Source organism: Pseudorca crassidens, chromosome 11 (assembly GCF_039906515.1).
Source record: "Pseudorca crassidens isolate mPseCra1 chromosome 11, mPseCra1.hap1, whole genome shotgun sequence".
Classification (NCBI taxonomy): domain Eukaryota; kingdom Metazoa; phylum Chordata; class Mammalia; order Artiodactyla; family Delphinidae; genus Pseudorca; species Pseudorca crassidens.
Window position 1 is genome coordinate 62,056,535 of NC_090306.1, and position 118,696 is coordinate 62,175,230.

The window sequence follows — 118,696 nt, forward strand, 5'->3', positions numbered from 1 at the left end:
TATTAACTTGACATGCGAAAAACCGTTATAAGAACACTGCGCAGTAGCATAATTAAACACAATTTAGATTTGTCCTGAATCTGCCTATCAGAACTATTTGTCTGAAAATCAGATCCTTTATATCGCTCTGAATATGCAGCAAGTTCCTTTCAATCAGTAATACAATAGATGATTATTGTACTACTCACAGAAACCTTTAGTATTCATTAGGATTTCATTATAGAGTTAAGGAGGAAATGAAGAAAAAGAATTGCTTTCTGTCAAAAGAATTTACCATGTAGTTTGCTTCAGGAGACTGACTGCTACAGAGAAAGGGGAAGATAATGTGATTTGCTAACGATAACCAAACAATACTGTGGACAACCTCATCATTAGCATCTTTCATTAGATTGTCATTATTCAATGTGAAGAATACTTTGCATTTCCATTTTTACTCACATTCTCAGAGAGTCGGACACTCTTCATTCCTACAGCCCTTCCTCCGCCTTTCAGTTGAACCACCATTTGTTGGGAATGAGCAGCTGCAATTAAAGTAAGTAGCCACAGATAAATATTTGCTTACACACCAGACACACACACACACACACACACACACACAGACATTCTCCCTCTGAAAACCTGTAGTGTTCTGAGACAGCTGTTTGGTAATTGCCAGTTTGATCTGAGAGGTGAGTGTGGAAATCAACATCAGTCATCATTTTCCATTATGAAAGATTTATAATTTGTATGTTATTGTTTTCGTTGGCAAAGGCTTACTCATGAATCTATGGGTATCATGTAGATAGCAAATGGAGTTGGCTCAAAGAAATGCTTTGTAAAATATCTGTGATTTTTTTTTAGTTTGTTTAGAGGTTGAGCCTAGAACAGTAGCCTCTAAAGCTCTGTGATCTTAAGAATTATCTGAAGAGATTGAAACATACAGATGTTAATATGAGTTAGAGTCTAAGATACAGATGTTAATGAGATCAAATAATTGTGCATTCTTGCCCATTACCATGTGACTAGCAGTGCTTCTGCTGGGGATGCATTCGTCCCCTCTCCATAAAAGGTGGCTTTATCCAGGTGACTTGTATTATACAATTACATGTGAGCAAAACTGAGCACGTTTATGAACCACAGCATACCTTTCCCAGAGTGTTGATACCACCTTCCCTACTGTTTTCCTTTATCATGAGATCAACATGATCCAAATAGGGCTGCTCTTTCTGCTTGGTTCCTAGATATCATGGAACAGAGACAAGCTGTTTCCACAGTGCCTTACCTAAATTTCTGACCAACAGTTGCTGTTTTACACCATTAAGTTTTGAAATGGGTTGTTACTCAGCGATAGATAGCAGAATATTATTTTACTTATATGTGACCCTGAGCACATATTTTCAATGTGAAATATAGTTTTTCTTCTGAGAATTATGTTTGAAAATAGTCAAGTAGCCACAAACACAGCAAAAGTTACCAGTATAATCTCCAGTCAGTCAGCTCAGACTATAATGCAAGGCTTAAGATACCAATTATTTTTAATAGCCAAAAAAATCCAAAAAATAAATGCAAAGTAAAAGGCAAGCACACAGAACCAAAAGAAAAGAAACAATATCTATACAAATGACAAGGTATCGGCAAATTCGATTACTTTGCACCTAGTTAAGATATTCATTGTCTTTATCTTAGTATTATATTTCTTCAATAATTTAGTTTTCCAAAAATTTGCATTTAATATAATGCTTCTAATCTGGATACGATTTACATAAAATCTTCTGGGTTGAAAAAGTGTTCAAAAAGTCAAACATTTAAACTGTTCAATTCAACTAAAACAGTTTCAGAAAAAGAAGTTCTCAGGAAGAAGATGTATAATTTAACTTCAATTTTAAAATGGTGAGTTTTGTAAGTTAATATAACGAAATTCTTTTGGCTTTGATTATGTGTGAGGTATGTATTGTGTGTGTGTTTTTGTGTGTATATGTAAGATGGGGAAAAGAACTGTAAGTAATGACTTAGGTTGTTTATTCTGTAGCTTATCAAATGTCAATGAGCAACATGTGGTCATATTCTGTTTCTATCATTTATCATTTCATAGCTACATTAATATTTATTCTGAACATTAAGCTAGGTTTTGAATATCAATTTGGCTGAATGCCATCTCTAGAAGGAGGTACACTTGGATGGGCACTTTATTTAGTGACACAAGAATATATTATAATATTAGTTTCTTGGTAGGCATTTAACCTTTTTAAAAAAAAATCTGCTCTTTTTCTGTGCTCTAAGTATTTGGAAGAATGCTACCACAAAGTAAACTACTGTGCTTAGTATACAGTGAAAATACATTCAGATAACATCCTTAAACTATCAAAATAGCTCTAATTAACAACACATTGCTCAAACTGTATTATTAAATTTATACTGAATTTATTTGAAAAAAAGGGAATTATATTCTGTATTTTTATATTATGAAATTCTAAAATACTACAAATAGTAGTTGAAGGAAAGAGATCATTCCCAAAGCTACAGATTTATTTTTAATCTTGTCTAACAGAAGGTGTATTCTTTACAGAACCTATTCTAAGTTCTTATCTATAAGTTTGGCTCTTTTGTCAAAACATAGCTGTGAAATTTAGAAGTTTTTTTTGTAAAATATATTGTCTATAGCTAAAATTCTGCAGGTTCAAGAAGATTTCAGAAGACGATAGGTATAATTAGTTACTATTACAATAATTATGCTATAAATAAGTTTACTGATATTTTAAACACTGAGTAGAATTTATTCAACTGATATGAACACAAAATATTATAAATAAAATATTTTAACCAATGTGACTTAAACATGCCTGTAACTTATGATCTTTTTAAGAAAACTAAAATAATAGTGCAAAAATACTTATAAAAATAAATGCAGGTATGTTATGTGTTTGAAAATACTGAAAAGCTGAATGTCTCTATCATTGTATATTTTGATATGAGTATTTCATAATGTAATATGAAACTCTGAAAAGAAATCAAAGTACCAAATAATATCCATAATTTCATTACTATGTCATTTTTGTATGTTTCCATTTAAGTGTATATTACACTTAGAGCATTATTCAAGTAATTCCAGCTCTTAAGTTGGAATTGTACTATATGTTTAACTTTTTGGTTCTTTTTTTATTCCACTGAGCATTATATCTTAAGCACTTTTCTATGTAACAGCAGAGCCTTTATAACCTTCACTTTTAAAGACTGGGCTTGAAGTTAGGTTTTGGTTTCTGATTCTTACCACTCATTCTGCTGCCGCTTCAGCATCCCCTACCAAGCCAGCAAATACAGAAAGACCATTTCATTTATTTATTTTTAATTAATTTGTATTGGCATATAGTTGATAAAAAGACCATCTTAAAAATGTGAAACAGAGTACTGATGATATTAAGAGAAAGCCAGTACCAACTGTAAGGCACTGGATAAAGTTGAAGAATGAGTTTTTAGCTTAAGAATCATGAGAGTGCGCCTACCTATAATTCTTTCTTTTTTCTTACTTTTTATTGGACTATGGTTGCTTTACAATGTTGTGTTAGTTTCTGTTGTACAGCAAAGTGAATCAGTTATACATATACATATATCCAGTCTTTTTTATGTTCCCTTCCCATTTAGGTCACCACAGAACACTGAGTAGATTTCCTGGTGCTATACAGTAGGTTCTCATTAGTTATCCATTTTATATAAGGTAGTATATATATGTCAATCACAATCTCCCAATTCATCCCACTCCCCCTTCGCCCCTGGGTAACCATAAATTTGTTTTCTACATCTGTGACTCTATTTCTGCTTTGCAAATAAGTTCATCTGTACCATTTTTCTAGATTCCACGTATAAGCAATATTATACGATATTTGTCTTTCTTTTTCTGACTTCACTTCCTGTATGACAATCTCTAGGTCCACCCATTCACTTCAAATGGCATTACTTCATTCCTTTTTATGGCTGAGTTATATTCCATTGTACATATGTACCACATCTTCTTTATCCATTAAATAGACAGCTACATGTAAAAGAATGAAATTAGAGCCAAGCTTGTTCCTGTGTCCTGCCTGCTGTCTGCCAAACACTGTTGCTCCAGGACTTTAGCTTCTGACTTTGCTCACCAGAGAGGTGATGGTGGGCAAGAGTGGTCTTCAGAACTGCAAGGTACCTCACTGACTCCTGCAGACCCACCAACCCAACTGCCTGGAAACTGCCACTGTCCTAGATAATCTCCCACTTTGGGCCCCCAATTTTAGTCTCCCAACAACGCAGGATTTGGCCTCCAACCGATCCAGTGATTGCATCCAGTTCTTGGAGCAGCGTGGAGTCCACAGCCCTTTCTGCCGTGCCAGTATCAACATGGCACCAGATTATCTACCCAGTCTGAGAATTTAATGCTGCAACTTCATTCTTATCTGTGGCTACAACCAACTTTTTGGATCCAGGGAAAATTCCAAGACGGCAAGCTTGAGCTTCCTCAAATACCGCTGTCTCCAAACTTGCCCATTTGGTCTCTGTAGATAGCAGCCACAGGGATATGCAGGGAAGCCCAGAGCCAGAAACCAAAAGCCTATGGGTGCAGCCATATGGGAGCCTAGGCCCCACCTGCTGCCAGCCCAGCATGCACCACGTTGCAGGCTCAGACTCCATGGAACCAGAGAGTTGGCACCACAGGCAACACCTTTGACTAGAGCCGGAGAGATTCTCCTTTTGGCTGTGAAGAAGCAAACAGCCATACTGTGAACTGTCTGTGGAGAGCACTACATGGCAGGAAGGCTTCTGGGACCTGAGAGCCTCCTTCAGTCATAATACTGCAAGGACATACATTCTCCAAAAGCCTTGAATGAGTCTGGAAGCAGAATACTTCTCTAGTTGAGGTTCCAGATGAGAAAACAGCTAAATCATGCCAGTACTCATGACCCATGGAAACTGTGTGATAATAAATGTGTGTGTTTTAAGTTGTTACGTTTGTGGTAAGCTGTTACTTAGAAAAAGAAAATTAACACAGTTGAATCTGTTCTGATCCCAGAATGCTATCAGTAAAATATGGTAATTTTACCTTGCACTCCAATATATGTACACTCATTTATAAATTGTATATACTACTGCTACTATAAAACCATGTATTATCACCGAAAAAAAGAATGAAAACACTCCCTAACACCATACACAAAAATAAACTCAAAATGGATTAAAGACCTAAACGTAAGGCTGGATACTATAAAACTCTTAGAGGAAAACATAGGCAGAACACTCTTTGACATAAATTGCAGCAAGATCTTTTTTGATCCACCACCTAGAGTAATGAAAATAAAAACACAAATGAAAAAATGGGACCTAACTAAAAAGCTTTTGCACAGCAAAGGAAACCATAAACAAAATGAAAAGACAACCCTCAGGATGGGAGAAAATATTTGGAAAAGAAGCAACTGACGAGGGGTTAATCTCCAAAATATACAAACAGCCCATGCTGCTCAATATCAAAAAAAAAAAAAAAACACAATCAAAAAACAGAGGAAGATCTAAATAGACATTTCTCCAAAGAAGACATACAGATGGCTAAAAAGCACATGAAAAAATGCTCAACATTACTAATTATTAGAGAAATGCAAATCAAAACCAAAATGAGGTATCACCTAACACTGGTCAGAATGGCCATCATCAAAAAATCTAGGAACAATAAATGCTAGAGAGAGTGTGGAGAAAAAGGAACCCTCCTACACTGTTGGTGGGAATGTAAATTGGTACAGCCACTATGGAGAACAGTATGGAGGTTCCTTAAAAAACTAAAAATAGGGCTACCATATGACCCAGCAATCCCACTCCTGGTTATATATCTGGAGAACACTATAATTCGAAAGGATGCATGCACCCCGATGTTCACTGCAGCACTATTTACAATAGCCAGGCCATGAAGCAACCTAAATGCCCATCTAATTCTTTATCAGTCAAATTTCAGAAAGGAAAAGAGAGAGCATGTCAGATAATTGAATAGGTGAAATTTAATATGGGGAACTGGTCCTAAAATGTTAAGATGTTAAAGATGTCCTAAAATGTTAAAAGCCTAACAGTAAATAGTGTGTCAATTTGGAGATTAGCAATTCATAGTAGGAAATCACCATAATCTTTTGGGTAAAGGAACAAAGTTTATCACTAGAATTCTAGAGCAGAAACTGCATCTACAGCAAATACTGCTTAGTGGGAGCTGGCCTTCTTGAAGGAGACACAACAACTTGTAGAGAAACACCAGAAGCAGAGAGGTCTGGGAGACATTTCATGGCTTCTTCCTTCTTCCCACCACTCATTCTTCGTTAGGAACTCCCAATTTGTAATGTATTCAAAAATCAATTTTGATGGGAAAGACAGTGCTCTTAACCTGGAAGTGGGATCTTGAAGTTCGAAGTCTTTAGTAGTCCTGAGTTTCTGTAGTCTTCCGTTAAGTTTTCCCAGTGGATTGGAAGTAGTAGAGGTGCTCTAATAAATACCTTGGGGTTGAGATATAATCCTTCTTGTCCCATTGTGTAGTAGCAGTCTTAGTTCTCCTTGGTAATAGAATTATTCACAGGATTACTCTAGCCTTACAACATAATAGTTCATTCTTTTTATCCAGCTGGTTCTACAAGGGAAGTGCAAAATGGCAGTCTCAATTTCCAATTCAATGGAAACATTGTTGTGACCCTTGGTGAAAGCTTTCTTCCCTTGAGGACTAACAGCTCAAGGTTACAGGGATGAGTATCTAGAACACTTCAAGTGGGTTAATAGGTACAGCTGTGAAAAGAGATACTTCCAACCCTTGGTTCCGAGACCTTTGTGCCCTGCCTATGGAAGGAACAGCACCACACATTTCTCGATGATTCAAAGTATATATTGTATCCAATCAGACAGCACTCCAACTTTGCAGTTTTTTCTCTTAGCTGGTACTGTAACAATTTTCAGAACTTTATTCCATTATTCTATCAGGGTCCTGGACAATGAGATATTTGGTAAGCTAAATAAATGTTATGGACTTAAACCCTTTGCCACATTTCTTGTGCAGAAACAATATTTGTGTAGTGCCCTGTGATGGTAAATAAAGCATTCTGTAAGTCTGTGAGTGATGATGCTGGCAGGAAAATGGAAGGCAGTGAAGACAATCTGTACCCAGAATAGGTGTTTTCCCAAAAGGACATATCACCACTCCCCAGAAAATGAGGTTCCAAAGTCAGCAAGCTGCCATCAGGTAGTTGGCTGGTCTTCCTAGGAAATAGTTATTTTGGGGTGGGCCAGGTATTGACCTCTGCTTTTGGCAGGCTGCATACTCAACAGTGGTAGAAGAAAAACCAGCTTTAGTGAGTAGCTCATGCTGTGGATCCCATTCATAGTATCTTTTCTGCTGAGTATTATTTTGTATATTGTCCACTGAGCAACTACCAGGGTGACTGGGAATGAGGTTGACTCATGGGATATTCCTTATTGAGAACCCACTCAGCAATGGATATTGCTTTTTTTTTTTCCCACTAAAATTTTTTTTCCAATTTTATTGAGAAATAATCGACATACATCACTGTGTAAGTTTAAGGTGTACAGCATGATGGATTGACTTACATATATTGTGAAATGATTACCACAATAGGTTTAGTTAACATCCATTATCTCATTTAGATAGAATAAGAAAAAAAGAAAAAGATTTCCCCTTGTGATGTGAACTCTTAGGATCTATTCTCTTAACCACTTTGCTATATATAATGCATCAGTGTTAACTACAGTGGTCACATTGTACATTACATCCATAGTACTTACTTATTTTCTACTTGGAAGTTTGTACCTTTTCACCACCATCCTCCAATTCCCCCTCCCCACAACCCTCTTTTTTGTTTTATGGTAACCACAAATCAGATGCCTTTTTCCATGAGTTATTTTTGTATTAGATTCCACGTGTAAGTGAAATCGTACAGTATTTGTCCTTTTCTGCTGACTTATTTCACTTAGCATAATGTCTTCAGGGTCCATCAATGTTGTCACAAATTGTAGGATTTTCTCATTTTTATGGCTGAATAATATTCCATTGTGTGTGTGTGTGTACGTGTGTGTGTGTGTGTGTGTGTATATAACAATTTCTTTATCCATTCATCCATTGAAGGACACTTAGCTATTGTAAGTAATGCTGCTATGAACATGGGGGTGCATATATCTTTTCCAGTTAGTGTTTTTTTTTTTTTTCCTTTGGATATATTCCCAGAAGTTGAATTGCTGGATCATATGATAGTTCTATTTTTAATTTTTTCTGGACCTCCATACTGTTTTTGTAACGGATGCACCAATTTATAATTCCTTCCAACAGTGCACAAAGTCTCCCTTTAGTCTACATCTATGCCAGCATTGGTTATCTCTTATCTTTTTGATGTCTTTTTTGGTTATCTCTTGTCTTTTTGAGGATGGCCATTCTAACAGGCATTTCCCTAATGACTAGTGAATTTGAGCATCTTTTCATGAACCTGTTGGTACAGTGAAAAATTATTTTAAAATAATTTTTGAATAAGTAATGAATCTAAGAACAATGTGATATATTCTGTTAGGCTAGCGAGTGCAATATTCTGCCTATTTTATATGGTTGTATAGAATTGAAGAATCATCACTGAGTTAGATAAGGTGACCTCTAAGTTTCTTTCCAACTATAATATCCTAGATTGATATAGAGTACATTTCCCTGCCACAAAAAACAGTTTCACACTCACATTGCAAAATTGTAAACTGGGACTCAGATCACTCTACATTTGCAAATTGTTGGAAGATCACCAGTCCTGGGCTTCACTCCTAGTAGTTAGGGGTCACTCTTTCCTGCTTAATTTCACCCTTGTGACTTTCAGAACTTTGTGAAAACAAGGCTGAGGGCAATAGGAGGCAATTAGCTCACAAGAATGGAGGGTTCCTTTCAATGACATCTTTGTTTTCAGTTTTAATCTTTATATTGCTGTAAAACATGCACACATTTACTCTTTTAATTGGTCGGTGATCTGATTATCACAATTAAGTATGAAGTGTTCTGTTCCTTTTAACTTTTAAAATATGTTATTCACAACTTTCTAATTAAACGTACCAATTCACGTCGGATGTGAAGGACATGAACCAGTATAATGATCCATGAATTTTTTACTCCTATTTATGCAGTTAATTTATTTCATGGAAATCATGGATTTTTCAGTTCACTGTCCATTTACACTCAGGGTAAAAGCATAAAGGTCAGTAAAGAATACTTAATGACCAGAAAAGCTGCTAACTAAGGGAATACAGAAAGTGTGAAATTGTACATTTTCATCTTTTCATTCTGCCTGGGAACATCTACATTTTGTTAAGTCTGATATTTAAAAAACATATCAAAGTTTGGCAAAATGTTCAAATTTCCCAATATGTGAAACGTGACAGGCTCTCAAATAGATTTTTGCCTAGCACCTTTTTTTAGGTATAAGGAAACACATAATTCCCGAGAATCAGCCAAGACAGTACAATGTTGGATGATAGAGAGTTGAATATATAAAGTTCAGCATTTTCCCAAGTGGGTTTAAACAGGCTTCCCTTAGGAACAGTTTCTGCCATGGAGTATTTATTACCTTGAATAATGTGACAGAAAGAAATGGAATAAGGAAATGATTTTTACTAAATAAAAGCAGCCATCAACTCTCAAAAGATAAACTATCCATATTTTAAGAAGAATACAGTTCACTAGAAAATCTTGGTGTCCTTTTTTTTTTTTTTTTTTTTTTTTTTGCGGTATGCAGGCCTCTCACTGTTGTGGCCTCTCCCGTTGCGGAGCACAGGCTCCAGACGTGCAGGCTCAGCGGCCATGGCTCACGGGCCCAGGCGCTCCGCGGCATATGGGATCTTTCCCGGACTGGGGCACAAACCCGTGTCCCCTGCATCGGCAGGCGGACTCTCAACCACTGTGCCACCAGGGAAGCCCATTGGTGTCTTAATGACAATTTGGAGAAGCAGTTTTTATTTGCACTGTGCAAAGCAAGCACGCACATTCAGTTTTACAGCTCAAGTATCCAAATCTAGATGTCTAAAAATTGTCAAGATCTTCAAAATGGTCTTCCTTTTGTTAGTTCTGCCCAAACTAGAAGGGAGGCCAAACTACCCAAGCACAGGTTCAAAGTGCAGACAGGAATAGTAAATAAGAGTGGCTCTTAGAGAAACCAAGGCAGAAATGAAAGCTCTCTGAGACCCAGGGAACCTGTAGGAGCTGTCATGATTCACTGTGCTCTTATAAAACAGGAAGTCTAAATCACCGTTGTTGAGCTTCCAGAAAAATCAGTTGCTGGCTTTTTTCTTGGGAGGGGGCATTGGTTTTATCCTAACGCTTAAATCTGTAAGTAGGTGAAGATTACCATTCCATAGAGGCACATAACAAAGGAGCTATTTTTTTAGAAGCTAAAGTAGAAAAGGAGAATCCTTGCTGAAAATTGTTTCCCTGTCTCTAACCCATTTTTTTAGAAGCTAAAGTAGAAAAGGAGAATCCTTGCTGAAAATTGTTTCCCTATCTCTAACCCAATTTTTTTCTTTTCCTAATGGAAATTATGGTCTCTTTTTGGGCCCAAAGTAGAGTTATTAGATTTGTTTCTCAGTGAAAAATTGAAATCTTGTTGGAGGAGGTAGAAAGGAAATATAGATGCAAAATAAAATTAAGGAAATGAATATCAATATATTTAAGTGCTTCTCTCTGAAAATCATTTGCTTGTTTAAAATGTCAAATATTTATGCCCTAAATTCATTCTTAGGATATTAAAGTCTCTTTTACTTTAAGACAACTGTTTTCTTATTGTTAAAAAAAATAAATAAAAATAATAATAATAAAAAGAATTACCACCGAGTTAGATTAGGTGACCTTTAAGGTTCTTTCCAACTGTAAAATCCCAAGTTGATGTATAGAATGTCTTTTATATAATACTATATATGTATTAGAAATAATGTTAAATATGTATTAGGTAAACAATATTATATAAACTATGTTATCACTTGGCAAACTCATGTAGTTTACTTTCATTATCAAATTGCTCACTTGTACTAAGCATCAAGAGAACTGTAATTTGTGATCTAGAATCTCTGTGGTTGATTTTGAAGACATACAGCCTTGATTGTAAAATCAATGTTTAAGGAGGGGGGCTCTGTACTATACAGATGTCACTGCTTTTATGGCCTCTGAATGTATTCTATTGCTCGTATAAATGGAATGTTTGAAGGCAACAAGAGATAATGTATTAGAAGCCATGTAAATCAGCATATAAGTATCAATTTCCAATGTGATTTCAGAGTATTGCTGTGAAATTCTATGTGATATCTCATAAGAGGTGTTTGTGGAAGTCAACATTCACATAATAAATAATTCAGGAATGCTAAAAATTATTATGCACTTAGACAAATAACCTGTCAAATTCCCAACACCAGAGAAAGCAATAGTAATCAATGTCACTTATGACGTCATCTCCCTCACGGAGATATTCACTGCTTCACGGTTCACTGAATAAACTCTTTGGGGTTTAGCTTCATTAACATAAGTTGTCATAAGAACACTTAACTCAACCTAAATTGGAAAAATGGAAATGCTCAAATTAAACTCATATTTAACATATTAAACTTCTAGACGACACTCCCTTGACAGTGAATATAATTCACATGTATTATATTTTTTATGTTTAGTAGCTCTTTCAGTTATCTGTTCCAAACACTTGAAAATGAATCGTTTACTTTTGCTCCTGCAATTTAAATAATGCAGTGAAGAGTAAACCTTATGTTTTTCTGAGAGTCTCAGTAAAATGCAGTTTCATTTATTGGTCAAGAGGCTCATAAGAATGCTCCATCCAAAAAGCTTCATTCTACTGAGAAAGAAAAATAGATTAGATAACTTAACATTATTTTTTCAAATTTAATGTCTATTTTCACAAGGTAAATGATCCAAAACACATCTCCCTATTTTGAAAAGCACAATTTTAATTTCAATCGTGTGTGATTCTGACTCTGTGAGCTTCAGCCTTCATCTACTACTTTGAGTCTTGGGCACGAGTCACCTGCTGTTTAGGGTAGCACTGTCTCCCAGGAGCATGAGCTCCTGATACTGCGGCAGTCTTCTTCATATTTGCCATTTTTACTTCATATTTTTTCCTTATTTTTTGATTCAGCTTGCATCATCCTCTTTGGCAGAGTCAGTAGGAAATTCCTTTGATTCCAGGTACAGTGTTAGTCACTAAAGGAACTATTTTCAAAGGGAAACTCCTTATCTCCATGGGGCTATAACAGACACCCTGAGCAAATTTTTTCTTAGATCAATAAACCTGTACATCTCATCATCTTTAGGTCCCTATACAGTTATGGCTAGGACAGTGAAAACCATGAGAAAAAAATTGAAACCTATATAGTTTAAGTAATCTCTCTGTTGTTATACACATAACAGAGAGATTATGTGTTATAATAGTAACAGTGTGTTACTATAATAACAGTGTGTTATACGCTGTCTTTCTATATATAATAGCCATGGTCCATACCTATATGTCTAGGGTATAAGTTTCCTAATAGCACAATGCTGTCATTTCAGTAGATAGTCCTCATGATGCTATTTTTGTGAAATAGATATAGTGAGATATTATTTGTATCTCTTATATTAAAAAAATTCACTCCATATAGTCCCATCTTTATTATTAATAGCTTATGACAATGATATATTTATCAAAAAATGATAATATTAAAGATTAAAGAACAAGAAAATAACCCTTTCATTTGGTTTATTAAAGGATAACAATATTCTTGAGTCATAAGATATTGGGACAATAAAACATCAACGCTAAATGTCAAATTATTAATGTGTCCAAATTAGGAAAGAATAATAAGAATGTACATGAATGATTATTCTATTCATGCTTTTGTTATTGATGTACACCACTTGTTTTCATTAAAATGCACCAGTTTGATCAAGGTCATTATTAGCTCTAAAAATGAAAAAGCATTTGATCTATACAGGTGTTTTAGAATTTCATAGCCTTGCATTTCACAGAAGAAATCTTCTTTAGTCACTACTTCCATACCCTGACCTCTGTAATGAACACAGAAGTTATACTCTCGCAAAGATTTTTCTTTAAAAACAGACATGTAGGGCTTCCCTGGTGGCGCAGTGGTTGAGAGTCCGCCTGCTGATGCAGGGGACACGGGTTCGTGCCCCTGTCCGGGAAGATCCCACATGCCGCGGAGCGGCTGGGCGCGTGAGCCATGGCCGCTGAGCCTGCGCGTCAGGAGCCTGTGCTCCGCAACGGGAGAAGCCACAACAGTGAGAGGCCCGCGTACCGCAAAAAAACAAAAAACAAAAAAAACCCCACTAACATAACTAACACAATTTGAAAGCGTTTCTTAATGCACCAACCGACAGTTTTAATTCATATTCATTGGTTACATAGAGTACTATAATGACATAAGGTTAAATAGTCTGTGTAGGTTATTTCAATAAAGTGCATTTTTCCAGGGAAAAATTTAGGCAAACTGGCTAATTCATTTGTGTTATTTTGTGTGTATCATGTTGTCCTCTATTCTGCATCTTTAAATGGGTGATTGATACACAAAGAGCAAGCTCAGTCACAACTGCAACAGAGGTAAGCTTTATGAATTCACACCATACTTGTGAGTTGGAAGCCTTAAAGCCCTTTCACCCCTCTTACAGACCGTTGAGAATAAAGTAATCATTCCTGGAATTTGGGAGGCTATTGATTGAAAGCTCTGTGGTATCTCCCCAGGTACACAGAGGCTGAAAAGACACAGAGAATGGGCTTGGGCTTTATTTATTTGCTTTGCAAAGTGACTCAGACAAAAGGATTGGGGGAGGGGCTATTGTTTCCCTCATTTAGGCTGATAGAGATTTTTAATTTTTACTATTTTAATTTTTAGATTTTCAAGAAATGAGGTTTTAGAGAGTATTGATCTCTATAAAGGTAAAATGGGGTTATTTTCTTATGGGTATTGAAACAACCTGCTAATTCAAGTACATGTGATATGGTTATCCCTCTTTGATTAAAAAAAAAAATCTTCCTTACCCCCAAACAGAATAGTTGATTCATTATTTGATGCAATCCTTTGATACTGCAAAAATGCTGTCTCAAAAACCATTTAGAGTGAAAATCAGTGAACAGCTATGGTTTCAAATATGGAGACTCCAAAGTGTTTCTTATAAGTTGTTACCATATTTTTAAAAATAAATTTGTATTTTTAAAAAATAAATTTTAATAAATGGACTAATTTCCTTTGATTAACTTCAGGTTAAGAAATTCAAATAAACATTCTTTGATGTGGCTACGAAGCAGGTAATATAGCAAAGTGATAAAAATAGCACCAGTGAGAAGTAGTAAAAGGGGACACCTAATAGTACAATACTATTAAAAGAACAGAATTTTCTAAGCATCCAATCAGACATATAATTAAACTATTTTAAATTTGTTCTCACTTAAGAATACTTAAAAATTCTGATAAAAGCCGAAATATAGATGAATCTCTTTGATATATAACACTGTAGATAAAACTTTGCTGCTACAGTATAGACATTTTCTATGTAATACAAATACTTAAAACTAATAATTAGATTCTACACTTTAGGCTCTCAGCATCAGATAAGACATTGAAGCAGTTGCCAATTCAATACTATTTGTGGTGAAATTTGGAATGTTTAATGCCTCAAACTTAATCCTGTTGAAAATATAATCTAATATCCTAAGAAAGTGAATAAAATCTTCAAAAGTGGGTTTAAGTGCCCAACAAATGTTTGCTGAGTTTTTTGCCAAACTAGAACGAACCAAACATTGGTACAAATTCCTTTAGCTTCTTTATGGAAAGACTGACTGATTTTTAGGTATAGGACATACACATGTTGTTTACTTTCAATTTGTGAATTTCCAAAGCAATAAAAGCAGAAAAAAAAATTCAAGGAGGCATATCCTGTGGATCTCCCTCCTCGACACATAATTTGTAGGTGGTGATGTGGCTGCACTGATAAAATGCTGGGTGTGTAATAGGTGAAAATGAAGGCCTGGCTTTCATACAAGCTTAGATTGGCTATATTTTCACAAATCAATTATTTTTCTCATTGAAAGATAATACATTTTGGTAATGCTTGGAGAAGTTAGATGCTAGAGAGGTCACTGCAGGGGGTGAAGGAAAGCGATAGCAGTTGTCAGAACTGCAATTATTCCTAGGTGAACTTGGTTTGATAGAAGGAGTAGCAGTCTTGCTGGGCTCGAATTGCTTTTCTATTAGACTATGCTTATCAGTAATTAGAAGAAAGTGTTGGAGGAAACCAAGGGTTGGGGAGAGAGTTCCCTGGGGCTGTCTTTCTATGACAATAAAATATCCGAGTCAAAAATCATCAGGCACTTTTTTCTACAGGGTGCCAAATAACCTATTTCATGGTTATTTGAAAAACCAAAAATTGATTGTTCATGAATGCTTAATGTGAACCTATGCACATCCATAAGTCAATTTGAGAAACAATTATTTAATCAAAAATTAGGCATCTTAAACAAAAATCTGTGACATATAATCAGTTAGTAACTAAGTTAGTAATTAAGCACTTCTGGAAAATTATCTCTTTTATTGTTTGTGTATACTGGTACAGAACAGTCTAGATATAGATCAGATCTTCTCATCTGTAGCTAGTTAAGAAAAATCACCTTAAAAAATTTCAATTAATTATAAATAGAAAGCAGCAGGAGAGGTTTGCTGAATCCCTGGACAACCATAGCCTTGCTTCAGGACTGTTATGAAGATTATTTTTCTTCTTTTTTTTAATACTAAGTCATTTTTCATACATAAAAATACCCGACTTCCTGGTCATACTTCTATATATCCTATTTTCTCACTAGCTTTCATCCCACTGCATCTATTCTTTAAACCCATCGTGAATCACAGAGCATCATTTCTCAACTTTTCTCTATTATCATCCACATCTCTTATCAGTCCTTCTTCTCCAGTGTAGACACTATAGTATATTCCATCACAACAGCTACTACTTGCCTGTTATATTCTAAACATTACTGCCCCAGCGTGTCATTCCATCCAGTCAACACTGCAGAACCATAACTCAGATGAGTCCAATAACCTCTTCTCCATATTCCAGATAGTGAGTATTTGCTGATAGAGAAAACTTTGTAATCATATGGAGAGTTGCTGTTATAATTTTATGTTCTCTAATTTCGATCAGCTTCTCAACTACACACAGAAATTCACCTTCCTTTTCTTAAGTAGCTTCTTCTTCAAGATTCTCTTTCAGATCCTAATTTTTTATACTACTTATCTCTCCAACTTTCTCATTATTCTTTATGGATGTCCTCAACTCTTACATCTTATATAAAAGGAGATCTTCAGCTTCCTGTGGCATCTTAGAACAAAGCAACATCAATGCCCTTCCTTTCCTTTCTTTTTAAAAAATTTTATTTAATTTTATTTTTAAAAAATTTTCATTGAAGTATAGTTGATTTACAAAAGGACAAATGAACTTATCTATAAAACATAGAGTTACAGGTGTAAAACACAAATTTATGGTTACCGGGGGGAAGGGGGGAAAGGGACAAATTTGGAGATTGGGATTGACATATACACACTACTTTATATAAAATAGATAACTAATAAGGACCTACTGTATAGCACAAGGAACTCTACTCAATACTCTGTAATGGCCTATATGGGAAAGGAATCTAAAAAAGAGTGGATATACGTATATGTATAACTGATTCACTTTGCTGTACATCTGAAACTAACATCTTTTCCTTTCTCATAGAAGAGATGTCTCATCTTTGGTAATCCCTTCCATTAGCACTAAGACACCTTCGAATAAACAGTATGCGATATCATGACTGACATCAATGACAGACATGACAGACTTTACAGTCCTCAACAACCCACAGTAGACGGTTGACTTCCTTCTCCCCTTCACATAAAAACCTTTGAAAGAGGTGTGAACACTCTTTTTCTCCATTTCTTCATCCATTCTTTTGTTAAACTACTGTGAAATGGCTCCCACTGCCTATATTTCACTGGAATTACTCTTTCCAAGGTCACCAGTGGACTACTAACTGATAAATTGAAATGACCGTTTTGAATTTTCTTTCTTGAGTTTTCTGCACCATTTTACTCTGTGGAACCCTCCCCACTTCGTGTAATGCTTTCTTCCCTGGGATTCAGTTGTGCCACTTTCTACTATCTTCTTCCTACTTCTCTGTTTACTTCTTAATATTTTTCTTTTATTTTTTATTTATTTTTTAATAGATCTTTATTGGAGTATAATTGCTTCACAATAATGTGTTAGTTTCTCTTGTACACCAAAGTGAATCAGCAATATGCATACACATGTCCCCATATCCCCTCCCTCTTAAGCCTCCCTCCCACCCTCCCTATCCCACCTCTCTTGGTCATCGCAAAGCACTGAGCTGATCTCCCTGTGCTATGCTGCTGCTTCCTACTAGCTAACTATTTTACATTCGGTAGTGTATATATGTCGATGCTATTCTCACTCTGCCCCAGCTTCCCCCTCCCACCCCATGTCCTCAAGTCCATTCTCTGTGTCTATATCTTTATTCCTACCTTGCCACTAGGTTCATCAGAACCAATTTTTTCTTTTTTTTTTTAGATTCCATATATATACGTTAGCATACGGTATTTGTTTTTCTCTTTCTGACTAACTTCACCCTGTATGACAGACTCTAGGTCCATCCACCTCACTACAAATAACTCAATTTCATTTCTTTTTGTGGCTGAGTAATATTCCATTGTATATATGTGCCACATCTTCTTTATCCATTCATCTGTCGATGGACACTTAGGTTGCTTCCATGTCTGGCTACTGTAAATAGAGCTGCAATGAACATTGTAGTACATGTCTCTTTTTGAAGTATGGTTTTCTCAAGTATATGCCTGTAGTTGGACTGCTGGGTCATATGGTAGTTCTATTTTTAGTTCTTTAAGGAACCTCCATACTGTTCTCCATAGTGGCTGTATCAATTTACATTCCCACCAACAGTGCAAGAGGGTTCCCTTTTCACCACACCCTTCCAGCATTTATTGTTTCTAGATTTTTTGATAATGGCCATTCTGACCAGTGTGAGGTGATACCTCATTGTAGTTCTGATTTGCATTTCTCTAATAATTAGTAATGTTGAGCATCTTTTCATGTGCCTCTTTGTCGTCTGTATGTCTTCCTTGGTGAAATGTCTATTTAGGTCTTCTGCCCATTTTTTAATTGGATTGTTTGTTTTTTTGATATTGAGCTCCATGAGCTGTTTGTATATTTTGGAGATTAATCCTTTGTCCGTTGTTTCATTTGCAAATATTTTCTCCCATTCTGAGGGTTGTCTTTTCGTCTTCTTTATGGTTTCCTTTGCTGTGCAAAAGCTTTTAAGTTTAATTAAGTCCCATTTGTTTATTTTTGTTTTTATTTCCATTACTCTAGGAGGTGGGTCAGGGCTATGAATTTTATAGGTTTCCATATCATTTTCATTCTTTCGTGGTCGCACATTTACCCACAAGTTTAGGAGTCCATGGAACCTGGGGCACTTGCCCAAACAGAATACTCACCATCACAGAATGCATGCTTATCTTTTTAGACCACACAGTAGGGACCTGGAACTCCAGAACTCTCTGCCCCAATAGCTCCAAGAATTCTTCTGAGGCCTTCCCAGGCCACAAGATATTGTCTTCACTTTTTTTTTTTTTTTGGCCATACCGTGCAGCATGCAGGATCTTAGTTCCTCGACTGGGGATTGAACCCATGCCCACCACAGCGGAAGCATGGAGTCTTAACCACTGAACTTCCAGGGAAGTCACAATAGTGTCTTCACTTCTAAGCCTAAGAATTGGTCAGGAAGCAGCTGATGATGGAGTGTGTGGACCAGCTTGAACGTGTGATATGGCTGTTCATATAGGTACAGATGAAGCCAGTCATGGTGAAGAAAGAAGCCAGTGGTAGAGAGAGAATGGGAGTGGGCTCATGACCATGGACAAAGTCTCCTATATTTTTATGGTTCAAAGTTCAAAAATCCACAAATTCTTTGATATTTCTCCATTCAAAAGGTAGAGCCTAATTCTCCTTTCCTTCAAAGTGGCTTGGATTTAGTGACTCACTTTTAAGCAGTAGAATGTGGTAGAAGTGATGTCGTGGCTTCTAAGATCAACATGTAAAATACACTGTAGCTTCATCCTAGTTCCTCTTCTTGGATCATTTGCTCTGGGAGAAGCCAGCTGCCATGTTGTAAGAACACTGAAGTAGCCCTAAGGAGACACCTTTATGGCAAGGAACTGAGTACTCTTTCTAAAAATCAGCAAGGAATTGAGGTTTTCTGCTAACAGCCATGAGAATGAGCCATTTTGAAAGTGGCCATTGAGAGATGAATGTATAAAGAAGATGTGGTACATATACAATGGAATATTACTCAGCCATTAAAAAGAATGAAATAATGCCATTTGCAGCAACACAGATGGACCAAGAGATTATCATACTAAATGAAATAAGCCAGAGAGAAAGACAAATATCAGATGATATTGCTTATATGTGGAATCTAAAAAAAAAATGAAATGACACCAATGAACTTATATACAAAATGGAAATAGACACACAGACATAGAAGACAGACTTATGGTTAACAAAGGGGAAGTGGGGGAGAGGGATAAATTAGGAGTTTGGGATTAACATATACACATTACTATATATAAAACAGATAACCAACAAAGACCTACTGTATAGCACAGGGAACAATACTTAGTATTTTGTAATAACCTATAAGGGAAAAGAATCTAAAAAAGAATATATATATATATATATATATATATATATATATATATGAAACCAAATCACTGTGCTGTACACCTAAAACTAACACAACACTGTAAATCAACTATACTTCAGTAAAAAAACAAAACAAACAAAAAAACAACTGGTGGTCAAGACAATGAGAGGAAACTAATATATTACTGATGGTGGGAGTATAAACTCTTAGAACTCTTCATAAGTGATGTGGCAATAAGAATCAGAAGCCTTTAAAAAAAAAAGAAGTGGATCCTGTAGCCCCACTCAAGCTTTCAGATGACTGCAGCTCAGACTGACACCTTGAATACAACCTCATGAGACACCCATGAGTCAGAACTACACAACTAAACTGCTTTTGAAACTCTTATTCATACTGTGATATAATAAAGAGTTGTTTTTTATGTTGTGAAATTTGGAGGTAATTTGTTATGAAAGCAAAAGATAATTGATACATGAAACCACTGATTCTAAAATTTTTAATCTCAAACTGACCTTTTAGATTTTTATCATGGGTAGGATGATGGACCATATTTTATTTAACAGTTTATTAGGTTGATTTTCAGTTCTTAATATTTGGCATATTTAGATACATGGACCGATGCATGCATTTGTACTCTTGTCCTTTAACGATGGGCCTAAACTTCCCCACATTCCTGGGTTGCACATGCAGAGGCACTAAGCAGGTCCTGTGAAGTGTTATGCTCCAATTGCAACAGGGAAGCCCTGGTGTGTGAGGCTAGAAGCACTCAGTGAAGGCTTGAAACTGGACATGTCTGTATATCCCTGCATAAAGTTGTTGTTCTAAACCCGTGCCGAGTTGGTCTCTGGAGTAGCAGTTGGGATAGAAACAAAATGGCTAGGGGTCCCAGAGACAGGTCTGTCTAAATGGATCTGCAGTGATGCATAAGAAGTGCATGATACAAAACCCTTTACTGGTTCCTATTACTCTCTGTATAAAGTTTTGTTTTGTTTTGTTTTTCCGATACGCGGGCCTCTCACTGTTGTGGCCTCTCCTGTTGCGGAGCACAGGCTCCGGAGGCGCAGGCTCAGCGGCCATGGCTCACAGGCCCAGCCGCTCCGCGGCACGCGGGATCTTCCCAGACCGGGGCACGAACCCGTGTCCCCCGCATCGGCAGGCGGACTCTCAACCACTGCGCCACCAGGGAAGACCCCGTATAAAGTTTTAACCCTTTTAAGATCTGGGTCCCTCTTAACTGTCTAACTTTATCTAATGGCGCTTTTATCATCAAGCTCTAGGTGCCAGCTAGACTGAACTACTTGTGATTCTTCAAACGGCCACACTCTTTATTCCTTCCACACCTTCGAGTATGCCCTTCCACCTTGCAGAGATACTCTTCACTCCTCCACACTCCTATCCATAAACCCTCTCAGAAGGCCTCTGTGATCAATTCATAACTCTTTTTGGCGCTCCCACTCATTCTATAGGACACTGCACTTACTGTTATTATCACATTATAGTGTAACTACAGGGTTATTTATCTGTATTTATAGTCAAAGAACTATAAACCCTTTGAGGATAGGAGTGAAGTCATTAATTTTTGAGTTTCCTGTGACATATATAACACTTGGTACATGCCAGGATCAAATGATATTTAGAATATAAACTTTGAGCATGTCAATAAAATGATTCTATAGAAGGATCCAGATTATTAAAACTCTGGGAAAAAGAACTGCATTTTGTTAAAAAAAAATAATACTTTGTAAAAAGCAATATACAACAAAAACAGTAATGACCCAATGCATTATTAATGTACAGTCCTGTTTTAAAAAGGACATCATTCAGAGGTACTAGAGATACTATAAAGTATAATGTAGCAATTACTATCTTAACTGTAATACATGGTGTAAATCAATGGTGGTAATAAATCTTGTCTAAATGACCAGAACATGAACTAAAGCTCCCTTTGTAGCACATACCTCTCTTTAGTTGATTTCACTCCCTTTAGGCTTGTGGTTTGTAAATAGAGGCTTTTAATGACAGGAAAACCAGGGATTATTTTATTTCAGTCTTCCAAATATGATCTCCCCAGGAAAGCACACAGTCTAGAAGTAAATACCTAGAGGCTTCCCAATGTATTTGCAATGTAAAGCAAGAGACTATTGGAGTGATAATCCCATAAAACAAAATTAGTTTTTCATCTCTGGTATAGATATTTTTAAATATCTCAAAGTAATCAAACAGTAAATCCTAATCTTGGTTTTGTGATTCCTGAGATGCCTAAAAGAAACTGCAAATATTCAAAACAAATATGTTCAGTTCTCTGAGAATTTGTAATCGGCTTTGCAAATGGTTGATCTTGGAGAAAGGGATGATTTAACAAGCAAACAATGATGGAGCTCAACTCCAAAAAATTTAGGAAGTGTTGATATAAAACATGATCGTTGCCCTCACTGAGTTAAATACTGAAATCCAAAAGAAATATGATCTTCAGTTGTATCTTTCTTGGCTTAACCAAATAATTACACATCTCACCCTTTTATGAAGGTATTCCAAGTAAACTTCATCAACTCTAAATTCAGTGATACTGTGAATTCTGTGATTCTATAATTCTATTCCCTTTTCTCTAGTGGCATTTCCAATGGACACATCACTTAATGTCCTCAATCTAGAAGAAAAAAGAAGCTGATGCCAAATGTTCATTTCAGTCGAGTTCCTTCTGTGATAGATTCTACACTGGACACTGGAATCTATCCCTATTGTGGTTCTATAAGTATTGAAAATAGATTTAAATAGAGGTGTCTGAATTATTATCAGCACCACATATCCTGTCTCTAATTTAATCCAAATTTTTATTTTCCTATTCCCTTATATATTGTTTTATTGTTTTCCTATTCCCTTATATATTTTTATGAAAAGTAAATTATTAGATTATTTTAACTTATTTCTTTTACTTTACTTTGGTGCACCTATTTTTGTTCATATTTTTCTTAAATTTATTAGTAACCCATTTCAGTGGAAATTTGATGGAAAATAGCTTTCACTTATTTGAATAACAAATGGAGCAATGAAGAATTGCAGGTATAATAACATCTATGGATAGTCAGTTGTAGTGAAAATATTAAAACAATATGTAAACACTCAAGTCGTAACAAAGTTTAAGCTTAGATCCTCAGTAAACCACAGAAGTAGATGGAGCAGTGGAATCCAGTGATGTGACTAATTTAGTCTCTGTGGCATCCATAGGCTCATTTATTAAATGAATGTTTTAAATCTATCTTGATTATCCAAAGTCAAAAATCTTTAAATAAATCTTTAATGCATCTTGCATCCTAGGAAGGGGAGGGAGGAAATCTTCAAATGCTGGCACAGACAGGCCTTAATGCTGTCATTCTTTGTAGTGGAGTGAATCACACTCTTTTATGCTCTCAGCATTCTTCCAGTAAATAATCAATGTAAGTCACTCTCTCCCTGGGATGTAATTAAAAGCCTGCTACCAAAAGACAAGGTTGTTTTATGTACAGATATAGAAGTATATGTTCTCCAAGGAATAAACGATCCTCTTTCCTCCCTCTTCCAACCACAGTAAGAGGGTCCTAACCTGATTTTAAGTGCAGTAATATACCTGCTGTGAGAAAAGACATTTTGATGCATAGAACACTAGAGTTTTCCTATGTTGGCTTAAAACAGATGCAATTAATTTATCATTTCAATTACCTTGCCCCGAAGGCATGCATTTAACTGAAGTATCAGTGTAGTGTGGAGCTGGAAAATTGTAGTTTCTGGAAATCTCTATTGTATTCAAATGGTCAGTGTGGGCTCTTTAGAAAAATTAAGAAGACCAGACAGGCAATTTATCAGAACATATTCTAAAAAGTATGTCAAGGTGAGGTGATTGCCCTCCTTTTCCCTGCCACTTCACTGCACTAGTAAGGGTGATTTTGTATGAGGCAGCACAGTTTCCTTTTAGGATGACAGGGTAGAAAATCGCTAGAGGACTTGGACTGCCAAAGTCCTCAAGATCTCTCCAACATGTCCAACAAAAACACAGATCAGTGAACCAAGTGATAAGAGACGGAAGCCTCCAACACAAAAAGACCATTGTGGAGTTCATGGTGGTATCTTAACAGGGCAGCACTGTTGTAGTGACTAATTAAAAAATATGTGTGATTATGTACTTCAGAACACACAATTTGAAAAAAAAAAGAAAAAAAGTTTTCAAATAAGTACTTTTGCAGTGTTCAGTCAGGCTTTGGTTGGTTCAGTCATGCTTTGTTTTAATAAAGCATTTGTTTTAATTTTTAATAATTTTTAATAATTTTTAAATTATTTAATAAATGTTCATTAAGTTTATTAAATTAAAATTGTTTTCCTATTCCCTTATTTATTTTTTGAAAAATAAATTATTAGACTATTTAAACTTATTTCATTTATTTTACTTTGGTGTACATATTTTTGTTCATATTTTTCTTAAATTTATTAGTAATCCATTTCAGTGGAAATTTGATGGAAAATAGCTTTCACTTATTTGAATAACAAATGGAGCAATGATGAACTGCAGATATAATAACATCTACGAATGTTATTAGTAAATAAATGTTTTATTAGTTTATTATTTCATAAATTTTTATTAATTTATTAGTTTTCCATGAAATAACTCCAAAGGGAAAATATAAAAATAAGCGTCTGTCAGTGTACCTGGTCTCTCTTTGCCAAATATAAATGTTTAGGACCTGTCTTCCTCTGTTTCTCCCACCTCCTCAACTTCCTACAGTACCTAAGTTATATATGGCCAAGGTGTTTCTGTTCATATTTAACATATTTATATTCTTTTGTTAATTTCTAGTCTGGTTGAATTTTTTCCCCACATGTTCTATTAATTTGCTCATTTCACTGTTACCTTAGTATTCTAAGATATTTATATTAGAAAGGATATTATAGGTCATTTACTCCTATAACTCCCTCGAGAAACTGAGTACCAAAAAGGAAGGATATTTCAAGATCACATATCTATTAGAGGGGAATCTGAGACTAAACCCCAGGATTTCTTCTTTCTTGTAGTAGAAGCAGCACTGACTACCTGGACTCAGGACCCAGGTCTCTCTCTTCATCTCTCTATATCTCAGTTCTGCATTTATAAAATAGGGGTAGTAGCAGCTCTTTTGCACACTCACAAAAACATGCAGAGGGTGACGAGAGATGATAGATGTGACAGTATGGAGTAAGGGTATGTGGCGATTAGGTATTTGCAACATTTAAACAGAAAAGCAGATGAGATGAAGGCTGCCAGAAGAGTCTTGCTGGCTGTCCCCCAGGCTGCATCACTGAGCTGAGTCACCTTAGGGAATTTTCTGTGCTGGAAAGTCTGGTGATCTACTTAGAAACCTGATTTTACAGGTAAAATGTTTGAGAGTAGATCATTTTCTCATGGGTAAACTCACATTAATTAGCCTCTTGGTGGCAAAGTCGAAAATTTGTCATTTAGAAAGGTAACTCGTACTGACATCTAATTTGGAACACCTGTATTAGTAAAACTGGCATATTCTCCCTTGAGGCAGAACCACACAGGAAATGAAATTATAATCCATTGGTTTCCAAGCTGTCATGAAATCAAAGTAAAGGGAATCAGTTAAATAATTCAAATGTTCAGTGGTATCAGACATAGATAAACAGCCCTTTGGCTCCATTTCCATGAAATAACAAACAACAACACGAACAAACATTTATTAAGCACTTACTATGTGCCAGGCATTATGCTCAATGCTTTGTAAGAATTACCTCATGGAATATTTACAACCCTCCTAGGCACAGACCATCCTTTTTATACCACTTTTGCGGAGAAGGAAGCAAGACTTAAGAAGGTTGGCTGTTTGTTACCTCTTCAATATTTCCCATGCCTCTCCTGATGTCCACTTCCATGAGTTCTTTGAAAACCTCAGGTGTGCTCCCACTATCAAGACTGTACTTGCCCTTCCCTTTGCCTGAGTGCTCTTCTCCTAGAAGTCTTCACAGCTATTTCCCGTTCTTTCAAGTTTTTGACTACAAAATCATTGTCTCACTGAAGTTTGTTCCTAGCTCAAATCTAAAAATTCCAATCAGCCATATACAGTATTTAGTATACCCCAAACCTACTTTACTTTTTTTTCCTCAAGATACTTATTAGTAGCAAACATAGTATATAATTAACTAATTATCATTTCATTGTCTGTCTCTCCTATTAGGCTATACACTTTATGAGGATTTTTAGTTTTCCCACAATACTCTATCTCCAATATCCCCCTACCTGACTCGGTGAATGCTCAATAAATAAATATTAATTAAATGACTGAATGAAGCCACTGCCCAAGGTGCTGACTTGAATGGGGAATCCATCTAGACCATTAAATGTTATTTACTCAATCTTTAGCAACAGAGAGGACCAGCATTAGTGACGCTACTTCTGTGACCTTCCTTAGGCTATGAATACTTCCCTTACTGACTAATTTGCTGCCTAATTAATGCATTTTTTTCTTGAACATTTTCAGTCTCTTATACTCTGGGAATCAGCCTTTAAGGCTACTGTTTTACAGGAAGTTCGATCATGAGAATATAATTTAATGAAGGCAATTAACACAAAGAAAATCATTTAAAAGAGGAAGCAAATTTTCATAGGAAATTGTGAAAAATTACATTCTTAGACCTTAAAATTGATAATAAATTTATTTCATCTTTTATTTAACAAAATGTCTCATAATTGCCAGTATGTGTTCTTTTTTTAAAGAATAAATAAAAAGCAATCCAGTGATACTTTCTGTAAAAAATATATCATGATACTCTGATATAATGATGTTCTTTGCTTTATTTGGACTTTCTCAGTTTGACTATAAGTAGATTCATTTTTATAAATGCATTTGTGAGTTTAAGTAATTTTCTCAAGGTCTTGTTTTAATTTCTTAATATCTTAATACTTCCCCTTTGAAATACTTCGTGTTAACATCCTGTTTTTGTTTTGCTTTTAACTTACCCAACTGCCAAACCTCATCTCTGATATCATGTTCAAAGATTTCATGAAATCCTTCATTTTATTTTCATTGTGTTACATTAACAGGTGTTATTATATATATAATATATAACAGGTGTTAGTCAGACTCCACCAGAGACTAAGTGATGGGGGTGTAAGTGGGAAAAACAGGATAGCAGCAGAATTAAGGACAGAAGAATGTTTTAAGTATATTAGTAAAAAAATTGTGTTAAGATTTTAATTTTCCTATGCAATTTCAAAGTATGGGTAATTGGTTGATGAATATTCTAAAAAAAATATCGTTCACTTTATGATTCCTGGTGAAGTTTTAAAGAGCACCTCAGAGGTGCTATTATGTGGTAGGCACTATGCTAAGCGTTTTATATGTATATCACTCCCCACAATAGCTTGGTAAGAAGGAAACTGAATCTCAATACTCAGCTACAAATGACAGACATTGTCTCTGCAACTCTCCACAAACTCCTGGCTCTTTCAACACAAAGTTAGCCTTTTAAATAGACAAAGCTACCAACGTAGTTTTATTTGAAGAGCTCTATATAGAAGGCTGCTCCATGAAATCCTTCCTTCCATTATTTTGCCAAAAATTCCCTTATTAGAGATTCCACAACCCTGAATTTACGAGTTTAGAATTTTAGTTGCCCTATGGTTTTATGTCAAAGACTAATTTTTAACAGTTGGTTATAATGAAAATAGCAATGGCATTGGCCTTTGAAAACCTGCCTCCCGTTCAAATGATTTTACCTCTCTGAGTCTCAGTTTCCTTCCCTATAAACTGAGTATGACAACTTCATGCTGTGACTGAATGAAACTCAGAGAGACAATGCATGTAAAATGGAAGTAGCAAATATATATATATGTCATCATGCAATAATTAACTCCAGATATAACACCTTAACGTGTAAATGAAAATGTCCTTGAAAATAAAGTCCTATAGCATATCCACCTAATAAAGATTGCCCACTCATTGTTTGGCAATTTGAAGATTGAAAAAATGTAAATAATAACTTGAATTGTTCAGATATTTTTACCTGCAAACAATACATAACTACAAATTCACACTGGCTTTAAAAATGAGGGCATTTGTTATTTTATACAACAAGAAGTAAGAAGATGGGGAGAATATGCCAGGCTCTGCTTCCACCTCATATCAATCCTAGGCTCTGACCTAGTTCTAGGTCTTCACCCTCTGGTCTGGGAGCAAGACAGCAATTCTAGGAATCACACTTCACCACAAACATCAAGCAGGCATGTTCCTGCCTCAGGACCTTTGCAGTTAATATTCCTTCTGCTAGAGATAACCTTTCTCTGTGGCTAATACCCCCTCGTATATTCAGGTCTCTGCTTAAAAGTTACTCTAATGAAAAATGTTTTATCTTGCCCACGTAGGTACTTTTTCATACCAAAGATTGTTCAGAGATTTTTAAAAATATTTCAATTTATTAAAGTTATTCCTTTCCTGAAATCACATTTTTAATATTTCCAACTTACCTATTTGATTATTGTTTTTAAGACTAGTAATTTTAATCATTATCTTAAAAAAAACTTTGATTAATATGTATTTTTTACTAACTTCGTTAAGTTTCTTTAGATATTTAAACTGTATTTACGAAGTTTATATATTTAATTTGTTCAAGTACCATGTCTATTTACCTTAAATAACAAATACTTCCAAAGTAAAATAATTCTTATAACTTAAATATTAAACAAGTCAGAGGATTGACTAGTCACTCTAACAGGTCAAATTCTCTTTAATATTACTTATACAAACAAATATTTATATTATCAAATATGTACATATTTCTTAATATAAAATATTAAGAGAATGGGTTTATTTTATAGTTACAAATATTCTTAAACTTAATTGTAGATCTACTAAGTGTTCAAAATCGACTACATAATAAGGAAATATACATCACACATTTTTCAGAAATACCTTTCCAAGTAATTTTTGAGGTCACTCTTAGCTTAGCCTGAAGTGACCGAAATTTAATGAAATCTGTTCATAATCCATAGCAAGGATTTCATGGTATAGAAGAAAGTGTGATCATACAGAGGCTTCCCTTATTTTCGAGTAATATCATCGTTAATTTTTAAGATATATTAGAGTCTATAACTCCTATTCAAATGGTTGTATCATTTGAGCTAGTTTTCTTTTTGGTTGTCTCTTGAGATATGCAAATACCTTTGTTATCTAAATGTAAAGATCATTGTTCATAACAGATTCTACATTCTTTTTATATACTCTTATCTCTTAGGATCACAAAGCAATTCTAGTCATTAAAATGATATCCAACTGTATTCTAGTTTTGTTTTGTTTTTTTGCGGTACGCGGGCCTCTCGCTGTTGTGGCCTCTCCCGTTGCGGAGCACAGGCTCCGGACACACAGGCTCAGCGGCCATGGCTCACGGGCCTAGTCGCTCTGCGGCATGTGGGATCTTCCCAGACCGGGGCACGAACCCGTGTCCCCTTCATCAGCAGGCGGACTCTCAACCACTGCACCACCAGGGAAGCCCGTATTCTAGTTTTTTCAATCACAACTTCTATGTCACATAACATAGTGGAGATGTGGTGATCACATTTATTGAAAACAACATCCTTCCCACATTTCTCTATATTACATTACCTGACTTTTATTTTTCTTCACAGCACTTTTCATTCCCTGAGATATTATTGATTGATTGATTTATGTTTGTTTTATTTTTCTCTTTCCTCTAAAATATAAGCTCTATGAAGAGCTGTGACTTGTATTTTCTCTGTATCCTCAAGACCTTGAAAAGTGCCTGGCACATAGGAGGCACTCAAAAATGATTATTGAATAGATGAGTGAATGAATGAATGAAGGGGCCAGACATTCATCTCATGCCTCCTCATAAACTAATGTATTGGTAGAGAAAATCACTACCATGACTGTCTTAAGACTAATAGGTTCCATGGAGCTGGAGATGATTTTATTTCCTTATTGTCATAGGTGCTAGAAAGCGTGAAACACAATTCTGTAGGTAAACAACTAGGAATAGTCCACTTAAATGATTCTAATAATCACATTTGGAGATCAAGACAAAGGAGGCAGAGACGGTTTTAGGATGACAAAACACAATAACATAACAAGAGTTAGAGAGAAAGGTTTCTTCTCCTGAAGATTTTGACGCATCCCAGAAAGCCTCATAGGAGAAATCACGTGACTATTTGATCTTACTATGCCCTCTAGAGTAGCGAATGGAGTTAAGATGCCTCTTATCCCAACCTCATAGATCACGTTGTAGAGATAAAAAAAGATTAAAATCTTCATTATTTTTTATTTGAGATGAAGAAAACTATTCTTATGTACTAGTTCTTTCATTACATTTTCTTAGATAAATGTTAATAAGAAATATAATAATTTTCTATTGACAACTTTTCTTTAATAGAGTCTTTAATAGCTTAAATACTAGAATGTATAACACATTCCACCTCACTTGCAAAGGTGTGGGTAACTCTATATCAAATAAAATGTTGCTAAGTAATGTAACCAATCCAACTGGCTAATAGCATTAACTGATTCAGAATTCCCTTCTAAAATTAGATAGAAGCTATACTACCCAACCAATATCCAGGTATAACTGGCCTTCAAAGCAGTTTTGGGGGTGAGCTCTTCAATACAGAACGGAATCTGGCTTCAGTGGTTTTACCTGATTCTTGCTTTATTCAGCAGCATCCAGATGCATAAGGTTCTTCAGTTGTAAGTCGAGTCATCTATTCCTCCCAGATGGTTATTAATTCTTAAAATTAATGACTTTAGTATAGTTATAATCCCTTAATTATGTAATTAGGGAGATGCCATATAGTCTTGACTACAGGTGAATAAGAAAGGGGAATTAAAGAAAACGGCTTTGGGCTTCCCTGGTGGCGCAGTGGTTGAAAGTCCGCCTGCCGATGCAGGGGACACGGGTTCGTGCCCTGGTCTGGGAAGATACCAGTGGAGCGGCTGAGCCCGTGAGCCATGGCCACTAAGCCTGCGCCTCCGGAGCCTGTGCTCCGCAACGGTGAGGAGAGGCCACAACAGTGAGAGGCCCGCGTACCGCAAAAAAAAAAAAAAAAAAAAGAAGAAGAAAGAAAAGGGCTTCAATAATTGGGAGGCTTTCTCATTGAAAATACTTGAAAAGAGATAAAAGTGTCTACTGGTCTACAACTTGTCTCTAAAAACAGATGTATATTGAAATGGACTTCAGTGGTGAGAGTTGAAGAAAACATATAACTTTAGGTTTGAAATGGAACTTTAGAAAGTCAAAAACTGCTTTTATTATTTTGATAATTCAGGAATTGGAATCTCAGATAACTTAAAGGATTTACACACAGTCACATAAAGAAGGGCTTGAACCAGAAATATGATGATACTGACATAATCTAGTGTTCTTTCTTCTCTGATGTCCTTGGTAAAAGAATATGAGTAAAAATCGATGGTAAAAATAAAATCTAGCTAAGAATAGGTACGAAAGTGGATATCCCCCCCAGAGAAGAGTCTTCATTAAAATTGGCTAAGTGTATATTATGTTAATTTATTAATTCAGCAAATACTTATTGAGTGACTGCCATGTCTACTAGGTATTATTCTAGGCACTGGGAATAGAGTAATGAATGAAAAAGACAAAAATTTTTCTCTCTCTCTTTCTTATATACATATAATTTCTTTCTTTCTTTCTTTAAAACAGTATATAAGCTTCCATTAAAAAGTAAAACTCACTTAAATATAACTAAACTATCAAGAAGAAACGTAGCAAATAATAAATACCAATACAACTGTTAGCAATTAGCAATTAGATATTCATTGTTTACACGGCCATAGAACAGATTGTAAAAGTGTTTATTATTTGCTAGTAAATGATGAACCCCTTGGATTAGGCAGTCATTTTGCATACATAAAAACAGAGAATTAAAGAAAAGATTAATTCTATGACCTTTTCAGGATGAAAGGACTGTAGTGACTAAGAGATCTCATTTATTCAGCTTCATTGGAAAGTAGCAGCTTCCATATATGTGAATTTCCTAGACTAATGGATTCATCCATTCATTAGTTTGACATACATTTGAGGAGAACTTCCTATTTGTCAAGTCTTATTCTAGGAACAGAGATATAGGAGAATAAAAGACAGTCTTGTCCTGATATAGTCATGTAACTAAGAAGTAAATAAATACATAGATATGTCCAAGGCAAGTACCTGGAAGAAAATTAAAGGGACACAAGTTTGGGGAGGGTCTGGAGAGGTGCCATTTTAAATAGTATGGTAATATGAGTTTTCTTGGAATCAAGATAAATTTTTATATTAATATTTTACACATGGAAAAGTTTTTGTGAAAAATGGCCCAACATAAATGTTTCAGAAACCTAGGTGATGTTAGTATTGATCAGCAGTAAGAAGACAATTTAATAATCACCATTTAAATAAATATACGAATACAATAACATGCATGTCTTGTGAACAGAGTAATTGCATCAAACGGAGAGAAATATTCATGTCTTCTTTCAACCTCTAGACTCCTAAGATCCTGACAATGGTTTCCATTGCTCCAGAATCTTAACACAACCTAATACACGACCTAGTCTAGTCCTTGGCTAACTATCAAGTTTCATTTCACATACTTTTTCTCTATATGCTATGTCAATTAAATATTGGGAAGAGATCAGATACATTATTAAAACTGGAAGTAATAAAGCATTCTTATGGGAGTGATAGAAAATAAACATGTTATCAAATTACAAACAAGATAGCTATGGATAGTTGTGATGATAAGGTTATGGAAAGTTGTTGGTTAGGTTGGGGAAGATGCAGGCAAATACATGGAGGTCAGTAGAAGCCCAGGAAGGAAGGGAGGGAAATATGTAGGTATCTTTGGACAGCCTAGTTAAAGAATGAGAGCACATCAACTGCCAAGACTCAGAGAGAAGCATATTCCAGGTACAGACAACACAGAATGCAAATACCTTGAGTGAGAAGACCTTGTTATCTTATACAAACAGAACTGAGGCCAATGTTATTCATCTTAGCTACAATAAATAGCTCAGTGCTTGATGTTATGAGGGGATTTGAAAGAAGCAGGTAGAAGCCAGATCATGAAACACCTTTTAGACCATGGCAAGGTCTTGGAATATATTCAGAGTGCAATGGGGAGTCATGGAAGAGGTGTGAGCAGGGGAATGAGATAGTCTCATTTGCATTTTAACCAGTTTTTACTGGCTCCTATGTAGAGAACTGATTCCAAGAGATGAAGAGGCGATGCTCAGGAGCCTGCTGGTGGGCTATGCTAAGAATCCTGCTGAGAGATGGTGTAGACTTGGCAAGCACAGAGTTGCAAATAGACAGAATTTATGTCAGTACAAAAGCTTGCAACCTGTTCATGGAACCCCTTTCAACCAAGCCTTAAACAAATATTGACTGAAAAGTAGAACTACAAAAGCAAAGTCCTTTCTTTTCATCTGTGACAGTCACACAGACATAAATTCTGTCTATTTGCAACTGTGTGTTGTGTCAAAAATCTACGCTTTAAAGATCTCTAATAAGAAATTAATGACGGTAAACAGTCCATTCTGTCAATAGTAAGCACACACAAACCTTAGCAAATATTTAAAATGTGCTATCTTCGTAGAGTCAATAATATTCTCAATATATTAGCCCTAAATAACATTACTGCATTGCTGATATTAGAAACTAGGGTTCAATGGGTTCTCATTATCAAAAGTTGAATGATTTAAGATTTGTATGGAAGAAAACTGTAGATGCCCCTTTAGACTAAGACAGTTGTTTGGCTGCTGGGAGGGTTGCCTGGCGAGGACTTTGAGCTGAGTTCCTTTCCAGTCACGGCCTTAGACCAAAGTAAAATGCCTTGTCCTTTCCCTTCCCTGGGGGCATTACATCCATGGACTTGTCCTTGTGAGAGGCTGGACTTTGGTACCTTTTTGCTTCAACTTGGGACTCTGAAGGGCTATTCCCTTGGAGTTCTCTGAGGAATTGGCTGAGGCTCTGTTGCAGCTGCATCACAATTTCTCCTCTGACCAATCCTGTTTTATTCTCTCCCTCGCAGACACTGTTATGAAGAAATTATGTTTCTTTCCAAGAAACTACTTCCATGCAAATATACATCTCAAGGTCCGTTTCCTAAGGAACTAGACCTAATATTAAAAATAAGCTTAAACCTATCTCAAATGAGTGATGAGAAGCAAAAATTTCTTGTTGGTCCTCAAGACAATCTGAAGGATTTGTCAGGAAATTGCTTTCTTTTTCACATTTATAACTTGAATTAGTGATATTGAGCTACTAAGGCATTTTACCTAAAATATGGAATTGTTATTTTAAGCATAACATTAACTATTTTATCTATCATCTCTCTCTCTCTCTCTCCACGCTCCCCTCACCACAAAATTGTTACACCAGCCAGAATAACTTGATGAAATGTGATATTTTGGAGGCCCTTCATTAAATTAGTGATACATCTAAAATTTAATCCACACTGGAAAATTTGTCATTAAACTTTGTATAAAACCTGACAATGGGCTTGCAAAAACTTTCCTGGTTGCAAATATTTCTTGGAAGAAAAGAGATTTGCTGTCAGTGCTTCCTGTGTTGGTGGTCTAGATCAGCAGCCAGGAATTACAGCTTCTATAGTTCTTGTATTCTGGTTGGGTTGTGATTTTTTCCAAAGCATTTTAGCATTTTAATTTGTGGTTAGAGCCAGCAGCAACTTGGGAGAAGAGTGGTCAGAGGTTTAGGAACCTCCCCACATTTTCTATTACCTTTGCCCATGAATGAGAATACAATCAAAATAAATATCATTTGTGGGCTTCCCTGGTGGTGCAGTGATTGAGAGTCCGCCTGCCGATGCAGGGGACACAGGTTCGTGCCCCGATCCGGGAAGATCCCACATGCCGCAGAGCGGCTGGGCCCGTGAGCCATGGCCGCTGAGCCTGAGCGTCCGGAGCCTGTGCTCCGTAACAGGAAAGGCCACAACAGTGAGAGGCCCACATACCGTAAAAATAATAAATAAATAAATAAATACCATTTGTGTGTTATGTGAGACAACTTCAACCTGTACCCACTAGCTTCTTTTCCATAACCATTTCCTATATAGAAGTTCTTGAATTACCACTGATCACCTTCAGCTAGAAAGACAATGAATCACATTCTTTTCTGCAAACAGAGCCCACTCAAGATAAATAGATCAACAATTATACTTGCTGGATTTAGGAAATAAGCATTACGGCAATGTGGCCAGTAATGTTGTTTTTGAGAAATTTGAAAATATTTTTCAGTTTTACTGCAGGGCTCACCTGTTTCAAAAGGGATCAGACTTTCATCATGTCAGCAACTTTTCTCAGTCACAAGCATGTCCATCTGCGTGGTCAAAGCATGCTGGCTTCTTGGGTCATTAGCGAGCTCCTCATAGTAAGATTCTGGGTAAAAAAGTGATATAAGTGGTTGAATTTTCCCCAATACTGAATGGACAAAAGAAAACATTGACTTATTCAAACTTTAGTTTTGACGTGTCAACCTTTTGAAGTGTTTGATGTAAGAAAATGTTTCTATATGTCTAAAAGGAGAGGCTTACTTTACATGCTAATCTTGCCGTGTTCTAATAGAACACAGGGTAGAGAATCTATATGTTTTGAGTATAACTACTGGTTTCACAAAATTACTGCCAGTATCTAAGTTTGTTGTACTCCTCAGTCCTTCCTTAAAACTCCCTGTAGCTCAGGCTCAGAACTGACAAACTAGTTAATGAAATTAAAGGAGGCATTGTATTATGGGGACAATGTCCCAGTTATCAAAGAGCTCTTTTGGGGGTACAGTGAAAATACAGTCACCTTAATCTAGGGTGTGACTAATGACTGGGTTTTGCATTTCAAGACTGCTGCTTCATAACAGTAATATGAGAAATAAAGCATTCGTATTACTTTTCAAAGGTCACAGAAAAGAATTTATTTTCTGGCTAAGAGAAACTCTAACAAAATTTTTTTAAAGCTTGCTTATCCCAGAAAATTTATGGTAAAGAATTTTAGAACCGTCACAAATAGAAATTTCAATGAAGATTCATATTTAAGCTGGACATACTTTTTTTTCCTTATTGTGCCTTGCTTCTCCACTGTATATGGTATCGAAGGGAGAAATGGTACATAGAGTCTTTGAATGCCATCACTGTAAATCATATATACAGCTGTAGAAAACAGACTCTGGAGAATAATATTGCTGCGGTGGGGGAAAGGCAGCTCAGGCCAAAGTAATTTAATCTATCTAACCTAAATCAAAATTTCAAGACTCACTAATGAAAGGATTGTATGTATTTTCCCTGTTTCTAATTCTTATTTTTCAGGCTGGCTTGTGTCCTTGCCTCCCATCCAAATCAATGTTAAATCGAAGAATCATAGTCTTAAAATTATTTGTTAAATAATTTAATAGACACTATAATGGGTTTTTTAGTTTGCCAAAAGCCACATGTTATTTTCAATAATACATAATATTATTTTGCACAGATATGTGAAAAATCTATTTTAGAAAATAGATAGCATAATCTAGCAGACAAGAGATTATGTTAGGTGGCAGCTTATGTTGTTTAAAATCTACCATTACAAGCTTACATGGTATTTATTTATTCAGAATGAATAATAATCTTCATTTCTCAAGGGCAATGCACTAGAAAATGTACATAAAATCTTGTCCGCTGATTAACCTAACAGATAATAAAAGAATATGAGCATCATAAAATTTTTAAAAGTGTAAATGAGGAGTTAATATGAGAGGTGGGATTTACAAATCAGAAAAGAGAGAGGAAGCTCATTTTAATCTACCTTCTATGGTATTGTATTAGAGATAAAAACACAGAATCATTTCAATTAAAACAATGATATTGGCTACATTCAATCTTTTTACTTTTATTTTTTTAATCTCAAGAGGTGAAATATAAAAATAGCTAAATGCTTGTGGGAATATTAAGGACTCAATTTAAATTATTTTGAATTCAAATGTAACTTTTACTAATACTGTTGAGCACTGGGAATAATTAGAATGATTTCAGCAAGGAAGGCTGGATATTTGAATAATTAACGACACAAGATTGATTTCAGGAGAAGCATCATATCTAAAATCAAATATTAGCATCCTTATAAAAGACAGGAATAGGGATAAAAGATAGCAAGAACCACATTTTACAATTATTTAGCCTCATTAATATCACAGATTTCTTGAAATAATAAAAATCTATTTGTATTAAATATAAATTTCAGTCTCATGATATCAATATTTGTTTCTTATAGAAAGTAATAATTGAATAATCGTGTCCATAATTCTTACATTACAGTTGAATAGTTTCCCAAATTACCGTTTTTTGATCATCTTTGAATAGGCAATGTGTACAAATTATAAATGTTCAGCTATACTGAAGATTCCTTCCTACCTTTTCCCCCAAACCAACTACTTTCCCCAGAGCAAGTATTTCTTTTTTTTTCCAGTTTCTGAAATATCTTGAATATCTTCAAATATTTGTGTTTGAATATTTGGCTCATGGTAGGCTTTCACTGTTCTGTTCGTTTCTTTAATCACTCAACATTATATCTTATTGTTCATTCCGTATTAGTACATACAACTTTTAACAGCTGTGTAGTATTCCATAATTGACTTAATGAGTCCCTAGTGATAGATACTTGAGGTTGTTTCCTTTTTTATTTTTTTTTGCCATTACAAGCAGTACTGAAATGAATATAATTGTTCATACATCTTTGAACACGTCTACAAAATGACTGCTAGAAGTTTAATTTCTGGTCAGCAGCTATATGGATTAATAATTTAACAAATGGCTAGAATTACCATCCAAAGAGGCTTAACCAATTTCTGTTTTCACAAGCAATGTGTGAGAGAGCCTATTTAAAAAATGTGTCAAAATACATTTTACAATTTTTGATCTTTGCCAAATGACAAGTAAAAAAATAGAATATTATTGTAGCTTCAGTTTGCATTTATCTGTTTCGTGTGGTTCAGATTTGTTCACTTATGTTTAAATGCCATAGTCTATTCTTTTCTATGTTCAAATCCTATACTGATGGTAAACATTGAAAACTTAAAAACACTTCATATTTGTGTATCTGCAAAATTGGTGCCTTATTTACGAGCATCTACTCTCTGCTAGGTCCACATTCTCATTGTTTCATGTGTCTTGGGTAGCCGGTTCAGTACCCTTTTGTTCCTTATTGAAGCAAAGAATCAAATCAGTTTTGAGTTTAGAAAGATGACTTTGGAAAATATGTATTCAACACAGCAGTACCATACTCCATGGGCTGAGAGAAAGATAACCGAGAATAAATATCAATAATTACTTATTAAAATTCCAAAACAGGGAAAAATACCATTCTAATGACAAGTAAAATATTTCCATAGTTCCAGAATAGAGCACCACAAATATGAGATTACATTTGAATTTCCAAAGTACTGATTTCTGTAAACACTTGAATTGATCATCATCATTGTATCTATTGTACATCTTTGTTTAGAACACATAGAGGCTATTAAATTTAATTACTTTCCCCTAAGGTTTTCATGGTAAAGGTACATGCAAAGGTAAGTCTTCTAAGTTAGAACAGATTCTCCTGAATAAGGATGTCATTTATTTATTACAATTTGGAAGAAGCAGCAGGTCTGAAAACTGCCTACTTCAAGTTCTGGACAAGAATAAAAGTATGAGAGAGAAGGCATGTCTAATTTTGAATGATATGCCTGAGGAACTTTTCAGCAGGATCTACTCACCATTTCTTTGATATACTCTCTGAGTTTTGCTGGACAAGTTTTACAAAGAAATATGGGTAGAGGACTTAAGCCCTAGCACCTAACTATTGCTCCTCTGCTTCCTATCAGGCCTATCATTTTTGAAGTTAATTTTGTATATTATTAAACATTGAAAATAAGACAAAGTAATATAAAATAAGTACTTTGACAATTCATATTCTTTTACATTAGGACATTAATATTTAAAATTAGATGCTTATTTCTACCTATAATTTGAAACTTTACATCTATCTTATGGTTGTTCAATAAAAAAAACAAAAACATCACCTGAAATATGTGCTAAACCAAACTCCTTCCTCCTAAACATTATGTCCAAAACCATTTAAAATATATTCTGACTATATGTATGTAGAAGAATTCCAGGTTAAAACAAGTGGGTTTCTTGTTTGTTTTATACATAAACTAACAATGACAACAACAAAAACATAAGACACACCTTGTTTGGATTACCTAGTCACACTTATTTGGTAGTATAAAGAAAATCTCAAGACTCTCAAATATGTTACAAGGATCTAGAAAAAGAAAGAAAAAAGTGAAATGAAATATGAGGAAAGGACCCTTGTCCATGTGAGTAACAATGTTAAAGATATCTCCTGCAATGGAATTTTGTAATGAAGCACCTTTGAATATTTTGGAATTCTTTCCAAGAAAATTTATAAGATAATCTATAAAGAAAATTTTTATACTATGTTCTTCAATTTCCCACTAGACTCCAGGTATTTAGTACAGAGTAGGTACTCATGTTTTTGCTGAATAAATGATCACAAAAGTATATACAGATGCTTCCTAAATTACCAAACTCAACTAGGTATATAACCAGAAAGACACACAGAGAAATAGAAATCTTGTGGGGAGGTCATCTCCTCTCAGATGAGAACCTTTGTTATATTCAATATCTTTCATGTTAAAAACCAATCTGATAATAGGAACAGAGGGATTGGTTGGGGAACAAGGGACAATGAAGGGTATTTAGGGAAAAGAGGAATAAGGCAGTAAGATACTATGATCTGTGGATCTAAGGGCTTGGATTTCAACTCTGGCTCTGCCATTTACCAGCTGTGCAGCTTTGCACAAGTTTCTTAGTCTCTCTCACCTCTTGTATCCTTACCTTTAAAGTATTTATAAAATGTTAACTACCTCATGGGTATGGCAAAAAATACTGATCACCAAAAATCCATGTGCTTCTGACTCAAGGCCAGACACTATCAAACTCTTAGAGGAAAACATAGGCAGAACACTCTATGACATAAATCGCAGCAAGATCCTTTTTGACCCACCTCCTAGAGAAATGGAAATAAAAACAAATAAACTAATGGGACTTAATGAAACTTCAAAGCTTTTGCACAGCAAAGGAAACCATAAACAAGACCAAAAGACAACCCTCAGAATGCGAGAAAATATTTGCAAATGAAGCAACTGACAAAGGATTAACCTCCAAAATTTACAAGCAGCTCATGCAGCTCAATAACAAAAAAACAAACAATCCAATTAAAAAAAAGGGTAGAAGACCTAAATAGACATTTCTCCAAAGAAGATATACAGATTGCCAACAAACACATGAAAGAATGCTCAACATCATTAGTCATTAGAGAAATTCAAATCAAAACTAAAATGAGGTATCATCTCACACCTGTCAGAATGACCATCATCAAAAAATCTAGAAACAATAAATGCTGGAGAGGGTGTGGAGAAAAGGGAACCCTCTTGCACTGTTAGTGGGAATGTAAATTGATACAGACACTATGGAGAACAGTATGGAGGTTCCTTAAAAAACTACAGATAGAACTACCATACAACCCAGCAATCCCACTACTGGGCATATACCCTGAGAAAACCATAATTCAAAAAGAGTCATGTTCCAAAGTGTTCATTGCAGCTCTATCTACAATAGCCAGACATGGAATCAACCTAAGTGTCCATCAACAGATGAATGGATAAAGAAGATGTGGCACATATATACAATGGAATATTACTCAGCCATAAAAAGAAACGAAATTGAGTTATTTGTAGTCAGGTGGATGGACCTAGAGTCTGTCATACAGAGTGAAGTAAGTCAAAAAGAGAAAAAACAAATACCGTATGCTAACACATATATATGGAATCTAAGAAAAAAAACAAACAAACGAAAGGTCATGAAGAACTTAGGGGTAAGACGGGAATAAAGACACAGACCTACCTAGAACATGGAGTTGAGGATACAGGGAGGGGGAAGGGTAAGCTGTGACAAAGTGAGAGAGTGGCATGGACATATATACACTACCAAACATAAAATAGATAGCTAGTGGGAAGTAGCCGCACAGCACAGGGAGATTAGCTAAGTGGTTTGTGACCACCTAGAGGAGTGGGATAGGGAGGGTGACGCAAGAGGGAAGAGATATGGGAACATATGTATAACTGATTCACTTTGTTATAAAGCAGAAACTAACACACCACTGTAAAGCAATTATACTCCAATAAAGATGTTAAGAGTGGCGGGAGCTTCGAGACTAGGGCGGCGCGAAAGGTAGGAGGTGTGGAGAATTTGGCTTTTCGAAAAAGCGTTTGCTGACTGATCCAAACAAAAGTGAGGCATGGCTTCCGGGAAGATGGCGGAAGAGTAAGACGCGCAGATCACCTTCCTCCCCACAGATACACCAGAAATACATCTACACGTGGAACAACTCCTACAGAACACCTACTGAACGCTGGCAGAAGACGTCAGACCTCCCAAAAGGCAAGAAACCCCCCACGTACCTGGGTAGGGCAAAAGAAAAAAGAATAAACAGAGACAAAGGGATAGGGACGGGACCTGCACCAGTGGGAGGGAGCTGTGAAGGAAGAAAGTTTTCCACACACTAGGAAGCCCCTTCGCGGGCAGAGACTGCGGGTGGCGGAGGGGGAGAGCTTCGGCACCGCGAAGGAGAGCGCAGCCACAGAAATGCGGAGGACAAGGCGGAGAGATTCCCGCACAGAGGATCAGGGCCCACCGGCACTCACCAGCTGGAGAGGCTTGTCTGCTCACCCGCCGGGGCGGGCGGGGCTGGGAGTTGAGGCTCGGCTTCGGTCGGAGCGCCGGGAGAAGACTGGGGTTGGTGGCGTGAACACAGCCTGCAGGGGGTTAGTGCGCCATGGCTAGCCGGGAGGGAGTCCGGGGAAAAGTCTGGAGCTGCCGAAGAGGCAAGAGACTTTCTCTTCCCTCTTTCTGTGCGCGAGGAGAGGGGATTAATTAAGAGCGCTGCTTAAAGGAGCTCCAGAGACGGGCGCGAGCTTCGGCTAAAAGCACGGACCCCAGAGACGGGCATGAGACGCTAAGGCTACTGCTGCCGCCACCAAGAAGCCTGTGTGCGAGCACAGCACACTATCCACACCCCCGTTCCGGGGAGCCTATGCAGCCCGCCACTGCCAGGGTCCTGGGACACAGGGGCAACTTCCCCGGAAGAACGCACAGCGCGCCTCTCGCTGGTGCAACGTCACGCCGTCCTCTGCCGACGCAGGCTCGCCCCGCCCCCCCGTGCCCCTCCCTTCCCCCTCGGCCTGAGTGAGCCTGAGTCCCGGAAGCAGCTGTGCCTTTAACCCCGTCCTGTCTGAGCGAAGAACAGACGCCCTCAGGCGACCTACACGCAGAGGCGGGGCCAAATCCAAACCTAAGCACCTGGGAGCTGCGAGAACAAAGAAGAGAAAGGGAAATCTCTCCCAGCAGCCTCAGAAGCAGCGGATTAAAGCTCCACAATCAACTTGATGTACTGCATCTGTGGAATACATGAATAAACAACGAATTATCCCAAATTAAGGAGGTGGACTTTGAGAGCAAGATTTATGATTTTTTCCACTTTTCCTCTTTTTGTGAGTGTGTATGTGTATGCTTCTGTGTGAGATTTTGTCTGTATAGCTTTGCTTCCACCATTTGTCCAAGGGTTCTATATGTCCGGTTTTTTGTTTTGCTTTGTTTTGTTTTTTTAAATTTTTTTCTCAATAATTATTTTTTAATTTTAATAAATTTATTATATTTTATCTTATTTTTATTTTACTTTAACTTCTTTCTTTTTTTCCTTCCTTCCCTCCTTCCTTCCTCCCTCCCTCCCTCCTTTCTTTCTTCCTTTCTACTTCTACTAATTCTTTCTTTCTACTTTTTCTCCCTTTTATTCTGAGCCATGTGGATGAAAGGCTCTTGGTGCTGCAGCCAGGAGTCAGTGCTGTGCCTCTGAGGTGGGAGAGCCAACTTCAAGACACTGGTCCACAAGAGACCTCCCAGCTCCACATAATATCAAACGGCGAAAATCTCCCAGAGATCTCCATCTCAACACCAGCACCCAGTTTCACTCAACGACCAGCAAGCTACAGTGCTGGACATCCTATGCCAAACAACTAGCAAGACAGGAACACAACCCCACCCATTAGCAGAGAGGCTGCCTAAAATCATAATGTCCACAGACACCCCAAAACACACCACCAGATACAGTGGAATAACTGAGGACATGGAAAGGAGACGTGACCCATGAGCCCCCCCCCCCCCAGCAACCTGGGGGCTGGCGAATAAGCCAGAACCGCAAACAGTCCTGATTGCTTTGAGCCCCCCGGCAAACCAGGGGCATGCGAATAAGCCAGAGCTGTGAACAGTCCTGAATGCTTTGAGCACCCCCCCGGCAAACCGGGGGCCTGCAAAAAAGCATTGAGTGCTTTGGGCACTGATCCAGTATAATCAAATGGGAATGCAAGGAAATGTCCTTGTGCTACTTCAGTATAATCAAAATAATGGTGGGAACTTTGTGCTGCTTTTGCGCTCAAGGACGAAGCACGGCATGTTCTCAAGAAAGCCAATTATTGCTTGTATAATTAATAAAAACATAGGTTGCTGCTTTGGCATTTCTGAAATGTTAAGAAGACAAGTCTTAAAGTGTAAACCTAGATAATGCTTTAATAAAAGCTACCACAGCAGGACAGACGGCGCTGTTTTGCCTGAGCGAGCGGCAGCCCTCTACTGCTGTGCTTCCGCACAATTCATCTCGTGTGATGAGCTTACTTTCGGCCCTGTCATAAGATAAACTACAACATTTGGCGCCCGAACAGGAACTTGCGGGTAAGTAATCGCGTAATCGCGGGACCGAAGGGGAAATTGGTCCACTCAGAGTAAGCAAAACCTTCGGCAACAGTAGAGTAACTGTAATGGGGAATTCCCATTCAGTAGAATTTCAATACATTAGACTCCTGGAACAGTTATTACGGAGTTCAGTAGTGAAAGTGAAATCAGAATCTTTTGATGAATTGTTTGCGCTGGTACGTAAACATTGTTACTGGTTCAATCTACTGGTCATAACCAGTTGAATTTAAAAGTTTGGAAACAGGTTATGCGAGCCTTAAGAAGAGCTCATCAGCATGGAGACCCTATATCTGTCCGTGTTTGGTCTCTTTGTAAATTAATTTCCCTTGCCCTGGAACCATTACAGTCTGAGACGGAAAGTGAAAATGGGGTGCGCCCTCAGCGTCCAAATTCTGCTCCCGATCACTGCTATTTTTCGCCCCCCGCGCCGCGGCCTCCTTACAGCCCGGCTGCTCAGTGAGTCTCCTATAGAGGACCTTCCTCCGCCTCCTCCTCCCCTTGTGTCTGAGACAGGAGAGGATTTTTCAGATTCCAGTGATGAAGGGGCTTTTTCTGATGATGATAAAGAACGCTAGCAGACTAGCAAACAAAATGAGATGCCACTTTCTCAACAGAATGAGATTTCTGATATACTTTCAAAGTTAAAAAATTTGATGGTTAAATTGGAAGAAAATAAAAACAATGCTACCACTCCTTTATATCAGGAGCCATGTCCTACTATTCCTTCGGCTCCTCCTTTAGAATTAATAGCTTATCCTGTTGGAGCCTCTCGTCAGTTTCGCTTTCCTCTAAAACCTAAATCTAATAAAATATTGTTGGAAGAAGAGATAAATAAGGAAGAAAAGCAATATTCTGAATCATTTTTTGCTTTCCCTATTGTGAAACAAGCTATGCCTGCTAATGATCCATTTCCGAATGGATATATAAACGTTGAGTATAACCCTCATGATGTAAAAATTTAAAAAATGCTAAAAAAAAGCCATTAATGCGTATGGGATACATTCTAATTATGTTCAAGGTCTTTTGTCTAGGTATGCTTCCAAAAACATATTAATTCCTCAAGATTGGGAGGCGCTTGCCAAGACTGTTCTTGAACCTGGACAGTATATACAGTTTAAGACTTGGTGGAAAGAAGAAGGCGCCTCCATTGACCTGGGGGCAAATGAAAAAGTTTACAGGCACTGCTGAAAATCTTGTCATTTCACAGGGTAAACCCCTCACTTAGCACCAATCTTTTTGTGGCTATGTTGGCAATGTTGTTTACACAGGTAATAAGCATATCAGCCAATGAGATAAATTGTACTAACCATACTTATTGGACTTATATTCCTAACCCTCCTCTTAATATGGGGGTTACCTGGTGGGATGCCCCAATTCTTGTATATGTAAATGAGTCTGGATGGTTACCTGGTCCTTTTGATGACAGAGGCCCTTTAAAGCCGGAAAAAAAAGAAAGGATAATAGAAAATTACACTGTGGGTGTTAATGGACCTCCTATTTGTATGGGAAAGGGAGATCATTGCCTTAAAATGAATTATCAGGCATGGTTAAGTGTTGTCAAAAATAAAAGCAGATATCATGGGTTATATCTTTTGAGTGCTTATAGTTTTAAAAGTTCTAATTCCACTCTTAATGAGAATGTTTCCACACCCTATTTGCCTCCATGCCAGGTGCCTCTTGTGGATCGATTATCGGATTGGGTCCATTGGACTCGATGCCGAGGAGAAATGGCTCGGGTTCTTATTAATACTTCTTGGGGAAGCGTCATTGATTAGAGCCCTTTTGGCTCCGCCGGAGGAAAAAGGGGTCTGAAGAATTTACACTGGCATAGAGAGGATAACACTATTTATAGCAATACTATTAATGATACCATAGTATAACATGCAGGAGGGTTTTCTCCTCCTCCTCATTTAAATGGATATCCTATTCAAAAGGATTTATGGAAGCTTATGACAGCTTTGAAAAAGATTAATGCCTGGGTAGGACATATGGTTAACAAATCTGGAAATCATAGTTTAACTTTTCATGAAAATGTTACTCGATATACTCGTAGTTGTGTGAAATTACCTTATATATTGTTAAAGGGACCAGCTGTATGGGATAAAACTCAAGGTATTATAATGGGTAAAAATTGCTCTCTGTATACCTGCATTAACTCTAGTATATCTTTTAAGAGATCTACTGAAAGTTCGTATATCTTACGAGCTCGGACAGGTCTTTGACTTCCTGTCAATCTTAGAAGGGAATGACAAGAATCTCTTCCTATGGCTGTTTTACAATATTTAGCTGATGCATTAAAAAGAAGTAAAAGATTTGTAGAAATGTTGATTACAGCTGTCATGGGTATTATAGCCGTAACAGCTTCTACTGCAGGATTGCTAATGCTCATTATAATAATAATCATATGTTTAATTATAGTCCGACGATGATTGAAAGTCACCCGCCATACGACATCGCAACAAGCTGCCGTGTTTTCCTTGATGCTGCACAAGCTGCAAAATAATTCCATGTAGTTTAGTATCAAAAGTAATACTGCCGTGTTCTCCTTGATGCTACAAAATTGCAAAACAAAAAGGGGGAAATGTAGCGGAATAACTGAAGACATGGAAAGGAGACGTGACCCATGAGCCCCACCCACACCCCAGCAAACTGGGGGCTGGCGAATAAGCCGGAACTGCAAACAGTCCTGATTGCTTTGAGCCCCCCCGGCAAACCGGGGGCATGCGAATAAGCCAGAGCTGTGAACAGTCCTGAATGCTTTGAGCACCCCTCTGGCAAACCGGGGGCCTGCGAAGAAGCATTGAGTGCTTTGGGCACTGATCCATGAGATGTCCTCAGTATAATCAGAGTGGTGGGAACGCAAGGAAATGTCCTTGTGCTACTTCAGTATAATCAAAATAATGGTGGGAACTTTGTGCTGCTTTTGTGCTCAAGGACGATGCACGGCGTGTTCTCAAGAAAGCCAATTATTGCTTGTATAATTAATAAAAACATAGGTTGCTGCTTTGGCATTTCTGAAATGTTAAGAAGACAAGTCTTAAAGTGTAAACCTAGATAATGCTTTAATAAAAGCTACCACAGCAGGACAGACGGCGCTGTTTTGCCTGAGCGAGCGGCAGCCCTCTACTGCTGTGCTTCCGCACAATTCATCTCGTGTGATGAGCTTACTTTCGGCCCTGTCATAAGATAAACTACAACAACCAGACGTGGACCTGCCCACCAGAGAGACAAGATCCAGCCTCATCCACCAGAGTACAGGCACTAGTCCCCTCCACCAGGAAGTCTACACAACCCACTGAACCAACCTTAGCCACTGGGGACAGACACCAAAAACAACGGGAACTACGAACCTGCAGCCTGCAAAAAGGAGACCCCAAACATAGTAAGATAAGCAAAATGAGAAGACAGAAAAACACACAGCAGATGAAGGAGCAAGATAAAAACCCACCAGACCTAACAAATGAAGAGGAAATAGGCAGTCTACCTGACAAAGAATTCAGAATAATGATAGTAAAGATGATCCAAAATCTTGGAAATAGAATAGACAAAATGCAAGAAACATTTAACAAGGACCTCGAAGAATTAAAGATGAAACAAGCAACGATGAACAACACAATAAATGAAATTTAAAATACTCTAGATGGGATCAATAGCAGAATAACTGAGGCAGAAGAACGGATAAGTGACCTGGAAGGTAAAATAGTGGAAATAACTACTGCAGAGCAGAATAAAGAAATAGAATGAAAAGAACTGAGGACAGTCTCAGAGACCTCTAGGACAACATTAAATGCACCAACATTCGAATTTTAGGGGTTCCAGAAGAAGAAGAGAAAAAGAAAGGGACTGAGAAAATATTTGAAGAGATTATATTTGAAAACTTCCCTAATATGGGAAAGGAAATAGTTAATCAAATCCAGAAGGCACAGAGTCCCATACAAGATAAATCCAAGGAGAAATACGCCAAGACACATATTAATCAAACTGTCAAAAATTAAATACAAAGAAAACATATTAAAAGCAGCAAGGGAAAAACAACAAATAACACACAAGGGGATCCCCATAAGGTTAACAGCTGATCTTTCAGCAGAAACTCTGCAAGCCAAAAGGGACTGGCAGGACATATTTAAAATGATGAAGGAGAAAAACCTGCAACCAAGATTACTCTGCCCAGCAAGAATCTCACTCAGATTTGTTGGAGAAATTAAAACCTTTACAGACAAGCAAAAGCGGAGAGAGTTCAGCACCACCAAACCAGCTTTACAACAACTGCTAAAGGAACTTCTCTAGGCAGGAAACACAAGAGAAGGAAAAGACCTACAATAACGAACCCAAAACAAGAAAATGGGAACAGGAACATACATATCGATAATTACCTTAAATGTAAATGGATTAAATGCACCCACCATAAGACACATATTGGCTGAATAGATACAAAAACAAGACCCATATATATGCTGTCTAAAAGAGACCCACTTCAGACCTAGAGACACATATAGACTGAAAGTAAGGGGATGCAAAAAGATATTTCATGCAAATGGAAACCAAAAGAAAGCTGGAGTAGCCATTCTCATATCAGACAAAATAGACTTTAAAATAAAGACTATTAGAAGAGACAAAGAAGGACACTACATAATGCTCAAGGGATCGATCCAAGAAGAAGATATAACAATTGTAAATATTTATGCACCCAACATAGGAGCACCTCTATACATAAGGCAAATACTAACAGCCATAAACGGGGATATCGACAGTAACACATTCATAGTAGGGGACTTTAACACCCCACTTTCACTAATAGATCATCCAAAATGAAAATAAATAAGGAAACACAAGCATTAAATGATACATTAAACAAGATGCACTTAATTGATATTTATAGGACAGTCCATCTAAAAACAACAGAATACACATTTTTCTCAAGTGCTCATGGAACATTCTCCAGGATAGATCATATCTTGGGTCACAAATCAAGCCTTGGTAAATTTAAGAAAATTGAAATTGTATCAAGTATCTTTTGCGACAACAATGCTGTGAGACTAGATATCAATTACAGGAAAAGATCTGTAAAAAATACAAACACATGGAGGCTAAACAATACACTACTTAATAACGAAGTGATCACTGAAGAAATCAAAGAGGAAATTAAAAAATACCTAGAAACAAATGACAATGGAGACACGACGACCCAAAATCTATGGGATGCAGCAAAAGCAGTTCTAAGAGGGAAGTTTATAGCAATACAATCCTACCTTAAGAAACAGGAAACATCTCGAATAAACAACCTAACCTTGCACCTGAAGCAATTAGAGAAAGAAGAACAAGAAAACCCCAAAGTTAGCTGAAGGAAAGAAATCATAAAAATCAGATCAGAAATAAATGAAAAAGAAATGAAGGAAATGATAGCAAAGATCAATAAAACTAAAAGCTGGTTCTTTGAGAAGATAAACAAAATTGATAAACCATTAGCCAGACTCATCAAGAAAAAAAGGGAGAAGACTCAAATCAATAGAATTAGAAATGAAAAGGAGAAGTAACAACTGACACTGCAGAAATACAAAAGATCATGAGAGATTACTACAGACAACTCTATGCCAATAAAATGGACAACCTGGAAGAAATGGACACATTCTTAGAAATGCACAACCTGCCAAGACTGAATCAGGAAGAAATAGAAAATATGAACAGGCCAATCACAAGCACTGAAATTGAAACTGTGATTAAAAATCTTCCAACAAACAAAAGCCCAGGACCAGATGGCTTCACAAGCGAATTCTATCAAACATTTAGAGAAGAGCTAACACCTATCCTTCGCAAACTCTTCCAAAATATAGCAGAGGGAGGAACACTCCCAAACTCATTCTATGAGGCCACCATCACCCTGATACCAAAACCAGACAAGGATATCACAAAGAAAGAAAATTACAGGCCAATATCAATGATGAACATAGATGCAAAAATCCTCAACAAAATACTAGCAAACAGAATCCAACAGCACATTAAAAGGATAATACACCATGATCAAGTGGGGTTTATTCCAGGAATGCAAGGATTCTTCAATATATGCAAATCAATCAATGTGACACACCATATTAACAAATTGCAGGAGAAAAACCATATGATCATCTCAAAAGATGCAGAGAAATCTTTTGACAAAATTCAACACCGATTTATGATAAAAACCCTGCAGAAAGTAGGCATAGAGGGAACCTTCCTCAACACAATAAAGGCCATAGATGACAAACCCACAGTCAACATCGTCCTCAATGGTGAAAAATTGAAAGCATTTCCACTAAGATCAGGAACAAGACAAGGTTGCCTACTCTCACCACTCTTATTCAACATAGTCTTGGAAGTTTTAGCCACAGCAATCAGAGAAGAAAAGGAAATAAAAGGAATCTAAATCGGAAAAGAAGAAGTAAAGCTGTCACTGTTTGCGAATGACATGATACTATACATAGAGAAACCTAAAGATGCTACCACAAAACTACTAGAGCTAATCAATGAATTTGGTAAAGTATCAGGATACAAAATTAATGCACAGAAATCTCTGGCATTCCTATACACTAATGATGAAAAATCTGAAAGTGAAATCAGGAAAACACTCCCATTTACCATTGCAACAAAAAGAATAAAATACCTAGGAATAAACCTACCTAAGGAGACAAAAGACCTGTATGCAGAAGATTATAAGACACTGATTAAAGAAATTAAACATGATACTAATAGAGAGATATACCATGTTCTTGGACTGGAAGAATCAATATTGTGAAAATGACTCTACTACCCAAAGCAATCTACCGATTCAATGCAATCCCTATCAAACTACCACTGGCATTTTTCGCAGAACAAGAACAAAAAATTTCACAATTTGTATGGAAACACAAAAGACCCCGAATAGCCAAAGCAATCTTGAGAATGAAAAACGGAGCTGGAGGAATCAGGCTTCCTGACTTCAAACTATACTACAAAGCTACAGTAATCAAGACAGTATGGTACTGGCACAAAAACAGAAAGATAGATCAATGGAACAGGATAGAAAGCCCAGAGATAAACCCACGCACATATGGTCACCTTATCTTTGATTAAAGAGGCAGGAATGTACAGTGGAGAAAGGACAGCCTCTTCAATAAGTGGTGCTGGGAAAACTGGACAGGTACATATAAAAGTATGAGGTTAGATCACTCCCTAACACCATACACAAAAATAAGCTCAAAAAGGATTAAAGACCTAAATGTAAGGCCAGAAACTATCAAACTCTTAGAGGAAAATATAGGCAGAACACTCTATGACATAAATCACAGCATGATCCTTTTTGACCCACCTCCTAGAGAAATGGAAATAAAAACAAAAATAAACAAATGGGACCTAATGAAACTTCAAAGCTTTTGCACAGTAAAGGAAACCATAAACAAAACCAAAAGACAACCCTCAGAATGGGAAAAAAAATATTTGCAAATGAAGCAACTGACAAAGGATTAATCTCCAAAATTTATAAGCAGCTCATGCAGCTCAATAACAAAAAAACAAAAACCCAATCCAAAAATGGGCAGAAGACCTAAATAGACATTTCTCCAAAGAAGATATACAGACTGCCAACAAATACATGAAAGAATGCTCAACCTCATTAATTATTAGAGTAATGCAAATCAAAACTACAATGAGATATCATCTCACACCAGTCAGAATGGCCATCATCTAAAAATCTAGAAACAATAAATGCTGGAGAGGGTGTGGAGAAAAGGGAACACTCTTGCACCGCTGGTGGGAATGTAAATTGATACAGCCACTTGGAGAACAGTATGGAGGTTCATTAAAAAACTACAAATAGAACCACCATATGACCCAGCAATCCCACTACTGGGCATATACCCTGAGAAAACCATAATTCAAAGAGTCATGTACCAAAATGTTCATTGCAGCTCTATTTACAATAGCCTGGAGATGGAAACAACCTAAGTGTCCATCATCGGATGAATGCATAAAGAAGATGTGGTACATATATACAATGGAATATTGCTCAGCCACAGAACAAAACAACATTGAGCTATTTGTAATGAGGTGGATAGACCTAGAGTCTGTCATACAGAATGAAGTAAGTCAGAAAGAGAAAGACAAATACCATATGCTAACACATATATAAGGAATATAAGAAAAAAACAATGTCATGAAGAGCCTAGGGGTAAGACAGGACTAAAGACACAGACCTACTAGAGAATGGACTTGAGTAAATGGGGAGGGGGAAGGGTAAGCTGTGACAAAGCGAGAGAGATTCATGGACATATATACACTACCAAATGTAAGGTAGGTAAGTAGTGGGAAGCAGCCGCATAGCACAGGGAGACCAGCTTGGTGCTTTGTGACCGTCTGGAGGGGTGGGATAGGGAGGGTGGGAGGGAGGGAGACGCAAGAGGTAAGAGATATGGGAACATATGTATATGTATAACTGATTCACTTTGTTATGAAGCAGAAATTAACACACCATTGTAAAGCAATTATACTCCAATAAAGATGTAAAAAAGATAAATAAATAAAAATAAAAGGAGATTCAAATCTATAAAAAAAAAAGATGTTAAAAAAAAAGAAATTAGATACCTAAAACTAAAAAAAAAAAAAAAAAAAAAAAAAAAAAAAAAACCTTTGCATCTGTGTGAGACCATATGATTAACTCTGCATAATGGGCTATGAGTGGAAGTGATGGGTGTCACTTACATGTGTAAAAATTTAAGACCCAGTCAACAACACTCTTTCAATTTTCCGTCTACCATAATGATAGAAGAGGAAGCACATTCCAGAGGTGTAGCTAAAGATGGTGGAACACTGGGACCCTGTGTAATGGTGTGGAGTAGAGGCCTCTGCTACTTCCCTCTACAGAGTACATCCAGGGTTATGTACTCTGGATGAGGAATATATTTAGTCTTACAGTAAGTCCTGAGAATTAGAGATTAATACACAGAAGATTTTGTAAAAATTAAATGAGACAATGATTGTAAAGGCATCATTTGATAAATGGCATATTGTAAGAGCACAATATTTAACTCACTGTTTGAAAAGCTTTTTCTGTAAAAGGCCGGAGAGTGAATAGTTTGAGCTTTACATGCCATACGGACTTTGTCACAAGTACCCAACTCTGCTACTACAATGCATGAAGTGCCAATACATTACATGAAAGCAACCACAGAATATATGCAAAGAATGAGTGTTGCTATTATCCAATAAAACTTTACAAAAATGAGTTGGTGAGTTGGATTTGGTCCAACGGTCATAATTTGCTGTCCCCTCTATTAACTCACTATTATTTGATTCTGATGATGATGAAGACAATGAAAGAAAAGGGCTTGGTTGAACTGAGTTGAATTCATATGCATTTAGGAAGCACATAAATGTACTTGGAACTCTGTTATTCACTATGGGAAAGACATTTACGTACACTGAGCATTCTCCACGTGGCGAGCAATCTGTTAATTTCTTCGTATACATAATTGCATTTAATCTTGATATGTTGGTATTTTGCACATAAGGATCTTGAGACCCAGAGAGTTTAAGTGAGAACTCAAGTTAACTCTGTTAGCATCAATAATTCTCAGATGTAGGATTAGAATCCAATCCTGTTTGACCCCAAGTATTGAGTTTGCTCTTTGTTCTTGTAACTGTTACGTTGAATAAGCAAGACCCAGAAGCACAATCACAAAGACATTTCCTCTTCATAATTGCCTCTACAAACCCAATCTCCGCGGCTGTTATTTTACTCTCCTGAAATAACATTTTGGCAAATAGCTCAGATAGCTCATCTGTTTATACTAAGATAATAATAATATTTACAAAATTATTCTCTTTTCACTTCAGTCACTCCAATAGTCTCAGCTCAGTATATCTTGTCCTGCCCAGTGTAATAATAAAAACTGAACTTTTGTCAAAGTGAAATCTTTTGGATGTTAGCTGAACCAAGTGTGGTGATCATTTCACAATATATGTAAATCAAACCTTCATGCTGTATACCGTAAACCTATACATTGATGTATGCCAATTATTTTTCAATGAAACTGGAAAAAAAAGTGAAATCTCTGCCTCAACTTTAGTTCAGGTCTGCTATAGGCAGGAAACAAACATCTGGGCAGGATAGACAGTGGGGAACTTTTTTTTTTTTTTTTTTTACTGATGGGGGCCCATCAGTCTTACCTCACTGGCAGTGACCTGGCTATGAAAGGTGTTTAAATGTGAATCTTTCTCTTCAGATACCACCAACCACTGCTGAGGATGTGGGGAGTGCACTCATCTGCATTTCCCTTTCTCCACCAAATGCATCCCCTCCTGCTGATTCCTTACTTCCTCAAGCCTCCTTCTGTCAAGGTGTATTCCTCCCCACAGGTGATCTAGGGCAGGATTTAAAATACCTCTGTGTCCTCTGTCTCTCTGTCTTTTTCTTTTTCTCATAAACACTGTACTTAAGGGCCACATCAGGGTTTCTCAAGCTCCAAGCCTCTCTTAAAAGCACTTATTTCACTAGAGGGGGAGTGGAGGCGTCCCGCACAAATCATCCTCATCCATGGTTGGGGTTCCTTAGACCAAACCTACAATCCTCTCCAGCCTCTGATTCCTGGCAGCTTCAACTTTTGAATGACTTTCTCAAATCCACCTCCTCACCTGTCCCTGTCTAGTTGGTCAAACACCTCCTGATGAAATGTGGGGAAAATTAGTGTCTATTATTCTAGAATATCTATAGAAACTTTCTAGCAGTCTTGTATAAAAGCCTAAAATACTCTGTTTTTCCTTAAGGCACTTGCTCTATGGTTGTGAATACAAAACTAATACTCCAGAAATATTTACAAGTTTCTTACGGATCAGAAGGGACTTAGAGGTCAATAAGTTCATTCCTTGGCTGAAATAATGAATATTTACTCAGTACATAGTATTTGTAAAATGCTGGACTAGGGCGTAGGTAAGACAGAAACCAAATGCAGATACCCTTACAGTCACTACTTTAAAATTATTGGTTTGGGATAATTCACCACCCCTTTAAAAGTCCCATTTCCATGTTTTAAAATCTTGGGGTCTCCCTATTATTTTGAACAAATATGCCTGCCTTGCAGAGAAATGTTAATCTTTATAGAATAGCCATTTAAATGTTGAGAACAAGGCTCACCTGTCCTCTCATCTTCCTTAGACTTTCCATCGCTAGGTCTTCTAATAATTCCTTTTATAACATGTGTAACAGTGGTACATGTGACTGCCCTCCAATTGCCCTCAAGTACAGATGCTGGAGCTCTCTTTTAGAGACCACCCTTACTACTAACCACTGTGGGTAAAAGAATCCATCCTGAACTTCTGGGTGCTTACACATAGCTTGGACCATCTCTTGATGCTGACTCTGCATCTGTGCATATAATCTGTCTAGGTCCAGTTCCTCATCCCCGGCTTCCTTGACTTTCGTTAACCAAAAATGCCAAAATGGTGGGTTTCAGGTAACAAAAATCTTTTAAAATGAAGAACTGGGTTCCAAAAGTAAAGAAAATTCACAGGGCATGGGAAGGTAGAATGTGATAAAGTAAATCTAAACTAGTGGCTGCCCACCAGGCAAGTCTATCACATCATAGTAGTAATGGGGAAACACAAACATAAATATCAATATCATGGAATAGTGACTAGATTGTCACAACTTTAAAAGTTGACCAATAGCAAGTGTCGCTGAAAATGTAAAGTAAAAAATGCTCCCTACTTCTGGTGGGAGTATAAATTGGCAAAATCACTTTAGAGAGCAATTTAGCAACACCTAGTGAAGGAAAAAATGGGCTGACCCTACAGTCCAGCAATTTCTCTCTTAGATAGTCTTGTCATAAAGACTTGGTCAAATTTGTACACAAGGAGATCTGTAAAATAATCTCTTAGCAGCATTGTTCATGACCAAACACAAACAAGAAAGCAAACAAACAACAATAACAGCAACAAAACTTGAGGCCAGCTTAATGTCCCTGGTAGAATAAATTTTAAAATGTGGCATATTTAGACACTGGAGTACTATACAGCAATGAAAATGAATGAATCAGATTTAATAATATAAATGTGTATGGATCTCACAAATATAATTTTGAAAATAAAAAGGAAATTGTATAAAAATAATTAATAAAGTTTAAGAAACATTTAGAATGGTACTCTATTTTGTGTAGAGAAACATACACATGTAGAAAATGTATAAAGGAATGTATGATGTAATGGAACTCTGGAAAGCCACATAAAAAACTAAAATAGTGTTTCCTGAAACAGGGTGAGTGAATAGGAGGAGACATACAAATGAAGGCAGGTATAGGAGTAAACTTTAAGTGTATGCTATTTATATTTTTAGTTATAAATTCTATGAATATATTCCTAATCAAAAAATACCATTGGAATGATAAGCAGCTAAATTCTGGATAGAGAGGAAAGAGAATGTAATTGGTTGGAGAGATCTCAAAAGGAGCCACAAATTATATTCATAACATTTAAATTATTAAGCTGAATGATGAATACATATTTTTTTATTATTCTTCATACCTTTTGCACGTTTGAAATATAATATTTTTAAATAAAGCTTTGGCTTTCAAAACTATTGTTTCTGCTAAGGGCTTGAAAATCCTATTTTGGAAGTCAAAAAATAGGTATTAATGTTTTATTCTTCTTTGTAATTTCACTGTAATATTATCAATTTAAGTCAAAGAAACATAGATGATTTTGTCAAAATATGGGAAAGGCAAATTATCAGGAAGTATAGAGGTGTGGAAAAGAAAAGTAGATTAATATTTTAAGGTATTATTATTTTATCCAGTTTACACATCCCTCACTCTCCTTAACACTATTGATTTTGATATATTTTTTTTTTAAATCTTTTTTCCAGAATTAAACAAATCATTTCAGATATTACCTGAAATCTTTTTTCCAGAATTAAACAAATCATTTCAGATATTACCTCCCAATGGTAGTATTTATACTTTCTGTATTAATCTATCTCATAGATGAACTAACATTCTATTTATGTAAGTATAAACTATGGTTTATTTCTTTAAACCATAGTTTCCTTTTCAATTATTTTATGCACAACTTCTTAGGACAAGTGTTATATAAAATGAGTTAAACACCTAATACTGTTTCTCAAATGCTATAAGTAATGAGGTGAGTTCCATTTATGGCAAAAAAAAAGTAGTAAGAAAGAAATTTAGGCCTACACATTAAGATATCATTTAAAATATATTTAACAGGAAGTCTATAAGAAATTTAAAATGACAATTTTGTCTTTAAGTTTTTTTTCATTTAGAGTGAACAAATAATGATGTGTTATACTCAATGTCTACATATTGAAATAATTTAAAACTAGTACTTCAGGTTGAAGTAAAGTCTTTTAGTCGTGTTTTCACTGTAACACACCATAGATTAAGAAAAGAACAACTTAACCTGGCACCTACTGAGACTGTGTTTTAACACCATAGCTCATGATGCATTTCCCCTGTCCTGGCAAACAGGTAGTGGTGCTATTTTTGTTCAAAGCATATAGTCAGCTTGTTTTGAAATCCAGTTATATATTGGATGTGCTGACCCCCTGCCATAGTGAATTCCACAGGCAGGAGCTCCATGCTATGAAAAGTGGTATTCAACTAGAGGGGTTCATGAAGAAAGTGAAAGTTTCTCAAATTAATTTCTCAAAATGCCCTAAGCCACAGCCATCACCCTTCTGATATTCTTTGCAGCTGCTTAACACTTCTGGACTAGTCGAACCTGAGTGAGTTGGCTGTCTCCCCCTTTGGCAATATTTCCTTTTAAAAGGGCAGTTGCCATGGTTGTATAATTTTGTGCAGAGCGGGAGCCTTTCTGATTGACCAAGCTGTGCTGAAAGATAACAAGGTCAAGAGCTACAAGTTTAAGCTGAGGAAGACTTAAACTCTCAGTTGAAAGTTGAAGAAAGAGTGTTTTCCACAATGAAAATGTGTTACACTTTTAAATATCATCTAACTGCAAGAAGCTCACATGCTTAAAAGGTTTTATTGAGATTTTATTGTCAGATCTTTGTCTCCTAGTGAGCATGTGGTGAGCAGAAGAACTGTAGATAGAATTAGTGCAAAGTAGAGAAACAGAGGAATTGACTAAAACTCTTAGCTCTTTTACTGTCACATCTTGAACCATGTAAATGGTTGGCAACTCCTAGTGCCCCCTTTTGGTCTAGGTTGATGCCCTATCATTCGCTCTGACATTCTCATTATTATCTGTTATCCCTGGCATCAGGCAATTTCTTCCACTTGGAATTCTTTTGTCGCAATATTAGGTTTGAGCAAAGTTTTGGACCCAAGTCTCCTTTCTGCTAATAAAACAGTAAAATACTGACTGGCTAATGGTAGTATTGAATAGATTTGAAGATAGAGGGAGAACATTCAAAGAATGTTGATCAAAAATAGGCTTTATATATACCAAGCTGCCCAATATGTGTCAAGAACTGTGCTGGGTACATTTGCTTACATTATCTCAATTAATCGTTTTGACATACATGTTAGTTGACGACCACTATATCTTTTTTCTTACTAAAATAACTCTAATTTTTTTTAAGCCTCCACTTTTTCCAGCTAAAATTCCAGATTCAGCAAACTGCATTTGCATATAGTCCTGGTCATATGCATAGTTCTGGTCAATGTAATGGAGGTGAATGTCTCTGGGGGAAGGTTCCCTTTCAGAAATTTAACTTCAGTTGAAAGAAAAGGCAAATCCCTGGAAAGGAAAAGCTTTGCCTTTTGTCCTTAGCTGTTCCCTCACTCCTTCTTCCTACTTGGGACAACAGTGTGATAGTGATCCCAGAGGAAGAGCAGCCATCTTTGCTGAAACCACATAATAAGAAGGGCAGAGTGGAAAGATAAACTAAGCCTGAATTTTAGGTGACTTTTGGGGCAGTTCCACCAGCCCTGAACTTTCCACTGCCAGCATTTTTGTTATATAAAATTTTTAATCCTATTTAAGTCTTTTTCTTTTTTTGGTCAAGTTTTCTGCTACTCCCAGTGTAATGCAGTCATTACTTATGCACATATCATAGTAACTCTCCAAGCTATGCGGTAATATCCCACAGTTTGGAAACAGGAAAAGTAGGTAGGATTTGGAGCTCTCTTTATAACTCTAAATTCCATTATCTTTTCACTCACTTCTTATGGTCCTATATAGCTTAACATTCAAAGACTTTTTTAAAATTGATTTTTGAATATAATCTTTAAAGGTTACACTCTATTTACAGTTATTACAAAATATTGGCTATTTCCCCATATTGTACAATACATCCTTGTAGCTTATCTTACACCCAGTAATTTGCATCTCCCACTCCCCAACCCCTATATCCATACCTCCCTATCCCACAACTGGTAACCACTAGTTTGTTCTCTATATCTGTGAGTCTGCTTCTTTTTCTGTTATATTCTCTAGTTTGTTGTATTGTTTAGAGTCCATATATAAGTGATATCATACAGTATTTGTCTTTCTCTGTCTGACTTATTTCACTTAGCATAATACCTTCCAAGTCCCTCCATGTTGCTGCAAATGGCAAAATTTCATTCTCTTTTATGTGAGTAGTAGCTTAACACTCTTTGGTTAGTGAATTAAATGGAGAGATAGAAGAGCAAGTCATCAGATTTGCAGTTTCCCAAAGCTTGATTGATAGCTAATACATCACAATCTGAGGCTGCACATGTCTTGATATATTGGATTTCCTGTGTCAAGCTTTTCACCATTGGTTGAATTTATATTCAGATAATTCATGGTTTGGTAAGTCTATTAGAATCCAAGTAGAGATATTGAGTAGGCAGTTGTATGTAGTAGACTTGAATTCAGAAGAGAGATCTATACTAAAAATATAAATTTATTCATCGATGGCATATAGATAGTATTTTAAACCACATGACTGGGTGAGGTCACACAGAAAAAGAGAGTAAATAGAAAAGGAGATAGGATTAGTGACTGAAGCCTAGGCTTCCATAGTAATGTTGTTGTTAAGAGTAAAATACACAAAGAAGGAGCAATCAGTGAATGTGGCATCCAGAAAAACAAGTGATGAAACTCTATGATCTATGGTGTCAGATACTGCTAATTTGTCAAGGAAGATAAAAACTGAATTGGCCATTGGATTTAATTGCATGAAGAATCTTGGTAGGGTGACTGTGCATCCTATTGTGCCTGTGACACTCCCAGTTTGTACCTGTTGTCTTGGTTTAATAAATAATAATGTTCCTTTCATTCTTAAGCGTCATAGTTTAGAAAATAAATTAAATGATCATCTTAGTCATTGGTGATCTTCGCAAGGGTAGTTTCAGTGGAATTCTGTGAGATAAAAACCTTACTGGAGTATATGTAAGAACAAATGAGGAAAGAGTATGAGATGCAAAGGGTAGTTTTGTTGCATGGGTATGCAGAGAAATGGGATGGAAACTGGAGTAAAAAAAACAATGCAATTATGTGCCAAAGGGACATAGTATAGTGAAAAATTATTGATGTAGGAGAGAGAAGGAAGAAGTCCTCAAATAACTGAGAAGGAATTGGATTTGTGTTTAGTTGGAAGGATTGGTTTAGAATAAATAAATATTGGAGACCATTCTCCAAGGGTCTCTTGCATTTCTGCATGTTTTGTGGTTGAGGCATTGATTGCCCTGTGTTCTGGACTACTATTTCAAGGATATTTATATAGTCAACAGCCTTGGAAGGGAGAAATAGACTTTCTTCATAGCAAAGGGTAGATTTGCTTATAGTCCTGCAGAAAAAAAGACAGTGTCTTCTTCTGGAGGAAAGGGCAGACATATTTACTGCCGTTTATAAAAATGTGAGTTCCCTAAACTCAGAGTTCCTCTCCTGTAATGTCATCCACTGCATGTTTAGGTGGCTATGGCCTTCCTCATGTTACCTGTGGGAATTGGGGCTTGGAGAATTGGAGCCAAGCTTCTGATGTACTGCTTGTTGCTGCCTGTGTGAGTAATAAACTGTTTTACATTTCTCATCCAGGAATTATGTGTCCTCTCCCACTATCCATGAAACATGTGGGCTAACTTGTTTGCTTGGAAGCAGGGTAAAATATTAGACCCTTGATGATAAGATCTTAGTTCATCTAGGATAAAAAATACTGCAAATATAGCCTCACTTTTTACTATGTTTTTCACTGTATACATGATTTACGTTTTTATGTAATCAAATCTATCAATCTTTTATAACTTGTGGGTTTCATGGCTTGCTTAGAAAATTTTTATTCACTTTCTAATATATGAATGAAAGACTGTCTTTTGTTTTCTTCTAGTCCTTATCTTTTATAGTATTTTTTAAAGGTTAGATATTGAATCTACGTAAAATATATATATGTTTTATGAGACAAGGTTTTCCCTCCAAGTGATGGCTATTTGTCCCAATACCATTAAAATTCACCCTAACCTGATTCTTTGAAATGTCTTTCTGTAATATATTAAATCTCTAATATGGAAATGTTCATGTTATGGACTTTTTGTATCCATATATACTTAATTCTTTCTTTCAACACATGTCCAGTTAGTGCCTACTATGTGCTATACACAGGGTATACATTATTCCACAGTGATTAACAAAATGGACATGGTTTCTGCTCCCATAGAAGTTGGAACCTGCTTGGGAAAATAAATATTAAAAAAGTAAGCAAATAAATATATAATTTAAAAGTATAGTAAGTGCTATGAAGGAAATAAAAAAGATGCTTTGACAGAGTGTTGAGGCGGGAGAGAAACCTATAAATGTAGATCTCCTCTGAGGAGGATATAATTCAAGCCTACACTCAGACTATAAGAATTGAGGATTACAAAGAGCAGGTAGAAGAGTGTTCTAAGCTGATAGAACAGAATGCCATAGATAAAAGTTGTTTCAGAAAAGGGTCATGCAATTGTTTTTGCTCATCAACCAACAAAGTCTATCATATAAGCTTGATCTTTCAGCTGGCTGAGTTCAAGTCAACTTCCTTTTACAGTTAAGGTCACATCATTGTTTATATAGTAGTGGTCATTATGATTAACTAGGCAACTTCTATTTGAAATAATCCATCTAATCTCCTCTTCTTGCTAGGAATTGTTTTTAAGGATAAAGTCAAGTTTGGAAAATAAGATGTGAAGAGAATTGTACTGGGTAGATTTTGTTAAAAAAAAAAAATCCCAACTTCTGAGAAAGAATCATAGAAATAAAAGGATACTGTATGCTTAAGAGTTTGAATGTAACTTTTGACCTCATGCAGGTACTTGCTGTGGGTTTGACAATCAGTCAACATGTGGGAGAGCAGAGCAATGAGAACTGCAGAATAGCAGAGCCAGAGCCCTGGCATATAGTGCCTGGAAACTACCAAACTTCTGGGCTTACTTTTAAGGGCAGTAATGCATTTCATTTTAGTTAACTCAGTTTTAATTGAGGTTTTCTGTTTTTCTGCAGCAAAAAAAGCATTCTAAAACTTGTAATATTTTAAAGTCTGAGGCCTCAAAAGGAGGAAAGGACTATCAGAGAAGAGTGGCTGATAGAGTCAAAACTCCCCATTCCTTTTGGCCCCGAACAAACAGGTTTACATAACATTTATTGAAATTATTTGACCGGGATTGTGGAATTGCAACACTTTGTGTTTACCATGTTTTGTTAGTCTTTATTACGATGTAATGGAATTTTTTTCCTTACATCTGCTGCTTCTTAAATAAGCATGGCAAGTGGTGTTGGGCATTATACCCTTAAAGACACACTCCTTCACTGTCTGTTTCATACTTGAGCAAGCCCTGGGAATAAATTAGACTTATGATTTTTCACCACAGAGCTGGGATTTATAGTGGAGAGTGGGATCAAACTGTGCTACTTGGTACTGAGTCCTTCGTCTCCTGTGCTCTTGCCCTGTACCTATGTATCCCAAGGTTCTGTATTCTCTCTTTGCGTACTGCTGAGTGGGAGTCCATGTCATTTTCATCATCATCATTAACTCCTGACCACTCATTCATTTACTTATACCTTAGTTGCTTCTTGTAGGCTGTAAGTTTTGTTAGACCTGATATTCAAATTTTTCTATTGTTTCTGTTTACCAGGAGAATAGATATCTCCTTCTTTTTCATGCACCTTCTCTTTTTGGGTTGTTTTTCTGCCCTGTATAGTGCTAGAGTTGTAGTGAAAATATCTATTGTTAAAATGCATACTATAAAATATATTTTATACTTGGAAGATGTACTGCTGAGATAATTTCAGCCCATAACTGTTCTTTGGTGAAAATAACTGCTTGAGTATTTATGACAACTTTTTGACTTGCACATTTACAATTTTCCTGGACTTTATAGTTTTGTTTTGTTTTGTTTTGTTTTTTTGCGGTACGCGGGCCTCTCACTGCTGTGGCCTCTCCCATTGCGGAGCACAGGCTCCGGACGCGCAGGCTCAGCAGCCATGGCTCACGGGCCCAGACGCTCCGCGGCATGTGGGATCTTCCCGGACCAGGGCACGAACCCGCGTCCCGAACCCGCGTCCCCTGCATCGGCAGGCGGACTCTCAACCACTGCGCCACCAGGGAAGCCCTGGACTTTAGTTTTAATTCAATTATATAAAAACATAAATTCACCATCAATAGAAATTCCTATACATAGGAGCAACAACAACAAAAATAATCCCTCAATTTGTTTTGCTGCTTTCTAAGATATTTTCAGAAATTATATATCACAAATAACTCATTGGACAAATCAACTTTTTGATTATCACTGTCTTTATGTTATGGAATTCCAAGTTGAAATGATAAAAGTGTTTAAATGAGCATCCAACTTGCCACCAAGATGATTTGTGCTTGTGTATTTGTTACTCAAGGAATGTAATTAGTGTGTCTGAATGTTAAGGACAATGGAAATAATTGGTGGTTGGAAGAAGGTGACTACGTGGAGTGATTATTAATAGCTGTTAAGAATATAGGGGATGGAAGTAGTAAACAACTGAATACTAATTTTCTTCATTTAAATCATTATATTTTAGTAGCTTCAAATTCTAAATCTAAAGTTTGAGAGATCCATTGGAACCTCTTCATTTCACGAATGGAGAAAGAAAGGCCCAGAGAGAAAAATATTTTCTCCTGGTAAGTAATGAGGCATAAAAAGTAATATTGATTTTGTCTTAATTGTAAATGTGTGAATGGAAAAACAAAATAAAATCAGTCTTTTTAAAAAACAAAGAAAAAGATTTAAAAGTAAATAAAGTCATCAGTCCTTTATTGGAATTTTTCTAAATCTCCTTTGAAATGGGATTGGCATAATGATATGTGAATAATGAGACTATTGGTAGACCTCAAAATGTTGTAACCCTAGATAACAAAATTTTGGTAGGCTCTTATTTAAATTATGTGATACTTGAATTGTGTATATCCTCCTTGAAGTTGATTTCAGTTTGAAAAGAAATTGAGAAAAGCCTTAAAAATAGTTTACTAGCACATGGAAATCTTACATGAAAGTCAGTATAACAGTTTGCCTTGAACTGCACCCAAATATACTAATTTAGTTCATAAGTCAGTTTAATCCATTCCTATATATTCCAGGAAGAGAAATTAAAATCATTCCCTGGCTATTTTATAACTTTTCCATTACTGGATAAAAAAGCTGTTAAGTCATATAGATTATTTTCTAGAAACAAGTTATTGATGATTGTTTTACCATCACTAGCATATATGGATTGTGCTTTCATATCTTACTTCGGAAATGCAGATGCAAAATGAGGTGGTTGTGAAATGACCTGAAGGAAAAAGTTTTGTGCTGTATGAACAAGATTTTTAAAGGCAAAGAGACATGGAAAAACAGGAAAATAAGAAATGTAATGTTTAAACATGTGGCATGTAAATCGTTAATTTATGAGTTGATAAAAATGCTAAAAAGCAGCTTAAATATCCTCTCAGGAAGACATCACTGAACTGAGGGTCTGGCTCTGTGTTTCCCTTATGTGTCCTACTTCAAGTCCAGATGAGCCTTGCTCATAGAACCTATTATACATCACTGAATTATCTAGGCTTTCCTTTGCATATGTTTATTAGCCCTTTGTGATTTCTTAATTGTGAGTTTCCCATTCATATCCTTTACTCATTTTAATGGGTTGTTGGTCTTATTCATTTTTTCTTTATCAAGACATCATTAACAATTTTTTTTAACATTTATCCATTCATATAAACATTAAAATCATTCTGTCTAGTATAAGAAAATGATTGGGACTCCTATTTCTAGGGAAATGATTGGCTAGATTATTTGCAGGAAACACTCTGCTAAAAATATCAAAATAGATCTAAGATATTTTTAAATCATTTTAACCATAAAAGATGCAGCAGGAAGTAAATCAATGTAGGAGAATTAAGAACTTGGAGAGGTGAGTAGAATACTGAAGCCACTTTTGCCCTTGTTATTTACCAATCCATGGATAGGCAAAACTTTCATTTACATGGCCTTGAGTGCTATAGGGAACAAAAGTTGAAGCTTTGGGTCTTCCAAAGTGAGGACTCTAAAAGGACACACTCCATACTAAGCTGGGATTCCTAAAACCTAAACCTTCAGAGTAAAGGACCCAGAACTACTGCCACCAGCAATTATCACGGAAAGTTGCTTAGAACTTGGCAGAGTAAGGAATTGAAATGAAACGTAGTACTTCCGTGTATTTGCAGTTCCAACCAGACCCATATATTTATAAACCATGGATGGATGACAGAGATGGAATTGCAGATCAATGGAGAGAGCATGCACAGTTGAGTTGGCATGAGCCAAAAGAGATATTTTAGACAAAATTTCAATGGAGGGAATGGATAATCAGTTCTATTCCTTTATATTCTGGAGATTAGAGGCACTGTTCTAACACACATGGTGTTGTTTTATTTCCTCAGTGTCAGGAGACGCCAGGTGTGTGGATTTAATTGCATCCCCCCAAAGAGATACATGGAAGTCCTAACCCCTGGTATTTGTGAATGTGACCTATTTGGAAATAGGTCAGATATAATCAAATTAAGAAGAGGTCATACTGAGTTAGGCTGGGTTCTATTCAATAATACTGTTGTCCTAAGACATCAGGGAAGAAGGACACACAAAGATAGCAGCAGAGGTTGGAGTGACACAGCTACAAACCAAGGAATACCAGAGAAGCTGGAAGAAACAAGATTCCTTCCCTAGAGCCTCCAGAAAGTGTTCCTGCTGACACGTCAGTTTTGGACTCTTGGTCTCCAGAACTGGGAGATAATAAATTTCTGTTTTAAGCCACCTAGTTTGTGATATTGATACTTTGTTAGGGTAGCTCTGGAAAACAAATACACCAGGCCTACCATTCCTGTCAGACTTTTGCTTTCAGCTTCTCTAATGCCTGGCCTGGGGGTGTGTTTATCTGAGATGAACGATGCTAACTTCCCCTGCAGAACTCCGTCCTCATCAAAGTCTTCAAAGTGGGAGACTTAGAAGTGGTCAGAGATGAATGAGGTTTTTGGTATGACCTTGCGCTTTCCAGTTAAGCCTCACAGGCTCCAGTTTGTCCTTATTTTCTCCACTTCATATCCATTTTCTTTACCGAACTGCATCCCTCACAGACTTCAGGGCTTCAGCACCAGGCACAGAAATAACAGTCATCTATTATCTCCTAGCGGTTCTGCTTCTCTGATTGAACCCTGACTGATTTCACCCAAATATAATAATATATGTTTCTGTGAACTTATTTTGGTTAACTGTGCAAAAATTATCCTATATTATTTCCCAATAATAGTTTGGTACTTTGTCTCTTACATTATTATCTTTTAATCTTAGTTTTTTAAACTATTTAGTGAATACATATTATAATATCACTTTTATTTTTAGCTAAATGTATAATATGCCTTGAAAACCCAACAAATGGTTGCACCTGTGAAAAATAAATAGACGAAAATCTCCTACCAATGTGACAATTAGAGCATTAGCAAATGCAATAGACATGAATCAGAATGGGTTCTACTACCGAGAACTATAAAGCATTAACCATTTGCAGTTGGCATCAGTTTATACACAGAGAATGATTCTGTGTGATAACTAAAATATGCATGAAATCAGTTAATTTTTTGATGAAATAGCGTATTTCTTTAAAATAAACCAACACAGTTATTTGTATGAACAGATGATTTAGATGTTAAAATATAAACTGACAATTCAGTTTAAAAATATTGGTTTAGTAAGGCAAGTATTAACATTTTCAAGTATTTTAATCTTACAAGCACCCCACACCTAAGATATCTAAAAATCTAACCTAATATTTTTACAGACACAAATGCAAACATATGTTCCACCCACAAACATACTCACAGAAGTTTATGATATACATGCTATTTAAAAAGGGGATTAGCACTGTGAAAACTTTCTTTTGTTTCTTAGATTTTCAGAAATGGAGCCTGAACTCAAAAGAGGCATAGGAAATGCTCTGATTAAAAATGTTAGAAAAAGAAAGAAGCATAAATGAGAAAGTCTGACTGACTGTGGGGATCCAATTATAAGAATTATAAGCAGCAACTTCTACTTAAAAAAATACAACTCCCTGTTTTACTCCTCTCAGTAAAAAATAAAAGATACATTGCAGTAAAAGATAAACTGATTTATTCATTTATCTATACTGAATATAAAAGAGCCCATGAGGATATTATTACTCAGAAAATACTTGAATCTGATATGACTCCTGACTGCTAAATGTAACTAACAATGATATTAGCTAATCTTTTTTTTTCAATTGACTACATGGAATTTATTTATTTTTTAATTGGAGTATAATTGCTTTACAATGTTGTGATAGTTTCTGCTCTACAATGAAGTGAATCAGCTGTGTGTACACATATATCCCCTCCCTTTTGGACCTCCCTTCCCATCCCCATCTCACCCATCTAGGTCATCACAGAGCACCGAGCTGAGCTCCCTGTGCTATTGAATTTTATGTTAGTCACTGCATTAGCAATTTTGTGTGTATTAACTTGTGTAATCTACACGCTAATACTACCAGGGAGATACTGGTTTTCTTTGCAATTTATAACTGAATCCCTGGATCTTCAAAAGTTTAGGTAACTTTCCCCAATACTAGCAGTTTGTAAGTTAGGGAACCAGCATTACATTCAGTTTATTCACCCGGACTCTAGAGTCTGTATGTTTAACTGCTGTGCATGCTGGGCTGCGTCTTTACTGGTCAACCTGGATTGTGCTCTGGATTGGATTATGGTTGCTCTGGATGATGACAAAGTAAGGGGAAATATCAGATATTCCTCAATTTTCTGTTAAAGTGGCCACAAATACATATGTAAGGGAGTTCTTTAGAACAGCACATGAAACTAATGACAACTAATAGCGATGGAATCAAGCACGCTCTAGAGAGGAGCTGATAAATAGGATTAAAAACCCACTAATGACTGTGATTTCTGACCTATCTTACAGGAAGACAGAGTAGGCTAACTGGGCAATGGTGCAAAGTGTTGAACTACAGGTTAAACAAATACGTCACCAGACTAAATATAAAATCCTGTACTAACTCAGGTTTCCACATTTGGTTCCTGAGGCAACAAGTAAAATAATCAATGGTTGCACTTTGGCAAATTAGGTAGCATTTAATTATAAATAAATAGATAAATTTAAAAAAAGAAAAAAAAGCATAAACTTCTTGTCAGATTGATTTTAAAAACTACATGCAATCAAATAAAATAATGTAATAATAATAATATAGTAAACTGTTTTGTTCCATACTTTAAAAATTTATACCAGTTGGCATTTGTGGAGAGAGAGAAACTTTTGTAATCAGTAGCTGGTATTAAATATTTATTATAAATAAGTTTTAGTTTGGTCCAATATTATTGGCTGTGCAAGTTTGCTTTTTCAAATATATTTTTTGTGGGCGTATGTATGATCAACTTTCAAAATTATTCAGTGAAGGCTTGCAAAGACATAAAATCAATTTTGTAAAACTCAAAGTTTAATAAATATACATGAAAGCTATTTTATAAGTCATTATCTCAAATACTTTGTATTCTATTTTTTAACCAACACGATCTCTCAGACTCTGAGATGTCTGTCAATATAAACGTTTCTGTCACCTTCTCCTCATATTTCTAACACTTTCCCCCCTATTTGTTGGGTGCTTTTTAATTTGGAGAAAATAATTTTAGGACAGTTCAAATATGTATAATAACATCAGCAAGGTAAAAATATACCCACAATGTTTTATTTAATATTTTAATTCAAATTCCCTTATTATTAGTATTATTAACCTTTCATTCTTTTTCTTATCTGGCATACCTCACAAATCTTTGGCTTTTTTTTTGCTTTTCTGTTTAATTTTGATCTCAATGTGTTGCATTTAAGTAATACATACTGTAACTTCTGTTTTAAGATAGTGAGCTGAACACACACTTCATTCTTACCCTCCTGTGTCAAATATCTAGAAACAATATAAAATTTAAATAGCAAGGAAATAAACTAACCCAACAAAAATAGGCTCTCTAACTGGACCAGAAGTTATGACCAGTTCCTTAAAGTTAGAAAACCAATAAAATTTAAGAGATAAGCCTCAGCTAAGGACACATACAGGAAATATGTGAACGGTGCCTCAAGCTAGTTGAAGCCAAAGAAACTCTGCAGTGATTAGTCTATACCTTTTCTAAAACCTCTTACATTTTATCTTCCCCATTATGTGAGCTAGGTATTAAGCAACAGGATGTATGCCTCAGCATACCCTCAAAATAAAACAGAATACAAATTTCTTTTAACCATTTGTGATATATTACATTAACAAAAATTGTCTATGTTTAAGAGGAGACTCAGAAACATATTCAAAAAGTTGATAATGTACATGTCAAATTCAATTATCATAAAACAAAAATTTTAAAAATTGACAGAATGTCCCTCAATCATAAAAAAGTATAAAAATACTTTTAAATAACTCTTGGGTTTAGATAAAACAGAGATCACTGACTATCTAGATTTACATGACAATGTCGACATTAAAAATAATACGTACTATTTATTGTGTATTTAGAGTGTGTAGATGCTCTTCCAAATGTGTCAGTCACACTCAAATATTTAATCCTAAAATAAACTCTATGAGATCAGTATTATTATTAATCCCATTTAAAGACACAGGGAGGGCTTCCCTGGTGGCACAGTGGTTGAGAGTCCACCTGCAGATGCAGGGGACTCGGGTTCATGCCCCGGTCCGGGAAGATCCCACATGCCGCGGAGTGGCTGGGCCTGTAAGCCATGGCCGCTGAGCCTGAGCGTCCGGAGCCTGTGCTCCGCAATGGGAGAGGCCACAACAGTGAGAGGCCGCGTACCGCAAAAAAAAAAAAGACACAGGGAGTTTAATAAATACCAGATTTCACATAGGTAAGATATAATAGAGCTAGGATTTGAAATTAAGCAGTTTAGTTCTAAAGTTCAAACACTGAATCACTATGCTTTACTTTCTCCACAGTCCAAGGGAGATACCACATACTAAACTAAAGGATCAAAGTGACAGAAGAAAACATAGCTTTAAATATAATTATTAGAAAATAAGAAGAGTAGAAAGAAATGAACTAAACCCACAATTCAATAAGACAGTAAAAGAACAATAAACTAAATCTCTAAACAGAAGAAGAAAGGAATTGATTCTAAAACCAGAAATTAATGAAACAGCAAACAAACAAAAACAGAATTGACCAATAAAGAGAAAAGCTGGTTCTTTGAAAAGATCGATAAGACAGACAAGCCTTTAACAACTATGATCAAGAGCTAACTAAAGAGAAGACACAAAAGGAAAAAAATATATACGTGTAATGAAAAAAGGAGGTCATGACTGTGGGTCCAGAAGAGATTAAGATAACATTTCCAGAGAACACTATATACAACTTTATAGCAAAAATTTTTTAACTTAGACAATCTTGAAGAAAACTATAGATCACCAAAATTGACCCTGGATAAAGTAAGAAATATGATTAGAGCAATAACTTTAGAAAAATGAAAATGGTTGTTAGAGATTTGTCCTTAGGAAAGCATAAGCGTCCGGGTTTTTTATGGGAAATTTCAAGTGAGCGATAATTCCAATCTTAGAGAAAGTATTTTTAAGAACATGGGAAAAGATAGGAAATAACACACTCTACTTTACAATGCTCATGTATACCTGATAAGAAAATTGGATGAAAACAGAATAAAGGAGAAAACTAAGGACCAATTTTACTCTTGAGCATAGATGCAAAATGTTATGGTATCAGCAAATCAAAATATTCCTCTCTTGGCTGTGTTGTGCGTGTGTGTGTGTGTGTGTGTATAACATCACAACAGGATATACAACCTCTAAACTATGTCTAGGTGCACATTTCCTATGATAAATATGACCAAATATTCATACTCCAAAAGACCTACTGATCTGAAATAATGAATCATATGAGCTCAGGAAAGTATTTCTCTACCATAGACCTGATTATTGATTTTGATTTTATAAGCACCAATTATTGCCAGGTTTAATTACTATTGATATTTTCTGTCTTTATTGCAGATGATTGTTTTCTTTTTCTTTATGCACTTTAGGAAATTATCTGTTTTTCCCTCCACATTACTGATTCCATTTTCTATAGCATCAATTACTATATTTACTGCTTCTATTGCACGTTTCTTTGCTAACTTTTGCATTTACTTTTTCCTCTTATATCATGTAGTTTTTTAATAAAACTGTAATTTAGCAACCTTCCTTTTCATTTTAGTTTATTCCTTATACTTTTTTAGTCTATAGAGGATACAATTAGATGCTTTCTAAAATGTATTCCTTTTTAATTTAATGATAATATATTTTAATTAAAAAATGGAAGAAATGTATTCCTTAAATCTTATATCTACAAACACAAACGTAACTACTGACCTCAAAATTTCCAAGTTCATAAGACATATATTGAACAACAAAGGACTAAGGATGGTCAGGTCTCCAGACTGCTTATCAGTTCATAGCATTTGGCTGTGAAATCTGTTTGAAGATGAATAAAACAACATCTGTTATTAAAGCTTGCTTCATTTTTGAAACATTATCTTTAGATCTGATACCCTTTTCTAAAGGAAACTGAGAGAATCAATGCTATCTTGAACAACATCATCTGGATTCATGAGACTTTGTTTTTATGACTTTCTCAGTTAAAAACCCAGTGAAGGTAATTTTTTTAATCTCCAGGCTCTCTGGTCAGTGGGATGTTTCTCATTACCGGAGTACTTTTCATAGCAACCATTATCATTAATTTGTAAATGAGAAATTTATGTGTTCCAGGTATTTCTTCTCCTAGCAATCGTAATTATGAGATTTCAGGCCATTAGGTCTGAGTTGTTCTGAGTTTTGCATGCAAAATCCTGCTGACAGTCACTTGACCCAGTCTCTGGATAAAAGGACTCTCTTCATTTGCTTTACCATTTTCTGCTCAGTTTTTGAACAAATAACTGCAAATTCTTCATTTTTAGATTTGCAAGTTGAATGTTGACATCACTCTCTTGGAAACCCTAGAAATCTGGAAAATCTCTTTCTATTTTAATTCTCTCAGTGTTAATTTCCCTTTTTCTCTACGTGTGGACCTTAAGATTCTTTAAGTATATTTCTGATAGAAAACTTCCGGAGAAATTTGCCTAGCTGGTCAGTTCATGTCTAATGTCTATAGGGTATGCTTGTTTACACAAAACTTAACAGTGGAGTCATGATCTGAGGATGTTTGAATCCTTTTTTAAAAAATACTTTGAATCAAATCTATAGCATATCACGGGGTATTTACAAAGTTCCTCCTCCTTGTGCATCATCACTCATCTCAAGGACTAATCATGTTGGCTGACTTCTTTTTGGTTTTCAGCAGTTCTTTCACTTTCTTCAAATCGGTTTTGTGGTAATCGCTTAGTCCTACCCTCAGATACCAGATATCATCAACCACATTCAGTACCTTTTCTCTAAGCTTTGGTGAAGCCAGCGGAGGAGATGAGGTGCCTAAATCAAGTGGCATAAGGTTGCACATGTCTTTTTGACTCCCTGTGATACTAAACATGCAACTTCATTAATTTTTTCTTATGTTATGTATGGAAGTGTTAACTCTGCATTCCATGATATTTAACTAAGGTGCCAAGGTCTTTCTACTTTATTTTTCATTTCTACCCAAAGATATTTCCATACATGTGGATAAATAGAAAGTACACTATTGACCAGTAAAGAAGTAAGATAGTAATGAAAAAACGCAAGATTTACAACCCGGTCTCCCAAACCTTTCATAACTTTCTAATTTGAATGGGTTTGTTGGCCATGCCTACTTATCTCATGACTTTCTAAAATTTCTCCTGCCTTTATTAAGAGAGAACTGGAAATTATTACCACATCATTGAAGGAGAGCACTGAAAAACAGTGTGTTTCCCTAGGTAAGCTTGATGACCTTTCTATAAACAGATATAACAATTTAACGGAGTATAGGCTTTTCCTCTCTCTTTCCCTGAGGTGGCCTCAACTTTGTTCCAAAGCCTTGGCCCCAACTTGGTATCCAAATTTATTGCCAAAAAATGTTCCTGCTTTCCTCAGACAGCATCAAGGACAAATTCTCTACCATGATACCAGAGATAGAAAGTGCTGGAGGCCTCTCCCCCAACATGTCCAGGAGTAATATGTCTTTTCTTTTTTGCTTCATGCTCTGGGGTAGATGCTCAGACACGACCCACCCATATGAGACACTACCCACAAAATTTTGAGACATGATGAAAACATGTCTCAAAGAGACAGGGGTCTTGGGGATGAATAGAGATTTTGCCATATAAGATTTCCTATTACAAAGCTCTCCCTCAAGTAAAATAACATTCCCTACAACTACAAAGTAGGGAATGCCTTTTGAGTATCTTTGAATTGGACCAACGGTGCTGCTGCAAAATACATTTTAATTGACAACAGTAGGGTTTTTGTACAAAATAGTAATGATAGCCATGGAAGGCTATATTTTTGTTTCTAAGGACTAGCGTTTTAATGAAAGAAGATAAATTGTCCCAGGATCCTTATTAAGAGAAAGCAAAAGGTATTTAAACTGATCCACCAGTGGAACAAGGTGGGAATATTTGGGTCTTTTGTTTCACCACTGCTTAGGTCCAACTGAATTTGTGAATTCCTGTGTTTGCATTATCTGTTCTTAGATGTTATTCTGCCCTGGCTCTGTGTCATCTCAGTCATTTGACTTAGAAAGTGACCTTCGAAGGACCCTGTTCACTGCTGCACTTTTCAATGAATTAAAATTTATTTCTGTTCTAGTGAAAAAAAAAAAGGAGTACTGGTAGTGACAAAGACATAAATAATGGCCCTTATACAACTTAGAGTAGTTGGAGGTGGTTATAACACCAGACAGAGCATAGATGACTACAGCTCCTATTGCTCCCTTGTCTTCTGGTATTTCTACCCTTTCTGCTGCTGAGATCACAGCTCAGGTTAAAATGTACCGTCACTTGGTAATTTCTGCCTTTGACCCTGTTGCTCTATTGGGAAGTGTAACCAAAAGAACGTAGAAGAAAATTTAGTAATAAACTAATGGCCCTATGTAACTACCTCTGAACAGAGCAACAGAGTTACTGTGCTATAGAGTTAGAAGGACCTTCTAAGGGAAGTACCTGGGTTTTTAAGGCATCAGAGTTCAGTGGGGTTAGTGTTCAAGTCTTACTGTCCTGCTGTTTTACCACAGTAACATGGTTTTGCTATTGGAAATTCCTCCTGGGCTTTGGTGAAGTTGACAAATATTGCTAGCTTCAAATTCTATCACTTTACATGTTTTTTGAAATTCTTCTCTGTGCAACACCTGCAAAATTTATTTCTCTCTACACTTTTGTAACAGTTATGAAAGCACTTGTATAACATTTGTCAGACAGCATTATGTTTGTTTTTAAATATTGTAAAGAGAGAAAATGCTTGTGTGGTAAGCATTGCTTAATTCAGAAGCCTATGGATTTACTGAATCTGATTATGCATCCATAAAAGCTAGGTTTTCCACCTTATGACTAGCCCATCATGTTTTCTTAACACTGTTGATTGCTTTGACTTGGCACCAATTGACCTAGCATGTTGTCATAAGTCAACATCAGCATCTTTCACATTCATTAGACAATTGTAAATACAAGCCTTGGTCATTACCCTGGAGGATCTTAATTACAATAAAAAGATCATAAAGCAAGAGGTTATAAGTAATAATTTGAGGTGTGTCTTTTTTTTTATCATAGTTTGGGAACTCTTATTTCCATTAAACTTGTCTTATTTACCCTCTTATTAGAAGACTATGCCATAGATTGTGGCACAAAGAAAATAATTTTTAATCATTTACTAAATGAAAATTGAAAATTAGTATAAGTATGCTGTCAAGAACTAGGGTTTACCACTGAGAATTATTTTAGAATCTTCTTTAATTTATAAGGCTATTCAATAAAAAATTTTGTGTCTAATATATACAAGACAAGGAATATTTTAAAAGCCTATTTCACATTTTGGAGATTAGAAAAAAATACTGGATAGAATTATTTGAATGCTACTAAGCATAAAGCTTAACAATATGGAGACCATCAAAGAATTGAAAACTAATACTTATTTGTCCAGGCATCATTGGAATTTCGTACTTGCTCTTGCTGAGCAACGTACACAGGTTGGACCTTGTTCACAAGTCCTGACATTTGGCTGAATTTAGCCTACTTTGTAATCCATTATAACTCATATTTATTGTCATATAAATAACAATAATTAATACATAATCCATATAACCCGTATTGAAACTCAGGGCCTATCTTCTGAGCTCTAAGATGTCTCATTACTTTGTCAATAGTTTTTCTTTTATCTTTTTGGCCATTTTTTCTAACCTCAGAGTCAGGTTGACCAGGCAGCAGATTGTCTGGGCTTGGGGCATTAAAAATCAGTTTTAGCCTGCTCACTGCTATTCTGCCATGTTTCCTTGAGGGGAAATCTTCCATTGCAGTGTAAGTGGAGGTCTGTGCATTCTTTTCATCAATCACAAGAGCTTTACAATGGATTGAGAGAGATTATAACCATAGTCTTTATAAAGTTATAATTTCAGTAGACTCAGAAAGATGTTGAGGTTCAGAGTGAATTTTAATTGGAATAATGACTTTTCAACTAGTGTAAAATTTCTATCTCAAAAATAGAAATAAGCAATAAAAGAATGGTTATCATTTTATCAATCACACTGGTCATAGACCAAAGGTCTATGTAATTCCTGCTAAATCATTTCAAGGGTTGCTATTTACCATCAAGATAATGTGATGGTAGACTCATTAAAATAGGAAGTTTTCTCTTTGATCCAAGTAGCTTTCCACAGGGAAAAATGGAAAAATATACAGAGACAGTTTGCTCCCAATCCTAGTTTTCAGGGCTCCTAAAGCTATTATGTCAACTAGGAGGCATTTTAACAGATATAAAGTTCATAAGTCTGTCAAATTGGTTCCCCACATCTGAGAAATCTATATGCATTTTAATGGAAAGTTAATATATTAAGACATTCCAATTTGTTATTTCCAGGAAGTTGGATTAAAAGAAGGAAGGAATACATTATTTTTAATACATCAGGTAGCTCAGAAATTAAAACTTTGATGTTACAGAAAAATATTATAAAGTTTTATACACAAAAAGTATCTGAATATGAAAGTATATAATAGTTCAGAATTTATTTCACAAATGGAATCATTGTGCAGCACATCTCCATGTTGGTTTATGTATAATGTATAAAGCAAGCTTTGACTTTTCTTTTTTTTAAGGCAGCAAATACTGAAAAAGAAACTCTAAAATTTTGTCTGTAGCTCTACTATTAGATAGTAGACATGTGGCCATAAAGTTCTAAAACCTGCCTTTTTTTCATTTGTTTTTTTAAAACAGATATACTGAAAAATACATGTAAAGGTGCACACTTTGGAGTAGCCAACATGGTAGTTAATACATGTTTTTAAGAGTTGTTTCCATTGATTAAAACTTATTTGGACCCTTTTGAAATTGCTATCTGAGATTTTGAGTAACATAAGATTGTAAGTATCCTGTTTTTATTTACCAAAGTTAGCATTAAATAATGTTTGGCTGTTTTAAAAAAACTGCTAAGAGAGTAGATTTTAAATGTTCTCACCATACATATATGCATGAAATGATAACTGTGAAAAAAAATCTATGGAAACCTAAATGCCAAAGTCAGGATTTTGATGACCTCTGGTAGAGTTTGGAAATCAGAGGGATTTCAACACTACAATTAGTATATAGGTGTTTCTTATCTTATTTGCCACACTTTCTAATATGCCTAAAATATTTCATAATTAAAAAACAATAAAGATAAAAATAAAACAAGTCCACTCTTAACAGAGATACCATTAGTCTCAGGATATGCACAATAGTACACTACAAATTCTGAAAGAATTCCAAAAGCATTTTTTTGTAAGAAGTTCCCTTCTGATTTAACAATTTCAAACATTAAACGGTGATGGATTTTCAGGTTTATTTGCTAAAATATCATTGATGATTCTTTATAGTCAAATCACATAGGTTTGTCTTTTTTGTTGTTACGTGGGAATTTTTCATGAATGAATGTCAGTATTACATTACATTTTCTGTATTTCGGACACACACGAGAGATACAAGAAATACCTAAGACCATTAAGCATCAGTTGCTCTATGTGCAGCCTCTTGTGCTTCAGCCTACTCTCTTCTCTCTCATGATCAATCAGGCATCAGTTCTCTTCTTTTTAATTATATCACATATGATGGTTGATATTAACACACATGACATATTCCCCTGACATCTAATTGGAACTCCACTTTCCCTTCTACTTGAGAGAGGAAACTTTAATCCTTTATTCACAGAAGTAAATTACATGCAAAACACCTCACAACTAGTTGACCCATGTGAGTTCATGATTGTGAACAGCTGAATGGGGAGCTAGTAGTCCAGGATATCTACACGTGTCTCAGAAGGATTATATGTCAGTGGTGTCTATTCAATGTTAAAATGCAGAGATGGAGAATATATTTAAAACTTTAGTTCATTAACAGGCCTATCTCTGTGTCCCCACAGTGTCCCTGATCTGCAGATTGGCTCTCTTGCGTCTGTGTCCCTATTTTAATGTTTTTTTTTTCTGTCTGATTTTAGGGGCTAATATCTGAAAGAATTGCCCATTTGATAGTAGTCTATAGCTTCCTTCAAACTCTTTATTCCTGCAGAATGTCTTACTTTCCTTTTCAATATATTGGGGTGGGGAGTTGTTCCCAATCCATTTGTGTACTTCCTGCTCTTATCTTTATAAGAATATATATCCCTAGTATATAAAACCTCACCTGGAAATAAATAGTAGCTACTATGCTTATGTCAGACAAACAATTCTTTCATGTTTACCTTCTAGAAATATTTCAAAGCAATCTTTCTCTTTTAGGCCTGGTGCTGCTGCTTTTTTTTTTTTCAATTAATTAATTAATTTATTTTTAGCTGTGTTGGGTCTTCATTGCTGCACATGGGCTTTCTCTAGTTGCGGCAAACGGGGCCTACTCTTTGTTGCGGTGCGTGGGCTTCTCATTGCGGTGGCTTCTCTTGTTGCGGAGCACGGGCTCCAGGTGCGCAGGCTTCAGTAGTTGTGGCACGTGGGCTCAGTAGTTGTGGCACACGGGCTTAGTTGCTCCGCGGCATGTGGGATCCTCCTGGACCAGGGCTCGAACCCGTGTCCCCTGCATTGGCAGGCGGATTCTTAACCACTGCGCCACCAGGGAAGCCTGGTGCAGCTGCTTTAATTCAGGACACTCTTATTCTTAGAATATAACCTCTTTGAGGTCATCTCTGAAACCTTAGCACTTGACATGACACCTGACTTAGAGTAGGCTCCTTAACTGCTTGTGGACTGAGGAATGGTCCAGTCTTGCCCTGCTGATCCAGCCTATTCAGGCCTTGAAGATTTTCCCTAGTTCCCTCCATTCTTGCTAGCTCCTATTAGCACTTCTCTCTTCTGAAGTCTTTTGCCCTTATACACCACATTCCTTACAGCTCACAGGGAGACCTTTAACAATGCTGTTCAAATTCTAAGAGCATATAGGCCAAAAATGGTAGTTTGGGTTACACACTGCTTTAAACTATTCTCAGTTCGAAAGTCTTTAATTGAAACGTTCACTTTCAGGTTAACCAGTCACCGTCATTCCTCGTTGTTTTACATAGTAAGCCCTATCCACATTCTTTTGTTATCTGCCTGGCTGGGGTGTACAAGATGTCTTGACTCCTATCTATGTTATGTCCATTGGTAGCTAATTATAACATCCAGGTGAATGACATTTGTTCTTAAGAAGAAGAAGAGGAGGAGGAGGGGGAGGAGGAGGGGGAGGAGGAGGGGGAGGAGAGGGAGCAGGAGGAAAAAAAGTAAAGGTTAAATTCTGAATGTGAAAATTCATATACTCTAAAAACATAGAAAATAAATACATATAAACTCATATTTGCCAGGTATATTTTTAAGATTTATTTAGATTTATTTTTCAGAAATAAAGTGTTATGCATATCATTAAAGCACTACTCCTCCATTCATTTGATTTCCTTTCCAGAGGAAACAGCCATCAAAGTTAGTGTGTATCCTTTCTCTGCAGTTTTTTTATTTTTTTAAATTAATTAATTTATTTTTGGCTGCGTTGGGTCTTCGTTGCTGTGCACGGGCTTTTCTCTAGTTGCAGCGAGCGGGGGCTACTCTTCATTGCTGTGCACGTGCTTCCCACTGTGGAGGCTTCTCTTGTTACAGAGCACGGGCTCTAGGTGCGCGGGTTTCAGTAGTTGTGGCTCGTGGTCTCAGTAGTTGTGACACACGGGCTTAGCTGCTCCGCGGCATGTGGGATCTTCCCGGACCAGGGCTCAAACCCGTGTCCCCTGCATTGGCAGGCGGATTCTTAACCACTGCGCCACAAGGGAAGCCCTCTGCAGCTTTTTTTTTTTTTTTTTTTTGCGGTACGCGGGCCTCTCACCGTTGTGGCCTCTCCCGTTGCGGAGCACAGGCTCCGGACGCACAGGCTCAGCGGCCATGGCTCACGGGCCCAGCCGCTCCGCGGCATGTGGGATCCTCCCGGACCGGCCTGCATCGGCAGGCGGACTCTCAACCACTGCGCCACCAGGGAAGCCCCCTCTGCAGTTTTTTAGTACGTTTATTTTCTGTGTTTGCTCCCCTCTCCCAATAAAATACAATTTTTTATCCTAAAATCCTATTATATTGTACTACCTAAAGAAACATTCCTATTTTTTTGGATAGTGTTATATTTTGAGATATCATTATTTTGAAACTTGACAACTTACTTCACTTATTTCCATAATCATATAGTGAGAGACTGAATATACAGACAATTGCTACATCATATATAAAAATGTTGAATAGAAGTCTGACCCACAACGTCTGCATCAGTCAACCCAAGACAATAAATAACCGGGTCAAGTAACTGCCAGCAGCTGGAATTTTTGTCCCTGCTTCCAACTGAGGGCCAATTAGAGAAAGCTAGATATGCTCTCTAACTAATTACATAGATGCCTTGCTTTTAGTTAGCCCTCCTTCAGCTTCCCCATGCCAACAACCGCCAATCACACAGTACACCTCAAGCCTTCTCTTTTTTCCACTTTAGGTTTCACACTCTTCCACCTGCCTTCGAGTCTGCCAAAGGCCAGTGATGGTGGCTGACTCCTTTACTATGCTTTTTCTCAATTTGTGGTCTTCACTTATTTCTATGGTAGAATTCAAATCCTATGTTCATTCTCACAACGATGGATATTCAAGTTGTTTTTAAATTATCATTTGTACAGTACTGAAAACTACATTTATGTACGTATGCAAGAGTTTGTGTAGAATGTTTATCTCGAAGATACAATAGAATTTTAGACTAGTTATAACTTCAACTTTACTAGTTATTCCAGAATTACCATTAAAGCTTGAAAAAATTTACTTTTTTCCCAGTAAGAGTTTCTATTTCCCAAATCTTTCTCAACAATTACTCTTATCAGACTTTATATTTTTTGGCAGTGACCAGAGCTATTATAGGCTAGGGCTACAATAAGAAAACAAATGTTAGTAGCTTTATCTAAAAAAAAGGATTACTCATTTATATAGAATATGATATTGGTCTATTTATTTATTAGGTTTTTCAGAATTTGTGACAAATTTCTATGAAAGTTTTACATATTTTTGTTAGGTTTATTCCTTGATATTACATGTTTTAAGAGGTTTTGTAAATTCTATGTTAAATTTTCTTTTACTAATTGCTAGTATATAGAAATATTAATTTTTATATGAAGACCTCATATCCAGCTTGCTAAAGTCACTTATTAATTCTATAGAGCATTTTGGATTCTTTAATTATCTGGAAATAAAGTGTTATTTCTTTTTTTCTATCTTTATATATTTCATTCCTTTATTCATTTTTTTAATCATTGGCTTTTAGTACTGACTAGGATCTCCAGTACAATGTTGAATTGAATAGAGGTTGTGATCTCAGACATCCTTGTCAACTCCTGTTCTCAAAACGGGCAGTGGGGAAATCTTTTCAGTAATTCACCGTTAAGTTTGATATTTGTTATAGGCTATTTACGAGTATTTTGTCAGATTAAAAAAATTTCCTTCCATTCATTTTATATTTACATTTATTAACTAATCAGGAGTTTAAGTATCTTTCCATATTTTAATTGAACATTTGTGCTTCTACTTCAATAAATTCCATTTCATTTCCTTTGCCCATTTTTCCTTTGGGATGTTTGTTTCTTATTTACATGTTGCTTATTTTACATTCTTATTTACACTTTTATATATTTCTGTAAATTTGTCATTTGTTAATTATAGGTTTGAAAATATCCTTTCCTATGACCTTTCTTTTCATCATGTTGATTGTATCCTTGTCATACTGAAGACTTAATTTTTATGAAGTGAGTTAGATCTTTCTTCCTTATAGTAATTCTCTCCATTGCTAATAGGCTTTCTTCTTAAAGTCATTCTTAACCTGATCTATCTATATATTATCTATCCAGCCATCTATCTATTCAGTTTATCTCAGTTCATATTTAGCTAGAATACATTTTAAAAATCATCTTACTTGCAATATCATGAGGTCCTTGACTTCTAGGTTTGTTTCTTTTAAAGAATATACAGCTTTAAATAAAATAAAACATGTATTTCTTTTAACTGATATGCTTAGTTAATTTATATTTATCATGATTTTTAATGTATTTAGGCATTTTCCCTTCATCTTATGTTGTTTTGCTTTCCTTTTGAATATATTTTGTAATATTCTTTTGTACTCTTTCTTGCCTGTTTTTGTTTTCTCCTTTTCTCCTTCCTTTCATCTTCCTTTTTTATTTTTTTCCTTTCATTATTTCTTATCTATGTATGCATGCGTGTGTGTGTGTGTATGTATGAATGTATTTTTCATTCAGTATTTGTGGAAGTTACATACCCTATATTTATTTCTAGTAGTTATTCTCAAAAAGAATTGTCACATATATTTAACATATATAGATTTATATAATATTCCTTATGATTTCTCTCTGGATTAGAAAGTATTCAAAAATATGTTTTTAATCTTTTATATACATGAAGTTTGGGAGTTTTTTGTTTTGTTTTGTTGCTTCAATTTTATTTTATTTTAATAAGGGAACTCTATGTTCTAGATGATATTTATTATTTAGTCTTGTTGAAACTTTTTTCTACTCCAGTAAATGATTAATATTTGTAAATTTTCTGTATGTCCTTGAAAAAAATGGATAACCTACAAATTTTCAATATAACCTGTATATATTATATATATATATATTTGGTTATATATATATATTTTTAATTGAGTTTATCAAATATTCTATACCCATGCTAATTTGGTTTGCTTTTCTTATTCCTATCTTTCTGACTGTGATAGATTAAAAACACTGCTACTAAAATTCTGATTTTTTTCAATTTAGTCATGTAATTCTGTCTAACTTTATATATTTGGAGAATTTATTGTTGTAGGCATAAAATTCACCATTAGTACATTTTTCTACAGATTGTTTTCCTTATTGTTATTAATGGCCTTCATATCTCTAATAAAGTTTTTTAACTTAAAGTCTATTTTCATCTGATAATAGTAGTACTTTATCAACTTCCTTTAGTTTTACATTTCTTTGGTATATATATTTTCCATTCTTTTAGCATCTATGTTTCTGTAAGATTATGGGTTTTTTTTAACACCTTTATTGGAGTATAATTGCTTTACATTGTTGTGTTAGTTGCTACTGTATAACAAACTGAATCAGCTATACTTTTACATATATCCCCATATCCCCTCCCTCTTGCGTCTCCCTCCCACCCTCCGTATCCCACCCCTCTAGGTGGTCACAAAGCACTGAGCTGATCTCCCTGTGCTATGCAACTGCTTCCCACTAGCTATCTATCTTACATTTGGTAGTGTATATATATCCATGCCACTCTCTCACTTCGTCCCAGCTTACCCTTCACCCTCCCCATGTCCTCAAGTCCATTATCTACATCTGCATCTTTATTCTGTCCTGCCCCTAGGTTCTTCAGAACCATTTTTTTTTATTCCATATATATGTTTTAGCATACGGTATTTGTTTTTCTCTTTCTGACTTACTTCACTCTGTATGACAGACTCTAGGTCCATCCACCTCACTACAAAAAACTCAATTTCGTTTCTTTTTATGGCTGAGTAATATTCCGTTGTATATATGTGCCATATCTTCTTTATCCATTCATCTGTTGATGGACACTTAGGTTGCTTGCATGTCCTTGCTATTGTAAATAGTGCTGTAATGAACATTGTGGTACATGACTTTTTTTGAATTATGGTTTTCTCAGGGTATATGCCCAGTAGTGGGACTGCTGGGTCATATGGTAGTTCTATTTTTAGTTTTTTAATGAATCTCCATACTGTTCTCCATAGTGGCTGTATCAATTTACATTCCCACAAACAGTGCAAGAGGGTTCCCTTTTCCCTACACCCTCTCCAGCATTTATTGTTTGTAGATTTTTTGATGACGGCCATTCTGACCGGTGTGAGGTGATACCTCATTGTAGTCTTAATTTGCATTTCTCTAATGAATAGAGATGTTGAGCAACTTTTCATGTGTTTGTTGGCAATCGGTATATCTTCTTTGGAGAAATGTCTATTACAGTCTTCTGCCCATTTTTGGATTGGGTTGTTTGTCTTTTTGATATTGAGCTGCATGAGGTGCTTGTAAATTTTGGAGATTAAGCCTTTGTCTGTTGCTTCATTTGCAAATATTTTCTCGCATTCTGAGGGTTGTCTTTTCATCTTGTTTATGGTTTCCTTTACTGTGCAAAAGCTTTGAAGTTTCATTAGGTCCCATATGTTTATTTTTGTTTTTATTTTCATTTCTCTAGGAGGTGGGTCAAGAAGTATCTTGTCGTAATTTATGTCAAAGAGTGTTCTGCCTATGTTTTCCTCTAAGAGTTTTATAGTATGTGGCCGTACATTTAGGTCTTTAATCCATTTTGAGTTTATTTGTGTGTATGGTGTTAGGGAGTGTTCTAAATTCATTCTTTTACATGTAGCTGTACAGTTTTCCCAGCACCACTTATTGAAGAGGCTGTCTTTTCTCCATTGTATATTCTTGCCTCCTTTATCAAAGATAAGGTGACCATATATGCATGGGTTTATCTCTGGGCTTTCTATTCTGTTCCATTGATCTATATTTCTGTTTTTGTGCCAGTACCATACTGTCTTGATTACTGTACCTTCATAGTATAGTCTGAAGTCAGGGAACGTGATTCCTCCAGCTCTGTTTTTCTTTCTCGAGATTGCTTTGGGTATTTGGGGTCTTTTGTGTTTCCATACAAATTGTTAATTTTTTTGTTCTAGTTCTGTGAAAAATGCCATTGGTAGTTTGATAGGGATTGCACTGAATCTGTAGATTGCTTTGGGTAGTATAGTCATTTTCACAATGTTTATTCTTCCAATCCAAGAACATGTTATAACTTTCCATCTGTTTGTATCTGTTTAATTTCTTTCATCAGTGTCTTACGGATTTCTGCATACAGGTCTTTTGTCTCCTTAGGTAGGTTTATTCCTAGGTATTTATTCTTTTTGTTGCAATGGAAAATGGGAGTGTTTCCTTAATTTCTTTTCAGATTTTTCATCATTAGTGCATAGGAATGCAAGAGATTTCTGTGCATTAATTTTGTATCCTGCTACTTTACCAAATTCATTGATTAGCTCTAGTAGTTTTCCATTGCATCTTTAGGATTCTCTATGTGTAGTATTACGTCATCTGCAAACAGTGACAGTTTTACTTCTTTTTCTGATTTGGATTCATTTTATTTCTTCTTTGTCTCTGATTGCTGTGGCTAAAACTTCAAAAACTATGTTGAATAATAGTGGTGAGAGTGGGTAACCTTGACTTGTTCCTAATCTTAGTGGAAATGGTTTCAGTTTTTCACCATTGTGGATGATGTTGGCTGTGCGTGTGTCATATATAGCCTTTATTATGTTGAGGTAAGTTCCCTCTATGCCTACTTTCTGGAGAGTTTTTATCATAAATTGTTTTTGAATTTTGTTGAAAAGTTTTTCCGCATCTATTGAGATGATCATATGGTTTTTATCCTTCAGTTTGTTAATATGGTGTATCATATTCATTGACTTGCATATACTGAAGAATCCTTGCATTCCTGGGATAAACCCCACTTGTCATGGTGTATGATTCTATTAATGTGCTGCTGGATTCTGGTTGCTAGTATTTTGTTGAGGATTTTTGCATCTATGTTCATCAGTGATTTTGGCCTGTAGTTTTCTTTTTTTGTAACATCTTTGTCTTGTTTTGGTATCAGGGTGATGGGAGCCTCATAGAATGAGTTAGGGAGTGTTCCTCCCTCTGCTATATTTTGGAAGAGTTTGAGAAGGATAGGTGTTAGCTCTTCTCTAAATATTTGATAGAATTCACCTGTGAAGCCATCTGGTCCTGGCCTTTTGTTTGTTGGAAGATTTTTAATCACAGTTTAAATTTCATTACTTGTGATTGGTCTGTTTTTATTTTCTATTTCTTCCTGGATCAGTCTCAGAAGGTTGTGCTTTTCTAAGAATTTGTCCATTTCTTCCAGGTTGTCCATTTTATTGGCAAATAGCTGCTTGTAGTAATCTCTCATGATTCTTTGTACTTCTTCAGTGTCAGTTGTTACTTCTCCTTTCGTTTCTTATTGTATTTGATTTGAGTCTTCTCCCTTTTCTTCTTGATGAGTCTGGCTAATTGTTTATCCATTTTGTTTATCTTCTCAAAGCACCAGCTTTTAGTTTTATTGATGTTTGCTATTGTTTCCTTCATTTCTTTTTCATTTATTTCTGATCTGATCTTTATGATTTCTTTCCTTCTGCTAACTTTGAGGTTTTTTTGTTCTTCTTTCTCTAATTGCCTTAGGAATAATTTTAGGCTGTTTATTTGAGATGTTTCTTATTTCTTGAGGTAGGATTGTATTACTCTCAACTTCCCTCTTAGAACTGCTTTTGCTGCATCCCATAGGTTTTGGGTCACTGTGTTTTCACTGTCATTTGTTTCTAGATATTTTTGATTTCCTCTTTGATTTCTTCTGTGATCTGTCGGTTATTTAGTAGTGTATTGTTTAGCCTCCATGTGTTTGTATTTTTTAGTTTTTTTCCTGTAATGGATACCTAGTCTCATAGCATTGTGGTTGGAAAAAATACTTGACATGATTTCAATTTTCTTAAATTTACCAATGCTTGATTTGGGACCCAGGTTATGATCTCTCCTGGAGAATGTTCTATGAGCATTTGAGAAGAAAGTGTATTCTGTTGTTTTTGGATGGAATGTCCTATAAATATCAATTAAGTCCATCTTGTTTAATGTATCATTTAAAGCTTGTGTTTCCTTATTTATTTTCATTTTGTTTGATCTGTCCATTGCTGATAGTGGGTGTTAAGGTCCCCTACTATTATTGTGTTACTGTCGATTTCACCTTTTATGGCTGTTAGCATTTGCCTTATGTATTGAGGCGCTCCTATGTTGGGTGCATAAATATTTACAATTGTTGTGTCTGCTTCTTGGATTGATCCCTTGATCATTATGTAGTGTCTTTCTTTGTCTCTTGTAATAGTCTTTATTTTAAACTCTATTTTGTCTCATATGAGAATTGCTATTCCAGCTTTCTTTTGGCTTCCGTTTGCATGGAATATCTTTTTCCATCCCCTCACTTTCAGTCTGTATGTGTCCCTAGGTCTGAAGTGGGTCTCTTGTAGACAAGATATATACGGGTCTTGTTTTGGTTTCCATTCAGCCAGTCTATGTCTTTTGGTTGGAGCATTTAATCCATTTACTTTTAAGGTAATTATTGATATGTATGTTCCTATTACCATTTTCTTAATTGTTTTGGGTTTGTTATTTTATGTCTTTTCCTTTCTTGTTTTTCCTGCCTATAGAAGTTCCTTTAGTATTTGTTGTAAAGCTAGTTTGGTGGTGCTGAATTCTCTGAGCTTTGGCTTCTCTGTAAAGGTTTTAATTTTTCTGTCAAATCTGAATGAGATCCTTGCTGGGTAGAGGAATCTTGGTTGTAGGTTTCTCCCTTTCCCCACTTTTAATATGTCCTGCCACTCCCTCTGGCTTGCAGAGTTTCTGCTGAAAGATCAGCTGTTAACCTTATGGGGTTTCCCTTGTATGTTATTTGTTGCTTTTCCCTTGCTGCTTTTAATATTTTTCCTTTGTATTTAATTTTTGATAGTTTGATTACTATGTGTCTTAGCATGTTTCTCCTTGGATTTATCCTGTATGGGACTCTTGCACTTCCTTTACTTGATTCGCTATTTCCTTTCCGATGTTAGGGAAGTTTTCAACTATAATCTCTTCAAATATTTTCTCAGTCCACTTCTTTTTGTATTCTTCTTCTGGGACCCCTATAATTCAAATGTTGGTGCGTTTAATGTTGTCCCAGAGGTCTCTGAGAATGTCCTCAATTCTTTTCATTCTTTTTTCTTTATTCTGCTCTGTGGTAGTTATTTCCACTATTTTATTTTCCAGGTTACTTATCCGTTCTTCTGCCTCAGTTATTCTGCTATTGATTCCTTCTAGAGAATTTTTAATTTCATTTACTGTGTTGTTCATCAGTGTTTGTTTGCTATTTAGTTCTTCTAGGTCCTTGTTAAATATTTCTTGCATGTTGTCTATTCTATTTCCAAGATTTTGGATCATCTTTACTATCATTACTCTGAATTCTTTTTCAGGCAGACTGCCTATTTCCTCTTCATTTATTTGGTCTGGTGGGTTTTTACCTTGTTCCTTCATCTGCTGTTTATTTCTCTGTCTTCTCATTTTGCTTAACTTACTGTGTTTGGGGTCTCCTTTTCGCAGGCTACAGGTTCATAGTTCCTGTTGTTTTTGGTGTCTGTCCCCAGTGGCTGAGGTTGGTTCATTGGGTTGTGTAGGCTTCCTGGTGGAGGGGACTGGTGCCTGTATTCTCGTTGATGAGGCTGGATCTTGTCTTTCAGGTGGGCAGGGCTGTGTCTGGTGGTGTGTTTTGGGGTGTCTGTGAACTTAGTTTGATTTTAGGCTGTCTGTCTGCTAATGGGTGGGGTTGTGTTCCTGTCTTCCTAGTTGTTTCTCATGGGGTGTCCAGCACTGGAGCTTGCTTGTCATTAGTGGAGCTGGGTCTTAGCATTGAGGTGGAGATCTCTGGTAGAGCTCTCTCCAATTGATGCTACGTGGGGCCAGGAGGTCTCTGGTGGTCCAATGACCTGAACTCAGCTCTCCCACTCGGAGGCTCAGGCCTGACAGCCAGCCGGAGCACCAAGACATTGTCAGCCACACAGCTTCAAATCTTCTTCAATGTGTTCTTTGAGTGTGAAGTGATCAGGTGTAAGCTGTGCATGTAGTACATTTGCATCGTAGCTAAGGAACCCTGAGCTAAAGAAACTCCAGTCCTTTAAAGGGACTGCAAGCAGAGCTGTTCAATCTTTCCCCTGGAGGGAGACATTATCTTTGCTATATTGGATGGCAAAATCTGCTCTCTGAACCAGGAGACACTATCCCTATCTTCCAAAAACGTTTGCTATATAAACATCCTTGTAAAAGGAGTTCTAAACAGAAGTTGTCATCACCTCTGCTGACAAGGTGTACAGAAACATGAGAGAGACCTATGAAGAATATACCAATGACAAGGACAATACTCCGTTACTTATAAATAAACAGTAAACCAGCACACTTCAGTCTATGCATTGTTTCCATACTGTTTTATCCACTGCTTTGTTATTCACCCAGGAATTATTCTGACTTCCACGGATTCCCTAGGCATCATTCCACAGATCTTGGATCTCAGTCAGCATTACAATTTAGGAAGTTACTCTTCTAACCTCCCTGTTTCTAATCTACAAGTCTGCTGCCAACTCTGAGGACTGACTTATAGCCAGATGTATATCTCAACTAGATTTTGAGTGATCCTACTCTAGCTACATTTTCTTTAGATAATACATCCTCTACCTGCCATGGATTTTTCATGTAATATCACCATCTCCTAGTGCACCTGCTTCCATAGTAAATTTCCATCCTTGGTATTACTCATAGGTCTTAAAAGCACCATTACCCCTACAACCCAGCCACTAACTAAGGGAATATGAAAATGGGAAAGATGATGTCTAGATGTCCAAGGAATGGTATAAAGATATATTAACCAGTGTTTGGAAGTATGCCCAAGATATTACTCACCTCTTCTCTCGATGAACAGATGTCGAGACTCAAATTTGGAGAAGTACAACCTTGAGGCCTACCCTGCAAAAAACCCCTACACCTCTATTCTATATTCTGTTCTAGACCCTTCAGATGAATCCATCTCACCCACATTGGCAGAGCTGACTGAGAAAATTCAACTCATCACTTCTACTTTGAAACAACGTAATATTCTCTAGTTTTGCTTCTTTTTATCTATTCTTGTCTCTGGAGCCAGAGAATTATTTCTAAGTTGCAACTTGAAAACTCAAATCATGTCACTCTCTGACTTAAAATCTTTTAATATTAAGCTTCATATACCACTACTTTCTTACATGCCTGCTTTGCCCCCAAACTACTTGCAATTCTGAAGGTTAAGATATTTTAGGCACCCACATTTTACCCAGTTCTTTTGTCTGGACGAACCTGCATGTATGCCACCCCCCCCCCCCCCGCCCCCTGCTCTCCTCACTAACCAATTCTTCAAGTTTAGTGTAGAATGGAACATCATAAAAAGGCAAGCCCCAAAAGAATGATGAGTATGTCTTACTTACTGTTAATCCCTCCTGTCTATCAAATTATAGGTGATAACTGTATATTTTTATATTAATTGTAAGCATGGGTCTATCAATTTTTATATGTTAAAATGAAGAACTGTCATATTTTAGAGATATATTTCAAACCACTTGTTAAAATCCATATAGATACCTCCTGGTAAATTGCAATGTGAAATTTCAGTAGGAATTTGCTTGTTAGGTTACAAGTAATACTCCAGTGTGTGTAACTAGAGGCTTATGATTCTTTACTCTTGTACAACCTGAAGAGTTAATTTAGATTCAAGGCTACAGATCTTTCTGCTGATAGGTGCCATGAGAGTGTCAGAACACTTCAACTGAACTTTATCAAACTGAGTGGCAGATTGGTTTATCCAAATTGAAGGGCTTTTTTTCCTCTACCTTTTAATTGTGGATCATTCTTAAGGTGTTTTATTATAATTGTTCACAGCTTGTGCTGCTTTATTGATTAAACTGCTGTGAAGCTCTTGGTGAAAGTACAGCCTAAACCATGTGATATAAGCCTTTTAAGGTTATTGTTATGCTTGTAGTCAGATGGCTGCAGTTGTGACGTTGGTGATTGAAAAACAAATGAAATGTTTTTAGGAAACTGTTATCACATTAGTCTTGACATTTCACTACTTCTCCCTCGGTAACTAATAGATTCTTTCCATTTCTAAAAGGAAGCTTCTAGTTAAATATTATTTTTCTTCTATTTTTTAATGAAAGAATTCTAATTCTATAAAGACCTAGGAGCTTATATAAAATTCATCTCTTTATTCATATTTGAGTGTCTACTATACTTGACACTAAATGTGTGTGTGTGTGTGTGTGTGTGTATACACATATATTTCAAGAAGTTTAGGTGGGTTTCCTTATGGTGAGACACAAAGAATGTGTGCTTGTACGGAATTAGATTTTCTTAGAAAACACATGGAGAACTGAAATATGTGACTCAGAATGGATTTGTTATTAGTCCTATAAAACTATTAACGTCACTGAATATGAATAAGAAGCTAACAAAAGAGATGGACTGTGAGTTCCTTAGACTTCGTGATACTGTGAGATGCTCTATACTTACTAAGCCAGTACAGCAAAACTTAAGCAGGCTCAGGAGTCAGATTGCTGGAATTCGAACCTAGGCTTTATCAAGTATCAACTCTGTGATCTTGAACAAATCATTTAACCTTTTATGTCTCCATTTCCTTATCTGTAAAAGGAGAATAATAATAGTACCTAACCAATATGATTACTGTGAGGATTTAGTAAATTACTTCAAGCAAAGTATTTAGTTTAATTTCTCAGCAAATGTTGGCTTTCAGATCTATTTTTACTATCCATATTTCTCCTCTTCATTCAACTAAACTCACTATGAACAGATAGAACACCTACCTATTAGAGGCATTAGGAGATACAGAAGAAAAGAGAGAATTTCTGTCCACCATGGTATTCAGGTATCCATCCATTGGATATATGACATTGTTCTGAATACAAACTTGGTAGAATTTAAGTATTGGCATCATTTCCCTTGGGCAGAAAAAAATGCCACTGGAAGCATTACTAAGTCAATAGGTGGTAACTGTGTTGCATATGAATAGTGGTTGTGTTTAAAGGAAAACATTCATACTGAGTCAGTAATGCTGATGAATAAGTTAAGCCTTACTGCTGGTCAGTATTTTGAGAATTGATGTTACCACTTGCTTTGTATTCAGAGATTATGTGTAAGTAACGTTAAACTACCCATTGTAGCTCATTAAATGTGCAAGTTCATACACATAGTCAACTAAAAAATAAATATTTAATTTTCTCTGGTGGGCTAAGTCTTAGGATATACACATTATGGATGAATCTGACCGGCATTAATTATTGGGCATTGTAACATCAATATTCAATTTGCCAACGTTAGGACCCTTCTCAGGAGTGAAATAGCCATGATTTATCTCTCTAAATTAAAAAGGTTGAATGGCATTAATGCATATACATAATTCATTTTAATTAAATGCATATTCTTAAATAGCTTCTTAATGGCTATCCAGTGCCTCATTAATCTTAAATGTAACAAACTGAATCCTTTGGGAGGTCATGTGATAACTCAAAATTCACAAACATAATGTGTAATGCCAAGTAGAGTGTCTGTTAGGCAATCTATACCGGTTGAGTATATACCAGCCATGACATTCATTTCTGATATAGTTAGGCAAATATTAAAGAGATAGAAGCCACGGAGTCAAAAGAGCTGATTTTTATACCATCACCACTTTCAAAATTGTGTTCCCAACAATATTGGGATACCCATGATATTTTAATTTCTCTTCTATGAGGAGAGTTTATGGAAGTGTAGTATGTGCTAGGTTAATGCAAATTAAGTTAGGTTTCTTTTGTGAAATAGGGGTTTCCTGTAAACATTAGACTATGGATTTCCAAAAGGAGAAAATGCAGTCTGTTTTGTTTAATTGTGTGCCATCAGAATCTAGAAAATTCCCTGACATATAGACATTCAGTAAAGATTCCATGAATGAATGAATGGTCTTTAAATACATTAGAGTACATTGTGACTATCCAAGAAGTAGATATATCATCATTGACCTACTTGATTTTGGCATCCTTTGCTATATCTTTTGATACAGTAGTGCTCCAAAGAAGTAATTTGAGTAACATTCCTCTGGTCCATAGTTATGTCTTCCACAACAATCTCTGGTGGAATTCATTCCACCTGTGGAGTATCAAACTAAAGAATATGATGAATGACTGCAAAAACCCACCAACATTACTACAGAAGAATAGATGTGAATCTCCCAAATAAAACAAAATAGAATTCTTATCCTATGAGCTCTCCAAAATAGATGAATTAATCATTAAACATCTGAGAAATATACCTCACATATTCCTTTGTAAAAATTTCTTACAGTGCCTATAAGATATAAAACCACAATATACTTTCATTATTTTTGCATATTATATTCTAGCTTCTTTACAAAGACGATTCTTCTGAAAGAAGAAAAATAAGTCTCTGAAGTTTCTCTGGTACATCCATTAATATGAGGGAAGGAATGAAAGTGACACAGGACACACATACACATTTCCAGGAGAGCCTGCAGAGGCTCCAAGACAACCAGTCACAAACACCTTGCTTTTTACTGACTGTCAAACTGCGCTCCTATGAAGTTTGAGAAATGCACGAAGCACTCTGCTTTTTGAAGCACTTTTACTTCATTAATTAGGCAACACTTACAGAAGCTTAGTGAGCTGAATCAGAAGCGTGGTCCACATTTTACAGGTAATGAAATCGTGACACCGTGAAGTAGGAGCAATTTGTTTAAGGTCATGTGAATAATAAATTGCAAAGACAAGATAAAAGAGTATGGTCTCTAAATATATTCACTGATATGGCTATGAATAAAATACAGAAGAGGGTTGTGATAGAGAAGGGACAGAATTGGACAAATAGAGATTGATACAGAAACCTGGTGATATGTCACTGATCTTTGTAAGTCTTGAGTGAAGTTCTATGGAAGAACTTATGCTGAAAAACCTTGTAGCTAATCACACACAAAGAATACAGCAATGAAACTCAGAGAGATGTTTTCCTAAATGAAGCTACACAAACAAGAATTTAAGCCAACTGTCCTTCAGTTTATTTAAATATAAAAAATAAACCATATATTTCTTACAGTGTGCCAGGCACAGTTCTTATTGTTTTGTATGTATTAACCCATTTAATCCTTTCAACAATCCCATGGCATTACTATCCCCATTTTGTTAATTAGAAGATTGAGGCAGAAAGAGATTAGGTAACTAGTTCAAGGTCACATAGCTGAAACTTGAACCCAGTCAGTGTGTCTCTAGAGACTACAGAAATAGCAGAAATAGTATTTCTCCTTAACAGCATTCACTTCATTGTTCTCTCAGTTACTGAGAAGAGCATGTTAAAATTTCCAGTATGATTACAGATGTTTATTACTCCATTTTAGTTCTTCAATTTTTGCTTCATGCATTTGAATATCTATTTTTAGGTACATATACTTTTAGTATTAATATGTCTTTCTCATTAATTGACCTTTTTATCATTATCAATTAAAAAAAAATTTCTGACGATAACTGTATTTACTCTTTTACATTCAATTTGTCTGTGTCTCTATATCTAACTTGTTCTTGTTTTCTGAAGTTTGAATATGATGTGCCTGTATATATATATGCATGTTTGTTTTCTGAGGGCTTTTTTTCGGGCGGTATGGGGAGCATGGGAAGATACTTATCCTTCTCTCAGCTTCCTGAATCAGTGGGTTTGATTGTCCTGGTATTAAAATTATGTATGTGTTACACCTTTTGATATTGTCTCACAGTTGTTGTTTTTTTTTTTCTTTACATTTCAGGTTGGCATATTTCATCCTATCTTCAAGTGCACTAGTTCTTTCCTTGGCCATGTCCAGTTTTCTGATGAGTCCATCAAAGACATTTCATTTCTGTTACTGTGTTCTAACATTTCCTCTTGATTCTTTCTTAGAGTTTCCATGTCTCTGATGCATTACCCATCTGTTCTTGACTGTTATATATTTGCACTATTAGGGGTCATAACATATTAATCATAGTTATTTGAAATTCCCGTATGATAATTCCAACATCCGTTTCTTGTCTGAGTGTTGTTCTAATGATTGTTTCCTTTCTTCAGAATGTTTTTACTTGCCTTTTGGCATGACTGCTAATTTTTTGTTGAAAGCCAGATATGTTATGTTGCATTAGGCAGTAGGAACTGAGGTAAGCAGGTCCTTAGTGTGAGGATTTATGCTAATCTGCTAGGAGTTGGGCTATGTTTAATATCTGGTGTAGCTATAGGTACCAGGGACTTCTAATTTTTCCGGTGTTACTGTTTTACTCCCTGTTATATTTGGGCTGCCGTGTATTCCTGCTCAGAGAAAGTCTGTGTCTTGTTTCTCTTCAGCTATAATGCACTATCATTATACTGGTGCCTTGTTGGTGTGGTTATAAGTGGGGGAGTAGAAGCATTTTATAATATTCTGAATAATCTAGCCTTTTAAGTGGGCCTGTTTCTCAGGGGTATGAACTTCACGAGTGTTCCTCAAGTGGCTTAGCTTTTGTCCTCTCTTCCCCCTACTCTCTTTCAATCTATTTCCTTGAATAGGAAGGAATCATCTTCCTAGGTTTTGTGCTCTTGCCAAGTCCTTTCCCTTGGAGATCAGGTTTTTGCTATGGAGAAGACTCCATTGTGCTTCACAGTGGCTACTCTTGCCCTTCCCTTCCACAGCCACTAGGGGGCTCTCTTGGATCCTCACTGTGAGAACCTGGTGGGGTTTCTGTAGGAAAAACTCAGGTGTAACTCTTCCCACCCAATACTGCAGCCCTCAGGAATTTCTCACTCTCCATCTAGTCCATAATCAGCCTCCAGCAATTAGTCATGACTCCCACTTAAGAGTTCCTATCAGTTTATGGCTCCAGTGGATTCTGGTTTTGGTAAACAGGTTTCAGTTGTCTCTCTCTAAGATGTGCCTGTCTCTCCAGGTTTAAAGATGGTGGTTTGTTCTGCAATCTCAGATCTCTTGTGGGCCCAAGAAAAGTCACTGATTTTCAATTTTTCCAACTTTTTCTGGTTGTCTGGTTGCAAGTAGTTCTTTACATGTCAGAACTGAAACCAGAAAGTCGATAGTATTTCTTATATGCAACATATAGTTGGATCATTCTTCTTGTCCAATCTGACAATCTCTGCTTTCAGTTGGAGTGTTTAGGTCATTTGTATTTAATGTTATTATTAGTATGCTTATATTGAAGTCTACTATCTTGGTATTTGCTTCTTATTTGATTTGTCCTGTTTCTCTGTTTCTCCTTTCCTGACTTTTCTCAGTAAGCTGAACATTTTTTAATATCTCATTTTATGTCCTCTGTTGATTCATTAGCTATATTTCTTTGTTTTATATTTGAGTGGCTATTATAAAGTTTACAAGATTTGTCTATAACACCACAACCTAGTTTTAAATTATATTATGTGACTTCATGGCAAATGTGTAAACCTTATAATAGTATCATTTCATTTGCCCTTCCCTCTGTTTTGGCTCCTATCATACTTTATATTTCTTCATATGCTAAAATCCTCACAATGCACTGTTATTATTTTGTCTAAATGGTCAATAATCTTTTAAAACGTATATACTTATATAAATGTGTACCTTAATGTTGCTGTAACGTTGCCTTAACGTTGGTTGCCTTGACATTGGTTAAGGCAGAGAGTGAGTGCCTCTCAGGATTTCCTTTCAGCTTTCTTGTCCTGACTTCATTCAGTCAGGTGTTGCTTTGTTTAGTGAAAAGCCCCACATGCCTCTGGGAGGATCTCACAGTTATTTTACCTTGAACCCAGTCTTTGGTCTATTCCTGAATTTGCTGTAGGACTATGAAAAGTGTTGCTAGATGAAGACAACTTGCTGTGTGGTGGGGCTCTTTGGAATTCTAATTTATCATGTCAGCCCATATGTAGCTATAAAAAGTATGTATGAATTTGTCTGGTGTCTTTTCCTCAGTCTATGGCAGAGTCTTCTTTCTTCTGCTTCACCAAGGATGAAAGCAGTGATGATGTCTTCTCTTATACTATGCACTCATCCTTTTCTGGATATTAGCTTACTTTGATTTCTTTGCATTATCGTCTCTCTGAATTTATTTTAGATACTGTTTGGTGATTTGTTCAGCTTATTTTCATTTTTATGGTTAGATCAACATTATTACGTTTTCAATCCTAACTGGAAATGGAAGTCCTCTTATTGTTTAAAACATCTTTCTCCTCTTTGGCAGGTACCATCAGCCAATTTGTAGTAACCTATTTCATATCCAAGTAAAACTTTTCTCTATCTAGTCTTCTCTTTATACTAATTTATGCAGAATAACTCTGTTTAGGGCATGGATGAAGAATCTAGGGCTATGGAAAGGTCTTACCAATGTAACTCAGAACCACTGCTGGGGCATCATGCAGGGTTTGTCACAGGTCATGCAAATTGTTCAGCTTGACTAGTCAAGCATATGCCTTCTTTTTTTTTTTTTTTTTTAACTGTGTCAGTCATAGGTCCTAGGGGTCTTGTGTCATCAGCCTCAAGGAGAATTATATGAACACTGGACTGTGAGCAACAAGGGAGAGGGGAGGACAACATGAGTTTTTGCAAAGATGTGAACACAAATAAAGGTCGGAATAATATCTGTTTAGCAATCTGTTTAGAATCTCTAAATGTCTAGCTCCTTCTGTGGTGCCCACCACTCAGGGAGAGGTGGTAGAAAATGACAGCCCCTAGTAATGAACAGTCTGTAGTCTTAAAAATGCACAGCACGACTGGCCACTCAACCCAGTCATGGAACTACTCTTTGGATAATTACCTTTTATAAGGATGCTGCTTACATATCATTTCTCCTCAAATGCATCTATTTCCTAGTCCATAGGCGCTTTCTCCATCCCCTGCCCATACCTACCTCACAAAAAAATTGCATGTGTAAGTAAATATATTTTTTTGAGGAGGGTTTCTTATATCTTTTTAAAATTAAACTTTATTTTTTAAAGTTTTAGATTTACATAAAAATTGTGAAAAAGAGAGTGTTTTCATATACCCTAAACCCAGGTACCCCTACTATTAACATCACACGTTACTATGCGATTTATTATAATTAAGTCCATACTTTATTCAGGTTTCCTTACTTTTCGCCTAATGTAAAAATCCAGGATTTCCATCTAGGATACCACATCACATTTAGTTGTCATGTCTCCTGCAAGCTCCTCTTGGCTGTGACAGTTTCTCAAACCTTCATTGTTTTTGATGACCTTGACAATTTTGAGGAGTATTGGTCATATATATTTCAGAATATCCCTCTATTGGAATTTTTCTGATTTTTTTCCTTATGATTAGACTGGGGTTGTAAGTTTTGGAGAGGAAGATCACAGAGGTAAAGTATCCTATCAACCTGAATTATGTTGATAAGTGATGTCGACCTTGATCACTTGGATGAAGTAGTGTTTGTCAGGTTTCTCCACTATAAAGTTACTCTTCCTTTTTCCTTTTACATTCTGCACTCTTTTGAAGGAAGTCACTTGGTGCAGCCTACACTTAAGGTATTGGAAGTTATGCTTCTCATCCTGAGATTCGTCCCTCATCTTCCACTGGTTTATTTGTTCAGTCATTCATTTATATCAGTACAAGACTCATAGGTATGTACTGAAACTTTAGGTTATAATCTAATACTATTTTATATATTTGTTTGCTCAAATTTTTCCAATTTTGGTCATTGGAAGTTCTTTAACTTGGCTTCTGTGTGCCTTTGACTTACTGCCATCATCATCATCACCATTATTATTATTATTTTGCTCCCTTATTTCTGGCACTGCAAGATGCTCAAGCCTCATCTTATATATTTCCTGCTCCATTCATTTCTAGTCAGCCATTTTGCCAAGGATCCCTGGTTCCTTTTAAGGAAGAATGGTATTAGAAACCAAGAAGCCAAGATCTGGTGTATTGTTTATTGCTACTGCTGTGTGTCATTTCTTCTAGGTAGTCTCAGCTGACAGAGCAAGGAAATATATATGTCTGCACCATACACATATTTATATATTTCTATATGTAACCAATGGTATCTTCATTAAGCTAAACCTGAGTTCATATTTATGTCTCCAATTCTAGTCCATTACTACATGGACCATTCTTGACTTATCCTATTGCTTAGCTATAAACTTCCCCTCCAGCAGTGAGAAAATTTGGTCCCCACCATATCTGAATACATTTCAAATGATTGAAACATACAAAGTTTTGTTTTCTGCCAGTAATGGTATTAAATAGAAATCAATAGGAATAGCAAGAAAATCCCAAAATATTTGGAAAGTAAGCAACTCTGGATAACTCACAGGTCAAAGAAAATATCACACAGGAACTTAGAAAATATTTTTTGCTGAATAATAATGAAGAACAACACTACAAAAACAAACAAATGAACAAACCAAAGAACTCCCCTGCTTTGCAGATTGGCTCCATGTTGGGGCCTTTCAGCACTTAGCCTGGGAGGCCATTTACAACTCTGACAGCCTTAACTTCATGTTTGCACCAAGGCTACAGATCAGTTATAGGTGAACACTTGGGGTCTTCTCAGGTCTTTTCTGAGCATGCATCCTGCCCTGGACATGCACATGTGTGTGATTTTTCCAAATACCCCAGCTCTTTTGACTACCCTAATTTCCCAAAGAAACTCTCCAGCTTTTCCTCTCAGGCTTTCAACACTCTCCGTTTGCCTCCACTGTATTCTTTTGCCCCAGGTGGCAGCAAGTTGTTCATTTCTTAGAATATTTTTGAGGAATGACAGTGAGTCTGCCATGAGTAAATTCTGAGTTAGGAGAAACAAAGACATGCACTTTGTGTCGTTTCTTCAGGCAGCTTCCAGGCAGGAAGCTGAGAAGCAGACAAATGCCATTCTTTAAGAACAGGTTCAGTTCTGCTCCCTCCAGAACCAGAGCACAGGGTCCTACATTTGCAGTGTGAGCCGCCATCTTCAAGACTGCCACTGAGCTGGAAAGGAGAGCATGGCAAGGGCAAGTAAAAATGTTGCAAAGCTTCCTTGTTGTTTGAAAGTTGCCTTGCTCCTGTTTCAGCATTTTCTTTGTTGCTGTAGACCTTTGGCAATTTGCTAAAGTTCTGGCAATGTTTATTCTAACTGTTTTTGCCTGATTTTTTGATGTTTCTTTGGAGAGATGGTACTATGGAGTTACCTACTCCACCGTATTTGTGGACACCACACTGTATACATTTTTCTGGTAAGGTGGTTATTCAAATCTTTTGCCCATTTTTCAATTGGATTATTTCTTTTCTTACTGTTGAGTTTTGAGAGTTCGTTGTTTTGGTCACAAGTCCTTTAACAGATATATATTTTGCAACTATTTTCTCCTAGTATTTGGCTTATCTTTTGATTTCCTTAACAATGTCTTTCATAGAGAAGAAATTTTTATAATTTTAATGAAGTCCAACTCATCAATATTTCTTTCATGGATCATGCTTTAAGGTCTTGTATTAAAAAATTCATCACCAAACCCAGATTGGTAGTTTTCTCTTACGTTGTCTTCTAGAAGTTTTAGAGCTTTCCATTTAATATTTTGAGTTAATTTTTTGAAAAGTGTAAAGGTCTTTGTCAAGCCTTACTTTTTCACATGTCAATGTCCAGTTGTTCCAGCATCATTTGTTGAAAAGAATATTCTTTCTCCATTGAATTACCTTTGCTTTTTGCCTAAAGTTAGTTGATTATATTTGTATGGAGCTATTTCTGGGGTCTCTACTTCATTCCATTGATCTGTATGCTTATTCTGTCATCAATATCATACTCTCTTGATTACTGTAACTTTATGCCAAGTCATGAAATCAGGTAATGTGAGTTCTCCAACTTTAATCTTATTATTGTGTTGTATTATTGTGTCTTCTAGATATTTTGCCTCTCTATCTCAATTTTGCATTCAGTTTTTATATAGCCTGCAAATAACTTTCTTGGAGTTTGATCTGGATTGTGTTGAATCCAGAATTCAAAATATGAAAATTTAATACCTTAACAATATGAGTCTTCCAATCCATAAATATGAATTATCTCTGCATTTATTTAATTTTTAAATTTCTTTTCTCAGGATTTTGTAATTTTCCGTATATAGATCCTGTACATATTTTAATGTATTTATTTTGGGGGTGCTATTGTAAATAATGTGTTTTTAAAATCTCAAATTCCACACAGCCATTGCTGGTGTATAGGAATGCAGTTGAACTTGTATATTAACCTTTTGTCCTGTGACCATGCTATACTCACTTATTATTCCTAGGAGTTTTAGTTGATTTTTAAATTTTCTTCACAGACAATCATATTATCTGCCAACAAAAATAGGGCTTTTTCCCCCTCCCAATTGGTACAGCTTTTATTTATTTATTTAGTTAGTTGGTTAATTAGTTATCTTATTGCACTAGCTCTCAGTATGAAATTGCATTAGGAGTGCTGAAAGAGGATATACTTGCTTTTCTCACAATCTTGGGGGCCAGAACCTCACTATTAAGTATGACATTAGTTGTAGGTGTTTTGTAGATGTTCTTTATGAAGTTGAGAAACTATAATCTTCTGATATTTTTGGTGGGCCTGTATCCCTGGGCTGTGACCTTGACAAGTGTTTCTTAGCTTTTATTTATTTTTTCTCCTTTTAGCTAAGACTGAAAGGCTATAGGGGGGATCATGTCTGGGAAATGACCTTCCTCCAGGTTGATAAGACTCTGGTAAAGTCTTTTTCTCTGGAGAGTAGGCTTTTGGTATGGAGAATGCTCTGGTACATTTCACATTGGTTACTCTTCCTTTCCTCACCTCTCCTAAAACCATGAGGAATCTCTCCTGGCTCTTCCTTTTGAGAACCTCATGCAGTTTCTTAAGGGTAAAACCCTTGAAAGTGTGTTGGTATCCCCCAAAACCGTGTCCTCCAGGAGTTCTCACTCTCACGCTAGTCCATAATCAGCCTGCAGAAATTCATCAAAATTATCATATATGTGTTCCCACCACTTTATGTTTTCGGTTGCTTCTAATTTAGGCAAGCATTTCTAGCTGTAACTCTCTGTGTTTGCCTATTTCTCCAGGTTTTTGGGGTGCCAGTTTACCCTGTGACCTCAGTTTTTCTCATAAGTCCAAACAAAGATGCTGATTTTTAGTTTGTTCAGCTTTTTTCTAGTCGTAGGGATGAGAAGGATTGCTTCCAAGCTTTTTACATGTTTGAGCTAAAACTGGAAGTAACTACATGTGTTTCTGAGGTGGAAGAATAGAGCATACTTTTTTCAGTTTTCTTTGCTATGGAATGAGGTTTTAAACAGTCTAAATTAGGGAAAGCGTAAAAGGATTAGAAATAGTGGTCTACATGGCAAAGAAATTATGAAGTCTGGAGCAAGCCCTTTTGCATTATTTCAATAGAGATTTATAGCTACTGACTTTCTTTCAATAGGTCTGTGTCTACATTGAATTTATTTATATTATATGTAAATATATAAAAATTTATATATATATAAATATGTATATATTCTAACTGCATTACTGAAGAGAGCTGTCAATAAATATCATGAACTCAGAATTAAGTCAACAATAATCCTGAAGTGTACTGTTTTTGTTAATTTCCTTGGTTTAAACACATAACTGGGACTTCCCTGGCGGTCCAGTGGTTAAGACTTCGCCTTCCAATGCAGGGGGTGCAAGTTCGAACCCTCGTTGGGGAGCTAAGATCCCACATGCCACAGGGCCAAAAAACCAAAACAGAAAACAGAAGCAATATTGTAACAAATTCGATAAAGACTTTAAAAATGGTCCACATCAAAAAATCTTTGAAAAAAATAATAAACACATAACTTACATTTCTAAATTATCTACCTCGCAAAGATAAATAGCCTGTGATACGTTTCCTTATAGTCATTTTAATGTCATGACTTAGAGTGCCAAAACATGGAATAAGGATCTTATTACTGAAAGTGGTGCATCAGTGAACATAAAGGGAAATGAACAAACTGGTTGGCTTGAAACTTGGCCTAGTTCTCCCTTGCCCCAAGCAGTCCCTGCTCCAATAACATCAGATACTATAAAAGGACCCATAAGAATAAAAAGCTTGTACTTTCTTTATAGCCCATTGCATAACAATGGGACCCTTTATTTTCATAGATGCAAAAGCAGTTTGGGGATTTCCAGAGCAGTGTTATAAAGATGTTCAAAATCGGAATATGCAGCTAAAATACTATGTGGGTCTCTCCGGGACAGCAGTAGAGTGGTGCTGTGCCTCAATTCCAGTCTTCTCTAGCAGTGTGTGTGTAGGGGTGTGTGTGTAGGGTCAAGCTCTTAAAGGGAGAAGCTCCTATGTTAAAAACTGATACAAAAACAAGATATAAACAGGTAATCAAGGAGTTACTTAACAAATTTACACTTAATTCAAGGATTTATGTTGGAGATACAAATTTATTTGTATGTTGAATCTGAAAACTTATGTGGATCAAATCTGAAATATGTGTTTATATAGATTTTTCAGTTTAGTTTTTAGGAAATAAAACTGTAATCCTCTCTAAAGGCATAACCTAAAGAGAAATTAAAATATATTAAACACTTAGACATATAGTGTAGGAATAAATTACATACATATTGTATGTATGTATTATGTCTGATATTAATTTCTAAGTCTAGGATTTGTTCATAGTTGTTTTTGAAAAATAATGTAAATGGATTTATTTAGCAGTTGCATAACTGAAATTTCCTTTCTTATCCTGCTGGCTCATATTGCACAGGTGAGCCTAAATATGCCTACTGTAAAGCATTTCTGATATTCAAAGAGTGGGAGGAAATATCGAGCATAAGTAAACAAGTTTTACTAGCTTAGATGGGAAACTTTTTGAGCAATGGTTAAAAAGTCTGTATTTTGGGAGAGACTTATCAAGATATCTCTTGAAATTACTAGTTCATTTGATCTAGGAGCATCAGTTGAAATCAAAAGAAATATTATGAAATGGTAACATGAGAAGAAATGGGTTAAGATTTTAGAGGAAACCTAATTAAAAGGCAGAGGATTCTAAAAATATTCAAATTAATCTCAGCGTGAAGCCTGAGGTAGTAGTTTTTTAAAAGTACTGATAGTTAAGGCATACATAGAATAAAAATAGGAAGTAAAGATAACTTCAAAAATATTTATTTTTAACATTCTGAATATGTGAAAGGCTTCTATAATGTAGAAGAGAATTTTGATGTTTCAATATATGTTCTTGATAATTTTAAACAATGTAAGTTGCAGAAGAGTCTTCTTTTCCCGGCTTTGGTTATTAACCCTAGATCACCTTAATTTATTTTTGTTGGATAAATATATTTTAAACACAGTTTCGCCTACATGCCATATGTTTTAGTCCACTTTTTGTTTTTCAAATAGTATATTAAGTGTAGCCTCAATTGCTAAGTCTTCCCACCTCCATTTTTGTATCTTTGAGCCTGATCTTAGCAGGAGGGTAAAATACAGTGTGCTTTAATGCAGTATATTTAGCAGAGAAATTCTAAAATATAGAGTTGCTCAATAAAACTAACAGCAGCTTGAGCAAATTAGAACAAAATATCAAAGGAATCTATTTTGTAAGATTCAAAGCTATTCCTCCATTTTAGACAAGAATACATTTTCTAATTTTCTTTTGTTAATGAAGGATCATGTATTCTTTTTTCATCCAATATATTTTTTTACGGGTTGGAATGATAAATGGGGGTAGTATTGGGGGATGGTGATGTTGAGGGAAAATGAGATACTCTAAAGAGAAAAATGATGAATTCTATAAAGCTTGGCCAAATAAAAATCTGTGATTCCACACAGACGGTCACTGTATATCTTATACCTTTATTTTTCTACCATGCATGAATGGAATCCTCTGATTAATTCCACATTACTTTACATGTTATAACATCGAAGGGCAAATCAGAGAAAAATTGCCTATTGAAACCACAAGAATAAAATTTTTATCTTGATTATTTTTTAGAACCTTAAAAGTAGACGAAGATAGGGATGATAGTTATTGAGACCAATGCCACAGATTGGCTCTAACCTCACAACCGTCATACACAATGCAGGTTCTTTGAGAGAGAAATGAGAGGATTCTTTATAAGGTCTACAAAATGGACTTGTATAAAGAGTCCTTTCAAAGTGACGGAAGGGAAAAATTACAAATTGATGAAACCTAATCTTTTGAACCCTTTAAAATCTTTAGGAGTTTATTTACTGACAACGGAAAGTCTTGGCATTACATATTTTTATAGATTCTTGTATCTTCTGTAAAATGAAATAGTTCATTTTTCTGGAGCTAAAATGATGAATTTGATTTAAGAAAATTTTATTTGAATTTTGATGATTTGTACTGATATATTTCCAACAATATTAATTTCTAAGTCTAGGATTTGTTCATAGTTGTTTTTTGAACACTGATTTCAAAGCAGCCTTGTAGTGACTTGTATAATTACTCATCAGTGGTTTTATTACTAAGGCTGTGATGATTGTTTTCTCTTTGAGTTTGGTCCTTTACTAACCATCTATTCTAAAGTATAGTTACCAGAACTTCAAAAAAATGTATCGGGGGTATACTTTTTCTACTATAATGTCTAAATATTATTTGTTTGGGTTTTTTTTAGCAGTTTTAATACTTTTAGCATTTTTATAGGTTTTGTGTTAGCAAACATTTTCTGAGTTTCAGTTTTGTGCACTTTTTTTCTAGAGCTCAGTGTTTTGATAAAGATGCATATCACTTATTTCCTGCCTATAAGGATTTTGGAATTTTGTGGGGAAAACTGAACTATGTATTATGATTAGACAGTGAATATTATTAGCATTTGTGTGCAGATTAAATTTCTAAACACAGACAATAGCATGAGTAGTTTATTTATGTATTTATTATTCATATTTTATTTTGTCTGTTTTGTTTGCTTTATATCTTCTCTCTCTGTCTGCCTATCTGCCCCTTCTAAAGCATCTAAGAACAAATTGAAGAAAGACAAAATAATTCACATAAATAAGTCAGCATTTAGCTTCTAAAAACATGAGCATTATCCTTACAACTATACTATAATTCTCACACTCAGGGAATTTAACATTGATATAAAATTTATATCTAATATACAGTCCATATGCAAATATCCCCAATTATCTGAATGCTGTCCTTTTTAGCTTTTTTTTTTTTAATCCAAGATCTAATCAGTGATCACACATTGCATTTCATTGTCACATCTCTTTAATCTCCTTCAGGCCAGCAGCCTTCTATTTGTCTGTACGGTATGGACATTTTTGTTGGGCTCAGGCTAGTTGTTTTGCTGAATGGTTCTCAATTTGGATTTTCTGATTGTTTCCTCATGATTAGATTCAGGTTAAACATTTGGAAAGGAACTCTGTCTTAGGCGATATTGTTATCTTCTCAGTGTGTCACATTCAGAGCATAATGCACTGTTGAAATGCCATGCTGGTTGTGAAGTGCTTAGTGGAAGTAAATGCATGAGTGTCCAGAGGCTGGAGAATAGGTAGCTTTTAAATTAATTAAAATTGCTAAATAGTTGCAATCCACACAAACCAAAGTGATGGGGCAATGTGAACTTTATAATCTTCTGAGCTGAACTTTAGTTTTTCTAAACAGACTCATTGAGATGGGCTGGACCCTGGCCACTACTGACATCTTAATTCGGATGTTTGATAATTACAGATACAGGAGTGAGTCACGATAGTGAAGACGAATGTTTACTATTTCTTCTGGGCCCGAACTTCTGGAAATTGTAGCTAATATTTACATATTTAATGGTTCAAGTTCACAACAAACCTGGAAAAGAAAAAGCTGGAAAGTGGGTGTGTGGGAATTGTTGCTGTGTGTATTTGCTGACCAGACATTACAAACAATTTTTGAAAATTAAAGCTGATGCTCTAGTATTGCCCATATTATAAACAACTATATCAACACAACCCAAACCAAAACCAAAAGTTCTTTGAACTCGCCGCTCTGTCCGCTTGGTCCTGACATCTTTTGCAGTACAACTTTTCAGAATAGATGTCCAGAACTGCTGCCTTCATTTCATTGCCTCCCGTTCTCACCTCACCTACCCAGCCTTTCATCTACAGCATTTCCCTAAAACTACTGTGCTCAAAGTATTTAGTGACCATCATCAAATGACGAATGGCCACAACCTTGTCTTCATTTGATCCAGCTTCTCAGCAACATTTGACGGTTGAATACTCCATCCTTCTTAAAATTGTCTTCCCTTGACTGTTATGATACCATGTTTTATAGTTTTCCTTTTTCCTCCTTTACAACTCCTTCTTATTCTCCATTTTTGGCACCTTCCTTTTTGCTATGAAGTCTGCCTACTTTCCTCCACAACTACAGAGATCATTCTACTCCAAGCCACTATCATTTCAGCACTGGATTTTACGATAGCCTCTTATGCCAAACATATCCTTCCACTCCCTTAATTATATTCCTCAGAAGACAACCCATCAAACATAAGATAAATCCAACCTCCATCAAGAGCTCACTGGGTCTAGCATCTTGCCACCTGATCACTATGTGTATTAGTCAGCGTTCTCCAGATAAATAAAACCAATAACATGTATACATATGAAGAGGTTTATTATAGGAATTGGCTCACATGATTATGAAGGCTGACAAGTCTCACAATCTGCCATTTGCAAGCTGGAAAATCAGGAAAAGCTGGTGGTATAGTTAAGTCCAATCCAAATGGCCTGAGAAGCAAGGGGGCCTATAGCGTAAGTCCTAGAGTCCCAAGGCCCATGAATCAGGAGCTCCAGTGTCCAAATGCAGGAAAAGATGGATGTCACAGCACAAGAAGAGAGAGAGAATTCTCTCTACCTTTGTCTTTTTGTTCTGTTGAGGTTCTCAACAGATTGGATAATGCCCACTCACATTAACAAGGGGAATCTTCTTTACTGTCTACTGAATCAAATGCTAATATCTTCCAGAAACACCTTCACAGACACAACCTGAAATAATGTTTTACCAGCTGCATGGGCATCCTTTAGTTCAGTCAAGTTGACATATAAAATTAACCATCACAACATGCTTCTAACACCGATGGCCTTTTTTTCCCTAAAAGACTCAAGTCTGGTTTTATATCAGAACCTTTGTATGAGCTATTTTTCACTATTTTATTTCACTAAGTGTTCCGCTCAGAGCTTCTCAAAGCCATCTCCTTGTCATCCAGGTCTTGCCTTAACTATTTTTTTTGTCAGAAATGCCTGCACTGACTACTTAGTCTAAAGTACGTTCCAGGTTCTGTTCCAAACACTTTACGTGTAATAGTTCATTTAATCTTCTCAATTGCCCCTTGAAATAGTTATTAACATACTTATTGCCATTTTGCAGGTAGGGAAATGCAAGGTCAGAGCAGTTAAAGCAATTTTCCAAAGTGGTAAGTCTAGCCAGCAATTGAATTAGTGTTCTCTATGAGGCAGATTCTTGAACACTAACTCCTAATCATTGTTAAATATCCACCCATAATTGCTATCATACCACCTTTTCTTATTTTCACTGTAGCATTTATACAATCTCCTTGTTTATTTATTTTTTACTGCATATTATTTATATAATATAGTCTCCATGACGTATTTTTAGTCTTCTTCAATACCCTACCCTATCACCTAAAATAATTCCTGGAACAAAGAAATTGCTAAGAAAGTGATTGATAAATAGATCAGTGAATCCCATTGACAAGAGAAAACCCCAATCCAAAACACAAAGGAGATGACTGCTGTGAAATTGGATAGAGTTCCAGGTGTACTAACTGGAAAACAAAGAGAGGAATCTTGAGAAACCTCTGGGTCTTTGGTTAAAAAAAGGAATATAATTGGAGTGTTCATCTGGGCTGGCTCCTTATTACTTCTCAGCCTCATTTTTAGCACAAGCATAGACCAGCCAAAGGCATCTGTCTCCCATTGGGGTGACTATGTGCACTTGTGTTGGCAATTGAATTAAGTCAGTTTACTCTGAAACAGAAAAATGTCTTCTAATAAATGTACCTTTTACTTGTATAGAATTCTATATCTTAACATGCTTTTACATGCAATTTTATTTAATCCTCATAATTACTATAGGAGATAGATATTATTATCCTCACTTTACAAACATTAATTGGAGAGTTACACATATTAACTTACCTGCTAAACTTAGTATATGGCATATCTGGGACTTGAACTTAGATCTTCCGTTTTCAAGTCCAGTGTTAATTTTTAAATCATAATATAGTTACTCCTCTCACGATTAATTTCTTATTTACTATTTTCACCTAAGATCTCTTCATAATATCGTTAGTGAATGTATGTAGTCAGATTTTAATTTGTTTTTCTATTTCATTAACTTTGCTTTTGTTCCTAATGAATTTTGGCTAACTTTTTGGTCACAATGTCTTTTTAAATAAAATTGAACTTATAAAGGAATAAATATAGTTAACATATTACTGAAGCATCGTTTTAGAGAGTTGATATGGAAGAATAATCCTCTTCTTGAATAAAGTACTGAGGCATAATATGGGGATATAAGAAAATAAAAATCAAAACTTTGTTTAAAAAAATAACATGAGGCAGTAGACTTGGCAATAAATGTCTTAAAATGTGTATATTTGTGGAATAAAACAGTGAATGTTGAAAGTAGAATACTTTGAAGAGCAGGCATATGATTATATATTTTGATACAAAAACTGTGATTAAGAAAATTCTATTCAAAGCTAAAGAATTTGACAAAGACTTCTAAAGTAGAGTCATACATATTAGAATTTTATGGTACAAAAGATTTGCTGATTTTCATTTCCAAGTTTAATAAAAGATCCCCTTTACTTGAACCATGGCGATTGTAGCAGCAAATGGAATCTACACATCTTTCTGCATGTTATCCCCAAGATGACTATGTCTACACTATGCACCACTTATTACCATGTTAGAGACGACATGGTAATATAACTGTAGGAGTAAAGTATGGACTTTTAGTTCAGTCACACCCAAGTTAATTTAAAAACCACTTCTGTCTTTCTTGTTCACTGACTCTGAACAAGCTTCTTAACTTCCCTGGGCCTGTTTCCATTCATAAAATGGAGATCATACTACCATTTCACATGATTCCTGTGAGGATGAATTAAATAATGAAAGTAGCATGCACTGTGCTTGGAATAATAAGTGTTCTATCAAAGAAAACCAAGTCAGTCCTCCTTTTCCACCAACTTCAGTGCATCACCATAAACTAAGGTGGACTTGCTGGTCAGGAAAGCATTGAATTTAAAGGTTAAAATAGAGGTTTACATCTATCTATCTATCTATCTAATCTGTCTTATTTATCTACATTTATATGTTGCTCTATATCTATCTATGTCACTGTATTTATCATCTATTTATATAATTTCTTGTAATGATGGAAAACTGTAATAATGGAAACTTCCTTCAAATGAAATTTTAATTGAAATGCTAGTATGTAAAACAGTGTAAATGCTCTGACTGACAATTGGTTTTCCCAGAAACAGCTCCACAGACCTGAATGGCACTGTGAGGTACAGTTTGAAAATCACTGGGTTAAATAAGCCTTTATGGGTTCTGCATCCATCCCAATACAACAAAGTTTTGCAACCTGAGTTTTTCAGACTTCATCTGCTTGTAGACACAACTGACACTACATTATCAACAATGGCTCAAATATTATTGGTTCAGTCATCCAACTTTTTAATGAAGGATTAAATGAATTTCTCCAAATGAATTCATTTCTCTCCAAATGAATATCCAGGAATAAATCATATTTGATAGTGATATGGGTATTCTATTTTTTAAAAATAATATCATATATATACCACACACACACACACACACACATACCTAATAGTTAACAGTACTGTATTATATATTTAAAGTTTCTAAGGGAGTAGATTTCTAAAGTCCTTATCACAAGAAAAAAATTGTAGCTATGTGAGGAGATGGATGTTAACAAAACTTATTGTGGTAATCATTTTTCAATATTTACATGTATCAAATCATTATGTTGTACACCTTAAACTGATACAATGTTATTAGTGAATTATATCTCAGTCAAAACTGAGAAAATAATAAAATAATAAATCAATACAGTTTTATTCCAAATCACACCCTAATATTTCCTAGCTGCCACTCAGCATTTATTTAAGAAGAAGAATTTATGGGTTTCGTGAAGGAAGGAGAAGATAATGCCTAGAACAAAGATGTCATTGCTTTGGCAAAACTTAACTTTTTAAGTTCCATGAAGGAAAAGTTAGACTTTGTTGAGAGAGAAAAGATTTTCCTTATAAATCTCAAAACTAAGTTTTAGTATCAATAGTCAATCCTAAATACTTGTAGCACAGAGTTATTATAATGAGCCGTGGAATAGGAAGGACAAGGCTTCAGTCTAGGAGAAGTTTCCTACTGGGAAGGATGAGGAAGAGAGGAGAGAGAGCAAAGATGAAGATGTAAATGTAGAAACACTCAGATTATGTCCAGTGTCCCATTTCCATGCTGTATCCTTGGGAGATTATAAACCTTCTAGAGAAATCTTGCATTAGTCGTGGATTCATGCCCCCTATGGCATGGAAGGGGTAGCAGACCAATTTTTATAGGTGAGTCTGTTGGTGCCTATGGGCAAACTCACCTTGGGTTCTGAACTCCTCACTATGTACAGTGAAGACAGTCCAGAATTCTGTGCTTTCTTGGTGTTTTGGAAGTGTGGAGAAAGCCAGTCAATAAGAGTGAGGGTAATTCCAAGTGGAGAAAATGGCAGAGTCCATGGTTATGAAAACAAATGTTAGCATAAACAAAGAATATCAAGTGAGCCAAGAAAATGGAGCATAGACAGACACTGGAGTTCATGGGCCAAATGGAATGAATTACCTCGCCCGAAGGCTATCATGGAATCCCTGTTCCTTCCCTGATTTCAGAATGCACAAAATTCTGAAGAGAAGGATAATAGCAAAGGGTAATAGGAGGTGGTTGGAAAGCTCCAGAATGACTGAACGTTTTCCTCCCAGTTCCTGGACTTTGGACAGTGGACAGTGACTTGAATTTTACTGACAAATCTCTTGACCATATAGACTATCCTGGAACAGGATGGGGTAAAATGATTACTGAAGGCAGCCTGAAGCTAAAAAGCAAAGTTGTACAAAGTTATATATTTTTTAAAATAATCTGAGACCGAGTGTATGAATGTTTGTTACAATGTACTCATGAACTCACCTTCTTCTCCTATTGCTTTGCTAGCACCGGGATCTCCTAGTGGACATTCCCATTGCTGAAATAGAAATAGCAACAGTCACCGATGTGGAGCCAACAAACATCACCATCCTCACTAAATAAAAGTCAACACCAGCATAAAGCTGTTGGAGGCCTCTTTGGCACTGTGGGGAGAGGGGAGACTCCTATCTCTCTTTGGGTGAGATTGGGATTTAAAAAGTCTTATGGCAAGGTTGCTTGTACAGACTTTACAGAAGAAACTGAAACTGTTCCTTTAAATTTTCTTGATCACAGCCCTGTTCGTCTCTCCAGGACACAGGCACAAATCCATGCATCCACAAGATGGATTTAAATGACTGCAACCACATTCAAAATCATTATTTCTCTCTAATAACAAAACTTTCTTTGTGGATAAAATTCATCATGCCTGCCTCTGTTTCCCAGCATGAGTTTTCCCAGGCTGCGGGGGGTGGGGGGTATTGGAGAAGTCCTTTAGATTTCTGGATGTATCTTGCAAGTTTGCTAGACATGGAACCTAGTTAGATTTTTTAAAACTTTTTATTTTATATTGGAGTTTAGTTGATTAACAATATTGTGTTAGTTTCAGGTGTACAGCAAAGTGATTCTGTTATACATATACATGTATCTATTCTTTTTCAAATTATTTTCCCATTTAGGTTGTTGCATAATATTGAGCAGAGTTCCCTGTGCTATACAGTATGTCCTTGTTGGTTATCCGTTTTAAATATAGCAGTGTGAACCTAGTTGGATTTAAGTATGACCCCAGCTGTCTCTTCATTCCTCTCTGGTATTTGGAGTTAAGTAACTGCATCATTATTCAATATCTATAGGAAAAAGTTATAATGGTGTATGGAGAAGAGCTCTGGACATTGAATTAGAGAACCCATATTTCTTTCATATCCTCCTATGCAGGAGCAGTATGGCATTTGACAAGTCAGCCATCTCCCTGAGCCTCAGACTTTTCACATAAAATGCATAATTATAATGCCCTGTATTCCTTACAGATTTGATAAAAATAACATGTTCACAAAGTATATGAACACTCCTTGCAAAGTGATATACACATATGAATATTTTTATTGCTGATTTTAGCTCACAGCATCCCTCATATGCAGTCAGAAGTCATGGTCATGTGCCAATGCAAACGGATCCCTCCCAAAGGATTGGAGGAATCTACCACATTTAACTAGGTCAGAAAAATGTGTTTACCTTCAATGTAGTTCATATATAATTCACTTTTATAACATAAGTAATTTTTTCTTCTACTTTTAAAATTTTGGTTGTTCCACTTAAACCTCTGTACATATTCCAAAATAAGCAGGAATCAAAGAAAGTATCTTTGTTGTGGCTTAAAACAGATAATTATTCTCAATGTGCTTTCCCTGCAATTTGAACATTCATGAGCAATAAGAGTACTGAAATCCAGCTAAGCATTATGATAGCTTTTTAGAAGTGATATTACTAGGCAGTATTATAGTGAGTCTTAGTTCTGCTTGGAATACTACATTTCCATGGGGTTTTTCTACTGAAATGGAATGTGTGCACATTATACTTTTTCCCACATTAAAGAACAGAACATTCTGCCTCATTTTCATCTGCTTCACATGCCATCTATGCACAGAGATCCTACTGACTTAATAAAATAACAATACATAGGGTGCTGCGTTAGATAAACTTTACCAAGATAGGCCTAAACTTTAAAGACACTACTCAAATTTTTTTCTCTGTTTCTGCATCTGGGTTTTAGGATAAATCATAAAATTCTCAACTCATCCCTCAAAAGCGCCATCTCCCATATTTACATCTGTAAACTGGTCAGTTTAATCAACTTCCCTGTGAGTAATAAAATTGCTGCACAGAATCAGTTTATTCTGACCATATTTTGACAACATAGCTGTACGTGCAGAAGGCTCACTGCTTACATTCAAAATGTCAAAATTGTCAATATTGGAGGTGTGGTAGATTACAACCCCCCCATCCCTCGCAAAAGTCATTACTTACTATGTATGCCCTTTGTACTGACTCTGTAGCTCCTCTAACCAAGAGATGGAGACTATTCCCCCTCCTCTTAAATCTGGACCGGCTTTGTGACTTGCTTTCAGCAACAGAATGAAACAGAAGTGACGTGCCATTTTCAAGCCTAGTCTTCAAAGAAGTTGAGTATTTCTGCTCACTATGTTGGAACAGTACCCAACTAACATGTTGAATAAGCTGTGTTGGCATACTGCAGAATGAGAGGCTATGTGGAGTAGAGCTGAGTTGTCTTAGCCTAGACCATGCTGGACCAGCCAGTTCCCAGTTGACCCATAAGCTGATCACAGTCACATGAGTGAGCCTAGCTAAGATCAACAGAGTTGACAAGCTGACCCACAGACTCAAGAGCCATATAAAATAGTTGTTGTCATAAGCCACTGAGCTTTGGGGTGTTTTATTATGCAGCAATAGATAACCGATATAGAAGGACCAATCATTTATCTAGGAAAAGTTATTCTTCATGGTCCTGACATCATGACTGGAATTTCATCTTGCACAAGAAAGATTTAAAGTCAAGGAAAAACTCTGAAGACTTGACAAATTCAAATATGAAAATACAGTGATAAGAATGGTAATTTATACATTCATTGTGAAACTAGTCAATAGTAAAATGACAATTAAACTGATTTCTTTTAGTTTATGAAATAATCATAAAAACATGAGAGGAAAAGAGCACAATGAAAAACCTGACCAGTGTTTGCACAATATTATCTTTGCACAATAAACTGGTTAGAGGTGAGGATACTCTTAGAAGGAATTTTCTACCAGTAATGTAAAATGTCCACTGAGAACTCTGGGCTGTTGGTTCAGATTAAAATGGAAAATGTCACATCTTATCTAAATCATGCGGACGTGCTTTCAACAGTCAAATACTTATGCCAGTTAGATAGACGGCTCAGACGGCCAATGAAAAATTACAAATGTTCTGTTCCATAAGTACTTCCTCTTAGAGTTTGCTGAACACAAACTTCAGTGCACAAGTCTGGGAGTTTATAAGGGTCCATGAATTAGAATAATTATTAGAGAAAATGATCTAATTCTCCATGGATTTTGCACTTATACATGTCACTCATCCTCATGTGACCATGTGTGAACAGATGATGATGTGGTTGTTGATTATGATAATATTAACTGCTTTTGATAATAATATGATACACTCTTACATGAGAAAGAATGAAAATCTGGCTGTAAGTATGAGACTAATGAAACCACAGCAGTCATAGTTCTCAAATCCTGGTGATTTGAGGGGGAAAAAAGCTGCTAACAATCTCTCACATGGCCTTGGAACTTTCTTAACATAATTGATATCCTGTATAAAATTGGCTATCTGAAGAGCTGATGAAGAACAATTGCATCTAGTTATATTCTCAAGAGTTACTACCAGGAATTTACTTTTTTAAAAAGTCATTATTACCTGAGAGCTATTCCTTGAGAGCTTACACATAATGGTTCATTTGCAATAGCTTTGGGAGAAGGGGGGCTTTTTGAGACATCTTTTCTCATCAGATATTTTACTCCATTGTGGTCTTTTTTCTCAGCTGATGGATATCATGAAAGATTAAGTGAAAGGACTGACAGAGAAGAGCTTCTAAAAATACCTTTTGTCCCTGAAAAGACATTCTGATGTGAAAAGAAGATATTGAGTGCCTAGAATAAAATGTGCTTAATTTACGCTATATCTTGATGAAACAAGATCATTCAACCATACTATATTATGAGGGTGCATCAGTGACTAATGAGAATTTAAGTATAGTTTCACTTTTTAAAAATGTATCTCAGTTGTTCTTGACAGAGGTGATTTTGCCCATTTAGGGCACACTGAGAGAAGCATCTGGAGACATTTTTGATTGTCATGACTTGTGGGTGCTACTGGAATCTAGTGGGTAAAGGGCAGGGATGCTGCTCAACACTTGACAATACACATATAGCCCCTATAACAAGAATTATGTAGTCTAAAATGTCAATAGAACTGAGGTTGAGAAATCCCAATTTAGAGGATACATTCTTGTTCAATGAAAATTCCACACCTTAGTTCTAACATCTGATATGCCTCCACATTCTAAAAAGGAAATATTGTATAGTGTTTAAGAGTGAGCTCAGGAATCAAACTTTCGATTTTCAAATTCTGGTTATACTATTTATTCCCTTTATCCCTCAGTTTTCTAATCTGCACCTTCTGAATAATAACTACCTCATAGGGCTATTGTGATGATAAAATAAATTTAAGTCAAATGCATAAAAATTCCTGGCACATAATATCTACTCAGAAAATAACAGCTGTTGCTATTTTTATATTAAAATAATAAAAGTATAACATAACATAGATAACGTTGTAGCAAATATTTGTAATCATACTTGAACTTCTCTATGAAGGTTCAAAATGAACCTCAGAAGTTACAATGATGCTGAACAACTGTCTATTTAGCTCACATATTCACTGGTAAATGATGCTTGACTTCACTGTTTAAAGACAGTAAAAGTGAAAATTTTCACTGTTGATCAGAGGTATAATCATACACACATGCACAAAAGTAAAGACTATTACAAATCTTTTTGGAGTTAAGAGCATAACAGAAACATATAATAATAAATATATGGATTTTGTTCAATAAGAATTTACTGAGTAACTTCTACATACAAGACAAGATGCTTTATAGAACAGATGAAAGATTGTTCAGAAACTTGTCATTACTTGGGCCAGCTCTGGGAAAGGCAGAGTTGTGCTTGGAGAGAACACTGAGCACGACCAGGGTTGGGGACATTGGTGAACTGTATGGTTAATCTCTGTGGAGGAATTTCTACCAGGACTGGGTGTTGCTCTAACAAAACATAGAGAATATAAGGCATTGAATTTGACTTTGGATCTTGGCAGTGGGTGACAAGGTAACTATTACAGGAGCCTGGAAAAATGGTGACCCATGTGTGGCAAGGCATTTGATACAACTGACTCCTGTGATAGTATAGAAACCAGATAATGTAGTTAATAAACGTGTGGCTGTAAGTGCAATGATTGAGAAATGAGTAGTACTAGCAAGTACTGGTTACAACAGACCGCATTTAAAAAGAATCTCAGAAACTAACACAACATTGTAAATCAACTATACTTCAATAATAAAAAGAAAACACTGAAAAAAAAAAGAATCGCAACACTTGATTGAATGAATAAATCTCTACTAATACTCTTCAGTTCAAATCCCTAATCGTTATTTGAATTATTGTCTTTGCTTCCTAGCTAGTCTCTTTACTGTTAACCTTATTTCTATTATCTAACTTCCTTTTCACTCTGGGAAAATAATCTATTAAATATGCCTATTATGGTCTTGTATCAGATGCTTCAGGATATATTATATATTGTACCCTTTAGTAAGTCATACAATAATTTGGCTTCTGCTTACCTTTCCTCTACCTTCGGAATTTTACAAAGTCCTAACAGTAGAATTTCCCATAAAAGTATCAATAGAAAGAAAATATAGGTAAAGGGACAGTATTAACAAAGTCACTGAGATAGAATATCATTGCCTTTAGCCACAGTGAATTATTTCAATTTGTGGTTACTTAGGATTTACAGAGGTGAAATTAAGGCAATAATGCTGGAAAGATAAGTTAAGACCATGTTATGAAAGATCTTGAAAACCACAGTGAGAAACGTATACCTAGTAGAGCTGGCAGTGACAAACAATTAACTTTTTTTTTTTTTGAGTAAATGTGTATGTGTGTATGTATGAGTGTGTGCATGTGAATTCATTTTGGTTATTTGGATTGTGAATAAATAAGTTAAAGGAAAAGAATTTGGCATGATATCAAAGGGAAGTCAGACATAACAGCACCAGAGTGATGAGTAGCTGAAATTCCATATTGATATTTAGCATCATAAGAGTATCTTCAAGTCACTACAATGCAATCTCTGAAGCCAGAACACCTCCCCTTCCTCTTTTCTCTCACAAACTTAGATTTAATGAAATATTTGTTTGGTTTAAGTTTGGTTTAGAAAAATAGTTTGTATTGTTTTTATACCTGTTTCATAGAGAAATATGTAGATTTAGTTCCTGTTTGACCTAGTCAGTTGAATTAGAAACCAACAAGCATGTAACCAAAAAGCCAGAGTAAAATCTAATTCAGTTAATGGCCTAGAAACAGTTTTACATTTGCTTTGGTTAGGGGTAAAAAGCTCAATGAATATACTGAGTTTATTTCAGCTTTTAATTTACTTTTTGGTTGAACCATTGAATACAAATGCTGGATAGAACACCCAGAATGGATTTGGAAGCATTCGAGTACACAATGTTAAACTCCAAAATCTCTGAACTGAGACTGTAACTTGCGGGAGCTTATCTAGTGGCTGTATTTCAGTGAGGATATCCCAGTTATCTGTGATTCTATATGTATGTGCCCATCAGGAAACATTTTCAGCAGAATTTGCCTAAGCTGTGTAGGTTGATGAACAAAGGAAACCTGAGGGGCTGGCATCATATAAGAGTAATCCACAACACCCCCTTTGTATTGTTTATTTGCAAAATAAATCAAACTACTTTTTTATGCAGCTAAAGCCAAATCTATCTGTTTGATGATTCTCTGAAATCTTCTTCAATAGTAAAAACAGACTGCAGAAATCACCTTAGCAAGATTGTTTGCTATATTACAGGAAGAAAAAGATGAAAAGATTTTATGTCTGTATGTGAACATTAATTGGGTCTGATGCTGAAAACAGAATCAGGATGCATATAGTTGACTGCAATAGACTGGATGTTTGTGTCCACCCAAAATTCATATGTTGAAGTCTAATCTCCAACGTGGTGGTATTTGGAGATTGAGCTTTTGGGAGGTAATGAGGCCATGAGGGTGGAACCATCGTGAATGGGATTAGTGCCTTGTAAAAGAGACCTTAGATGGCTCACTTGCTCTTTTTCCAACATGTGAGGACACATGGAGAGGATGGCTGTCTATGAACCAGAAAGAGGGCTCTCATCAGATAGTGAATATGCTGGCACCTTGATCTTGGACTTCCCAGCCTCCAGAACTATGAGAAATAAGTCG

At 35.9% G+C, this 118,696-nt stretch overlaps 1 long non-coding RNA gene across 1 annotated transcript; it reads right to left on the reverse strand.

Moving 5' to 3' along the window:
* Window positions 1-439: 439 nt before the first annotated feature.
* Window positions 440-111,670, reverse strand: LOC137202873 (uncharacterized). The gene is made up of 3 exons (XR_010932809.1): window positions 111,611-111,670; window positions 35,069-35,191; window positions 440-521 (listed from the first exon to the last, which is right to left on the reverse strand). It is a non-coding gene; the product is annotated as an uncharacterized lncRNA (long non-coding RNA).
* Between the last annotated feature and the right edge of the window lie 7,026 nt (window positions 111,671-118,696).